The following is a 119,667-nucleotide window of genomic DNA, read 5'->3' as shown; positions in this document are numbered from 1 at the left end:
TGACCAAATTTTTAAATTAAAACCTTGCATGATAGTCAGATATATACTTACCTGACTCATTTTAGGGCGGCGTCGACCAGAGTGCCTAACGGCTGCAGCAGCACAAGCCACCATGCGTGCCATCTCATTAGGCTCGTAACGGTTCTCAAGAAATGGATCAACCAATTCTCCATATTCTCCACCCTGAGCTGCGTTCATGCATAATGGTCTCGCCTGCGTGCCAATGTAAAAAATAATGTTTACTTTCGTTTTTGTTTTGAGTTTGAATTAATATGAATGTACAAGTAATATAGACTCACCCAATCGACCAAACTGTCTTCCATATCCCCACTTAGATCAACAGGTCTGCGTCCGGTTATGAGCTCAAGAAGCATAACTCCAAATGAGAAAACATCTGATTTCTCTGTTAATTTTCCACTCGATGCATATTCAGGAGCTAAGTATCCGAATGTCCCCATGACTCTAGTCGACACATGCGTGTAGTTGTCTTGAGAGAGCTTAGCCAGACCAAAATCTGCAACCTGGAGATCAATTGAAAGGAATGTTATGGAGAAGATCGTAGAAACAAAAAGGTCAACTAATTTAAAGCATACCTTGGCTTCGAAGTTTAGATCAAGCAGAATGTTTGAAGCTTTTATGTCTCTATGGATGATTTTAGGATGACCTTAACACAATTATCAGACAAAAACATATAAATGTCATTTTTCTTGGGCTTTGATTTTAGTCATAAGGCAAAAAAAAAAAAAAAGAAGAGAGGTTCACTCACAATCTTCGTGTAAATATGCAAGTCCTTTAGCTGAGCCTAAGGCAATCTTGAGTCTAGTAGGCCAATCCATCACAGTCCCACTTTTCCCTATAAATTCCATTGATTTAGTGACAACGTAAGCTATTTAAATATATACACAAGAACACTATAAAACTCATCATTAATTACATACCATGAAGGTGGAACTCAAGTGTGTCATTAGGAAGAAACTCATAGACCAACATCCTCTGTCCTCCTGAATTACTGCAATATCCAACAAGAGACACGAGATGTCGATGATGAACTCGGCTAATGATCTCAACCTCTGCCTGGAACTCTCTTTCACCTTGTCCACTTCCCGCTTTAAGGCTCTTCACCGCGATCTCTTTACCGTTAGGCAAGATTCCTTTATGAACATATCCAAACCCGCCTTGTCCTAACAGACGGTCTTTTGAGAAACCTTGAGTTGCGGCTGCGAGCTCCTCATAAGTGAATGTACTTTGGTTAAATCCCAAAGCCACTGCAGGGTGTGGCGGTGGTAGAGATGGAGCGTATGGACCTGATGAGAAATTTGAGCTCATCTCGCCGCTATTGATCACATTTAAGCCTCCTCCTGACACTGGTGGTGCAGGTGGCGACGGCATTGGCTGCCAGTTTCCTGGAGGTGGTGGTGGCGGCGGTGAATTCACCCAGTTTGTTCCCATTGATCCAGGAGGTGGAGGTAGATTCACAATGTGATCATTTTGGTTGTAATGTTGTTGTTGTTGCTGTGTAGCAGCACTATTGAAATACTGATCACCACCAGCTAACATCAACCAAATAAATTATGAGATGTAATTTAAAAGTTAATACGATTCAGAGACTTTGCAGAATTTTCCTAGTTTTTTGGGTACCAAGAAACAAAAATTTACGCTTTTCTTGGTTAACAAGAAAATAAGTAGAACTAGGTCAAACTAAAGGTTAAGCAATGATTAAGGTTCATGGTTTGTTTATGAGATGGTGTTTGAAAGTGAAGTGTCGATTCATTTGGATCATCTAATTTCTTGGCTAACAAGAAACAACATTCATGCTTTTTTTCATGGCAAAAAGATTCTAACGGGGTTTGATTAGGGTTCAATGTGGTTTTGTATATACGTACTTTTGCCTGCAGCGAAAGCATTGCTTCCGTAGTACGGCATCTGATCAAGCTTTGATTTCTTCTTCTTCTTCTTCCGCAAACAACAGACGCAGAACAATATCATGACAAGGAACAGAAGTCCAGCTGCAGCCACAAGTCCTATAACAGCAGCCATGTTCTGACGATCGTTACTTGACGAATTCGAGCCACCGTTGCTTGTAGGAGACGCCAGCGATTTTGGTGGCGACGGTGAGCTATGGTCAGAAGTCTTGGAATGCGGTGGAGGAGGAGGAGAATTGTTTCTGCCTCCGTTGCTGCTACCATCATTTCCTTTGTCATTTTCGTTGTTATTGTTGTTTTCCTTGCCATCTTGTTGCGGTGGGGGCGGTGAAGGAGGAGATGGTGGAGATTGTGATTGTGATTCAGACGGTGGTGGTGGAGGCGAAGAGGAAGAGTCATTGGAGGAATTTTCCGGCGAAGGAGGAGGAGGTGATTCTTGTTGTTGTTGTTGTTGGGGTGGAGGAGCTAGAGGTGAAGACGGAGGAGGAGGAGAAGGTGTTGTTTGATTGTCTGAAGGAGGAGGAGATGTTGTTTGATTGTTGGAAGAGGGAGACGACGGAGAAGGGGGAGGAGGTTCCGGCGGTGAGTTCTCCGGGGATTGCCCCTCCGCCATAATCTCTCTCTTTCTCTCTCCGGTGGTTTTCAATCCGAAGTAATTGTGAGATGAAACATCTAACACCCAACTCTGTTCCTAGGAACAAGGAAGCTCTTTTTTTTTTTGTTTAATTCTATTTTTAAGAAAAGTTGGGAATTTTTTTTTGTTACATCTATATTTGGGATTTACAGCCTAAGGGAAAAAAAAAATTTGCAACTACCATTTTGTTGGTTTTTTTTTTTAAAAAAAATTTGGTTTAGAAAATGCCTTTCGTTGAGAAGTTTGAAACTCCAAGGCCTCCCGCTTACTAAAACGGGTACCTCTAAACCAACTGAACTACGAGAAGCTATTTGTTCCTTTATTCTTATTGTTAATTCTATTTTTTTACCACTGAAAATTATACCACGAATATTTAACTTTTTTTTTTGTTGGTAAACAACGAGTATTTGTGGTAACTTTACTTTTAATATCAGGAATAAATGACAGTGTAAACAATTTTGATTAAAAAAAATCAGTTTTTTTGATAATTATGACTATCAGATTCTTAATATTTGTAAGATATTTTTTCTTGTATTTAATTTTTTTCAGTATTTCTTGTAAGTCAAAAATTCTTTCAATTTTTTGGTAATGCATTAATAGATTCAATTAAAAAAAAATACATGAAAAATTAGTAAAATATTATATCTCCGAAGATGATTTTTTTTAAGAAAAATACTACTTGTAAGTAACTAAAAAAAAACTAAAGAGATGAAGATGGTCATATATACGAAGAGGAGAAGGAAGCAGGGGGATTAGGGTTCTTGGGGACGAATTTGCGAGCCCAAACATGTTTTCCGTCAATAGTGAACTTATTTTTACACCTTGCCCTCACAATCTCTTCAATCTTGGATGCACATTGCATCTTCAACACCATCTTCGCAAACAACGGCTGCTCGTCCTCTTTCACTTCTTTCATCTGTATCGCTTCTATCACTTCCCCAAATTTCTTCTCAAAGTAAACCCTAACTTCCTCTTCCGAAATCGGATATCCTTTAGAGAAAGTCAGAAAAACTGTCCTATCATCAGCTGGGATCTCCTCTTCCTTGTTCTCTTCCTTCTCTGCCTCCTCTGTCTCTGCATTGATCTTTCTTGTTGCTTCTGTAACAGAAGAAGAAGGAGTAGAAGCCCTTTCTTGTTGAACACTCAATCTATTAACGGTTTCTTGTTGAACACCCAATCTGATTTTCTTCATCTCCTCAATGATTTTCTCTGTCTCTAAAGCCAAAAGTCTCTCCTTGTTGTACATCTCTGCTATCACAAACAAATCTTCGAAAGCCCTGTTGCAAATATCGTTCAAATTCTTTCCCAACACAAAGAGAAAAGTCTCGCGGTTTTGGTGAAGGAACCTGAGAGTAAGCCTGCCTCCTGTCACACTCATGATTAAAGGTATAATCGAATTATCATCGTTGTTGTCTGCAACCAATAATGCTGAATAATTTTGGTTGTATAAGAGAGTTAGACACACAACGATTTCGTTAGCCACCGCGTCAATGAATGCGTCTGGTAACGAGATCAGAAACGCGATTAAGTCGCGAGCGTAAGCGATTTGCTCGAGCAAGAAGAGAAAACCAATCACTTGAGAAGATTGGTTCATGTCTCGGTGTAGACCGAAGACGAGACGTGTGAACAGGGTTCTGTCGATTTTGTGGAAAGCATTGAACTCTTCTCTTGTTACACCCATTGAAGACGAAGAAGGATCAGTGTTTGAGTAAGATGAAGAAAAATAAGAAGAAGAAGAAGAAGAAGAAGAAGCCATGATGTTGCTTTGTTGGGGTTTTGAGGTGGTGGCGATGTGATTTGAGTCTGTAGACAGATTATAAAGATGATTTATTCAAATTGGTGAAGAGTTGCGATCTTAATTTTCCTTAATTTTCTTTTGAATTGGATAAATTCCTTTTTTGTGATTTTCCTCATTCAATGTCTCTAATTAATTACATTGAAAGTCATAACCTTCTGAAATAAAAAGGAGATTGGCATCTTTTTAGTGGTTTAATCATGACCCTTCGCTCATCGCTCAACCCTAATTTTTTAGGTTTATTTTTTGTGTTAAGGAGCCCTTATTTTTCTTTTTCTCACATCATTGTCCTTAATTTTTCTTTCTTTAAGGAAGATCCTTAAATCAATATTGCTATAAAATAAAATAAGAACTCATTATTCCAAGTCTGACATCTATTACAATTTTTTATTTAATAACTAAATTTTTACGGTTAAACATTTTATAATATTTAAGGAAACTTATTTATATAGAAAATAGATTTTTTGTTTGATTAAAATTTTTTTCCGGCTTAACAAAGAATGATTTTTAAGTTTTTGACCAGGATCCGACTGATTATTCAAAGATGAATTTAGCCATTAAAAAAATTATATGTCAGAATTTTATATGTTATATTTTAATTGATTAAGCGAAAATAAAAAAATAATAATAGAAATCAATCTTAAAAGATAAAAATTTTACCGTTAAGCCACTGCCACTTGATTAATATTTTATATTTCATAATTTTTATTTTACAGTTGAGCTATTTTTGAAAAAAACTATAATATAATTGATTCTTGATAGTATTTCTTTCATTGATAAAATAATTTTTTTTGGGAGCTATCCACAAACCAAAACATTCAACTAGTAATATCCAAAAAAAATTAAAATAATTAAATACAGACAAGGTTTTTCAATTTTTGTATTATTATTTTCTTTAAAATACAGGTCGGCAACAGCGTTCAAGGAGAAGAGAAGAAAGAAGAAAACAAACACCGACTTTCATAAACACCAGAGAAATCGCAGAGCTTTTACGCTTGTTGAGAGAGAGAGAGAACCCTCCATCGTTGATTTCGATGCCTTCCCGTAGAAGAACTCTCCTCAAAGTCATCATCCTCGGCGATAGCGGGTCTGTTGCACTCTCTCTCTGTATATGTTGTATATGTGTATGTATCTGCTTCTACAGGGTGATTTAGTGTTTCTTGATCAGTAAGATGGTACTTTTCCCGGATCGGAATTTTGGTGATTTAAGTCAAATTTTGTGAATTTACTTTTGATTGGATTCGATCTGAATTGGGGTAATCTCTTAGGTTAGGTGGTTGGATTTTGTCGCTTCTGAATTTAATTTTTTTCTGTATTTTGTTGGAATTTGAACTATAAAGCTGTAATTTAAAGATTTGCTTAGCTCTCAAATACCACCAATTGGGGAGAAATTTTGCAATCTCGTAGGTTCTTAATCACATGGTGAATTAGTTGAATTAGCCTCAAGTGAAGCTGCTTCTTAAGTGCTTATTGAGGTCATGTTTGATGTTTACTTGGTGGTTTCTCTCAGGTTTCGTGTTCTCGTCTTTTGACAGGGAAAAATCGAATATTTTTTTTCTTTACCCAAGACTTGTATCATATTCGTTTTGCCGTTTGTTTGATCCTGCTGTTATAAGTGAGAATTGTATAAGAAAATCATTTGGCCAAGTGTTACCAGTCAAAGGAGAATTCGTTTGTTAAACTTGTTTTAGGCTTAATTCTCTTCTTGGTTAGAGTGAATACGTTTCTGAATCAGATATATCTCTGTCGTAATGAGTAGTGAAGCTGTCGAGCTATCTGCAGTTGTATTATTAGTTCAAACATCTATTTTGGTCTTGTTTAGTCAAGCTAAGACTCATTGTGCATTTTTGAATTTGTGATTTTGCAGGGTTGGGAAGACCTCTTTGATGAATCAGTATCCTGAATTGTGTGTGAATGAAGTTTAGAGGATGATACAATGGTTTCTCTCAATATGGAATGATTACGTTCTTTGGTCTCTGTCTTATGGTTATGTTATGGCGTGTTATCTTCCCTACTTGTTTCACTTTTACAATTACTCCTTCAGATATGTTAACAAAAAGTTCAGCAATCAGTACAAGGCGACCATTGGAGCCGATTTCTTGACGAAGGAAGTACAATTTGAAGACCGACTTTTCACTTTACAGGTTTGTTGTAGCAGCTGCTATTTATAAGGAAACTACTTCCACTTTTTCTTTGGGTAGATTGCACTTTGGTATGAGTTTGACTCCTATTTGGCAGAGGTAAAACTGGAGAATAGAGTTGATTAGTTTATGAGCTTCAAGCTGATCTTTTTGATCAGTGTCTGCTTAACTTTTTGAAGGAAATTAAGTCCTCTGCAATCTCATCCCAATCAAATGATAGGCAGTTGCTAATATATATCGTGATCATTCCAATATTGGAACGGTTAATACTGGTTTCCAATGTGATTCTTAAAAGGATATGCTTGGGCATGATCGTAGATAGGAAAACACAAAAATGGGTTGGTACTCTGTGTTGCGTTCTTTGCTTTGATCATTAAGAGCTAAGGTCTTGCTTTTGTATTTACAGATATGGGACACGGCTGGTCAGGAAAGGTTCCAAAGCCTTGGTGTAGCGTTTTATCGCGGTGCTGATTGCTGTGTACTTGTATATGATGTCAATTCCGCAAAATCATTTGAGGATCTCAACAACTGGAGGGAAGAGTTTCTGATCCAGGTATGTATATAGATAGATTCATGCTCTTCTCCCACATCTTCATTTTTTTTCCAAGAAAATAATTCTGATTAAATGCTTTTCTAATGTAATGTTCAGGCAAGTCCTTCGGATCCAGAGAACTTTCCCTTTGTTGTTATCGGTAATAAGATCGATGTGGATGGTGGAAACAGCCGGGTGGTACGTATATAATCTCCATGTTAATTATATATACATGAATATCCTTGAAAGTTGAAATCTCTCTGCGTTGTTTCCAATCACTTTTCTTGATTTTTTTCAGGTTTCAGAGAAGAAGGCTCGTGCTTGGTGTGCTTCAAAAGGAAACATTCCTTACTATGAAACTTCTGCCAAAGAAGGCACCAATGTAGAAGACGCGTTCTTGTGTATTACCAAGAACGCAATGAAGAGTGGAGAAGAGGAAGAAATGTAAGTTAAAACACGCAATCGCAATCACGGGTTACTCTGCTTATGCTTCTTTTTTATTTGTTTTTGTTTTCTTGGGTTAATGGGTTCGAGCTTCTGTCTGAAACTTGTTGATATTTGGTCTTAGGTACTTGCCAGACACCATTGATGTTGGAATCAGCAATCCACAGAGGTCAACAGGATGTGAATGCTAAATGGATTCTTTTTCCTCTGCTACTTTCACCACCAGTTATCTCTCCCGCTGAGGTTTTTACCCTATTGTGTAAATTTGTTGTTCTTGCGGTAAATTTTTTTTTTTAAGTATTACCGTAATAAATAAATAAAAAAAGTAAAAACCCGAATTGGACTCGTTAGTGTTTGTGGCCGTATATTATGGATCTCTTTTTTCTACATTAATAACGTTTTATTGTTGTCCAGTACATTTATGAAAAGACTTTATGAGTTCCTTTTTTTTCTTACTTAGTTTTTAACTTTACGGATGACTAATTTATTTAATTTATCGTAATGTTGACAGCGACTACCTAAACACATATCTTATAAATAAATAATTATATTAAACTAAATAATAAATACATTTGTTGGAAAAACTAATTACATTTGGGTATGTAACCTACATTTTTTATGGTTTTATTATTATATAAAGTTAGTGAATTTGATATTCTACAACTTTGTTTTCAAATCATTAGATTCAATTGTAAGTGAAAGATCTAATAAAAAAAGAATTCGAGAAAATAATATATGAAAATAAATTGATCAAATACGATTTTACAGTTCTTTCGATAGCTTTTCATTAAGAGACGTCAAAAAATCACTTAGAGATCTTCAAACAAAAAAAAATCACTTAGAGGTAAGTTACGGTAATTATCTAAAACAACTGACCATCTCTTTCATTGTTTATAACTAGAATTTTATTTTCGACCTAGATAGATTCACAAAATGTAAGAAAAAGACACAAAAGGCAAACCACCATAGATTAATTTATTATTTATATATAAACAAAAAACGTCAAGCCATTAGCCCATTACCACACAAAGACTCACATTAATGGTTAGAAAAAGTCCCTTATCGCTAGGGTTAACATTTCTTCAGTTATACTTAAACAACTTAAGCAGCTGTTCTTTACTTAATTATTACACACATGTACGTGCTTGTATAAACCGATACATACATAAACACAGAGCCATTAGTCATATATTTTTGAGAATGACTTATACATTAGGATTGTGGTAGATGATGACGATAGATTTGGTGTTGAAGTTCTTGACGAATCTCTCTTTTGCTGTCCTAAATGGATTGTTGAGAAGCTCCTTGATTGGTTCAGGTAGTGGCTCATTCTTCATCACCTTCTTCCAATATTCCTCTGCAACTCCTCCTGATCTTCCTTCACTCAGATTCACAAACTATACAAACAAAATATAGCATTGACTTTAAAATACATGTATAAATCAGATCTTGAATAATTAGGTCTTTACTATGAAAATTGCTTTACCAGGAGAAAGCTGAAAAGGACAAAGAAGAAGACGACCAAGTAACGTTGTTGCTTCATGTCTTTTAACTTTTGTTTTGTTGTTTGAGGGATTTTTTTTCTTGATCTATGTTAAATCTTAAGGTGCTAAGTTTATATATATAGAGACCCTTTTTAGAGGAAGTTGTTTTCTTGATAATATATATAAATTCCTCTCTCCTTGTATTTTATTTTTTAGTTGAAAATCATTAAATACTACATTGTAAGGTCAACTTTGTACTGTGTATATTTATAGTAATATCATATTGTAAACTAATTTTTTATGTTTATCCAAATTTCCGAGTGGTAGGCCGCTTGATTAAGGATTTTGTCTATTCTTCTCTGGAGCAATCAACTATTACAGGTCAGATAGCAACACCAACATCTTTTATATGTATTAAGTATATATAAGACTTATAGAATTGCATAGAACATAGAAGAATTCGATGATTAATTTTCGAGTACTTAATTATATAAGAAGATTCCGTGATTAGATAAGAAGGATAGGTACAACATAAATTATATATCGCAACTACAGTTCCACTAAATTTTTTTTTGTGAAACACTTGGTATTAGAAAATTCAAAACTAAGCACTAAAAAGTATGGGTGTGCAGTGTACTCAAAGATGTTTTCTAATTTTTTTGTTGTTGTCTGTTTTCTAATATTTACAATAAGTAGAAACTCTATAAATTACTATTTGATAAATTAATAAATTTTATAAATTAATAAATTTTTCAGGTTTCAAGTTGGGTCAGTTCAAAATTTAATACAAACCGATAAGATAATAAAATAATAACTAGTTAACTTTTCCGTGTCTTGCGCGGGTTGATATAATTTTTCATTTGGTTATTTAGAAATTTAATAGTAGTTTGGATTCATTTGTTTTATTATTCTCTACTGTTGAGTATATTTGTTTGTTAGATTTCTTTGCATTTTAACGTTTGAAAACATGATCATGAAAATAATATAAAAGAGAGTAAATAAAAATATATTAGTATCCAAATAATTTAGTTTAAATAGTTTTGAGATCTTTTGATCATTGTTCTATGTATTTTAGACGTAGTGTTTTTAAGTATCGTACAAATTTATTCGATTTTGATAACTGTTTTATGTATTTTAAACATCATAAATACTATCATTTCATTAGACATTCAATTGATTGATTTTTTACTTTTTCGTTAGACTTGATTAATTATCAATTTTATTAAATTTGAAAACGGTATTGACAATAAAGTGAAGTATTAAACAATAATAATTTATATCGATAAGTTATTTCTTATTTTATACTTGTTTAAAAAAACATTAATATATGTTTATCTAATGACTCTATGAGTTTTTAGTTAGAACGAAGAATGAAAGAATAGGTTTGAAAGTTGTGAGAGAATTAGAGAAAAGTGGCTGATATTTATACTAAATAATAAGAAATTGAAAACCCTATAAACATAGGAAATTGTAAACACTAACCTATCTATCATAATAATTAGCGACATTTCATTAGTTATAGATGATTTTCTTAACACTAACCTATCTATCATAATATTTATATATTCTTTTTTTTTTAAACTTTTTATTAGATATTTTTAAAAATTTTGATATTTTTTTTTTGAAACGACAGTCTATTACTTTTTAAATAGATTCTATTTTTTGTTTCTTTTAACATTTTTGTTAGATTTTTTCTAAATTTCGGATACATAAGAAATAGTAAACACTAACCTATATATTATAACTATCGAAACACTAACCTAGATCTTTTTTTTTTAAATAGTCGATGGGTTTTATACACCATTCCATAAGAGATATAGATTCTATTTTTTTCTAAATATTTTTGTTAAAATTTTTATAAATTTTAGTTTATATAATTTTAAAAACGGTTTGATTGACTGTGAAATTAAGTATTAAACCATAATAATTTAGACCAATTTGTTTTAAGTTTTTTATACATCATCACATAAAAACCAATAAAAAAATAACATGTAATTACAAGTTGGGGCTAATCGGTATTTTTGCAGCCGAAATTCATTTTGAAACTGACACGTAAGTGAAAAGTTGTTAAACTCGCTGTGAGCGCGACACATAAGCAAATCACTACACAATAAGTATATATATATTAACAAAACTTTTATGTAAATATATGGTCTTATTAAAATTATAAATAAATAATTACCATAAATAAAATTTAATATAAATATATAAGTAAGATAATATATTAAAATATGAGTTTAGTGAAATTTTTATTTATTTTAAATTTTAAATTTCTTGTAACTTATCTTTAATTTTAGAAAAAATGTTTTAAAGAGTAAAATATTTAAAAAATCCCTTTAAAATTAATAAAAAAAATTATTTTTTATTAAAAATCTATAAATTAATAATTCTATAAATTAATAAAATACTAAAGTTCTAACATTATTAATTTATAGATTTTTTACTGTAAATCACAAATGCTAGTTCTTTTTTATTTGCAAAACAAAGTTTTCCTTAAATTTTTAAGGTTGCTATTCGTATATTTGTTAAATGTTTTTTCTGATTCTCTATTTTGAGGATAGTGACATACTGACATCGTTGGTTAGATTTTATGTTGGTTTACTCTGATGATTTTAAATTCGGTGATAAAAAATGTAAAAATGTTTTTTCTCCTTTTAAAATTTTGGCCCCACAAGAAGAATATGTTGGCTTTACTCCGTGAGGGTTATTTTAAGTAATGAAATGAACAGGCCAAAAGTTGGATTTAACCCAAAAAAATACTCCATATTGTTTAAGTATGAACAAGTATAGCGGGTCAACTTTCGATGTGTGTGCACATTTGCTATACGACACATAGCCCTACTTTTAGAACATTATTAATGTATTTTAAATTTATTTATGGCCAATTGTCTCAAATGGAAGTGGTCCTTATCAGGATCTCTTTCGAAGTGTTTGTCTTCCGACGACAAAAAAAAAAAAATGTTTGTCTTCCTCATGTTACTTGGATTTATCCAAATTTCATCCGATATTAGAACAACCTCATAATCGTAAATCTAGGTTTTATGCAATAATTTTTTTCATTCTATTCAGCATGAATATGAGCTAAGAAATAACTGATACATGATCTTGAAGTTCAAAGTAACAATAAAAATGATTTAACATTAAAACAATTAGATAGAAATTATGTTTGCTATTGCAGTGCGTCTTATTCATAAGTAAAACCAAAATTCTGTACTGAAAGATTTTGAAATACAGATAGTTTCTTATTATCTAGAGATTTCATATTAGATCTATAATTTAGAAAATTTACTGATAAAATCAAAACCACGTCTTATCTAGTCACATATATATATATATATATATAAATAAAAATTACACCATTATGAATTAAGAAAATGGTTTGGCAACCAGTAGAGTGCACAAATAACCTAACTGCTTAATTGGTTGGAGACAATGGCTTAACAAGACCCCACCATTAATTTTGAAGTTGATCCTCTCCATTCTATGAATACTGAAGCAATGATGTATTGTGATGGTGATAATTTGAACGTTAATAAAATATTATTAATCTTGTTATGATCTCAACACACTACGGTGTTTGGCCAAGTACACTCATACTTTCAAATCGTTTTATCTTAGCTAACTTTTAAAAATTTGTCTAAAGATTAGAAACCGCTTATACTACTTTCGAATTAGAAAATGGATAATCATGACTACCAGCTTAGCTTTGGAAAGAAAGTCATAAAGAAAAAGCTGATCTTAGTGCTTCTCATAAGTGGATATTGAATTTTTGTTAGATTTATATATTATGGGGTCTTATTAATAAAAAGTATAGATAAGATTTATAATTTGAATGATTTTATCTTTTCTGATTAATTGTGGTGTAGATCAGCAGATGAAAAGTTTCTATTAGAGGAATTTTATGTTGGTATAGAACCATAGATCATCATTTACAATTGAATAGCTCAAATTAAAAAGTATATTATAAATGATGTAGAGGGTAAAGAAAATTATTATATAGTGCACACAAGAACACTATCTCGAACACTATATCGCATAAAAATAGACTTTTGGATTTTCCAACTAGAATTTTAAGTTTGGATACCGGATCACCAAATTTTGGATAGAGAGGCCAGTCACTATACTCAACCTTTTTGCATGAGCCACATGACTTGTAAATTCGACGCATCTAGTGTCTCTAGCACATGTTCCCGAAGCAATTAAGCATACCTGATCAGCTAATAATTATTAGCTACTTCAATAGATACGCATGCATATCGCGTCTCTCGTCGTTCATATATGCCTTACATTAGAAATTAAGTTATCCAGCTTCATGGGCCATGGCTATTGAATAAGAAGTCGCGATGGTCGAACAGGAACATGAGACCGTTCGGATGATATTGATGCAAGAGGCCAGTCACCAAAACGTTTCATGCAGATTTAATACTCACATAACACGATTAAATCTTTGATACGTAAAAAAACACTTTAATACAAAAAAAAATCTTTTATTTTTCCCAAGTGAAAATAAAGTTATGCTAATTTTACGTAAATTAAATGAATTTTTTTTCCTAGCATTGAAAATCTTTTCGAACGACACGAAGCAAGTAAGTGGCGATCAATCAAGTCATGCATGCATATCTTAATTGTTCGGTCTAAATTTTAATGCTTTTTTTCTTTTACTTTTAGAAATGATGATCGATGTGTATAGTAGTCCACTTAAACGTGTACTTCTTGGTATCGCCTTGTAATTGCAAAGTCAACTTTAGATTTCTCAATCACGCACAGCTATTACATCTTTCTTTTGTACTGTTTTTTTTTTCTTAAACATTTTTTGTACGGCGATATTATAACTATAATTGTTCATTAGTTTAATGGTTATTCACTGTGTTAAGAGATTCATATTCCTTTTATTTTAATATAAATATCGATTTGACAATTTTTTACTCGAAATAATTACATAAATTAACAATTATTATGATTGTAACTGTATATTAAAAAGACACGTCCATATACTAAAAATATATATGATAAAAATATAATAAGTGGATGTGTTTGTATTTTTATAGTATATGGATGTGTCAGACAAAGAAAATCAGAAACAATATTATTGAAAAAACGGATTTTTAACCGGAATTTTTTTTTTTGGCTAATGTCGGCTCGTTCAATTTTTTTCAATTTGTTTTATTTTATATTCTTTCATTTTATTATAATATTTTAAAATTCTTTTGCATACATATTAAATACCTTTTATTTTTTAAAAACTATCATTTATTTTTTAATTAGCACAATATGAAAAGTGGAAAAAATCATATATTTGAAATAGTTTTGGTTCTTTGAAACTTATGAAACCGAACAAATACTTTTTTTTAAAACCATTAGAAAAACACATCCATATATTACTAAGAAGAGATTCCAAGAACATGAATATTCATTCTGAATTTTCTTCTTGGTTTCGCGCGAATTCGAATGATAAAATTAAATTGGTGATGCATTACAGTCAAAGATTTTAAATGGTGGGTTGGTAATAATGAAAAAAAAAAAAATAGGTCAGCGATGCTGCGACTAAGTTCAATGAAAGATCAATGGCCTTCTTGTATTTTTTTAAACTTTTTAGTCTAACTTTTATTTTAAAATTTAATTGTATTGCTTTAGTCCTTTTGAATTCGCCAAAGGTCTATACCATTCACACTGTCAAACAAAAATTAATTGAAGAGTAGCACAAGACTTCGTGTGAGAATGACTTTGTTCTATATTTCAAAATTGAAAACCAGAAGCATTCAATATAAAATGTGATCCCAAATATATATGTGTTTGAGTATCCTTTTTAAGTTAAAATTTTACTATCTGTAGATTACTCTAGAGTTCTATTTCTAATTAATCCATTTGTTTTGTAAGAATGATTTCAAGAGTTTTCTAACAATTCACATTGTCAAACAAAGATTTATTGAAGAGTAGCACAAGACTTCGTGTGAGAATGACTTTGTTCTATATTTCAAAATTGTAAACCAGAAGCATTCAATATAAAATATGATCTTAAATATATATGTGTTTGAGTATCCTTTTTCAGTTAAAATTTTATTATCTGTAGATTACTCTAGAGCTCTATTTCTAATTAATCCCTTTGTTTTGTAAGAATGATTTTAAGAGTTTTCAAACAATTAAGAGTATTTAATATTTTGTCAAAATATAGTTTTCTCACTTTAAGAAGTTTTTTAAAAAATCTCACTTTACACGTTTTTCCAAAGTTACTAAGCAAAAAATACTTGATGACAAAAAAAACCAATAGTAATTAAAGAATTCAGATATTTTAGTAAATATTTTTTACAGTTAACAATTAATCAATAAAAATGCATTTAAAATCTAGAAAATCAAGAACCTAGAAAATCTAAGGAGAAATGAGAGAGAGAGAGAGAGAGAGAGAGAGAGAGAGAGAGAGAGAGAGAGAGAGAGAGTAATACTATACAAAACAAGATTTAATTATTTACTTATTAGTTGTTTTCCATGACGACGTAAATGACGAACCATGAAGTATTTCGTTTGTATAGCAGAATCAATCGAACCAATCTCTTTGGGATAACATCGGATTATTTAATCTCGTATCTTTTACCGTTTCAAATTAGATGACGATGTAAGAAAATGCAGGCTTTTCAAAAAAGAAAAAAGATAAAAAGAGAAGCTGCAGGCTTCACAATAAGTAGTAGTACAAATCAAATAGTATTTAAAATTGCTAACAGTCTACTTAATTTATGTGTAAACTAATAATTGAAAAACCACTGAAATAAAAATAATGAATAAGTCAGAATCAGCTTAGATTTATTATTATAAATATGTAGAGAAGATGGGTGTTCATACTTCATTGAGATCTAAGATCACTTGAATACTTTAAAAAAATTGCTCATCCTTTAAAAATAAAAAGTCAACATTTAGAAGAAGGAGAAACTCATTTCTCTCCACAGAGAAAAAAAAAAATCCATGGCTTCTACTTTGCGATTCTCTGTCACCTTCCTCACCCTCCTCTTCTCTCTGGTATGTTTATGTACCTCTCTATACGTGTATATGTGTGTTTTATATATTGCTTTGATCACTGAAAGCGTTATATATTCTTGGGCTGCTTCTTGAATCGGATAAAAAAGTATATAGATGCAATGAAAACCTGCAACATCACCAGATAATTCGTATTTGTGGCAGAAGTTTTCATAAGTTTATGCATCATGGCTCTTACTGCATTATTTTAAGAAAAAATCAATTTTTTCAATTGGATAAAAAGTAACTAATACTATAAGAATTTTGATTGCAAATACTATAAGAAGCTTACAACATATTCATGGAATAGTTTGTAGCTTAATTTGCATAAGTTTATGTATCATGGTTCTTACCACATTGTTAGAAAACAAATTGGGAAACATATTATTAAAAAAATTTGTAAAATTGAAAAGATTTTGTTTTTATATAGAATTTTAGACTTTTTCGTTTCTAAATATCTTGAATCTTTTTCTTTGATAGTGGGTCGTGGAGGTACACACGTCAAGAAAGCTGATATCAATCAAGGAAGAAGAAGATCAAACTATAAGTCATTTGCTCAAAGATGGTGAATTCGATGATCCTTCATTGTACATGTTCTTCAGAATCAATGATCTCAAATATGATCTCAAATCAGGAAGCAAATTACCCATTTTCTTCAACAAAGACGATCCTCAAAAACTTCCTCCACTTATCACAAGACAAGAAGCTGATCTCATCCCTTTCACTACTTCAAAGCTTGACTTCCTTCTCAGCCACTTCTCTATCTCCAAAGACTCTCCTCAAGGGAAAGCCATGAAGGAGACATTGGAACGTTGTAATTACAAACCTATGGAAGGACAACTTAAGTTTTGTGGGACTTCTTTAGAGTCAATGCTTGATCTTGTGAAGGAAACAATAGGGTCTAATGCTGATCTCAAGGTCATGACGACTAAAGTAACGGTACCGACCCAAAACACAGTAAGCTACGCTTTGCATAACTATACATTCGTGGAGGCTCCTAAGGAGCTTTTTGGGGTGAAGATGTTGGGATGTCACAGAATGCCATACCCTTATGCTGTTTACTATTGCCATGGTCACAAAAGTGGAAGCAGAGTCTTTGAGGTTAATCTTGTGTCAGACAATGGGAGACAGCGAGTCGTTGGACCAGCTGTCTGCCACATGGACACGTCTATGTGGAACACTGATCATGTAGCTTTTAAGGTGTTGAAGATCGAACCAGGAACCGCACCGGTTTGCCACTTCTTCCCTCTTGATAACATTGTGTGGTTGACAAAGTAGATTAAGAAGCTTAGCTTTATATATAATGTGAGTCTGTGTCTTGGAATAACTATGGTTTGAAAGGGAGAAAAAGACACTCTTGTATGCTTTGGTATCGCCTCTTGTGTGTGACTTGCAGCTTCTAACTTGAAAATACTACTACAATGTAACATATATCTCATGTCCTGATATAATACTATAAGTATAATTATATAATTTATAAAGTGTGTAGTTTTTTGGTCCACGAGATTGAACGGTCTATAAGTTTTCGAGTTTTGGGTCGAGATGAATTTCGGTGTGCGAAAATACAACTATCCTTATTAGTCTATAAATAGTATGTAAATGACACTTACACCCCCGACGATCACGTTCCTTGACAAGATAACAAAAAAATGTCAGAAGAATTTGACAAGATTTAAGGATTTCTTGCATAATACTAATTTAACCGACGATCACTAGCTATATTAATTCTTACTATAATTTTTAAAAACAGTTACAGTCACAGTTAATCAAAACAAAGTTACATCGAAATTCTTATAGTCAATTTCACAGAAACAATCTACAAAAAGTAACTATGTGGAGACCAATCACTTCCAACATTTACAATTTTACATCGTCGTTTAACTAGTTGATCATAAAATTGGCATTTACATATGTAGTCGGAAATTAAGGCCAGACGTACTCGCATGTTTGGGCTTTCAAGGCCAGACTTAGCCCACTCTTCGTATTTTTTTGCAACTTGGGGACTAAGTTTTTTCAAATTTGCGTGATATTGCAAATATTTTCAGGAATATTTTATATGAATAAATTGATAAATACATCATCTATTCGACTCTAATTTCTTACAAGTTTTTGTTTCAGCGTTAAGATTTTATGAAAAAATTCATAGAATTTCCCACAATCGAAAGCATATTAATTACCCTTAGTCCATATATTTAGATGACACATAGACTCATAGTCAGTGTAAACCAGATACAAATTTTGTAAGAAATATACAATACACATTATCAATGTACGAACGTTTATAACAATTCAAAGATTAAGACATTCTCTTTTTTTTTTCTTTTTGGGGTCAAAGAAACGAATGCTGAAATGAAATAATACATAATCGAACATGAGATCTAAAAAATAGCTATATCTAACAGTATTAAAAGTTTGAAATGAGGTTAGTGTTTTTTTTTTGGACGAAATTAGCTTTATTAAACTTGAGTTATTGAAGTTACATAATTCATATGAAGATGGTTAGCAAGCCACCGAGGTGGGTACACACGACTAGAATAAAAATCTGAAGAATGATGATGCTTGAGCGACCTCATTGAAAGCACGACGAATGTGAGTAAAGTGGAACCGTTGGAAAGACTTTGCCCAATGTTTTATTTCCAAACACAAATTATGAATGGTGTAGTCCTTTTCCTCCATATTGAGATTTTTGATTAGAGATATGTTATCTCCTTCAAAAATTATGTCTTGAATCCCAAATTCTGATGTTGTGCACTGCTGATAAAGCGCCAAGCCTTCCGCCTCCAAAGCCGAAGTGACTCTTCCCAACTTGACAGAATCCCAATATACCGCACTTCTATTGTCATTACGAACAACCCAGCCACTTGTAGCCTGTCCCGAAGAGGGGATAAAAGAGGCATTAAAGTTGCATTTTAGTCTTTCGGAGGGAGGACGTTTCTAAGATTGAACGACAGTTGCATTTTAGTGTTTTTACCACCATCTATTGTTTGTTAAGATTGCAAAAAAATAAGATTTACAGATTTAGTAAAAACAATAAAAAAAAACTTGAAAATTCATTGTTTGTGCAAATATCTCATTAATCCACAATTTTAACTTCAATTTCAATTTTGTTCTTAAATTATATTTTCAACAAATTATACAATACTTTTGTATATCATTGAGGGCGGTCTTAAACATTAGTTTTAAAGATTCTTAGAATGATGACACTACTTTTCTCTGAATGCCAGTGAAAGTGAAAAAGCTTTTGATATGCAGAGAAATGTTTTCAAGTATTTCAAGCTGTTATCTGATCTGATCTTATCTCTATTTATTTACTCGGTTTTCAAAAAATGATGGTAACTCATGATTGTGTTATCAAATTGTGTGGGGAATTTTTTTTTTTCATTCTTTCCATTATTTTTTCCCGACACAAACCCCAAATGGATATATAGCATTGGACTTACAAAACAAAAGAATTTCTTATTTGGATCTCTAAACCCAATTTAATATTAAAAAAAAGATAAGAGACTTTAATTAATGGATATATAGCGATGGACATGGTTTAGAATGATGACACTAATTTTCTCAGAGTGCGTGAAAAAATTTGAAGACTCGCAATTGTTCAGTTGCGGAGGAATGTTTTCAAGTAATTTTCAAGTTGTTGTTATCCGATCTTATCTCGATTTATTTACTCGGTTTTCAAAAATATTATCTCTTCCTCTCCATATTGTGAGCTATAAAGCTTAAGCAACTGAACAATTGATCGAAATTTGTTTTGTTTTTTGTTACAATGTCATTCATATTCATAGCCTGAACATTTCATATTCAATGAATTTTTGTATACATTCTTAGGAAAAAAAAAAAGAGAAAAAAGTATTTGGAAGCATTCTAAAATAATCAAAGTTATGAGGGTTTATACCGAAATATCTAGATCTCTGTTACTAGTCCCAAACGGCTATTATGGAGAGAAAAAAATCAAGTAGATGCGAGCCGATGCATAACAGAAAAGATTCTCCTCTTCTCCGCATTTTAACTTTTCCTCTCTTTTCTCTCCCTCTCTCTCCTTTCTCACCATTTTCTCTCGTTTTCTCTCTCTCTCCCTCTCTCCTACTTTCTCGTCGTTTTATTGCTTCCCCATTACGAATCACAGTGACCACGACGCACACAAAAAACACTGACGCCATTTTTTTTTCTGTCTGATAAACTTTTTCCTCTTTTGGTTTCGTACGGAAACCCTAAGTTGTTTGATTCCTCTCCACCATTTCCGTGATTTTCCGTCGTTTTTCTTCCCCCAAAAAAAGCCATGAACGACGACGCGAAGGGAGGTAATCAGAGGAGAAGAGCTCGTCAGATCGACGGGGAAGACGATCGGACAACGAATCGTCGCCGTCAAGCAAACGAACCTCGAATCGACGCCGCACAGGATGACGACGACGCACCCCTTCCTCTTTCTCTAAGCTTAGGCCCAGCATCATATTATTCCTCTCAGATCTCGCCGACGACGACGCCACCGCTTCATGTAGCACCACCACCGTCTTTTGCTCGGCCTATGACAACGTGGCCGTCAACTGATTTCACGGCGCGGTTCGCTTCGCAGCCTCATCGGTATTTCATGACGTCGCCGCCGTTAATGGCTCCGTCTTTCTACCAGACTGGATCTCGAGGATCGTCACAGATGCAGCCACCGTTTAATCCGTCGATTGATTTCTTCCCGCACTCAGCTTTCGCTCCTCCGTCGAATAATCAAACCTCGGCGAGACCGGTGAGACCGATAACCTCCGCGGTTGAGTCACGGCGAGGTTACAGATCACAGTCCAGCGGGAATCGGAAAGACGATACGATTCCGCCGCCGTTTCCATGGGCGACGAATATACGAGGGAGGATACAAAGCATGGAGAATCTCGAATCGAAACAGATCACTACAATCACTGGAGAGGTTCAATGCAAGCACTGTGAGAAAGTGTATCAGGTGAGTTACAATCTGAGGGAGAAATTCACGGAGGTCGAGAACATTTTCGCGGCGTACAAAAGGATAATGAGAGAACGAGCTCCTCCGAATTGGACGAACCCGGAGGCGGCGAGATGCGAGCTCTGTGGCAGGGATAAGGCGGTGAAACCGGTGATTGCAGAACGTAAGCATAAGATTAATTGGTTGTTTTTGCTTTTGGGACAAACTTTGGGTTATTGTACATTGGAGCAGCTCAAGAATTTCTGTAAACATTGCAAGAGTCACAGGACTGGAGCTAAAGATCGTGTGCTTTACTTGACGTATCTGGGTCTTTGCAAGATGCTTAAGCCTAACGGTGAGCTCTTTAACCGTGATAGCTCTAAGCGGTGAGTTTGAGATTCTATCTTCTTCTGGGTTTTGATTACTTTTGGTGGAAGTTATCATCAAAAGTTCGTTTGGATTGTTGTCTTCTAGGTGGATTTTGTGTGAATAATTGGGTGTAAAAATGCAATTGCATTGCATTGATTATCCCTTTGTCGTTTCGTCGTGTGTGTTTTCTCAGGACTTTGACTTAATATCTCATTAATATATGTATTATGGTGTTTGTTATGATTTGATTTTTCTTTGACGTATCTCAATTTTTTTTTGTTTGTAATTTTTGTTTATAAGAAGATATTTAGAATCTTATCAACTGATCTAAGTCTAACAGTTTTTTAATTTTTAAATCCCAAATTTAAAATTAATTTGTGGATAATCTCTGATTTCCAGATATTTATATCACTCGATACAATTATTTTAAATTAATTTTTGAATACTCTCCAATTTTCTAATAATTATCATGATATCTCATTAAATTGTCAACAAAAAGTAGATACTAGGGATAGATTTTATTTTTCAGTCGACAAAAGGTAAAATAGTCAGCTCACTGACTCTTTCTTAGCCCAAAGTATGAACATGGGATGCATGTTTTTTAAGTATTCAGATGTCTCCCCTTTTACAATATTCATTCGCAACATCGTAAACTATTTTTCATTAAAGCTTTCATCTAAAGGCTATCCACGATAATTAATCTTCATAATGAGTAGCCGCATCATTTGAATATATACCGAATTCCGAATTTAACGTCGATTAAGATTTTGATTAGATTTTTTTTTTGTAGTGTAATGCTCGTTATGGTTCAAACCGGTTGAACCGATTTGCTCCAAGAACCTTGTGATATTTACACATTTACCCTGTTGAATATCCTCCACAACGGACAAAATTATTAAGCCCAAAAGCGAAGAAAATAGAGAAAAAAAAAGGAAAGAGACAAAACGAATGGCGACTCAGGCGACGTCACAATGAACCTATAAGCCCTTCCATGGCTGCTTCTCCTTCCTACACAGAGGCACGAATTGAGAAACTTTGATTCTAAACCATTTTCCACACTCACAATTTTTCATTTCTCCGTCCATGGTGGATCATACGAGATTTTGACTCCGTCTTCAGGCAGATCTGATCGCGGAATTTCCCTTTTCCCAGCTAATTTGGTTGTTATTTTTTTCCGTCGTTGTTTTTGATCGGAGATGGAGGCATTGACGGAGCTTTGCGACATTATAGCGGAGAATCCGAAGCAATTCTCGGAGAAATTGGCTTGGATATGCGGCCGTTGTCCTCAAACGGAATGGCTCCTCGCCGAATCACCCAGGGTTTCTCGTAGCCATCTCAACGCGGTTTTGGCCGTCGCTCGGATCATCTCGAAGAACCCAGAATCAACCGATAACCGTGCAAAATCCGTCGTCAATGACTTCTTCAGCGCCGTGCCCGCGTCGTTCCGTCGTTCGTTTTGGCCACATTCGTTCCCGTCGCAGTCGATCTCTTCTTTCTATTGTGATTTCTTGAGCTACCTTTCGTGCGCCGCGGATCTATCGCCGGAATTCGGCACCGAGGTTGCCAGGTTTACAGGGGAGGTCGTGATAGCCGCCACGAGTTGCGGTGAGAGCGACGGGGATCCATCAATTTCCAAGGCTTTCTTGGTCGCGCTTTCTCAGAACTTCCCGTCGATTCTGCAGTCTGATGGGGATAAATTGATAACAATGCTGCTCGACCAGTTTGTTGTGAACCGTGCTCCTGCGTCTCCCAAGGAACAGCGGCAACAGAACTCGGCGAACTCTGAAACTTCGTCGTCCCAGAGCTCACCTATCAGTACGAACCGTTATCCCTCGGGAAAAACTGAGGAGTCAAGTCCTGGTGACGAAGTTGCTAGCAATGGGTCGACCATGTCTAAGAGTTCCTCGTCTGTCGTGGTCAACGGGGGTAGTATAGTGTGGAAGAGTGGTGTTGATCAGCTGAGTTTCGGATTTAGCGAAGGGAGTGGAGGCTCTAACCCTGTGTTTAGACAACAAGTGGCTACTTTTGAGGATGAATCCATCGAGAGCTTGGAGAAGCAAGAGATTGCCTTTAGATTGATAACCCATATCTTGGAGAAAGTCAAAATTGATTCTAAACTTCAGGATCAAGTCAGATTTATTGCGAAGAGGCAGCTCCAGTCCATGTCTGCATTTCTGAAGGTAATGCTTTTTTTGGTAGTAAAATATGGTACATTAGGCCCCTCTACTAGGAATGCTAGAAACAAGATTTCGAGGTGAAGCAATCGTTGGTTGGTAATCCCTTTTACTGTAAAAAGTTGGCATGTTTTCATGAGGGTTGGTATGATGGTGCTTACCATGCGGATGTTGAGTGGAGTATGGATATCTAGATTAAGCCCTTTATTAGGAATGCTAGAGACAAGATGTCTAGGTGAAGCAATCGTTGGTTGATAGTCCCTTTTACAGTGAAAATCTTTCATGTTTTCATGATGGTTGGTACTTTGGTACGATGGTGCTTACCCTGCGGATCTTGAGTGGGCTAATGAATTTATTAGAAGAGACGATGACTCTGTGTCTGTCTTCTGTTTTACAGTCAAGAAAGCGAGACTGGAACGAACAAGGCCCAGTTCTGAAAACCAGAGTCAATGCCAAACTGTCTGTTTATCAGGCTGCAGCGAAAATGAAAATCAAGAGTTTGGTGTCTCTTGAAACAGACGGAAAAACTTCTAAAAGGTTGGTCCTGGAGACTCTTGCATTGCTATTAGATGCTGCAGATGCCTGCTTGACATCTGTGTGGCGGAAAATGAAGGCCTGTGAAGAGCTGTTCGGTTCTCTTCTTTCTGGAATTGCGAAGATTGCAGTGGCAAGAGGAGGGCAGCCACTTCGTGTGTTGCTCATCCGACTTAAACCACTGGTACTGGCTGTATGTGCACAGGTAATTTTGTTTTGTTACTCATATTAGCAACATATTCTACTTTATTGATGAGTATTTCCATCGTGTCTGGTGGTCCATAGAATTATGGAACACATCATCTCACAAGTCTGGACAGATTAAAGATCGTTTTTTGACTTTAAAATACTGAAAAAAGTTTCTATTTATTTCTGTTGTCTGCTGGAACAGCCTGATACTTGGATGAGCAATCAAGGGGCTATGCTTGAGAGCGTATTTAAGACTAGTTGTGAGATTATTGAATCTGGCTGGGCCAAGGACCGAGCTCCAGTGGACACCTTCATTATGGGGTTAGCCTCAAGTATCCGTGAAAGAAATGATTACGAAGAACAGGTCATTCTAAAACTTTCGCTCAACCTGGATAAATAATATTACCTTGCTCTTACCTAATTAATTTGCCTTCTTTATGTTGCATTGGCATTCCACCTTTCCAATAACGCTCATCATTTGGTGTCCAGGTTGATAGAGAAAAGCAAGTGCCTGCTGTACAGCTTAATGTGATTCGGCTGCTTGCTGATCTCAATGTAGCTGTTAAGAAGCCCGACGTAGCAGACATGATTTTGCCACTTTTTATTGAAAGCCTGGAGGAGGGTGATGCTTCGACTCCTAGCTTTTTACGACTCCAAGTATGGTTTCATTTTCTACCGTGATATCCTGTATATGTTTTCTCGAACTTTTGCAATGGCAGGCACTGCTACCATCATTGCTACCATTATTTGACTTTTTGACATATTTATTCTATGCCAATTTTGTGCAGCTTCTTGATGCTGTTTCTCGCATAGCAACATTAGGATTTGAGAAGTCTTACCGTGAGACAGTAGTTCTGATGACCAGAAGTTACTTGAGCAAACTATCGAGTGTAGGATCTGTAGAAAGTAAAACATCAGCACCAGAAGCCACAACTGAGCGTGTAGAGGTATATGTCATTTGATACATGGTAATTTTCTGTGTTTGTATTTAGTTTTATCCTCACAGATACAATTTTGCTGTAGACTCTTCCTGCAGGTTTTCTTACAATTGCCAGTGGTCTTACTGATACTAAATTGCGTTCGGACTATCGCCATCGTTTGCTTTCCTTATGTTCAGATGTAGGCCTGGCTGCTGAGTCTAAAAGTGGCGGGTAATCATATCATCTTAGCTTGTATAAACATAGTTTTGTCACTGTTTATGGTTGTATCTCTTAGCTGCCTAGTAATATAAGATTCTTAAAAGCTTCAACAACTGTTCTCTGTTGAATAAAATATTTGGGCATGAGAAAATCTGTGCAAATTACGAGAAATCTTATGACAGCAGCTTTTGCTGGCTAAGCAAGGGCTAAGTATTGCATGAAGGACCAATGTTGTGTTCATGTTGTTAACGTTAAAAATGAATTAAATCCAGTTAATGTTTCTCCACCGTAAAGTTTTTTTTTTCTCTTCACATTGACTGGAATATTTACTGCGTGCTTCCTTTTCTTCCAGGAGTGGTGTGGAATTTTTAGGGCCTCTTCTTCCTGCAGTTGCGGAAATATGTTCGGATTTTGATCCTACCTTGGATGTGGAACCCTCACTTTTGAAGTTGTTCCGCAATCTCTGGTTCTATATAGCCCTTTTTGGCTTAGCGCCTCCTATCTTGAAAGCTCCAACACCAGCAGTGAAGTCAACCTCCAATTCAGTGAGCAGTGCGGGAAGCATGAGTGCAGTTGCTTTGCAAGCTGTGGGAGGGCCTTACATGTGGAACACTCAGTGGGCTCTTGCTGTTCAGCGGATTGCTCAAGGCACTCCCCCCCTTGTAAGTCCGTCTAGATTTTAATTTGGTCACCATATTATAAGCCCTCTGAATATTGAGTCTTACATCTCGTAGGAGATACATGTTCTGTAGTTTAATTTTTCCTAATGGAGCAATGCTCTTTGTAGGTCGTCAGTTCTGTAAAATGGCTTGAAGACGAATTAGAACTCAACGCGCTTCATAATCCTGGTAGTCGTCGAGGTAATGGAAATGAGAAAGTAGCTTCAACACAGAGACTCGCTCTTTCAACTGCCTTAGGTGGCCGAGTTGACGTTGCAGCAATGAACACCATCTCTGGTAAAACAAACAAGGGGTTATTTTCAAATCTGCTAGATGGACTTTGGTGTGGCTATCTTAGATCTTAGAACTTCTCTTTTCTTAAAATTCTTTCAGGAGTTAAGGCTACCTATTTGCTTGCTGTCGCTGTTTTGGAAATCATTCGCTTTATTAGCAACGGGGGTATCCTTAACGGTGACTCAAGTGTATCTGCCTCTAGAAGTGCCTTTAGCTGTGTCTTCGAATATCTGAAAACTCCAAATCTTACTCCTGCTGTTTCCCAATGTTTGACGGCAATTGTGCATAGAGCCTTTGAAACAGCAGTCTCATGGCTGGTATGTAAATATTAATGTCACCAACATCAGTTCTGTTTTCGCTGCTTCTTTGCATAAACATTCTAACAGTATATGAATGTTACATAAAACTTTAATCTGGTTTCAGGAAGATCGAATATCTCTTACTGGGAAAGATGCCCGTAATAGAGAATTGACAACGTATGCACATGCTTGTTTCCTCATAAAGAGTATGTCACAGAGAGATGAACACGTTCGAGATATCTCTGTGAACCTGTTGACTCAGCTACGGGACAAGTTTCCTCAGGTAAATAAGTATTACTTTCTCTTGTTCAAAAGATTAGATGTAGGTTCACCATTTTTGTAAGCGAGAAACGAGGTGATATATTCCATATAAGAATATATTTCACTGATAGAAGTATAGGTAGAGTTATGTTTAGTCATGAGTATTTTTTAGGCGAGTGTTTATAGCAAAAAATTCCAGTCGTGTTGCATAAAACAAATGTACCTTGGTTAATTAAGTGTTTTTCTTCTCACCGGCGTTTTCATGTGTTACCCAGTGCAGATTTGAATTTTCCTTTTCCTGAATCTAGTTTTTTGTGTTTTTCTCTTGCTTTTGATCTCCAACAACTGATCAATTTTCTCATATGTACTTCCATTAGTCACCAGTGGTGTAGTCTGTTTGTTTTTATGGAAGTTAAATATTTTGTGATTTCTGTTTCACGTCAACCATAGACACTTTTTTCACGGTTTACTTAATTCGACATGTTCCCTCTCCATTGTATATTACGTAGTTTATTTTTCTCCTTCTGTTATTACTGGTTTCTGCCTTCTAACGCTGCCTTTTGCTACTGTCTACTGGCTTTCGGTGTCTGCCTCTGTATGTGTGCTGTATGTTTGCCTTTTTCCTTCTTCCACTGTTCTTTTGGAAATCATTATTATCCATATGATCTGTTGATTGACTAACAATGAGGAAATGCAGGTCCTCTGGCATTCGTCATGTCTGGATAGTTTGCTGTTTTCCGTTCATGACAATACACCTTCAACAGTTGTCAATGATCCCGCTTGGACTGCTGCTGTTCGATCCTTATACCAGAAAGTGGTTCGAGAATGGATCATAATATCGCTTTCATATGCTCCATGCACCAGTCAGGGTTTGCTTCAGGTTTCCTTCTTTTTACCAATTCATATAGTCTTCGATTTGCACATTCAATTATTTATGTGAGCTTTCTATTTCTCCAATTCAATTTGTTAGTGCACATTCTTAAACAGGGACCTACTTTGGAGATATAATTCCTGTCTCTGTTCTGTTGCAGTGCCATGTTTTACTTCCTTCTACTGTCTTTACCGAACTTGTTTTTAGTTTTAGACTCCTCTATCTTCTCTAAAAGATTCAAGCAGCTCCGCGACTGCTGTATGATGTTTTTATATAATTCCGTCGTCCCTTTCAGATATACAGGTTTTTTGCTTAGTTTCTGAGCTTGTTATGAGTTTGTTTTTGGTGCACAAACGAACTATTTATTACTTTGGAATAGGGGCTTAAGTTGTTGTTTCTATGGATTATTTTTGTCTATATTCTCATTGCTGGGCTCTTTTCCATGGTTTTTGCTTATGTTAAATTTCATGCTGTTCCTTTGAGTTACAATGGAGTTTCACGTCCCTTCTCTGCTTTTTATATGCACTCAGGATAAGCTGTGTAAGGCAAACACATGGCAGCGAGCACAAACTACAACTGATGTGGTTTCTCTTCTATCGGAGATAAAGATTGGAACTGGGAAAAATGAGAATTGGTCTGGGATAAGAACTGCAAATATTCCAGCTGTGATGGCGGCAGCAGCTGCAGCATCAGGTGCAAACTTAAAAGTTTCTGAATCTTTTAACTTTGAGGTACTTGGTACTGGTGTAGTCAGTGCAACGGTGAAGTGCAACCATGCTGGAGAAATTGCAGGCATGCGAAGGTTGTACAACAGTATTGGTGGATTTCAATCTGGCTCAACTCCTAGTGGCTTTGGTGGTGGCCTTCAAAGATTAATATCTGGGGCATTTTCCCACGCACCACAACCAGAGGATGACGCATTTAATGAGATGTTAATCGCGCGGTTTGTGCGTCTCCTTCAGCAATTTGTTAATACTGCTGAAAAAGGTGGAGAGGTGGACAAGTCACAATTCCGGGAAACTTGTTCTCAAGCAACTGCACTACTTCTGTCAAACCTGGTAAGGTTCTAGCCAACAACAGAGAGGCTCCTTTTTCTTACATGGGTGATGTGCTCTACATTCTAATCTCTCTTATTGTTGCATCAGGGTGCTGAGTCAAAAACAAATGTGGAAGGCTTTTCTCAATTACTGCGACTCCTCTGTTGGTGTCCAGCATATATATCAACTCCCGATGCTATGGAAACTGGAATTTTTATTTGGACCTGGTTGGTTTCTGCTGCTCCTCAACTGGTTTCTCTTGTCCTAGCCGAGCTTGTTGATGCATGGATATGGACGATTGATACAAAGCGAGGACTCTTTGCGTCTGATGTGCGATACTCTGGCCCAGCTGCAAAATTAAGGCCCCATCTTGCCCCTGGGGAACCAGAAGGACCACCTGAAAGTGATCCTGTTGACCAAATAGTCGCTCACAGACTGTGGCTTGGATTTTTAATTGATCGTTTTGAGGTTAGGTTTTATCTCTCCTACTTTTTCTTATACAGAGGGAACTCATGTATGTGCTTCACTTTTCTGTAGTAGACCTTAGGTGACAAAATTGTTGTCTCGGTGTAATTTTGTTTCACTTGGGAATTGGCTTACTAAGTATCTTATCATCACAATGCTTCTTTAGGTTGTTCGACATAATAGTACGGAGCAACTATTGCTGCTAGGTCGGATGTTACAACGGAGTACAGACCTTGACTGGTGCTTTACCCGCCACCCTGCAGCTGCTGGTACCTTTTTTTCTTTGATGCTCCTTGGGCTGAAGTTCTGCTCATGCCAAACACAAGGCAATATGCAGAAATTCAGATCTGGACTCCAGCTATTGGAAGATCGAATCTACAGGTCAGTTTTTGCTATTCCCCATTATATTTATTATTGCACTATACATTTTGTTATTCTTTCTTTATGGAGATCTCTCAGCCCGCATCTATATACTAATGTTCTTACGCTCTCACAGTGTTTTGTCCACTTTAGGATTTAACATGATTTGCCTTCGCAGAAGACATTAATCTGTCTGGACACTGGAAATAGCTATATGTTAGGCTTTATGTTAATCTTAGCCAGTTAATATTGCATATTCCAGAGTTTTCAAATTACGAAATGTTGCTTAGGTCAATTTTATATCTATGCTGTACCTTTCCTTTATTTTTGTGCATGTCAATAAGAAATGATGTCTTTTATATTTGTTCCAGGACTTCTTTAAGCTGGTTTGCTCATCAGCCAGAGTGGTATGATGTAAATATACCAAACTTTTGTCAAAGCGAGGCTCAATCTGTCTCAGTTTTTGTTCACTTTTTATCAAACGAGCTCTCAGATTTAAGTCAATCTGATTCTAAAGGAAAACCTCGTGAAAGTGGGAACTTAATTGATGTGGTAAGATAACCATCTGCGAGCTTTTCTACTTTTACCTGGTACATCATCTGATTGCAAGCTACGATATTTATTTAGGCTGAATGTGTACAGACTGATCACTATCATCCCGTCTGGGGTGAGATGGACAATTACACTGTGGGAAAGGAAAAGAGGAAGCAGTTGCTCTTAATGCTCTGCCAGCATGAAGCTGACAGGCTTGACGTTTGGGCACAACCTATTAGCTCAAAGTAGAACTTGCTTTCTTTTCTAACGCTTTCACTTTTCATTAGGTATCTTTGACTTTACATTTTTGATATTCATTTTTAAAGTGGCAACTTATGTACAGGGACAGTCCATATTCGCGGCTGAAAATAAGCGCTGAGAAATGGACCGAATATGCTAAAACTGCCTTTTCAGTGGACCCTCGCATTGCTTTATCACTCGCATCAAGATTTCCGGCAAATGCTTCTGTGAAATCTGAAGTCACTCAGCTGGTTCAGGTATGACTTTACAGAGGCGGCATCCTTTAAGATTGTAGATATAAACATATTTTCTACATTTTACAGTTTGAGATGGATATTTAGATGAGCTGGTGTTGCACAACCCCACAAAAACCAGTGGGGGATAATGCAACTGGGAAAAAGTTTGCCACATGTTCTTCTAGTTGAATAACTTAAATTTATGTTGAGAATCAGATTGCTAGAATTGTACATGCTCTGGACCTCTTGGTATAGAAAATACAATTTGATATCATGGCTATAATTCTGTTTATTATTTGACTGATGTAAAATGAGTGTTCTCACTGCTACTTCTCCTTGCAGACACATATAGTAGATCTTCGTACAATTCCTGAGGCATTGCCGTATTTTGTTACACCCAAAAATGTTGAAGAGAACTCAGTCCTGTTGCAGCAGCTACCACACTGGGCTGCTTGTTCAATTACACAAGCTCTTGAATTCCTCACTCCTGCTTATAAGGGACATCCACGTGTGATGGCATATGTCCTAAGAGTTTTAGAGTCCTACCCTCCTGAGCGAGTTACTTTCTTCATGCCGCAGTTGGTGCAGTCTTTGCGCTATGATGACGGCGTAAGTCTTATCATGATATATTATGCCATTTTAATATATGTATTGCAGCAATTCCCAGAACTCATTCAACTCTGGTGCTAACAAATGGATTACCAGCCCATAAAACCTCTTCTTTTCTTGGTCTTTTATATAAACGAAATGATCTTTCCTATTTTAAAAATAAATTGGTATTGGATTATCAGCAACACAATTTTCAAAAACCATGTCTAACTTGTTGTGGTAGTTGGGCCTTTCGATTGCTTGAGGTTTTTCGTGTCACGGTTTCATCTTAAAACGCTATGAGAATTACAGTTCTACTGGGCGTGATATGCATGATGACATACTTGGGTTCTTTCTGGTTCGTAGGATGTTTAACAGTTCGATTTCTTTTTTTTATATATATATATAATGCAGAGGCTGGTTGAAGGGTATCTTCTTAGAGCTACCCAAAGAAGCGACATATTTGCCCATATTCTCATTTGGCATTTGCAGGTAAGTTTAATTAAGTGGACTCTGCGAGATTTTAATTTTGCTAGAAACCCTTACGGAGATTTGTTAACTTTCGAGATCTTTCTTTATAATGCCAGGGTGAGTCTGTTCAGGAAACACCAAAAGATGGTTCTTTGGATAAGGTTTGCCCATTATTATCATTTTCTGCTTATATTTCATTGGTGTTAGTTTCTATGTGGTGTCTACTTTTTACTACTGTTTGGCTAGCATAGTATTTATGTTACTGCTGATAGGTGGCTTAATGATCTTTCACAGCACTGAAAATCATTGCCATATAGTACAATGTACTGGCCTTAATTGTGGAAAATAGTATCCCGCAGTTGAAATATACTGTCTCCTGCAGAAAACGTCTGCAAAGTCTTCTGGTTAGGTTATTCTTCACATGTTATACAATGTTGAAAGTATCCTTGATTCGGCATGTTGACCGCTGCTGTTGTAAGCACATATCGAAAATATCTTGAAAATGGGTTTTATGACTGCTTATAGTTCTGTTTGAGCATGAGTTTGTTCTTGGAAAGTTGAGACAGAGAGTAGGTTGTCTAGACAGAGATGGCGGTAGAAACTTATGTGTATAGCTGTGGACTGGTCAGTCTGATCGGGTGTAAAAATCTGAGCTCACCTATTGTTTCTGTAATTTTTCAGAATGCATCATTTCAAGAAATTTTGCCAGAGGTTCGGCAGCATATAATTGATGGGTTCACTCCCAGTGCCTTGGACATGTTCACTAGAGAGTTTGACTTCTTTGACAAGGTTACATCTATTTCCGGGGTGCTATTTCCTCTTCCAAAGGAAGAACGGAGAGCCGGTATCAGGAGGTAGAATTTTAGTTTTATTATATTGAACCGTATCATGGTACAGATGGGTCTCCGTATGTTAGATTGAAGGTTAATCGAGTACTTATTTATGGCAGGGAGTTAGAGAAAATTGAAATGCAAGGAGATGATCTTTATTTGCCAACTGCTCCTAACAAGCTTGTTAGGGGTATTCGTGTAGACAGTGGGATACCCTTACAGTCAGCTGCCAAAGTCCCTATCATGATAACTTTTAACGTTGTTGATCGTGATGGTGACCATAGTGACGTAAAACCACAGGCTTGCATTTTCAAGGTAGGCCTTCACATGATTTTCAGACAATTTTTCTATGTTTGTAGGTCGAATGAAAGCTATTCTACTGTGATATTGTTCCTTATAGTATTTGCCAGTACAGAAACATAAAAATCAGTTCTCCTGTCATGCTCTTCCACATGTCTAAGTAAATAAAGCTAGACAAGCATAGATAACAAACGTAGCCAGTGGTTTGTAGATATCATATTCTGCACCGGTTGGTATTTACTGTGAGTTTGATGATTCTCTTGTGTATTCAGGTTGGAGATGATTGCCGGCAAGATGTTCTTGCACTTCAAGTGATATCTCTTCTTCGAGACATATTCCAAGCGGTTGGTCTTAACCTTTATCTCTTTCCATATGGAGTACTCCCAACTGGTGCCGAGAGGGGCATAATTGAGGTAAAACTCAATCAGAATGTTTAATCTTAAACCCATTCGCCTTGCTTGATAAAAATACATATGGTGGTATGAGAACTTTCGTTCATCAAATAATGCTAATACTTTTCTTTCCTTTTATTACAGGTTGTACCTAATACACGAAGCAGAAGTCAAATGGGTGAAACAACCGACGGGGGTTTGTATGAGATTTTTCAACAAGACTATGGACCCGTCGGCTCAGCCACATTTGAAACAGCACGAGAGAATTTCCTCATCAGCAGTGCCGGTTATGCTGTGGCTAGTCTTTTACTCCAGCCCAAAGACAGACACAACGGAAATCTCCTCTTCGACGAGTATGTTTTGCGCTTTTCTTTTGGTCTTTTCAGTTGCTGCGATGGACGAAAATTTCATGAAAATAACACCAACTACATCACAATGTGTTATGCTAATGCAGCGTGGGAAGACTAGTCCACATCGACTTTGGTTTCATTTTGGAAACTTCACCTGGTGGAAACATGCGGTTCGAGAGTGCTCATTTCAAACTGAGCCACGAAATGACTCAGTTGCTAGATCCCTCAGGTGTTATGAAAAGCAAAACATGGCATCAATTTGTGAGGTAAACTTCAGGAACTTTCTCCAATCCATTTTCCTTGAAACATTTTGGTTCTGAGAGATCGCTCTATTTCTTTTCTGCATTGAAAAAAAAAAAGCTTGTGCGTCAAAGGATACTTAGCTGCTCGACGGTACATGGACGGAATCATAAGCACGGTGCAAATGATGCTAGACAGTGGATTGCCTTGCTTTAGCAGAGGAGACCCAATTGGTAACCTTAGAAAAAGATTTCACCCAGAGATGAGCGAACGTGAAGCTGCACACTTCATGATCCATGTCTGTACTGATGCGTATAACAAGTGGACTACCGCTGGATACGACTTAATTCAATATTTGCAACAAGGCATCGAGAAGTAAACAAAAAAAAACTATGATCCCAAAACAGAGTTATATAATTTGCAGGTAAAAATCATCCCATTTGATGTTACATAGATTGGTTTGCTAATTTTGTTTTTCTTCTCTCCTCTCGGTTGGTGCTTGTTATTTTTTAAGGAGAGGAGGAACTTGAGATTTTTTTTCTTCTTCTTCGCTTTCATGTTCTGATAGGGTTTTGCTATGCACAAAAAAAAAAAAAGAGGTAACAAAAGAAAAAGGTAGGAGTGTTGTGTTGATATTTCTTCTTTGTCACGTTCATTCTAAAAGAAAACAGTACATTTGTCAAATGATGAAGATAAACTCATTCCACTTATATACACCAGAACGCGTATTTGTCTGTCACTGTGATGCCGAAATTTTAGTATATGTTGAACGCATAGCAAAGAAAAGGAAAAGCTCTAATGCGGTTTTTTACTTTGTGCTGTATTCAAGGGTTCACTAAATGCCTGTTCTACAAAAATCTTCCAGCTCAAATACTATTGTAATGAAGATGAACGTAATATAAGAACATATTAATCTTACAAACGCAAATACCGTCTCAACATTATTATTCATCATCATCAACAGTACATATACTATACGGTGAAATTACTTCCAGTTTTATAAACTGCTTAGTTTGCTTTTCCTTATATTGCTCATATCTATAGTAGAACCAGGTTGATTTCGGTTATATCTGATTTGGATTACTTGCAGAGGAATTATATATCTACAATTAAACTGAGAAAGAGCTTGTAATAGTGAGACCCAAAGTATATCTGACTAAAGATGCATTTGAATGAGGCAACCAAAAGACTATGTCGTAAATCGATTAAGACTTTCTATACAAGCAATTTCACTAACTTTTAGTTTTTACTCGTTTACAGAAACTCGAAACTATTGCTGAAAATATTGGCAAATCAGAGGGCTGCTGGATCATAAGCGTATTTCATAAGTTAAAACAAAAGTTATGTAGAATTATCTTTGTAATAATGGCGTGGAAAAAAATTAGTAAAATCTAGTTTTACAAGAAAATAAGTAAAAAAAAAAATGTCAATTGGTAAGAGTAGGTTGACTCATGTTCATCCAATAGAGGATGGTGCAATCTTATGATCTCTTTGGACCCAACTTCACGAATATAAATCATAAGCTCCTATCTCCCACCAATTGACAATCTAACTAAATGATTTACACCTTTATATACTAGAGTAAATCTTTGATAATTACTGATGTGGGATACATTTATTATGTAATCTTTTCATAGTCTCCCATATTATCTCGTTGTCTTACGAAGTTCCATGGGAACTATTGATTTCAATCTTCATGATCAGATTTTTATTGAAAAGTCGATCTCATGCAATTCCGTTAAGTGTTTTCTAGTGAAATTACATATATGGTGATGGAGAAGGGGAATATTAGAGTTTGAAAGCAGAATCCATAAGATTATATAACAATTGCTTAGAGTAGACTGATTTGTTTTGCTCCTAGCTCCATCTTCACATCTCTGAACCAATATCTCTATTTTATTTTATTAAAGCAATTGCCAGAACTTGGAATAGTGACAATGTATTTTTCTTTATCTTAGCATTCAGCACAACAAGCCGTTCAGAAAAAAATAGTAGATGTAAATGTGATAATGATCCTTCACCTTAAAATGTCTAAGTTTTGTTGCGAGAGCAAACGTGTCAACATCAAAGTTGGTCATCAATAAGTTCAGTTACTATTTACTAAAGCATCCGTAATCAACACATATCAGCCATACCTGCAAGAAACCATCTTAATATCTCTGTCTCATCAAACCGTAACACTTAGACCAAAAAAAAAACCCAAAACTTTCCACTAAAATTCGCCAATTTATATAGAGCCTTTTTGAATAATATTAGTCAAACCTTTTAAACCCTTCAACTTTGAGGGCCCTTAATTCCGTCTGGAATTGTTAGAGATGACCACACTAGCTTTCTCAATATTTTTTCAGTAAAGTCAGTGATTAATAGACGGAAAACCAATCCTAAATTCTCTAATAACTTTTTTTTTTTCAGGTTGGTGATTGTGATATTAATTTTTTTTTTTATAATTAAACAATTTACTTTAACAAAAAAAAAATTATTCAAAAAGGTCAATTGGCAAGAGTAGGCTGGTCAAGTCCACCCGATAGAGAATTGTTCCTTAATCTTTCGATCTCTCGGGACCAATCCCCACAGATCTGACTCATGAACTCCTAGTCCTATCTCCCACCAATTGACAATCACATTGAATGATTTACATCTTTATATACTAGAATTAATCTTTGAAATTTACGATGTGGGAATCATCTATTATTTTCATCTTTACAGCCCATATTAGTTTTGGGCCTCAGATATCAATGAAATTTGCTAGTTTATGAAAGTCAAATTAAGCTCTCTTGTGGCTATATCAAATGTCTCAACATTATAAAGTTCATCATCATCAATAGTACATATACTATACGGTCAAATAACTTCCAGATTTATAAAGTCTTGGTTTGTTTTGCTTATATTGCTCATATATATAGTAGAGCCTGGCTGGGTTTTGTTACTTATGAGTTCACTTGCAGAGGAATTATATATCACAATTCAACTGAAAGAACTTGTAATAGTGAGACCATGTTAGTGCAACTGCACAAACCCCCAAAATATAGCTAACTTTAGATGCATTTCAATAGATGCAGCCAAAAGTATGTATGTTCAAGAGGTTTTTTTTTTTTAAGAAAGGAATCAAACATGTAGATACATATTTATGTAAGCACAATAATGTAATATGTAAACTGTTTCAAACATGTCTCTATATATGAGTCAAATAATTTCTATTAATTCGGGACTGGTAGTTTAGAAGATAATCGATATATACTTAATAGTTAATACTGGATATATTATGATATATTTTTGCCAAACAACTCAAAAGATCATGGTATTTGACTAGATTGAGAATAATAACGGGATTCAAATCTAAGATTTTGGGTAAATGCATGCACCTCTGGAGACTTGCTTCCTAATCATAGCATGCTCACATTGACAATCACATGCTCTGTTTTACTTTGTGACGTATTCAAGGGTTCACTAAGGGTTAACTAACTGCCTGTTCTACAAAATCTTCCAGCTCAAATACTAGCATTGTAATGAAGATAAACAGATTAATAGGCTCTTATATTACGCTGTGCTGTATTCAAGGGTTCACTAACTGCCTGTTCTGCAAAAGGCTCTTATATCCGCGATAATATGAGAGCCTACAACGTGATATTATTAGGTCGGCTTTCAGACTGTATAATTAAAACGACTCATATATACTCGTAGATATAATTGTATTCAAGCAAACCCATCAATAAGCTAGAGTTTAAGGTAAATAGTAAAATAGGATATCATAAAAAGAATGTGAGATAGAAAACTGTAATTGGATCATGCTTTACTTTTTACGTATTTAGAGTTTCGGATTTTGAAGTACAGATTTGAATCAGCAATAACTAACTCTCTTTGTCTAGCTCTTTTTAGTCGACATGTCTAGCTCTCGAACGAAATAAAAGTAGGTCGTATTTTCATTCATTTAGTTATGTACGTATGATGTGTAAATTATTTTACCATAATCTGAATCCAATCAAAATGATTTTTATCTAGTGAAAATTCCTCAGACTAGCCTTTAAGGTTGATGAAATGATAAACCTAACCTAACATATTGAAAGGCTTACTATACTAACCTTATAAAGTTGGTTTTATACCATTTTGTCCAGATGTTGAATATTATTACGAAAATGTCATTTTAGTTAATAAAAATGAAAAAAAAATTCGAATATAATTAAAATCAAACAAATATACATATATCTGCAAAGAAAAAAACACATAATTTGCAGATTAAAAAAAAATTCTAATTTTTTTGCTGGAGAAGCGATTTTGCGCCGCAGCTTCTCCTTCTCCCATTTTATTTCTTTGCAGCTTCTCTCTTTTCACAGAACCACCCAGATCTTGTCTCTCTCGCCGTTTCGAATCAATCTTTTTTTTCTCTCTACCGGAATCATCAGATCTCATCGATTCACATCGATTTTCTCGTTTTTTCATCGGTTTTCATCGATTCACATCGTTTTCTCATTTTTTTCATCGGTTTTCATTGATTCCAGGTCAAATCCAGGTAATTTTTGGCCCAGAAGGCTACCGCCGTGTTTGAGGCGATTTCAGCTGTGTTGCGGCTGACGGCGGAAGCAAAAATCCGTAATTTTTTTGTTGTTTCCTCCGAAACTGTAACCCTAATCTTATTTTTTGCAGGAAAATTTTGGTTTCGGTGGTTTCCGTCTTTTCGAAACGATTTTTGGTGGGAGCAAACGATTTCTGGTGAGTGATCTTTTTTCGTAATGGTTAAGTTCAAAAGAGTGTATGGTAGACTTTTTATAGAGTTATTGTAAAATGGTAGATTTAATTGGTTAAATGGTAGATTTGTTTGTGTTAATGTTAGATTTGTTTGGAAAATATTATGTTAAGTAGATTTCTTATCCGTGAGTAATCTCTTATCTTCATGGTTGAGTTTGAAAAAGTGTATGGTAGACTTTTTATGGAGTTATTGTAAAAATGGTAGATTTAATTTGTTAAATGGTAGATTTGTTTGGGATCATGGTAGATTTGTTTGGAAAATATTAGGTTAGGTAGATTTGTTTATGTTTGTTGGTTTGGTTTAAATGATCGTACTAGTCATGGTACGTTTTCTAGACTACCTTTCGTTTTTGGTAGATTTGTTATTGAATGTGATCGATTTCTTTATGTTTTTGGTAGATTTGTATTTAGTTTTATGGTAGGTTTTTAAGATTTGCTTTCGTGTTTGGTAGATTTGTTTTTGTCTTTGGTAGATTTGTAAGATTTGTAAGTTGTTGTATAAATTGGGTATATTTTTTTTTGGACGAGGCGGTTTTGCTATAATATAACCATTTTTGAGATATGGCTTCTGCTAGCGGCGCGAAGGATTATCCCCAACAACTGGACCCGGAAGGTAGATCTCCTATGAGGAAGAAGAGTGCTCATCATAACTGCAAGGTTCATAAATTCATCAATATTATGGAGCAGCTGTTTGAGTCTGAGTGAGTGTGTGGTGTTGGTCGAGTAAAATGCTGCTGTTTCATCTTTGAATGGTGGTCTTGCGGCTGTCGGCGGCAACCACAAACCCTAATTTTTTTTTTTTCATTTATGGTAGACTTATTGTATTTATGGTAGACTTATTGTATCATCTACTCTGTTAGTTCTTATTTTTTTCCATTTGATTTGTGTTGATTTCGATTTCTTTATGGACACATACAATGCCAATCAGCTATAGCGACAATTCTTCGGAAGGACCGCAAATTGTTATAATTTTTGTTAACAGACCCTTTTGTTAATTAGTGTGATAGGTTTAGAATGAAATTCATTAAACTGACATGATGTATGTAGGAAAGTCGAGAACATATCTGAAAATGGTAGGATAAGGCTATTACAGAGGAATTGCATGGAACGGGTGAAGACAGACTTGAGGTGCATAACAGGAACTTAGAAAGGCTTGACAGACTTCAATATAAGGTCATATGGTATATGATAAGTAGAAGTCATTCTCCCTATGTTTAAGTAGAAGTAATGTTCCCAATGTTTAAGTAGAACTAATGTTCTTTTAAGTACTAAGAAATGTTGGCATCTCCCTTTTCAATGTTGTTATCTCCCTTTTTAATGTTCCTTAAGTACTAAAAATGGTTGTATGTACCTTTTTTATGGAAGTTTATGTTCCTTAAGATGATTCCGCTATTTTTATGTTCACTCAAAGTAGAATTAGTGTTCCTTTAGTCAATTATCCCCTTCTCATGCAAAACTGTGATATATGTACCATTTTTCAGTGTGATCTATATCTCAATAAACAACTCTGATCGTATCAGAGTTTACCCGCATAATCTCATCATACTCGTGAAAAGACAACGTCAATGGTAATAAATCCAACTCAAAAATAACCATGGAACAAGTCTACCATACGTACAGAACTAGTCTAACGTACGACACCCTAAACAAGTCTACCACATTTCTGGTTTTTTCGTAGATTGCAGAATACATTTAGGACAAATAAGTAATTTCAATCAAAAAAGTCAAATGTTTATAAAAAAAATATAACTAAGTCTATCGCAAGCATAGTAAATAACTATACCATAGAAATAAGTCTACCATCAAGAACCACATAAGTCTACCAGATCGAGGTTATCTGAGTAAATACCAAAATTATTTAATCTACCACATGATGCTCAATAGAAGTCTACCATACGTGCAATAACTCTACCAATTGATTTAAAATCTACCAAACCAACGAATAAATCTACCAACATTTTATAAGTCTACCACATGTAACAGTTAATCTACCACTTAACAGAAGGAAATCACCAAATTTTTACTTGAATGTAAATCTACCATAAAACAAACAAATCTACCACAAAAGTGAAAAATCTACCAAATAGATATAATTCTACCAATTTCAAATATAATCTACCATTAAAAGGGTAAGTCTACCGTCACGTTATAAAAATTTTTGTTACATAAATCTACCAGCAAAGGAAATAAGTTTACCAACTCAGGAATTAAATCTACCACATTGTCAACAAATCTACCGACAAAGTCAACTATGCGAGTAAGTCAACGATTTCCATAACAAGTTTACCAACACATTTGACAAGTGTGCCATACATAACAACAAATCTACAAAAACTTAATAAATCTACCACTCATTGTCAAAAGTCTACCAAGAAAAGTCTACCAATTTTTAACAAATCTACCATCATCCTAATAAATCTACCATCCAACTTTTTTGCATTGACCAAAATTTGTTAAGTCTACCGCCAAAGCCTGGTAGACTTATCATTTTTTCAGCGCTATTTTTTGTCTACGTGGCATTAAAAAAGTAATAGCATTTTCGTAATTAGGTTTTTTTCAACAAATGCGAAAATGGTGTTTTGGGTATGTTAGGTTAGTTTTGTAAAAAAATAAAAGTGCGCCAAACAAGTAATATAGATACTTTCTAAGGCTAGTACAATAATCCTTCCTTTTTATCTATCTATTATTTGCGAAGTCAAAAATTTTATGTGTCGTTTCTATAGCGATTCGCCTACGTGTCATTATTAAAAACAAATTATGTGGTGTTTTAATTAGTTATGATAGGTCGATCATTAATCTTACGTTATATACTCGTGACATGGTTTTTTTACTCGATTATGTGTCAGCAAAAATCTTTTTTATTTGTTAATTTGTGCGTACATGTTGTTTTTTCACGTCCTATGTGGCCATTTTTTTTTTATCATTTTAATAAATTCTTTATTAATTTTATGTATCTTTTATAAATGTTGTGTCATAGGCCGTTTCATTATATTATTATTGGAACCCTTTTGTTTAATTGGGTTTTCAGAATAAAAATAAATAATAGCTGCATTAGGTATAATAAAAAACAAAACCTAACCACTAGCTTAACCTAAATATCTCACATAAATTGATCACATCCTCCTACTCTTAATTTTGTGTTTTCGCAATAGGTTTATAGTCATTGTTTCTTTTAAGCTTTGATTGTTTTTAGGTAACTACTGTCCGTGTTCATCATTTCGGTTATGGATTTCTTATTTTTTTTTTGTAGTCCGCTGCTAATTGATTAGTTTTGCATGTCTCTTTATGATTTATTTTTCAAATTTATGTTCCCTTACTAATACATCAGAGATTTTTTTTTTTTTTTTTTTTGGGTTTTGTTCTTGTAGGTTGCTTTCTCTCTTTTGGGTATTTTTGTTAGGTTTAAACGTCAGTTTTCCTCCGTCGAGGTTTGAGTGTTTTGTTTTATCATCGTTTCTCCATATCCTAGGGTTGGAATGCATCATTACAATTTGGGATCAGCTGATTCCTATACAAGCAGTTTTCTCCACGATATCATCTGTTTTAATGGTCCACTGAGAGATATCAACGACATCGGAGGCGCCGTTGGTGGTGACGGACAACGACTTTGATTCCTCTTCTGTGGCATGTAATTTTTTTTCCCAAACTGGTCTCCATTTTTAGGGTTAATGTAGACTCTGATTTCTTAGATATCAATTTGCTCAGATTTGTCTCTAAGAAATATTGAAGTTGTGGGTTTCACATGTTTAGGTTAATATGATTTTGCTTTGTCTTCTTTCAGGACTGTATACATGAATCATACAGCAACTGATGCAAATCCACAATGACGAGTTGAAGAAGGTGGATCTAACATGTAGAACAAGGGATCTGTTTACACTATATATGTTTATAAAAATTGAAGGTAACAAGGATCATGTTGGAATTTGATTGACTTTCACACTTTGTGGATTTTATTATAATACTATAGTTTTCTATTGTTAATTTTGTTAAGATGTTTCCCGATTGAATCAGCACGAGTTATATTTCTGCAAATCATATTGGATTACTTTATTAGGCAAACATATGACTGACATTTGTAAAAAACAAGGGAGCAAACATTGTCTATTGCGCTAGCTAATTCATCATCATCATCCTCCGTTTTTTAATCTGATCCCTCTTTTTAAAAACTCTATAAAAACTCTCTCCATATGTACAACTTCACTTCTTGCAGGTAACTTCAAGAAGCTCATCAAAGCATTATGGATATAACAACTCCAGCAATGCATCATCTCCATCTTCATATCATCGAGCAACAAAGCATCTCAAATACGCTGTGCCGGGTATAGTCAATATCTTGGTTAGAGAATCAGTGGCTGTATTAGAAAAGAGGAGAAAGATGAAAGCAATGAAGAAAATGGGGTAAAGTGGGAAGCTGTGGAAGTGGAAGAGAGAAGTCACCATCAATGGCTGCTTCAGTTTAAATGGAAATGGCAGTAACCATGGAAACTCTCTGAGTGGATAAAGCGCGGGCTCATCATGTCTAAGAGTCATGATGATGATGATGATCACTCGTGGAATCGGCACTGAGAATTTTTAAGTTGTTTAATGTTGTACTTAGGTTAACCCGTATTACATTTGTATGTATACGAGCCTATTTTTCTTTTCTTTTTTGTTAATAGATTTAGAGCAAGGAACATTATAATACTTCTTAAACGCAAAAAAAAAAAAAAATTGTTCGTGTATGCTTAAGATTGAGTTGTACACTAATTATTGAACTTTTCTGAATTTGATTTGACCAATGTTTAATTATATAAGCTCTGTACAAAGTTAGAGACATTCTTCCACAAATGCTAAAGAGAGTGAAAAAAACCAAGGACTTTAACTTTCTGTAAGGAAAAATAGTGTGGTGGATCTGAAGTCCAAAAAAGAATGAACTACCTATAGAAGTAGTCGTTAGTTTTGCCGCCAAATGATAATAAATTTCAACTTGCACAACAATGACGACATTTTCTTCTTAGAAAACCAATCACACATGTCTGTGGTACACGTTATCTCCAACGCCCAAAATCTATCTTAAATGGACGAAGGTTATCCAAATTTTAAAAAACAATCATCATAGAATCCCCATTCCCATCTTAAGAAAAATTACACTTTTAAAGTAGACAAATATTCTCATTCTTCTCCGAATTCAACCCTCGAAAACTCGTCATTGATTAAAAAACACCACGAGTACTGAAATTGATCATTTTCTTCAGTCATTTCCAAATTTTTTTTTTTTATTTGTTCGTGTATGTGGGTCTAGCTCTTGGATATGTATCAGGTGCATACATCTCTATTGAGGTATCGGTTTCTTGTTTATCACGTTTGCAAGTTTGCGTGTTTTGTGTTTGTGTTGTTCTGTTATTGACTCTTGGCGTTTTTTTTTTCCGTTCGTCATCTCTATATTTCTCTTCTTTCTCTGTGGTGATTTATTCTCTATAAAGATTGATATTTTTTATCTTTACTTTTTTTTTGCTTTTATTTGTGGTCTTACCTTCGTTTGATGTTTGTAACTGTTTAGGTGTTGCTTGTCACTGTATTCTGCAATGGTGTCAAATGGTAGAGAATTTATCTTTATATTTACTTCTGTATCATGCTTGTGGTTTCTTTTTGTCACGATCGTATTGGTTACCTTGTTAGAAGGTTATTTGTGTATAACCTGTATAATACATAGAACAAGTAAGGGACACTTTTCTTGGGTTCGGTTATGTTTGTTTTGGATTGAAACAGAAGATGAAGCAACAGCACGAGATCAATATGAAGTGCATATGCTACTTGCTCGAGAAAGGGGTCTTTCAAGGATGGTTGATGGAGACAGGTCCTGAGGCTGAGCTCAAGTAGTTTGCTATGTACGAAGTTTGCAGAATTTATGATTACTTTATCTCTGCCAAACTCGGTGTTCATTTCTTGCTGTTCTACGTTCAACGAACTACATGTTTGTGCCTAACTCACATCAAAGCAAAATTCCTCTTGAATTTCTCATTTTGGAGATGTGCTATTCAGTCTTTAAGAGGGATATTGTCCATATTGGTATTGAAAACAATGAAATTAATATTTGGGAATTGTGATATTCGTAGGTATGATTAAGTTCAGGGTAGTGCTGTTAAATATTTTGGGACAAAGCGCCACCATAACAAGTGGCTGAAAGACATCGAAGATTATGTTGTCAGGGCTGTTTTGCAATGACTGAGTTAGACCATGGAAGTAAAGTATAAATATTTAAGTGTCCTTTTGCACATATGCAGACTATATGCATCGGTGAGCTTTGCATAAATATATTATTAACAATTTATACTTACAAATAATAATTATATTTAAAAGTGTTTCATTTACTAATTAATAAGCGGTATAAAAAGATTAAGATGATTGTGGAGTTTACCCGCAAATTAAAACCTGAAAAGTTACTTTTGTCGAACAATTATGCTGCTTGGGTGGTCAGATGAATAGGTGAGTTTTTGGTTTTTAATTAACTCATCAGTAATGAGGATTCATTTTCTATATTTCTTGTGTACATTTTTGATGCCCAAAATTGAGACCGCCAAACAGTCAGTAACCGAAAAGTAAGGTTCATATTTTTGGTCATAACTTCATTTTAAAGAAAAATGGAGTTTACATTAAAGTAAAACACAATTCCATTTTGAAGTTATTACAAAATAGAGAAAATTATAGAATTATACATTGGAAATGCCCTTAGGGACATGTAATTGATAGAAACCCTATTACTGTCAGGTTGTCTTTTTAGTATTTCTGATTTTTGTTTAAGAAACAATCTGGATGATAAATAAAATAAATCCTCCCGGAACATGCAAATGTGATTTTTTCACATATTGAGTGTTGTGTTACCGTTTTAAGGGGTAACAATGAAGATATGACTCAAAATTTTGATTATATTTCCAAATGTGCCACAAAAGAGTGTTTCAGAATATTATTTTAACTGGTCGCTTGTCTTTTAACTATTTTTATGGTTTCGATACAATTATTGGTCATCTTTAGTTTATATCAATAATTTACCTTTTTGATAGATCATTTATCTAACATTGTTATATTTATATTTGGTTTATTATTGGTAAAGTTTATTCTTCTAATTAATGTGATTAGTTGATAAAATCATTGTGCATCTGCATCCAGGAATATCTTAATAGTATTAAGATCTCAGAATTTCCGAACTATGAATTGAAATTGAAAATAAGAATACCAATTATGTTGTTTTGGAATATTGACCTTAGATGTGGTTTATGCAATAGAACAAGATTCTTGTAACAAAATTGGCCAAACATGTTATTCAAGCTAGCCACATAACTGGTGAGTATATTGGTCAAAAGGTCTTGATCCCACAAACGTTTGTTCCTCCCACTGAGACAAGATTTCTATTTAGAATGAAGCGTAGACAATTCTCATGTCTATGCAATGACTATCAATAAAAATCAATGACAGACTTTGCAAAAAGTTGGGCTGTGTTTACCAAAACTCGTATCTTCCCATGGACAATTTTTATATGGTTATATCAAGTATTATTTTGAGAGCTGGTTTAAAAACTCTGATAACGGATACTATGGGTAAGTCACAAACCAATATTTTGAACGTTGTATACAATGTTGTCTTTCAGAATGTAAAGAAACAATAGTTTATTTTATTTGTTTTGGTTTAGACCTTTACTAATTAAATGGTTTGTTTTAATGATATTTTGGTTTGCTTATGCTTCAGAAATTATATTCTTTCTCTTTTTTTCATTAATAGTTGTCTTGATTATCAAAAATCGATACTTTTATTAAACATAAAAGAAATCGAGTACAAAACCATAATAGTGTTTGAAAAATATACACTGAAACAAACTACACTTAAAGATTTGCGGTATTAGAATGTTGTACATCAACAAATATTGATGCATATAACGATAATGGTTACGTTAATAACGTGATGAGTTTTTTCAAATATATCATTATCCAACTATCAAAATTTATAGGTTTATTAATGATACAGATCACAATAACAACAAATATTCTTCGAAATTTTAAATTTTTATATATGATATATGTTTTTCATCATTATAAAAAAAAAAATAATTTGTAATCATCTTTATATACATCGCAAGCCGCGCAGATCCCTACCTAGTTCTTAGAAACAATTAATTTTCTGATTAGAATTCATCTAACATCTTAGAGCATGTCCAGTAGGGGTTTGGAGAAGGAGTTCGGGCCCGGGTTCATAGGCAAAGTGTATTTAAAAAAAAAGAAATAAAGCCCAATATTGACGGATCGGTTCGTCCGCGCGAGCTCGACGACCCCGTCTCTTCGCCACGTGTCACATTGCGATTGGGGGAGAATTCGTGGTAATTTTCGGGAAAGGAATTTTTTTCGGGCAAAAAATTCATTTCGTGTGTTTCGCCTCTTTCTTCTCCTCTCTTCATCTTCACCTGCGTTTCGAGACGACTCCGTCGAAATCGTCCAGACCGGCGTCAATTTGCGGTGGTTTGTTCATCCGAGGATCGACCATCCGTCTACATCGGCAAGGTTAGTATCTGTCCTTCCGTTTTCGTTGATTTTTGGCCGATTTGAGTTTTAGGGTTTGCAATTTTTTTTGGGGGAAAATATTGGTGATTAATCGGGGGTTTATTTGGGGGATTTATGGTTCATTACGAGATTTAGTGGCCTATTTGAAACTCATAATCGAATTTGCGAACGGTATTTGTATGATTTGAAAAAAAATATGAAATCTGGAATTTAGGGTTTACGCGATTTGGGAAAAATTTTTGGGGGTTTCTTTTGGGGTTGCAATTGGAGATTGAAACAATGAAATACAACCGTATTAGACCTATTTCAGTGGTTGATTGCATCGATTTTGAAATTTTAATCTTGGTGGAAATTTTTTGGGGCTTTTGCTCGGGGGTTCATATTGGTGTTTCCAACTATCACTAGCATCATTCGTCTATATGTTTAAAGGCATTATCGAATATGAATTTAGGCTTTGCTTGTCTTTTGTGGGTCGTATGGCTTTGTTTGTCTTGCTTTTCTTTTTTTTTTAGAACCGTCCAGGCTGATAGTGGGTCGATGAAAATGTTATTGTTTTATATCGTTTGTCTTTTGGTATATCGTTTGGCTTTGTTTGTCTTGCATTTCTTTATTTTGTTAGAACCGTCAAGGCTGATAGTGGGTCGATCAAAATGTTATTGTGCACTTACTGGGGCTTATCGAATGTGATTAACGATTGGGATTTGAATCATTTGGTGGCTTTGTTTTCAAGTATTGTTTTAGGGTTTAGGGTTTACTATGACAAAGTACTGGGAGAGAGCCATAACGATACAGCAAAAGGAAATAGATAGGGTTAAGAGCCTGCTCTACAGGGCAGGCCCCATTGATGGAAAGTTGTCGTATTGGGAGGCTGTGATTTTCGGACCGGCCGAATCGCCTTATTCTGGAGGAGTCTTCAAAGTCGGCTTGGACTTTCCTCCAGATTACCCGTTCAAGCCACCCAAGATATTTCCTCTAGAATACCCGTTTTCATATTTTCTCTTCCACTAAAACGGTTCTCATATTTTCTCATATTGTCTCTGCAGGTCTTCTTCACAACCAAGCTCTTTCACCCCAACGTAGGAGAGCGTGGACATATCTTCCTTCGGCTGCTGACTATCGACCACTTCTCACCCATTCACACCATCCATACTATTCTCAGTAAACTTCATGAGATGCTCACAAACCCTGAAATAGGTGAGGGGGACTATTACGATGAAGCCAAAGCGAAGCTCTATAAAGAAGACAAGGCGGGGTTCGATCAGCGTGCTCGGGAATGTACTTTGGAGCACGCTGGGCCTTGAAAAAATTTTTCATTCTTTCTTTATGTAAAACTACTTGTATAACTCTTGTTTTACAGTTTTCAAGTGGGATTTTGTCTTTGTAAAACATTGTTGTTGGTGTTTTAACACTCTTTCAATTTATTTCTTTAAAAAATATTTTTTTTTTTCGAGATGAACCCCAAAATGGAGTTCACTACTGGAATCCTATTTTCACCCGAGTTCTTTCCAAACCACCCAAACCAAAAAATATTGTTTTTAAATGCTGTACCCCTCTATGGTTTACTACTGGACTTGCTCTTAGAAATTGTTTTATTTTTTTCTTTTTAACTCAACGAGTCATCGACTGTCAACATACATATCCAAATTGTAGACTAAGCGTGACTCAAATACATTTACTATTTATTTAGAAATTTGGAAGAATATGTTTTATCAGATTTTTGTATTGTTAAAGTAAAAATGTATTTGTTGGAAAAAAAAGTAAAAATGTATTTATTTCGTATTTTGTCTTTTTCCTGCATTTATTTATTCTTTTTTCTATTTTGTTGAGATTTGATATTAATTTGATGATGTTAATAATAAGCTAAAATGTTTTAAAGTGAATTCCAGCTAATTTTGTAGAAAATTAGTTTTTAAAATAAAAAAATTTCTAGTCTTGAAAAATTGAAATATAGAAATTTGTTTTTGTTTTTGTTTTTGCTTTTTTTCTTAAATTGTAGAGGTTATAATACCGTTCTCGGTGGCCCAATCAGTTAATTTATACAATATAGGTTATTGTGAGATACAGGATGAATAACTATTATTATTAATAAGCAGATGAAGCAAATCCAATTTATAAGATATGGTCTAGATATGTTTCCATATACTTCTCAATTTCAGTAATTTTCCCCTTTTGAAAATATCTTATCTTTTATAATTTTTTTACTTAATCATTAAGTGGCCAGTTTAGGGCTTAGGTTTGTCAAACACTATAAATACTATAGCATATTGTGTCATATCTCACACAAAAATCTCACCAAAAGACAAATATAAAACAAAAGCATAAAAAAAAATGTCTGCAAAACAGATATTCGAGAAGTTCGACAAGAACAAAAATGGTAAACTCTCATTGGACGAGTTTTGTGAAGCGGCTCTTGCTTTCTCTAAGAACATTTCTCAGGAAGAAATCGTAAAAATGTTCAAAGAGATTGACGTGGATGGAGACGGTGAGCTCGACGCTGTGGAGTTTACTTCGAGCTTTGAAAAAATCTTGAAGGAAACATTTGCCTTTTGTGATGCTGATGGTGATGGGAAGATAACATCCAAGGAGTTCCATGCGGCCATGATTGGGCTAGGGAAGGACTGGACCGAAGAGAAATGTGCCGAGATGGTTCAAGCTGCCGATGGGTTTAATGGCTATAATGCCATAAATTGAAAAAAGTTAATCTGCTGTGCCATAAACAAGTCTGTGTGCCATAATACACATGTAATTCCTATTTTACCCTTAATGAAATTTTTTGTGGCATTCCTGAATTTAATAAAAAGTAATTGATTTTATTTAAATTGAAATTAATCATTTAAAACGAAATTAATTTTTTTTAAAAAAATTTAATTTTTTTTTTCTGTTTCTTCTTCTTCGTCGTCAAACCCTCGCCTCTCATTCTGAAAATCACCAAATCTGAAAACCACCAAATCTCATTTTCGCCGTCAAACCCTCGTCTCTCCTCCTCTTCTTCATCCTCTGTAATCACTTTATTGTTTTTATCTCCTCTCTCCACCACCATTGTTGAAGTTTCAAACCCATTTAGGTTTTTGTTTGGAGATTTGGGAATTTTACAATTTAGGGATTGAATTTCTCAAAATTGCTTGTTTGGTATGTTAATCGGGTTAGCAACCTAGTTTATGTGATGATTAGGTCTTTGCAAAGATAATTTATCAAATATAGTTGTTGAATCGTAGTGATTCTTAGGTAGAAAATCCGAGTTCATCACCAAATTTGCAGAAGAGGACAACTGGTACAAATGGTACAACTAAGAGATAAGAGGACAACTAGTACAATTGGTACAACTATGAGATAGAGGACAACTGGTACAAATAGGTATAACTAAGACAACTTAAATAATTGGTGATTGAAAATTCTTTTATTATAATTGAAAATCGGGTTGGTAAACTAGTTTTATATGACGATTAAGTATTTGCATGAATAATTTCTTAAATATAGTCGTTGAATCGTAGTGATTCTTAGGTAAAGTATAATTATATCTGAGTTCATCTCCAAATCTGCAGAGGAGGACAAGTAGTACAGTTAGGTACAACTATGTACAAAAATTGACGGTGCACATAAGTGCACATGTTATTTTGATGGATAGTAACACTTAGGTAAGTCAATCAAATCTAGAGGATTTCATTTTTGGCGGAGGATACTTTCTAGATGGAAATAAACAAGGTACAATTGGACACACATGTACAACTATATGCAATTCTTTCATTAGAAAATAATAATGATAAACTATAAATATAGAAAGCAAACATTCATTTAAAAAATGTAAAAAATTTGTAAACTATAAGGAATAAAATTAAAAAGATGAATAACATGAAATTTATCATTTTTCTAATACATATTATTGGTTTCACATCCAACACCCCTTATAATACAAAGAAGACTTTGATAATGTTAACAATCTTATGATGGAAAAGAGCCAAAATTATGATTTTGCATAAATTGTTTATGAAATAGTTGTAAATGGACTACAATAGTCAAAAATTATGTGGACAACTACAAAATAATAATTTATATCAAGGGACAACTGAAAAAAATACTAAAATTGTCAAAGGACAACTATGAAGAATTTTGGACAACTGGACAACTTAGTACAACTATGTATAAAATTGACGGCGCACGTGGTACTTTGACTGCGCACGTGTCTCTTTTTGTCGGCGCACGTACGTCTACGACTGACAACATAGTTGTACCTAGTTGTCCAGTTGTCCAAAATTTGTAATAGTTGTCCTTTGATCGATTTTATAGTTTTTTCAGTTGTCCTTCGACATAAATTATTATGTTCTAGTTGTCCACAAGAATTTCGAACATTATATAGCAGCCCCAAGTGTTTTGCGTTATTATTTTTCTATTTCTTATATTTTTGCACAGACGCTTGTATCAGATGGATAATATTGCCAAAGACTTCCTTATAACATAAGGGCTATTTCAAGTGAAACCAAAAATATTTGGTTCTTTAAACAAAATAAAGTTTTATTTTCTTCCTTCTAGTATAGACGTGAAAAGATACAGTTTTTAGGGTATGGGTTGTATTGGTTTTTAAGTAAATAATTTTAGAATTTTTTAAACACTACAATTAAAATATAGTTGTCCCAAGTTGCACCTAGTTGTCCTGGAGAAATTCATAGCGTAATTGTACCTAGTTGCACCTAATTGTCCTGGAGAAATTCATTAGTAATTGCACTGAGTTTCATCTAGTTGTCCTCGAGAAATTAAAAATAGTAATGCTAGAAATCAAAGTAATCCAAGAAATTCAAAATACAAATAACTCCAAAATAAATAGTAATACCATAAATCAAAGAAATCCAAAAAATACAAAATCCAAATAACTCCAAAATAAATAATAATGCAAGAAATCAAAGAAATCCAAGAAATCCAAAATACACATGTACACTCTAGGGCCTAAATAAGTTGAATCCTTCATTCAGCTGTACCTTTTTTTAAATTAAAGAGTTACAGATAATTGTATATACGTGTCTAACTGTACCTTGTTTATCCCCATTTGAGAAAGATTTTCTCTGCTAAAATGGATAATGTGGCTATCCAGAATGAAAATTCCTCTGCTTAAATGTAATTTCTTTAGCTAAAATAAAATATTTTCGGATAAAATAAACCCGAAAATATACACAAAGTAAGTCTCCATGCTACTTTTTCTGTGAGACCACTTATCTAATTTATTATCCGTTTTTTGTCTTTCGGCGATTTTTTTGGAGAATACAAATCACTTTTTAATTTTTTGTTTTTGTCTAATTCGGCACTAAGACAAACAATTTTTGTATATTATCAGAAATACTCCACTTAGTTTCATTTATATGTGAAATTCATTCTCCACATAAATTATCTACTCCAAAGCTGTTTAGTTTCATATATCGCAATTTTCTTACATACAATATCTTATCTACTAATACCAAATAAGTTATCTGCTCCAAATATGAGGTATTAAATGATATAAAATCTATTGAATTGCTTATGTGGTTGATGTTCATTATCTCTTGAAAATATAATAAAAAAAATTCTCAATTAACAATTATTCAAATTGTCTTAGGTATATCCATTTGTACTAGTTGTCCTCTATCTCGTAGTTGTTCTAGTTGTACCAGTTGTACTAGTTGTTCTTTTATCTCTTAGTTGTACCTTTCGTACCAGTTGTCTTTTGTAGATTTGGTGATGAACTCAGGTATAATTATAATTTATCTAAGAATTACTACGATTCAATGACTATATTTAAGAAATTATTCAGGCAAAGACATAATCGTCATATAAAACAGGATTACCAACCCGATTTGCAATTATAATAAAGGAATTATCAATCAGCAATTATTTACGTTGTCTTGGTTATACCTATTTGTACTAGTTGTCCTCTATCTCATAGTTGTACCAGTTGTACTTGTTGTCCTCTTATCTCTTAGTTGTACCATTTGTACCAGTTGTCATTTTCTGCAGATTTGGTGATGAACTCGGATTTTCTACCTAAGAATCACTACGATTCAACAACTATATTTGATAAATTATCTATGCAAAGACATAATCATCACATAAACTGGGTTACCAACCCGATTTACATATGAAATAAGCAATTTTGACAAATTCAATCCCTAAATTGTAAAATCCCCAAATTTTCAAACAAAAACCTAACTGGGTTTTGAATCTTCAACAATGGTGATTGGGAGAGGAGATAAACACAGAAACTGATTGCAGAGGATGAGTAAGCAAGGGTTTGATGATGAAGATGAGATTTTGGTGGTTTTCAAAATCTGTCGATGTTTTAACGACGAAGGAGAATAAGAAAAAAAGAAATATTAAGAAAATTAAAGAAAATTAATTAAAAGAATTAAAAGAAATTGCTGGAGAAGAGAAAAAGAATTTAAGTAATTAATAAATAAAAAATAAAATGGGTTATCGAGTGGGCTGAATTCGGGTGGATATTACCCTGGTTTTTTTGTTAATATCTCGACATATGAGGAGAATGAAAGAATTTCCAGGGTTAACTTCATTTAAAAAAAATCGAAAAAAAATAATTATTAGAGTGATGGCATTTTAGCCTGTTTTTTAGCGATACATGGCTTTTCAGCCGAGCGCTCCTGCCGATGCAGATGGTGATGATTATTTGAGCTTGGAGGAGTTTATGGCTATGATCATTGGCCTCTTCTAAGAAATGAGTGATCTGCTTGCTTGGTAAAAGTGTTTGCTTATTGATGTTTATCTTGTTATCGGTTTAGAGTTTCTTGACCGTTTGTTATCTTTATAAAATAAATTCAAGTGCATGTTGTTGAATATTGCACATGTCTAATGCTATGGGCCATCATCAAGGCTTACCTAAAGACTAGTGAAATCTTATATAAAATTTATAATTTGTTCTAATTTTTTTAATTCAAATTCTATTGACGTTAGCTCTTAAAAATTAGGACAATTATAGTTAATATTTCTCCAAAATATAAGATTAATTCTTAAAGTGAATTTTTTTTTAAGTTATCTTTGTTTGTACCTCTATCACTATGGTATAGACTTAAAGTTGTTCTGAAATTTTATTTAAGAGAATAGTAATTTAGCAGGGAATTATAACGAGTGAGCAAAAATAAGCAAAACATATAAAAATATGAGCAAAAGAAGTGGAATATTATTTTCAAAAATCTGTAAGTTTAAACTTGGGACATCAAAATCAAAATAGTTACATTCTCAAGTATCATTGTATTAACGAATGCAACAATATGAAATGTTATTATTTATTTTTTAAGTCTAATTTATGGCACAAGATATTCCAACCGATTGCTACATTATAAACAATATCAATTTCATCATACCACGACTGTATTCCAAAAAGGTTAAATTAAGACGTGAAAACATATGAGCGAGCAAAACACAGCATATTAGTGGTCCTGACATGCTAAGGCTGAAACCAGATTTCAGGTTTCTCGATTCAGAATTGTAGGTAAGATAACAGCAACTTCGATCTTTATTTAAACAAAGGTACTGTAAAAAAAATTTTAGGACGTCCATGGATAAAGTAATTTAAAGGTGGTATGATAGAGTTCAGAGATCGCAACTACTGTAAACACTCCTCTTATTGATCCTGTTATTGATATGTAAACAGATCCATACAAGAGACAATTACACATAATAAGAAACAATCTCTTTTCTCTCTGAGTAAATCTTTCTCACAAACACCTCGATAACGGTCGTTGGCATTGTTGAGGAGCTCATATCACTCTCCGATCACATTCAACAACAAAAGCATAAAGACTCTTAAACTCTCGCCTCCTCTATTTATACTCAACCAGGCTCTTAAACTCTCGCCTCCTCTATTTATACTCACCCCGAGGCTTTACTTTAATCTGCCAGCTCATCTTCACTTTAATCTGCCAGCTCATCTTCAGTTGACACTACATTGACACTCTGAGACGTATCATGGTATTTCTAATTTTTCGTCCTTCACATGCCCTACAATCTTTCATCCTTGATCTTATTGACTGGCAAAGATGAAAGATTGTAGAAATACCTAAGGTTTTTATCCTCGGTAAAACTCTAGGAACAGCCTTAACGCTTTCATCCTCATAGGGTTTTGCTATGCACAAACAAAATGAAAACAACAAAATAAAAAGGTATAAGTGTTTTGGAGTGTGTGTTTTCGTTAACAAGCTATTAAATTATATATGATATATGATCTTTGACATTTCTTATTTGCTACGTACATTACAAAAACCAATACAGTTGATTCAATAATGATGATAAACTTTTAGCAAAAAATAAAGTAATAATGATGATAAACACATTCTACGTACTGTAATTCATCCCATATACACCAGACCTCATATTTGGTTATTTCAAAGGATCTTCAGCATCAGGGAAACGGTGATTGAACAAAATAAAAAACGATTCTTAAAAAAAAACAATAATAACGATTCTTCTCAAACCCTAATCGCTATTAACGAGAATTTTCTTCTAGCTATCCACCTCTCTATCCGTCTAGATATTTATTTTGACATGCTCTCAGTCAGTCAGTTGATAAGGCATTAATCTCTTCAAGACTCATGCTTCTCCTCTTCTATAGTTCTATGATAACGCATTAATATCTTATCATTGAAGGCGTAAGCACTTAAAACGAGTCAACTTCAATTAAAAATTGTATACAACGAATCAACAAAGTTTGATTACGTGATTGTTGTAAGAATGTTTTCTTAAGGTGACATATGTGTCTATGGATCAAGTTCACATTAATGTTCAAAATTCTAACATAAAAGACAATACTATGATGGATTAGTTTTGATTGAGGATGTTAGAATTTGGGTTTATTGATGACCCTCTTCCTTACCTTATGATATTAAATCTTTTCATTAAGGGTATTATATATTAAAAGGATGTGTGTTCTAATTATGATGATTACATGTGTGTTTTCTTGTAGTAAGACATATATAGTTAAGTGTGTCTAATTATGATTGGTGCATATGTATTTGTTGACACATGTTATGCTTAAGAAGTGTAAGCTTAACACTTGCCCTCATACATGTCACTATTAGAGAGGGTTTAGATTACTATATAAGGGTTCATAGTCATAAAGTTTTGAAACTAACATACAACACACTAGAACACACATCTATAAAAGCTAAAAGAAAGAAAGATTTAGATCTCCTCTCCATCAAAGGGATCATAAAAAAAAGGTTAAGGAAGAAGAAATCAAGCTCATTCCCATCACAAACACTAAAAGAAAACATGGATCAATGTAAGTGTTTCTACTTCTTCTATAAAGTATATTTGGTTGGATTATAATGAATCTAGATGATCTTGGGATTAATTTCATGAACTGAAATTATTAAAGTCTAAACTTACATTTGGTATCATTGTTTAATTACCATGCATGAAGAGTTCTTTGCATATAATTGTTAGATCCATGTGCCTTTATGAAAAGATTTATTATTATAGTAATTGTTATGATTTAAGAGAACACCATTTAAAAAAAAATAAAACTTGAACAGTTGATTTAGTTTTTTGTATGTTGGTGTCTCATATGTTTTTAAAGTCACAATTAAAGTTCTAGTTATGAATTGTTAACATAAGAAAGGTTTAGTTACCATTAAATTTTTAATGTTTATATTGTATATATAGCATGTTAGTCACCAAAGTGGCTTTGTTATATTACATATCTACATTGAAAAAAAAAAAATAGTCAATTGATCATAATAAAAAAAGATGCTGTAAATGATATTAAAGTTTGATTGATCAATTGTTTTACTATCTATATTAAATGAGATCACCCAAAGGTGAATCATTTAAATATAATTAGTAATATGAAAAGGATTAACCATTTTTTACTATGGTCAATAACATGTATACCCAAAAGTAGCATATTTATTTGATTTGTGTATGATGTGGCTAGTCATAAAAGTATAGATTTTAGCATCAATTAAAGTTTATGCATTTAAGTATTGCCCAAAGGTTGCTTAAATTCATGCTTTAAAGTTTATATTACAGTGTCTGAATTTGTATTAAAGTCTCAAAGTATTAAAGGATAAGCATGTATAAATATTTGCAGCTTCGTCAAATGTGTTTGCATCAGCTAACTCTGTCGCCAAGTTCAATAGGCTTAATTATGGGGAATGGTCTGAACAGATCCGGTTTACACTGGGTGTTATGGCATTGGACTCTGCCATATTGACAGAGGAGGAGCCCTCAGCCATTACAGTAGATAGCTCTGAATCTGAAAAGTCTCGGTATGAGAGATGGGAGCGATCTAACAGGCTGAGCTTGAACCTTATGAGGTTGACGATGGCGGAACGTATTAAGCCATCTATGCCTAAGACAGAGAAAGCAAGGGAATTCTTGCAGAAAATTAAGGAGTGTTCACAATCGGATTTGGTTGATAAGTCAATTGTAGGAAACTTAATGAATGAACTTACTACAAGAAAGTTTGACCGATCGCAGCCAATTCATGATCATGTGACACACATGTCGAATTTGGCCGCAAAGTTAACGACCATGGGAATGGAGGTTCATGAACAGTTCTTGGTTCAATTCATCATGAACTCTCTTCCTTTTGAGTTTAGCCAGTTCCAGGTGAATTACAACACATTAAAGATAAATGAAACTTTAAAGAATTAAAGGCTATGCTGATTCAAGAGGAAGGGAGATTAAAGCAGATGAGGGATCAAGTTGTGAATCTCGTAGGTCTTGGTGCCAGCAGCAATAAAGGAAAACCAAGAAGAAAGGACAACGGGAAGGAAAAGTTTTCAGGAAGGACCCTGAAAGCAAAATTCATAAGGAAAAGAAGTGTTTCTTCTGCAGACAAAAGGGACACTTCAAGAAAGATTGTCCTAAAAGGAAGGCATGGTTTGAAAAGAAAGGTAAACATTATAGTTTTGTTTGCTCTGAACTGAACCTTATAGAAGTGCCTAGTAATACTTGGTGGTTAGATTCTGGTGCTACTACTCATGTGTCTCATATTAAGCAGGGATTCAGTTCGATCCGGTCCATAAGAGGACCTGAACAGTTTTTGTTCATGGGAAACAAGATGAAGGCAAGAATAGAAGGCATAGGGACGTATAGATTGTTCATGGACACTTGATGTCATATTGATCTTGAAAAGTGTCTCTATGTACCTGAATGTACTAGAAATCTTGTTTTTGTAAGTAGGGTGGACAATTTAGGTTTTGATTTCAAGGTTGGACATGGTGTTTTCTCCTTGTACCGGAATAATTATCTTTTTGGTAGTGATACTTTGTATGATTCACTTTATAAGTTCAACCTTGATGAAATGTTTTCTGAATCCTTGTTTAATATTGAAAGTCGAGGTGTTAAGCGTAGTGCATTAGATGAAAATTCTGCTTTCTTGTGGCATCAAAGATTAGGTCACATTTCCAAAGAAAGGATTATGAGGTTAGTTAAGAATGATATTCTTCCTCAATTGGACTTTAGTGACCTAAATGTATGTATAGATTGTATTAAAAGAAAACAAACTAAACATACAGTAAAGAAAACAGCCACAAGAAGCACTCAGCTATTAGAGTTAATACATACAAATGTTTGTGGTCCTTTTGATGTTTCGTCTTGGAGTGGTGAAAAGTACTTCATCACCTTTATCGACGATTACTCATGTTATGGATATACATATCTACTGCATGAAAAGTCTAAGTCAGTGAATGTCCTAGAGGTGTTCATTGATAAAGTGGAAAGGCAGTTAGATAGAAAACTAAAGGTTGTAAGGTCTGATAGAGGTGGTGAGTATTATGGAAAGTTCAATGAAAGTGGACAATGTCCAGGTCCATTTGCAAAGCTTCTTGAAAGTAAAGGCATTTGTGCACAGTATACAATGCCTGGTACTCCTCAGCAGAACGGTGTAGCTGAGAGGCGGAATCGTACATTAATGGATATGGTTAGGAGCATGTTAAGTAATTGTTAGTTACCTCTTTTGTTGTGGGTATATGCATTAAAGACTGCGACGTATGTGCTGAATCGGGTTCCAAGTAAGGCAGTTCTTAAGACCCCTTATGAACTGTGGACAGGAAGGAAACCTAGCTTAAAGCACATACGTTTCTGGGGTTATCTAGCAGAAGTAAGGTTGTATAACCCACATGAAAAGAAACTTGATTTTAGGACTGTCAGTGGATTTTTCATTGGCTATCCTGAAAAATCAAAGGGGTATACGTTTTACTGCCATAACCATAGTACGGGAATAGTTGAGGCGGGCAATGCTCGGTTCATTGAGAATGGTGAAACTAGTGGGAGTGGTGAACCACAAAAGGTAGACATTAGAGAAATACAAGTTGAAATTCCTTCACCTAGTATTGCACCTAAAGTTGTTGTTCCTGTTATTGCATCACAGTCAAATGGCACAATAAAACAACATGAAAGTGTGCAAAACCCATTAGCTGAAAGTACAGTTAATGAACCTATCACAATTCAAGAAGAGAATAGTGTACCACTAGAACCATTAAGGCGATCTGGAAGGGAAAGAATATCTGCCATTTCAGATGACTATGTGATTTACACTATTGAAAATGAATTTGATTTAAGCATTAATGAAGACCCAAACTCATTCCAAGAAGCCATGGAAAGTAATAATTGTGAAAAGTGGTTGATTGCTTCGAAAGAAGAAATGAAGTCTATGGATGATAACAATGTATGGGACTTAGTAGAGTTGCCTAACGGTTTCAAGACCGTTGGTTGTAAATGTGTCTTTAAGACTAAACGTGACTCGAAAGGTAACATTGAAAGGTACAAGGCTCGCCTTGTTGCTAAAGGTTTCACCCAAAAGAACGGAATCGACTACAAAGAAACCTTCTCTCCAGTTTCAAAGAAGGATTCTCTAAGAATTGTTTGGGCTTTGGTGGCTCAGTATGATCTTGAGCTTCACCAAATGGATGTGAAAAGCGCCTTTCTGAATGGAGAGCTTGAGAAAGATGTATATATGGACCAACCTGAAGGGTTTGTGGCCACAGGAAAAGAGCATCTGGTATGTAAGCTGAGGAAGTCAATATATGGACTAAAACAAGCTTCCAGACAATGGTATCTAAAATTTAATAATACCATTACGTCATATGGTTTTGTAGAGATCATCGTTGATCGTTGTATCTACATTAAGGTCAGTGGGAGAAAGTTTGTGGTTTTAGTCTTATATGTTGATGATATTTTGCTTGCTGCAAATGACATGGGTATGTTACATGATATAAAGAATTATCTCTCTAAGAACTTTGAAATGAAAGATATGGGTGAGGCATCTTATGTGATTGGGATAGAAATTCTTCGAGATAGATCACAAGGTAGGTTAAGTTTGTCTCAGAAAGGATATATTCTTAAAGTCTTAGAGAGATTTAGAATGGAAAATTGCTTCGCAGGAATAGCTCCAATTCAGAAAGGCGATAAGTGCAGCAAAATGCAATGTCCGAAAAGTAAATTAGAGCGTAAGGAAATGGCAAGAATTCCTTATGCGTCGGTGGTTGGGAGTTTCAACTATGTTCAAACATGTACTCGACCAGATATCAGTTTTGCTATTGTTATGTTGGGTCGATGTCAAAGTAATCCCGGAATAGACCACTGGAAAGCTGCAAAGAAGGTTCTCATGTACTTGCAAGGCACCAAAGAGCACATGCTTACATATAGGAGATCCGATCATCTAGAGATCATTGTATATTCAGCTTCAGACTATGTCGGATGCATCAATAGCAGGAAATCGATGTTTGGCTATATGTTCCTATTAGCTGGAAGAGCAGTGTCATGGAAAAGTGGAAAGCAATCTGTCATTGCTACTTCCACTATGGAGGCTGAATTTGTGGCATGCTTTGAGGCTACAATTCATGCATTATGGCTGCGGAACTTTATCTCAGGGCTTCAAATTGTCGATAGTATAGAGAAGCTGCTGAAAATTTATTGTGATAATTCCGCAGCTGTCTTTTTTTCAAAGAATGACAAGTATTTGAAGTGTGCTAAGCACATGGAGTTAAACTACTTGTCTGTCAAAGAAGAAGTACAGAAGCGTAGAGTGTCTTTTGAGCATATTTCGACGGAAGTAATGGTAGCGGATCCGTTGACTAAAGGATTACCACCCAAGGCGTTTATTGGCCATGTAGAACGTATGTGTATCTATACTATAAAAGAGGGTCAACTCTCTCCAGCTGTTTGCCACGTCAGCACTGGAGAGAGCGCCACGTGGCTTTGATAATTTTAGGGTTGACCGTCTCCATTCACCTCTGTCGACTGTCGCTTCTTCTTCTTTCTTTTTCCTTTCATATTTTTCTCTCTTCAGCTTCTTTCTTAACTTCATCCTCCTTTGTAACTCTCATCCTACACTAATGAGTGAGAAAGATGTCTCTTTGGCAAAATGTTAGAAAAAGAAATTCAAACAGAGGAGACGTCGCAAAGATTTAGAGTAATTCTAAATTGGTGAAGAAAGGTGTCTCTTCCGATGAAGGTTCAGGTTCGTTTCTAGAAAGCAAAACATTGCTCTTAAATCTAAACATCTCCTCTGAATTGATTTTGGAAAAAGACCTCCCCAGTTACTACCCTCTTACTATTCTCTTATTGTCAGACTTTGCTTAATTACTCGACGTGGGCGTCGACAGATTGTCTGATGCTTCTTCGTCGCCTCCGATCGGTTATGCTATCACTCCTCCTCCGTGGCAGGTATCTCATCAATTGATATTAACCTAAATCTCACAAGTTTCGAAAATTTGCCCCCATGATTAGTTCAGTATAATGGCTGTTAGATTGACTTTCAGAAGTAAAGGTATGAGATCTGTATATTTTAGAAGAGATTTTTTCTCCAATTCAGAAGATTAATGGTAATTATCTGTCCTTTGGGCAGGTCATAATGCAAGATTAACGGAAATAAGTTGGTTAACAGCCTACATCTCTTACGGAATCGAACAGGTTAAGTGGGTTATTTAAAAATCTCTTTCAACTTGGAGGCTGCCTCTTTCTCATCTCTATGTTGTTGTCAAGTCGGTTTCCGAAAATGGGGTTCAATCGACCAAACCTATCATTAAAATTAATGGTATTGTAATATTGTTGAAGGTAATAAACCTTACATATCTCTATTATTTTGCTTTTACTTAAATCCATTGGAAATCGAATTTGAACACCAAATATACAGTCATGGCTCTATTTTTATGATTAAAAAAGAAGAAACAGATTCATGAGTGATAGTGTTGACAGAGAAGAGAATTTGGCAGCTGTGGGTATGATTAAAATGTGTTTTCTTATCCTATATTCTTTTCAGTGCTTAGGTTTTTTGCTTCACATTCTTCCTCTCTTGAAATAGAGTTAGTTCAGAAGAACAAATTTGGGAATTCATCAACACGATTGACAAGGGTTTTAAGTTGAATTATCTTCCAAAAGGTAAGTTTTTTATCATCTATGTGAATTATGCGATGTATAACTGTACCTTTTTCTCATCACCCTTTTGTGATTAGTTGGGTAATCTGTGGTATTTCAATAGTAACAAAAGTGATTTAAATTTGTTGTCGTTTCTGCACATTTGAATACAATCTGCTTACCTTTCCTTAAACCCTTCTTATGCAGAGGTCATATATCAACTATATTCATCCAATAAGGCGTACAATGAGAGCATATAACAACAGTTCTTCTGTTTTTCTTGTGAGTTTCTTATCTAATAGTAACATTTTATTGGTAAGACCTCTTCAAAGAGGTCTGCCTAATGCTTTGGTATATTTGGCCATAGGTTTCTCCCGCTGAGATAAGTGTTTCAAGAGATAGAAAACAAAAAAAATTCTTAGCAGGCGAAGACACAAGGATTTAGTTGGAAATGTGGTGGCTTATTTTAAGATATAGAGTTGAGGTGAGTAATATCTGTAGTAATGTAAGATCAATATAAGAGGAGATTCAGTGGAAGATAATGTTTAGAGGCTTGAATCTCTGTTCACATTATTTCCTGATAAATACTACAGAATTGTGATTGTTGCTTTTACTGGAAAATTATTCATATCATGGCAGGGAAAGAACTGCAACTAATTTATTTTCATTTCATCTCTCAAATTCTTTTACCAGAATAAATATATATCACCGGAATCCCTGAAATGGAAGCTAAAGTTATTATATTTCATCTCTGGAGTTCTCTGCAATGTACTCTATATTCGTGTCGTTGGAAGGAGCAAGACCTTGGAGTAAATCAGGGATTCATGCCTTATGCTCTTTACATATTGCACTTGAGATGGCGAAGAATATTCTTCAGCATTGTTCTAAGTGTAGTAAACTTTAGTTGGTGAGTTTTTCTCTTAATTTTGCCCCTCTCTCTCTCTCTGGATGAGTTTTACACTCCCTCAGTAACACAATTGATTTATATTCACATGAAGAGGATTGTTTGCAATTCAATATTCCATTGGAGTGGCTTGCCAATTTTTTTTTATGTCATTGGTGCTATATTTTTTGTATCACATGTATAATATATAAAGTTCATTTTGTTTGTGTTTTGGCTGCAGAAATTCTTTAAGACGGCATGAAGGAGCACTACTTGCATATGAATGTCCTAGCAAGTATTGAAAGCTATACATGAAGCTATATTATATACTCATGGGTTAATGTCCCATGCTTTTCTGTTTCAGTCTCGCCCACTCAAAGCTATCATTATCTTCAATGATCCGGAGTCAGAGCTGTCCTATCATTAGTCTTATATGAGAAGGAAGTCCTCCTTCTCGCTTGGTGGTATGCATCTTCTCTCTCTCTCTCTCTCTCTCTCTCTCTCTCTCTCTCTCTCTCTCTCTCTCTCTCTCTCTCTTTGGTCTGACTAACATGTGTGTTTTTGTTCAGCGAATCACTTAATCGAGATCTTTATGTCTCTTTCGTACTACCTACAAAACAAAACAGTTACAAAAATGTCTTGATCCTGATCGTTGGGGGGGACTGGTCTCCTACTACAATAATCTAATTGTTGGACGTCAATAGGTTTTGCCAATTACTCTGATTATCAACCTTTGTCAAAAATAAGTATCTTGGACTAGAAATGTGTTGAATCTGTATATGAGGTATTCGTTGACAATATATACATTATCAATGTTGGTTTCAGGTTTAGAATTTGCAAAATGAAAAGTGAAAACTATGAAGAATATTTTGTTGACAATAAGTTCAATGTACCGATTAGTTCAAACGTTTAGCTTCTAACACATTAACAGTCTCCATCTGTTTTATTATGAAATACGTATACCTCATACCATAAGTTATTCACTTATTCCATTCTACTTAAATAATAACAATACAAAGTTTGCAAAATTACATCAACAAAAATCGGTATTACTTATCAAAATTTTCAAACAACCAAAAAAAAGAAAAACAAATAATTATTATAAAACCACCCGCACGTAGTGCAGGCACTCACCTAGTTATAGATAAAGCCTTGTTATTATAGTTATGGTTTGCTTAGTATGGTTGTGACACTGTGAATTCACTTAAAGTTATTACGTTTCTGGTTTATAAATTATGTTATCATTAAAGAGTGTACATGTACGGTTTATAGATAACATAAGGTTAGATTGAGAATAAAAGTTCTTCTCAATGTAAAGTTAGTTCGAGAATAAAGGTTTTTCTCGATGTAATGTTAGTTTGAGAATATAGGATCTCAACATAAAAGAAGCTATATATATATATATATATATAAAATTAGGATTGGTTGTGATACATGGAAGGGATCATGTCGATTGAATGACTTGTAACCACCATGATTGAATTAATTCTGATTTTATTGTTATAGTTAAAAGATAAGTGAACTTGATATAAAAGCGCGCTTTAAAGTTAATAAAATCATCAAGTCGACACATATGTCAAGTGGGAGAATGTAAGAATGTTTTTTTATGGTGACATATGTGTCTATGGATCAAGTTCACATTAATGTTTAAAATTCTAACATAAAAGACAATACTATGATGGATTAGTTTTGATTAAGGATGTTAGAATTTGGGTTTATTGATGATCCTCTTCCTTACCTTATGATATTAAATCTTTTCATTAAGGGTATTATATATTAAAGGGATGTGTGTTCTAATTGTGATGGTTACATGTGTGTTTTCTTGTTATAAGACACATATAGTTAAGTGTGTCTAATTATGATTGGTGCATGTGTATTTGTTGACACATGTTATGCTTAAGAAGTCTAAGCTTAACACTTGTCCTCACACATCTCACTATTAGAGAAGGTTTATATTACTATATAAGGGTTCATAGTCATAAAGTTTTGAAACTAACATACAACACACTAGAACACACATCTATAATTAAAAGAAAGAAATATTTAGATCTCCTCTCCATCAAAGGGATCATAAAAGAAAAGGTTAAAGAAGAAGAAATCAAGCTCATTTCCATCACAAACACTAAAAGGAAACATGGATCAAGGTAAGTGTTTCTACTTTTTCTATAAAGTATATTTGGTTGGATTATAATGAATCTAGATGATCTTGGGATTAATTTCATGAACTGAAATTATTAAAGTCTAAACTTACAATTGTCACCAAAATATAATATCGTGTATACTGAACCATACGGTAGTGATGGTATGATATATCATATATTACTGTCTTTTGTTGTGAACTTCATGAAGCGTACATTTTAGATATTGCTCGGCCATAAATCATGCTCATAATTAGATTAAATATATATATATATATATATAATCTCTACAAATTTGTTTTTAGGTTGAATTAATGATGGAGACGACAATTCAATTGCCTGTTCTACAAAAATCTTCCAGCTCAAATTGGCAGTCTCGTAGATATCAGGAAGAAATCGGCAGTCTCGCGATCATGTTGTAGGTTAACATCGCTTGCATTGTTTGTAAATTCAGCTGGAGTGCAAACGTGTTTATCATACAAACAACAAAATATTTGTTTTTAATATCAAAGGATAATTTACTTTATAATACAGAATTAGCATTCCTCTATTTTAGAGTTGAAAATAAAAGTGAGTTAGAGATGTTCTTAGTCATTAATTAAACACAGTATTGTCTGTATATGATTTGTTATTTTTTTTTGTGTGCAGAGCATATGATTCTAGAGACTCTAGTTAACATAGTTATATATCGTGAGCAATTTGAGGCAAACAAAAAAATTTGCATTAAACAACGTACTTTAGAAACCTTAACAACTGTAAGAACTGGATTTCATCTATCTTGTATATAGTTGAAATCAGTTTGGGTTTAGGAGATATTATTACCAAAGAAGTCGGAGTTGGGTTGTTTCTATGATAAATTATGATTTTATTGATATTATAGTTGCATCTTGTAAAATCTGTCTACGTAATTTTAAAAAGGGATCAAGTCATTCGTAGTTCAAGTTATATAAAAGATTAAGTTTTTAGAAAGACGAGCTAACCTAGAAAAGAAAAAGAAGCCATCAAGGTCTTCTGTGAAATTTTTGTTTTCCGAATGAGGAGGAGTCTCTTCTATTTCTTTTTCCTATTTGGATTTGTATTTTAGTTTTACTTTTTTTCTCGGATAAAAATCAGAAATATTTCACGAAGTTCAGATGTTAATGTAGATATTGTAAGTCAGGCTTAATAAGTCTATAGGTACGTAGTTAATGGATCGAATATTCTTTAGATATGAACCATCATAAACCGAGATCAACTAAATCGATCTTGATTCATACCAGGTTAAACCGAGAATGCGGAATACATCTCCAACAGCAAAAAAAAACTACGAGATGAGATGATCACTAGAAACAATATATCTTCTACTAGAAATACACAATACAAGGTGAAATATTTAAGCAAAAAAAAACAAAAAATAACCCAATCTCAAAAATTAAGAGTAATACATATGGTATCCAATAACTACAAAATTAGGTAGGAAAGTTTGACCACTTTTTCTACGGTGTTTCATGCAAGTAAAAGATATTTTACTCCTCTAATTATTTTTTGCATTCTTTCTCTCTTTTCTCCTTCCTCTTGTCTTTCCTCTTCTCCAATGATAGCATCTTTCTATTGATGGTAAAGCAGAATATAAAAAAACTTTATTTCTCTGCTTATTGCTAGTTCTTCATCCTCATCTTGGATGTTTTCACCAGAATTAGTGAAGTGAGGTTGAACGGAGATGGCGGAGAAGCTAACTCATATGGCCACATGATCCAGCTTCATCCAAGAAATAACATTCATTGTTGTTTGTTCTCTTTAATTGATGGTATTCGATTTCTGTTAGAAGCAATTAGTCTTCCTAAAACCAGCTCAGAGTTGAAATACACCTTAGAATTTAGTTGGTTAACATCTAATTTTCTGGGTAATTAATTAGTTACATCTAATTTCTTTTTAGCATTGCATGTAATACATAATAATTACAAATATACTTGTAATCAAGTTCCCAAAAATGTGAACTAAGTACAACTAATATTATCACTATTATTATTATTTGATTTTTATTATGTTAACACGTTAAAAGTATAAGATATTCTTGTTAACATGTCATAAATAGCAGATATTATTGTTAGACTATGTAAATTGGTTTCAATATTAACACCTTACTTTTTTCTCTTTTAACACTCCACATCATCATCTCTCTCTTTCACCTAATAATTCAATATTCATTCAATTTTTAATTTCTACAATGGTTCTGTTTAATAAAATTCAGCCTCTTACCCCATTATTTAAATAATTTATATTTCAATATATTATTTAAAAAATATTTTTTCTGTGTCCAAATTGAATAAAACAAGTCTCTATTAATAGAGTACAAAAATGATGAATTTTGACATAATTTTTATTTTCAAAAATAATAATTTTCTATAAAATAATTGATTTCAAATAACTAGAGTGAAATAAAAATAAGAGATAAAAACAGTTTTTCTCTTTGTGTGAATATGAATGGTCTATGTAGCATCGTGTCTCTACCACTTTTGTTTTTCAACATGTTGAATTTATTCAACACCAATTAATCTACATCAGATTCACACATTTTTCAACACACCCATTATAGCAATTCAACAGTTGAATATATATATTTTTCACCACCTCTTAGTCTTAGCACATTAACTATTAGTTGGATCTTTAATATGTTAACACATTCTAAGTACCGATAACTCAGAATTACTATTGTTAACATGTTAATATTCTTTTCAAAATTGATTTATATTGATGTTTTAAATTTTTTATGATATGATAACTAAATTAACATGATAAATATGTAGTTAACATGTAATTTGAAATTGATATTTCATAATACGATAACTGATTAGACATGATAAATATATGGTTAACACATATAAAATGTTAAGATATCACGATATAATTTTAGTTATCATATTCACTTATCGGATGAACAGTATTGATACAATCAGATGAAAAGTGTTAACGACTAAATAAACAATCCAAAAAGATATTTTCAAAACAATGGCATTTTTTTAATTAATCTAATATAAAAAAGATAATTATGGTATATTTTTTTCTCTTTTCTATTCTCCTAATTTTTAAACTAACGTTGCTACTTATCTAATTTAATGGTCAATTGTATATATTGATTAAATCACTCTAAAATTAAAATGATTAAATAATTGTGCGTCGGGTCGGGTCGGGACGGGTCGGGTCAGGTAGATCCATAAGTTTTGACAAGAGAGACAAAAAGACAGATCAATCTGTCTGAGAGGATCTTGAAGTGGAGAGTATCGAAGAAATGATGAGGAAACTCGCACAGAGAGATGTATCTGACTGTTCATCAATGGAGGTGGAGCCTGTCATAATCGGTGCGCTAGTTCTGGATGTTCACGCCAAGCCCTTAGCCCCACCAATCTCAGGATCCACCGTCCCAGGCCAGGTTTTAATCACATTTTCTTGCGATTTGTATGGCAATCTGTCATGTGGTTGTAATTAAAGCATCGAGGTTTTGGTTATCATAGGCTTCTTGTCTTTTGATATCAGGTCTTGTTTGCACCTGGTGGTGTAGCAAGAAACGTAGCTGAGTGCATCTTCAAGCTTGGAATTAGACCTTTTATGATTGGTACTTTGGGATTTGATGGCCCAGGTATGTTATCTCGATAGTGTTATGCAACAGATTTCACCTGAAACGTTTCTTGCGAGCTTAATTTTGTTCTTTTTGTTTAAATACACAGCCAATGTATTATTGAAAGAGTGGAAGCTCTCCATGGAAGGTTAGCTTTTTCCTGCAACTTCTCTAAACTCTTGTGGTTTCTCTTACGAAAGGATCGGTATTGCGTTGTATAGCAAGGAACCTGATGCATGATTCAGTTGAAAAGTCTTTGTCTTTTTAAGAGAAATCAATTTTAGGAGATTTCATAACAAGTGAGACCAATTTGATGAATACTGTTTCATATCTATATATCAAATATTCAATCAAATTTAGTCCTTTTTCTTTGTCTCTGACGGTTGAATGTGACAAGCTTTTGTTTTGGTCAATGATGCAGGAATCTTGAGACGCGAAGACATCAGTACTCCCATTGTATCGCTTGTATATGACATTAATGGAGAAGTTGCTGCTGGTGTTGCTGGTGTGGAAGCAGTTGTATGTATCTTTTTCATTTGTAATACCGTAATAGAATGTTCATCTAATCCATCTCATCTTTTAAGTTATGTTTTAAACTGTTTTCTGGAGCAGGAAAAGTTTCTGACACCTGAGTGGATCCAGCGGTTTGAATACAACATAAGCAACTCTCCTGTTCTTATGGTAGATGCAAATCTCAGTACTCTTGCTTTGGAAACATCTTGCAAATGTAATGCTTAAGAGTTTCTCGGTTTGATTGTATGGTTAATTCTTCGTTTTGACTGTCTTCTTAACATTTTTGTTCTTGAAGTGGCTGCAGAGTTCAATGTTCCTGTATGGTTTGAGCCCGTGTCGGTCACAAAGTCGCAGAGAATCACCTCAATTGCCAAGTATGTGAGTGTTATGTCTCCATACTCATGAAAGTTAGATTCTTTTCCTTTGTCTATATTGCAACTTGCAAACCAACAGATTTTAGGTTTTGTATCTTGACATAGGTAACGATAGTGTCCCCAAACCAAGACGAACTCATAGCAATGGCAAATACTCTCTGCGCCAAGAAACTGTTTCACTCCCTTAAATCAGAAGAGAATAAGCTTTCACCTGAAGATATATTCACCCTGCTAAAGCCAGCTATTTTGGTTCTTCTTGAAAGTGGCATTAAAGTAGTTATCGTAACCCTTGGCTCCAATGGAGCTCTCTTATGCTCCAAGGGAAACCCCAAGAAGGCTCTGAACATAAACCGGAAGTTCCCTAAAAGCGGAGAGATCTTCAAAAGAGTACAATCAGTCTGTTCACAGAACCGGTTTTCTGAATCAGGATTGAGTCTTTACGCAATGCATTTCCCAACCATACCAGCCAAAGTCAAGAAGCTCACTGGTGCAGGCGATTGTCTTGTAGGCGGTACAGTCGCATCGCTAAGCGATGGTTTAGATCTGTTACAGAGTTTAGCAGTTGGCATTGCCTCGGCTAAAGCTGCGGTTGAGTCAGATGACAATGTGCCTACTGAGTTCAAGTTGGATCTTGTTTCTGGTAATGAACTAAATATGTGTCAATATGAATGAGAGTCTTACTTATGGTTTTAAGTTTTGGTTAGCTCACCATATATTTTGGTTGTATCGGGTCTGAGCCGGTTTACACTTTTTGTTTTGGTTTGACCGTACAGATGATGCGGAGTTGGTTTACAATGGCGCCAAGATGTTGTTGGTTCATCATCAGTCCATGCTGTGAAGAAATGATCTTGTTGGTTCACTTGCCAAAAGAGTCCTTTGGCATTTGGGCTTAGTAACTGTTTCTTATGTACACTATATATCAAAGTTTTCTTCTGTTTTTGTGTTCCTCTCTTATTAAGCAAATTAATGTCTGTCTTCACTTTTTTTTGGTTTGGTTTCATTTGTTGTTGTCTATTATATCACCAATTTGATTTTATTATATTCTCGATGATCTTATCATATTCATATTCGACAGACGAAGCTAACTATCCACACAATACATTTGATAACCATGAATAGTCTACTAAGACCATCTCTAAAGTATTCTTCTATTTTTGATTCTAAAATAGAAGAACACTATAATAGAGATGGATTTCTCTCCAATGTATTCTTCTATTATTGATTTTATATTTTTTTATTTTATTAGAAATATTTTTTAATTATAAACATTTACATTTTAACCCCATTTATTTTATGCCTTACAAAATTTACATAAAATCATGATATTATTTAAATTAAATATTTATTATATAAAGAATATTACATTACATCACATAAAAATAACAAAACATATTAAATTTTGATTTAAACATCACAATAAATCTGAAATATATTTGATTTTGATTTTATTAGTCAATGGAAATCAGACACAATAAATATTTTATAAAAGTGATTAGTTAAACTCATGAGAATCAGCATGCCTCTGTATTGAACCTCAAAGCATTATCAGACCATTTTATCAAATATGGACAATCATTTGTAAAAACTATTATTTGTTTAATCATTAATAAAAATTAGAAATGAAAGGACTATTTTATAAATAAAAAAGTTCAACTCCATTATAGAGTAAGAAATAGAGTTCCTCTATATATATAGGAAGAAATAGCATTTCTCTATTTTAGAGGAAAAAATAAAGATGTGTTGGAGAAAATTTTTCTCTAAAATAGAGTATAGAGACAAAAATAGAGGTAGTTTGGAAATGCTCTAACAATTTTACCGTAGATAGTTCTATTTACAACATATGGAAATGGTTCTACACTTCTATTGGAGCTGTTAGGATATGCCATAAGATACAAAGAGATAGCCCAAACATAACGAACCTACTCGAATAATGTATTTGTGTGAAAAATAGTACCAAATTTAATTTGATAGGTAAAGGAGGTAGACAAAACTAAACGAAACACATATGAAAGGAGTTAGAGTTCATACGTACGTAGGTTCAACGAATTAAAGTTAAGAGCCTCAACATAACCGAACCCACTCGTGGGTATATTTGTATAAGATTCCAAAAAAAAGGTAACCCTACGAAAGAGTTCTAAACATTGACTATCGGCATTTTTTTTTTACTAGTTTATGGCTATATTCTTTTCATACTGCATAATACTTTCCATATACGTATAACGTAATTGACTAGGCCAAGGTTTTATGTTGGCGTCAAATAATGAAATTCAACATCAATGAACAGAAATCGTAAAACATGTGATCATTTTTGTACTTATAACTTTAAATGATCAGGAGCTTTGTTCAATTTTTAATAACAAAGTTTTTTTTTTCAAAACATATTATAGCATTATACTAAGAAAATTACAAAAACGAGAGAAGTAATTTCTCTGCCAATTTAAGATCTAAACGGTTTAGGCCTTGTTCGTTTTAGCATCTAGATGCTGCATCTAGATTTAACATCTATTATCTAGATATAATTTGTTTTAAAAAATTATTTTGCATTAAGATGCTGAGTCTAAATTCAAAATTGTTTGTTTATGAATCTAAAAAAATAGTTGGATGTAAAATATATCAAATGAATAAAAAGGATATATTTTGAATAATTATTTTTATTTATAATTAAATTAATTTTATATTAGATTAACTTAAAATTATTTCAAAGTGATATTTTTATCAAATTAAATTTTAAAACTACAGAAAAAATTAATATTGCATTTTTGCAGGAAAACATAATTTCGTAGATTAGCTAGAGATTTTTTCACCTTTTGGCGGGAAATAGGAATTTGTGTTTTTGGCAAATATCAAAATTTTGCATTTTTTATGAAAAATCAAAATTTTGTATTTTTGATGGCAAAACAAAAATATGCGGCAAAACATCATTTCTCAGATATGGCTACAAAACTGGCGATTTTGCAGTTTTGGTGAGAAATAAATTTGTGTTTTCGTTGGAAAACTGAGATTTTGCGTTTTGGTAGAAAAATTCAAATTTAGCGTTTTTAGTGGAAAAACAACATTTTGTGTTTTTAGTGAGAAAAGGAAATTTAACGTTTTTAGCAGGAAATCGAAATTTAGCATTTTTGGCAGAAAATCAAAATTTTGCGTTTTTGGCAGGAAAATGATTTTAGCGTTGTTGACGAGAAACCAAGATTTTGTGGTTTTGACTAGACATCGAAGCTTTTCGTTTTGATGGGAAAATTGAGATTTTTTGTAGATTTGCGAGGAAAACATGATTTATAGTTTTCACGGAAAAAATATAAGATTTTGTGGTTTTGGTCAAAAATCAAGATTTTCTAGCAGAAAAACATGATTTAGCCAAAAACCACAATTATGCGGTTTTAGTGGTCTTTTTGTTTTGGTGAGAAATAATTATTTTGCCAAAAATAATATTTTATAGATAATCATGAATATATTATACGTAAGAGTATTTTAGTCTTTTGGTTTTTGAAATGCTAGATTTGCATTTTTTAGCATCTTAAATATCTAGATTTTTGAGATGTTGTTGATTTTAAATCCAGATACAGCATCCAAATACTGGTTCTAAAGTGTTCAAACGAACAACATTTGAGCATTTGCATCTATGCAACGTTTGGATTCAAAAACGAACATGACCTTAAACTAAACCTTGTTCATTTCAGTTGTTTCACTCCAATTTCTAGAAAAACTGCAAAGGGTCTATAAAAGTCATGGAGTACTGGAAACTTGAAGGAACAAAAAATCGAACATCTTCATCAACTTTTACTACTAACATACTAAAACTCAGAACCAAACCCATCACGATAATCACCACCAAAACCACACTCTCAAACTCCCAACACCTCCTATGTATCTTAGTGATCTTTAGGTACATCACACATGGAAACACTATTGAAGTACAACTACTCATTAGTGCTCCTATAAGTGACATTACATACCCAAAAAACGGCACAACAAGTGCAACCAACATTGTTCCTAAAACCAGCCCGGTTCCAATCAACATCCGGATGCTTCTCCTTTTGTAGTTCGCTTGGATCAGCCTTGTCGTGATCGCTTCCATGATGGGGGAAAGGACTAATGCGTATTTGGTTAGCGGGTACACAACCGTGGTTGTGATTGCTATCACCGTGCTTACCTTACGAGTAGGAAGATTTAAAGTGATTTGTGTGATTGCACTTCTTCTCCATACATTAGATATCCAAAGATTGCCATCAAACCATATATCATTGATGATATGGCAAAGCTTATGAAAAGAATCTATATATACACCCAAAAATAAAACAAAAACCGGTTAGCAATGATAGAAGAAGTTGTTCTATACCAAATTTTTTCAATTGAAAATGTTTTATACAACTCCATGGTAAATTAAGTACATTTTCACATTAAGTACCTTTGGGAATTGGTCTTTGTTCTTCATAGAATTGTAGATGGTTGGGAAGACAGGATGTGCAGTGTAGCAAACAAGATACACACTAATGGCTGTAGGAATCCCTGACCAATTGACCAAAACACCCTTGTTCTTAAACCCGACATTTTCAATAGCGCCGGTCCAAGCTACTAGTATACAAGAAACTAGGATCCCACCAGCCGAAATATACGAGAGAAAATTTTGCTTTTCCAACCACACAGTCTCGGAACAACGATTAAAGAAGCAATAAAGATAAACAAATGCTTCTTGTCAAGTGTGAAACATCCACGGAATCGGATAGTGGCGTGTTGAAACATGTGATACATATTATCGGCTTCCAAAATCAAGATCGCGGTCGCGACTAGGTACCATTCTAAGTATATGAAGAAAGAGACTACTAACCGACCTTTCTTCCCAAATGCTTTGTCCGCTATTTCGGGGTAACTATGGATTAGGGTCGAGTTTGAGGCAACGTTGCAAGAGTAACCCGGTGTACCAAGTTGTTGCTCCAATTAGTAAGAAAAATAGAATGCTAATCCATCCACCGGAGGTAAGTGCGTAAGGAATAGCCAAGATTCCAACACCTTACACATTAATTTGCAAACTATGAATTAGTTTTTCTAACCAATATTAAGAGTGCTATAGTTAATTACATGAAACCATAAATGTTTTGTACCTGACAAAGAATTCAAGGTGTTAAAACAAGCGTGGACGACGGAGGAAATGCCAACATCACCGTCATTTCCGCCGGAATATTCCATCTCGTGGACTATAAACTTTCTATCAAGACAAGTGTTTTGGTTTTGTTTTGCAACTTCCAAGTTCCAAGATGACTTGTGTTGGTGTGTGTACATATATATAGTGGACCGAACGGATAAACCGGGAATTGGTTATTGAACCCGGTTCGGATCTATATCTCATCTTCTTCAAAAAAACACAAGATAATAGAATTGCCACCAAAGCTCCATTTTATCCCCACACAAAAACTCAGCAGAAGACTGAGAGAGATGAGGATGAGATTGAGCTAAAAATTCCCAAATTCGAATATGATAGTAACACTAAACCCTAGGATTCTCTATTTCTCGAAGTTTCATCCACAATCTCCTCTTTCTCGTCCTTCTACATACTTGTGCAGAACACGAAACGTCTCTCTGATTACCAATTGCAAGCTTCAGAATCCTCGAGATGGGAAAACGATTTCGAATAAGAGCAGCGGTGGCGGAAGTATCACGAAGACCATTTCGCTCTCCGATTCAGCGCCGCCGGTTGCGGAAGAGACCGGCGGGGAGATTTCCGGCGATGGGGTTGTTAAGGGAGGCGGTAATGGTGGAGGAGGAGGAGACGGTGGTTTAGGGTTTTTGAAGAGGTTACCGAGAAAGGTTTTGTCCGTTTTGTCTAATTTGCCTCTAGCTATCACAGAAATGTTCACCATTGCTGCTCTCATGGCTCTCGGTAAGTTTCTAGGGTTTGGATTTTTCCTTTTGTAAATTGTTTAACATTGAAAACTGATCAAATTTCGATCTCTTTAGGCACTGTGATTGAACAAGGTGAAACCCCTGATTTCTATTTTCAAAAGTATCCAGAGGACAATCCTGTGCTAGGTTTCTTCACTTGGAGATGGATTTTTACACTTGGGTTGGATCACATGTACTCTGCTCCTATATTTCTTGGGATGTTGGTTCTCTTAGCAGCTTCACTTATGGCATGCACTTATACTACTCAGATACCTCTCGTTAAGGTTGCAAGGAGGTCTGTTTTTTTTCTTCCTTTTGTAGCTCCTTGTTTCTGGTTAACAGCTATTTACTAAGGAATACATGACTTAAAAAAAATTTCAGATGGAGTTTTATGAAGTCAGATGAGGCAATTAAAAAGCAAGACTTTGCAGATACTCTTCAAAGAGCATCTATTCAAGACTTGGGAGTTATTTTGATGGGTGATGGATATGAGGTTAGGCATTAGTTCTTCTCTCTTTTTCAAGTTCTTCTATATGCGTCTGTGAGGTAATTGTTTGATTGTCTTGTTCTAGTAGTAACTTTTGAATTTTGTTTGTTCTGCAGGTATTTATGAAGGGTCCTTCGTTATACGCTTTTAAGGGTTTGGCTGGTCGGTTTGCGCCTATTGGAGTGCATATAGCAATGCTTCTGATTATGTTGGGTGGAACACTTAGTGCAACCGGGAGCTTTAGAGGCTCGGTCACAGTTCCTCAAGGGCTAAATTTTGTCATGGGAGATGTCTTAGGTCCAGTTGGGTTTCTCTCAGTTCCAACAGATGCTTTCAATACGGAAGTTCATGTTAACCGATTTACCATGGACTATTATGATAGTGGAGAGGTGAGTTTCTTTTTGTTCTGCTTTCTCTGCTCTCTGATTATGTCTTGTGACCATTCACAATAATTTAGAACTCTTTGTTTGATTTATTGTAGGTCTCACAGTTTCACTCTGATCTTTCACTACGTGACCTTAATGGGAAAGAGGTTCTGAGAAAGACAATCAGCGTTAATGATCCCCTGAGATACGGTGGGGTCACTATATACCAGACAGATTGGAGTTTCTCGGCTTTGCAGGTGACAAAGGATGGTGAAGGACCATTCAACTTGGCTATGGCACCTATTAAGATCAATGGAGACAAGAAGTTATATGGGACTTTCTTACCAGTTGGTGATACTAATGCTCCCAATGTCAAAGGAATGTAAGAACCCTCTTAACCTCTAAAGAACAACTCTTTACAATTAAGCCAACGAAAGTAGTAGAGATGGAACATTTTCTAGGATTCTTGACGTAGACTCACATTTTTCTACAGATCGATGCTTGCTCGGGATCTACAATCCATTGTTGTGTACGATTTGGAAGGGAAATTTGCGGGAATAAGGAGACCGAACTCGAAGCTTCCCATTGAAATCGATGGTATGAAGATCGTTATTGAGGATGCAATTGGAAGCACTGGTCTTGAGTTAAAGGTAAATAAAAATTTCTTGTCAACGGTACACACAAGAAAAGTAAAGAGATCCTAGTTTTTTTCAGGATAATATAATATGTTTGTTCTTGGTCTGGTTTCTTAGACTGACCCTGGAGTACCAATTGTATACGCTGGTTTTGGTGCTCTAATGCTCACAACCTGCATCAGTTACTTATCTCATTCACAGGTAAAAGTAACTCTTAAAATCGATATGGATCAGAGTCTTGTTTCTATACCAATGTGTCAACTAGATTTTGGTCTTCCACCTCCAGCAACATGTTCATTGTCTAACTCTGTTTTTGTGTAAACTCGACCTCTTATGTTTGTCTGAAACATAATATGAAGATATGGGCATTACAAAACGGAACAACATTGGTGGTCGGGGGAAGAACCAACAGAGCCAAAAACGAATTCCCTGATGATATGAATCGTTTGCTCGATCAAGTTCCTGAGCTAATCAAGAAGACTTCTGTTGCCTCCGAGCTTTCTTGATTGGTTCTTCGAGTCTGATACATTTCAAGACAAAGCCAATAAAGTTGTACAGATCTGTGAAAAAAAAAAGGTATAGGTTTCAAGAACGCACTTGGGAGCGCATTCTACATGTTGCTGATCATTTGGGAAGAGAGAGGAGCTATAGAAATTGAGACTTCGGAATTGATTTGCATTGTATATTTTATTTGAAGGGTCTGAGTTTCTACACCTTGAAGTTAGAATATATAGGGTGAATACTTTTTTTTGTGGGTAGGTTTTCTTGTTTGTCTAGTTATATGATCTGTATGTATGATCTAGCTACAATTCCGCATCTTTTTGTCGCACTATAGTTTTTTTTATAAATTATTGTCAATATTTTTGAATAGCCTCTCGGGTAATATAAATTCTATAATCAATCTTTTGTTTACATTTTATAATCAATTGACCAATAATATGGAGATTAAACACTTGCCTTCGACTACTTTGAGAAATTTGCTAGAGAATTAGATCAGCAACAACACAGATTGCAGTAAAAACTTCAGAGACAGTAGCAATCACAACATCTTCTAATGGATCAACAAGTATTTTATTATCCTCAAGAACCATCAATTTACGACATTCCTTCTGCCAATCTGAGGCTACGATCAATCTTGATCCTGATGAAGTAGCTAATAACCAAATTTCTTACACACTTCAAATTCTATGGCTTCTTCTCTCATTGTCTTCTCTTATCTTATCTTGTTTTTTTTCGCTCTCTAATTAATGGATCGACTAACAACAATAGCTCAGATCTCATATTTGATCGCTGACGGGAAAGCTGAGCAACAAAAGAAATTCGAGAAAACACTAAAACAGGTAGTCCAAATGAGCTTTTCTTGTTTTATTTTTGTCAGTTCTTTACCTTAGAAACATATGAAATTAACAGAGCTGACAATAAAGTATCGTTTTAATAAACTGGACTCTCTATGTTTGATGTTTATTTGTTTTGGAATGAATTTCAAAGATCATCTTCTTACTTACTCTCTGTAGATAATACGAACCTGATATACGTATTTTTTTGGTATTTGTGTGAGCAATAAGAAAAAAAACACAGTTTTTTGAATAAGTTTCATGATAAATAGATCCAGTTAAGAAGACAAAATTACCAAATAATTTGAAATATTAGCCAATTGAGATTCAGCAACGAAAGTCTACAAACAAAAATGAGATTCTAAATAAAGTGTATATGTCGCTAAAGTCCCACATCGGAAGAAATGATTTTTCTCTTGTTGTATATATAAGTTTAGTTGACAACTACTGTGCGTCGAGTTCAGTAACGCGGGCTTGTGATCCAAGTGGAGACTACAAGGTGTTGGAATGTTGGACCGATTTCATTGGGCCGGGTTCGATTTGGGCTTTCTACTCGCCTGCCCATTCCAAGCTGAGAGTTGAAGGTTCGGACCTAAGCGAAGGCTTGTGGTTCAGACTTTCTTAGAGCGGAGGAGACTGCGTGAGGCTGGTTTCACAGAGCAGCGTCCACCTCCCGCTCTTGGTAGTATCCTTAGGATAACGGGCCGGTGCCTTCCGAGCCCACTATGACCCAATAAGCCGATCTCAATTAAACCATTTCATAGAGCGGAGGAGACTGCGTGAGTCTAGTTTCACAGAGCAGCGTCCACCTCCCGGTGCCTTCCGAGCCCACTATGACCCAATAAGCCGATCTCAATTAAACCATTTCTTAGAGCAGAGGAGACTGCGTGAGGCTGGTTTCACAGAGCAGCGTCCACCTCCCGCCACCTCCCGCTTTTGGTAGAGTATCCTTAGGATAACGGGCCGGTGCCTTCCGAGCCCACTATGACCCAATAAGTCGATCTCAATTAAACCATTTCTTAGAGCAGAGGAGACTGCGTGAGGCTGGTTTCACAGAGCAGCGTCCACCTCCCGGTGCCTTCCGAGCCCACTATGACCCAATAAGCCGATCTCAATTAAACCATTTCTTAGAGCAGAGGAGACTGCGTGAGGCTGGTTTCACAGAGCAGCGTCCACCTCCCGGTGCCTTCCGAGCCCACTATGACCCAATAAGCCGATCTCAATTAAACCATCACTTTTTTAGGTTTTTTTTTAACATTGTTCATCGTTTGCTGATGAATGATGACATGAATCGTTTGCTGGATCAAAGTTCCCGAGCTAATCAAGACTTTTTTTTTATTAAGCTATTCGAGTATGATACATTTCAAGACAGAACCTATTAATAAAGCTATTCGAGTATGACCCAATAAGCCGATCTCAATTAAACCATCACTTTTTTAGGTTTTTTTTTAACATTGTTCATCGTTTGCTGATGATGATGACATGAATCGTTTGCTGGATCAAAGTTCCCGAGCTAATCAAGACTTTTTTTTTATTAAGCTATTCGAGTATGATACATTTCAAGACAGAACCTATTAATAAAGTACAGAATTATGTAGAAAAAGGTTTAGTTTTCAAGAACGCGTGCACTTGAGAGCAGATTCTACATGTTGCTGATCGTATGGAAACAACAGAGATGAGCTAAGAGAAACTGAAACTTCAGAATTGATTTGCATGTAGTCTTTATTTGAAGTGCCTTGAGTTTCTACACCGTAAGTTAGAATATAGAGAATATACAGGGTGAATACTACTATTTTTGTTTTTTTTTTTTTTCTTTTTGGTGGTTAGGCTTTCTTGTTTGTCAAGTTATATGATTGTATGTATCCGTACGTTCCGCCTCTGTGGTGTACGTGTGCTGGAAGCGCTTCATATGGGTTATCCCAACTCCCTCGAGAAGGTCCAGACAGGGGCACATCCTTGATAGTTTTTGCTGGAGGAGCTCCTGGTGGGTTATCTGAACTCCTTGGAGAAGGTCCACACCGGTACAGGGCCTTGGTTTGGTTTGGAGGGGTTGCATCAACCATCAAGGATACTAGCGAAGACGAGACTATACAATATCACAAGAATTAAAGCGAGTTTTACCATTGCTAACTACAATAGTTTGAAAACTACAAGATTTTGTTGATCTGGGTTTAGGGTTTATATATTGTAGAATCTCCCATCCTTTGTTTAACTAGGAATAGTAGTTTGGAAGTTCTAACAATCAGAGAAATTAAGGTCATAGTCACACACTCACACCTACTGTTCAAAGACAAACACAGACCAAATATTTGAAGTCTTTCGGATAAGAATGGTGTTATTGTCATTATCACTAATTATCTTTTTTGGGTGCAGAGATTATGTGAAAAAAACGTTAACTAGTGATAATGTTCTCTGCACCCAAAAAGTTAATTAGGTGAAAAAAACAAAAAAACAAAAAATTGAGCTTTGAATCAAAAGTTTTGAGTTTTGTTGAATGCTTAGAGATCTTTAACGGATTTGTATTTGGACTTTCTCCTGTCTCTAAAAAAATATCATGGAAATGAATATGTGGCTCATAATCTAGGCATAATCGTTTGTAAAATACATTGAAAATTTGATAAATGCTTGGCGGATTTTGAAACATAATGTTCATTCTTTTATTTAAATTATCCATCAGATCTCAAATAACAAATCTTTAAGACGTAGATAATGTGATACGTTTATTCAAACATTAGAAGAAGAAGAATCCGCATGACGAAATTGATCATTGCATTCAAACGGATCTAGGCGGCCGGCTAGGTCCCGAAGGCGGGATTGGAACGCCTTTTGGTAACATTTTGAAAATGAGACGTTGTGATGGTGACCATGGTTTTAGGCCGACCATGGTTGGTGGTGGATCAACCGGTCCTCTAGCCAATTTTCTAGGCCAGACTAAACCGCTTGTCTCATCTTGAAAGTTCTTATCTGTAGCTTAAATGACACAAGCAAAGAGGAGACCAAACGAAATGACCACAAGAACTAAATTTGATTTCTTCATCACAATATTACTTTTCAAAATTGCAATATCAGTTGGTATGATTGAGAGAGCTTTATATAAATTTATGGAAATCCTTTATGGAAATAAATTAATGAAATTAAATTTGGATATCCATATAAATTATTCAGATATTTAACCTTAGTCAGCGTAGCTTCCATGGAAATAGATCATGAGAAATGATTTAACATATCCCATGAATTTATTATTTCCATGAAAACAATTTCAAAACCAGTGATTGAACAGCTTCTCGTTAGTAGTATTTAACGTTTTTGGCAAGATTATTTATTTTGACATTAACCAATCAATTAAATTATAAAATATTAATATGTATTAAAGAAACAGAAAAATTGATTTATCCTAAAATTCAAAGTTAATAAAAAGGTGTAAAAAAATTACAAGCAAATATATGCAGAACTGTATATATGAACAAATCTCTAACTGTTAGACTCTTTTAATAGGTAAGAAGGATGGCAAAATATTTTTCTTGTTTGGGTCAAAGATCGGATCTTGTTATTTTGCTAATAGCCGTTTACTATTGCTCTCTAGTTCATTCACTCAAAAATATATACTAATATACATGGTATTATTTTGTTTTGGTTTCAACTTTCAATACATACAAATTGTGGGTGAATGAGGTGGATAATGGTAACGAGCCTCTTCGTGTATTGGCACTTTCAAAACAATAAATAAACGTTGAACAGAAACGAAAGATTACTTCCTATATGTTTTCATTATTTTTAGAAAATTAAGATTTACGCGATGGTCTAAAAAAGAGTGAAAATTTGACTTTCTTTTATAGTATAGATGAGATGGTTAATTTAGTTTTTGAGAATCAAAAAGCAAAAACTTACGTAAAAACTAAAAAGACAACAACTACAGTATTTGAGTTTTTGAAGGTTTTATTATATGAAGACAACAAAAAAAAAAAGAATGTTTTATTATATAGGTTCTGTTTGTTTGCTCATTTGGATGGATCATCCAGATGAATCAGATGTTTGTTTAATTACATAAATTGACTCATCTAGATGATACATCTAGATGGATCATTTGGATGACATATAAATTTATGAAAAAATTTGAAACTCATCCAACTGATTCAATTTGAAACATTTGGATGAACATGACTCAGTAAAAAAATCGCATTTTCTCGATAAAACATGTAAAATCTCGTTTTTTCATCAAAAACGTAAAATCTTGTTTTCCCGTAAAAAACGTACAATTTCGTTTTACCGTAAAAAACGTAAAATCTCGTATTCCCGTCAAAAACATAAAATTTCGTTTTCCCATCATAAACGTAAAATCTCGTTTTACTGTAAAAAAACATAAAATCTCGTTTTTTTGTCAAAAACCTAAAATTTTGTTCTCCCGTCAAAAAACGTAAAATCTCGTTTCCTCGTCAAAAACATAAAATTAAATTTTGTTTCCCCGTCAAAAAACGTAAAATCTCATTTTTTCGTTAAAAACATAAAATCTCGTTTTTCCGTTAAAAACGTAAAATCTCGTTTTAACGTTAAAAACGTAAAATCTCACTTTCCGTCAAAAACGTAAAATTTCGTTTTCCCATCAAAAACGTAAAATATCGTTTTCCGTTAAAAACTTAAAATCTCGTTTTTCCGTTAAAAACATAAAATCTCGTTTTTCTGTCACAAATCATAAAATCTTGTTTTCCCGTTAAAAACGTAAAATCTCGTTTTCCCATTAAAAACGTAAATTTTTCGTTTTCCCGTTAAAAACATAAAATCTCGTTTTTCCGTTAAAAACGTAAAATTTTGTTTTCTCGTTAAAAACGTAAAATCTCGTTTTCTGGTAAAAAATATAAAATCTTGTTTTCCCGTTAAAAAACATAAAACCTCGTTTTCCCGTTAAAAACGTAAAATCTTGTTTTTCCATTAAAAACGTATAATTTTGATTTCCCTTCAAAAACGAATTTTGTTTTCCCTTCAAAACGTAAAATCATATTTTTTGTCAAAAACGTAAAATTTCGTTTTTTCTCTGTCAAAAAGCGTAAAATTTTGTTTTTCCGTAAAAACGTAAAATCTCATTTTCTTGCCAAAAACGTAAAATCTCATTTTCATTGCTCATTTGTCAATTTCTCATTTAAATGTTTGTTTGCTCATTTGTTATGTGTATCACTCTCAGATGACTCATCCAAATGGATCATTTAAATGGATTATCTAGATGCAAATGACAAATGAGCAAACAAACAAGGCCAAGGTCATATGTCTAACATTCTAATTTGTGACTTGACTGAGGTTTTTGGTTGCTGGCATTGCTTATATTCACGTTATTTTATTGCACAAGTATGCCAAGTAGTTACGTAGGAGTGAAAAGGGTCTGGTAACACGGCTAAGATTTTCAATGGGTCTGGTAAGTAGTCATATTCTAGACAGATATAATCTGCATCTTATGATTCATTTTTCTTCAAGCACCCAGTTTAGCTCTGCTCTTGTGCTATAACCGTAATTAACTGCAGACAATGAGGTGCTTACTATAATCAAAATTGTGACCCACCGAGAGACTTCAACGAAATGATAAAAGATTGTAAGTTGGATCCTTGCATTAAAAAAAAAAAAACAGTACACACTTAAAAAAGCGTACAAAGACGAATACTAAAAGCATAAAACTACATAAAAGTAATCCATCTGATTCAAATCTCTTATATTAGCGGCGACCGGAGAGACGGAGGAACCGCCAAATCCGATGAACAGATAAACGCCTACGCATTGCAGATCTCTTCTTCTTAGAAGCTTTTTCCTTCACACCAATACTTGCCCTTGAGACTAAAACGTCCTGTAGCCTCATCATATAGGCGCCTAAAAATGGCTTTGCAATCACAAGCCTTGTTCAAGTCTTTATAGACTATGTACACAACAGCAGTTTTGGAGTCGATGAGGGGAGGCTGAAAACCATCGGGAGATTCTACTGCAACTTGCACAATCTTCAAGTTAAACTTGGAAAGATGGCACTGCAGCAATAAGAGTTACGTGTCAATACCATATATATATATATATATATATATATATATAGCAAACCAAAAAAAACTAATGAAAGGAAAACAAACAAAAAACACTTACATCAGTAATACCCCTATCGTAAGCACAATATGCAAGCTCCAAATACAAATTGATCCAGTCATAGTATGACACATGAGATAAATCCACCTGCAAAGAGTCAAACAAAACATATCGCAAAACCGATGCAAATGTCCTTAATATATAATACGTAGACATGTGTCCAGTCTTAATATAATAATAATCTTCTTAAGAAGTAGAAACGATGATTGCATGCAACCACACAAACACAAGTCTAGTCTTAATACAATAATAATTTTCATAAGAAGTAAAAACCGATTTGTATCTGATCGATGCATCCAACCACAAGTTTTAATATAATAATAATTTGATAGTTCTAAATCTTACCAAGCAGAAACGGTTTGGATCATTGAAAGACGATGGCCAATGGGGCAGCCTAGTAGACACTTGGAAAGGCACCTTCTCATCAGTTGTTGAAGAACACGAGTTAGTCACTGTAAAAAAAAAAAATTAAAAAAATTCTATAAATAAACTTTGTGACAATGTGTAAATTAAAATTGAATAAAGATTCACATCGACTTTACCTCGAGGTCTAGCAATAGAGCAAGTAAGATCTAAAACCCCAAGATCCTTTTCACTAACTTGCACATTTTGTCGCAAATCACTAGATTGAAGGTATGCAGCCAAGGTGATGTAATAAGGGGCAGCACCACAGTTCATTCTCGTGTTGAAACTCTTTAGCTTAGAGAACTTCCAGTTGGTCCCCTAAAAGAAACGAATTAAAGAGATTGAGAATGGAACCCCTAAAAGAAACGAAACGAATTAAAAGAGATTGAGAATGGAATGTATAATGTAAACTCAAAAACAAGAATTTTACCTCCAACAAATTGTATCTGTGAATCCCCATCTTAGCATAGAGCTTGACCAAAGTAGGATTAGGATAAATTGAATACTTGGGTTCACAGTCATAGTGTATGAGCCCATGGGTAATATATCTTACTGGAACACCCTCGGGGTAGTCAAACCCCTAAGACACATTAAAAAAAAATTCACTTCAGGTTTGCCATGTCCAGCAAAAAGAAAATCAAATCAAATCATGGATGAAATTTGAACTACAGTAAAAACTCTATAAATTAATAATGTTGGGACTTTGATATTTTATTAATTTATAGAGTTATTAATTTATAGATTTTAAATAAAAATATTTTTTATTAATTTTAAATTCTGAAAGAGATTTTCTTTGAAGTTTATAATATTTAAAAAATTCTTTCAAAAATTAAAAAAGAGTTCTAAGAAGATTTCAATTTAAAATAATTAAAAAACATCACTAAACTCATATTTTGGTAGATTATCTCACTTATATGTTTATATCAAATTTTATTTATGATAATTATTAATTTATGATAATAATGGGACTGTTGTGAAAACTTAGAAACTTTATTAATCACTGGAATGTATATATAGAGTACATAGGGAATCTAGGTTAAGTACAATGCCCTGATGGGCCTAATGGGCCGGTATAAGAGTCCATATATGATATGTGTTATAACACTCCCCCTTGGACTAGTGAACCGGGTCAGCTACTCAATCGGGATCTCGATAATGTGCTGGGGAATGTTGCCTCATTAAAACCTTACCAGGAAAAACCCAGTGGGACAAAACCATGGTGAAGGAAAAAGAGTACAACACGCATTACTCCCCCTGATTGTAGCATCACTGCAGATCTCTAAGTCTATACATTCCTATCTGTTTGACGAGCTTCCGGTGTGTTGAAGTAGGCAATGATTTGGTGAAGAGGTCAGCTGAATTCTCACTGGATCGGACCTGCTGAACGCTGAGAGTGTCGTCCTTCTGCCAGTCTGAGGTTGAGAAGAACTTCGGTAGAATGTGCTTCGTCCGATCTCCTTTGATATATCCTTCCTTGAGCTGAGCTATGCATGCCGCGTTGTCTTCATACATCACCGTGGGCTGTGTGTCTTCGTCCATACCACAATCTCTGCGGATGTGCTGAGTCATGGAGCGCAGCCAGACGCATTCCCTACTAGCCTCATGAATGGCTAGGATTTCAGCATGGTTTGATGAAGTGGCAGTGAGTGTCTGCTTCATTGATCTCCAAGAGATGGCTGTTCCTCCATGCGTAAAAACGTAGCCAGTTTGAGACTTGGCAGTGTGCGGATCTGATAGATATCCTGCATCGGCGAAGCCGACTAACCCATCTTTATTTTGGTTAGTATAGAAGAGTCCTAAGTCTTGAGTACCTCGAAGGTATCTTAGGAGATGTTTTATACCGTTCCAGTGCCTCTGAGTTGGAGATGAACTATATCGAGCGAGGAGGTTCACGGCGAAACATATGTCTGGTCTAGTGTGACTAGCCAGGTACATTAACGCTCCTACAGCACTGAGGTATGGCTTTTCAGGACCAAGGATTTCTTCATCATCCTTTTTGGGACCAAGAGGGTCATCACTTAAGCTTCTAACTACCATTGGGCTGGTCAATGGGTGAGCTTGGTCCATATTAAATCGCTTGAGTACCTTTTCGATATAAGCCGATTGATGCACAAGGATTCCTCCTTTGATGTACTCAAGTTGTAATCCCAAACAGTACTTTGTTTTGCCTAGGTCTTTCATTTCGAATTCTGCTTTTAAGCAGTCGACTGTTTGGGAGATCTCACCAGATGTTCCGAGGATGTTTAGATCATCCACGTATACTGCTATGATTACAAATCCTTTGTTTGAGTACTTCTTGATGAAGATGCATGGACTGATGGGGTCATTTTTGTAGCCTTCTTTGATGAGGTAATCGCTGAGGCGGTTGTACCACATACGCCCACTTTGTTTCAGTCCATACAAGGATTTGTTCAGCCTGATGCAGTATTGATCTCGAGATGCATTTTTGTCTTTTAGTTCAATGCCATCTGGGAGTCTCATATATATTTCGTTGTCCAGGGGCCCATAGAGATATGCGGTTACATGCATGGACTGATGGGGTCATTTTTGTAGCCTTCTTTGATGAGGTAATCGCTGAGGCGGTTGTACCACATACGCCCACTTTGTTTCAGTCCATACAAGGATTTGTTCAGCCTGATGCAGTATTGATCTCGAGATGCATTTTTGTCTTTTAGTTCAATGCCATCTGGGAGTCTCATATATATTTCGTTGTCCAGGGGCCCATAGAGATATGCGGTTACAACATCCATTAACCGCAGATCAAGATTTTCTCTTATGGCCAGACTTATGAGGAATCGGAATGTTGTTGCATCCACCACTGGAGAATAAGTCTCCTCATAATCGATTCCGGGTCTCTGTGAGAATCCTTGTGCTACAAGCCGTGCTTTGTATCGAACGACTTCTCCGAGTTCGTTCCTTTTGCGCACAAAGACCCATTTGTGGCCCACTGGCTTGATGTGTGATGGGGTCCGGATGATCGGACCGAACACGTTTCTGAGTTTGAGACTCTTTAACTCCACGTTTATGGCTTCTTTCCATTTTAGCCAATCTGTTCGATGTGTACACTGTGTTATTGACGTGGGTTCTAGATCCTCTTGCGTGAGCGCAACATCAAGTGCTACTTTGTATGCAAAGAGTGCATTTAAGTCGACTTCTTTTCGATTCCATTGTATTCCGGACATATTGTAATTGATGGAGATCTCATTGTTATCTTCTGAACCTGGAGATTCGGCGTCCCGAACTTCCATTGAGGGTTCATTAGATTGAGTCTCAGCCGCGGCTATGTCTGATATTGCAGGAATCCCGGTTTCGGTTATTGCACCTTTCTTTGATTTCCGGGGATTCTTATCTTTGGAACCGAGAGGTCTGCCCCGTTTGAGACGTGGTGCAGACTCTGTAGCAACTTGGGTCTGTCCCGTTGGGACAGCTATTCGTACTAGTGCATTACAAGCTGGGATGTACGATTTGGTTACTTTGGTCGGGTCAGCAAAGGAATCTGGCAATTGATTAGCTAGCTTTTGATAATGAATAATCTTTTGGATCTCTGAATCACATTCTAGAGTCCGAGGATCTTGCCAATTTAATGATGTTTGATTCCATGAAAGATCTTTGACCAGCTTCTTTGTCTCACCACCTAAAGAGGGATATACCGATTCATCGAATTGGCAATCCGCATATCTGGCCTTGAAGAGATCTCCAGTGGTTGGCTCGAGATATCTTATGATGGTGGGAGAGTCAAAACCAACATATATTCCCATCCTTCTTTGAGGTCCCATTTTGGTTCGATGTGGTGGAGCAATGGGTACATATACTGAACACCCAAATGTTTTGAGATGGGAGATGTCTGGCTCATGACCCGAGAGTAGTTGGGATGGGGAATATTTGTGTTCACTAGATGGCCGGATGCGTATGAGTTCAGCAGCATGTAATACTGCATGTCCCCATGCTGAGGCCGGGAGCTTTGATCTCATGAGTAATGGTCGGGCTATCCATTGAATGCGTTTAATGAATGATTCAGCCAATCCATTTTGAGTATGGACATGTGGTACAGGATGTTCCACGGTTACCCCCATGGCCATACAGTAGTCATTAAACGCTTGTGAGGTAAATTCACCAGCATTGTCAAGGCGGATAGTCTTTAGTGGGAAGTCAGGGAAATGGGCCCGCAATTTTATGATTTGGGCCAAGAACCTAGCGAAGGCTTGGTTCCGAGAGGACAAGAGACAAACATATGACCAACGGGTCGATGCGTCTATAAGGACCATGAAGTACCGGAATGGTCCGGAAGATGGATGTATAGGTCCACAGATATCGCCCTGGATTCTTTCTAGGAAATGAAGTGTTTGTTTAGAGATTTTAACTGGTGAAGGCCGAGTGATCAATTTGCCTTGAGAACAAGCTGTGCACATGAGGTGTTGAGGATAAGCTCGGTTTTCTTTGAGGGTATGCCCTTGAGAGTTTTGAATTAGTTTACGCATCATATTTGCACCGGGATGACCGAGCCGGTCGTGCCAAATAGTATAATCAGTAAACCGGGCTTTGAGAGTGGTATTAGCTTCAATCATACTGACTTTAGCATGGTAAAGTCCAGTAGAGCGCGGGTATGGTTTCGAGGATTTGTTTATGGCCGTCTACGGTTTTAGTGACTAGGAGGGATTCTTTGTTCCCTTGACCTTGGGTTTCTATGTGGAAACCATTATGTCTTATATCCTTGAAGCTCAGAAGATTTCTCTTCGAACTAGGAGAATATAGAGCATCTGGTATTTCAAGTTGTGTGCCATTTGATAGCAATACATAGGCATGGCCATATCCTTCGATAAGGTTTGAGGGATCCGCGATGGTGCTAATATTTGCGGTTTGATAGGTTAGGTTTATGAAGTAACTTTTGTTTCTTAAGATAGTGTGGCTGGATCCACTATCTACGACTATGGTTTCCATTTGTTGGTGTGCTTTTCCACTTTTGGATTTCTGACAGGCTAATGAAACTGGGAGCTAATAGACCTCAGTTAGCCGCTACAAATTCCAAGGATTGATCACCAAAACTGGAGAAGCTGCTGGTTGAAGAAGGAAAAACTCGGATCTGGTTTTTTTTTCGGTTGATCGTCGTGTACTGTAAGTGTGCGTGAGGGTGCGTCCGACGTTGGATCGACAAACGGTTTTCACCAGTAGATTCGTCTCGTCGAGGGCTTCGATTTGATATGTAGATCGTCTTCTGGTTCCTCACGGTTTGGAAGATATGCGTCTTTTAAGTTTCGACTTGCTTTTAGGGTTTTGGTGGTGGCCGGATTTATTAGGATTTTTCGCTCAGAGAGTCTTATCGTGCTGATAACGTGTTGTGAAAACTTAGAAACTTTATTAATCACTGGAATGTATATATAGAGTACATAGGGAATCTAGGTTAAGTACAATGCCCTGATGGGCCTAATGGGCCGGTATAAGAGTCCATATATGATATGTGTTATAACAGGGACCATATATTTACATAGGAGTTTTGTTAAAAATTATTATCTTATTATCTTATCGAATTATGTCATATTTTAAATTGGCCCAACTTAGGACCATAAAAAATTATTAATTTATAGTGTTTATTAATTTATCAAGTATTAATTTATAGAGTTTCTACTGTAACTTACATCTGATTCTTCCATTACTATATCCCCCTAGACGAATTCTCTTCTCCTCCACCCTCTGAATAATCAAAATCCTGAAGACACATTCAAAAAAAAAAAATCACTTCAAGTTCGCGATGTCCAACAAAAAGAAAATCAAATCAAATCATGGATGAAAATTGAACTAAATTACATCGGATCCTTCCATTATTCGATCCCTCCTAGACGAATCTATCGCTTGTAAGTAAAGTAAACTCTGAGGATTAATAAGAATAACTCTCTTATTAGCTTAAGGAAACTGACTCAAAACCTTAAATGTTTAATCTCTCACAATTCATAAGCTATGTTACAACTTGACATCTTCTTATATAGGGAGATCTTTCCTAATCCTTTTAGGAATAGTTCCATATTAGATATGTACAGTAAAACCTCTATAAATTAATACTCGATAAATTAATAATCACTATAAATTAATAAATTTTGCTGGTCCCAAATCGGGCCAATGTAAAAATCCATCAAATTCGATAAGATAATAAGATAATAATTTTTTTTGAAACCCTTATGTAAATTTATGGTCCCAACAAAAACATAAATTAATAATGATATAAATTTATGCAAATATATATAAATACAATATTCTAAAATATGACTAATGTGTTTGTTTTTACTTAAAATTGAAATCTCATTGGTTCTTATCTCTCTAGTTATTATATCAGTAGTTTTTATTGCTCTTTTACTATATACATTCAACATTTATGATGATTTTTTGACGTGATAATTGATTTTCTTACTTTTAAATGTTTTTAAATGTATTGTAGTGTTATCTTCAATTTTATCATCAGTAATATTGATAGCAGCCATGATTTTTTTATAAATTTTAAACTTATGAACATGTATATTTTTACATGGACAATCCAATATGGTGTTAAAAACTATTTTATTGTGATAGTTATGATTCTTAATCATAATTTATATCATGAGATTTGTTAAAATTTTAAAATATAACATTAATACAACGAAATTTTTAGAAAATTATATGCGGAAATTTTCTCTATAAATTAATAATTAATAATTTATAGATAAATTAATATCACGATAAATTAATAAATTATCATGGTCTCAATATTATTAATTTATAGAGGTTTTACTGTATATTTAGGAATTATCTCTAAGTTATTTCAAGTTTGTTATTTCAAAATCCTGAAGACACATTAAAAAAAAAAAAAATACGGCACACACAGCGTCTCCCCAGACGCAAGTCACCTAAAGAAACTGATGATCTGTGTGATTATATCCTCAATTAGCCTTTTAATAAAATACCTATCTCTCTCTATATATATCTAAATTTAGTTTGTTGAGTTGGGCTATAATTCAGGGAAAATGGATTAAAAAGGCCCATCATAATAAACTCGAAAGAGCCCAGAAAAACCCTAGTTACTCATCGAAACATTACACCACTGTTCTTCTCTTCGATCTCGGATTCTCTCAAGACGAAGGATTTTTTTTGTTCATTCTCTCGGTTGATTTTCTCGTGTTCTGCTAGTAAATTTCTCTCATTCGTATTTTTTTTTTCCTGAATTTCGCTCACCGGAAAAGAAAAAACAAAAAAAATGAAGCCAGTAATAGGCACAGTGGTATCGAACAAGATGCAGAAATCTGTAGTCGTCGCCGTCGACAGACTCTTCCACAATAAGCTCTACAATCGCTACGTCAAGCGCACTTCCAAGTTCATGGCTCACGACGAGAAAGACTCTTGTAACATCGGCGATCGAGTAATTCAATTGTTTACCTTCTTCCCTATCACTCGAATTTTGTTTGCTCGTGAAAGTCGGGAGATTTTGTGATCTTGTTTTCATCTACATTTTGGTTGATCTCTCAACTAGTGGAAGAAAAAGTAGACATTATGATTCTTTAGATTAGAGCAAGAAAATTCAAAAGTGAGAGCTTTGGTTTGGTTATCGTGCAGGTGAAATTAGATCCATCAAGGCCTTTGAGCAAGCATAAGCATTGGGTTGTTGCAGAGATCATCAAGAAAGCTCGAATCTATTCTCCTCAAGCAGCCGCTGCTGCTGTTGCTGCTGCTGCAACCAGTTCCTCAGCCTCCATTGCTGACTCTACTGCCCAGTCTCAGATTCCTCCATCTTCCACTTCTTAAGGTGATTGATTTAGTCCTTTGGTATTGTATTTTTAACTGTTTCAAGCATCTGCTACTGAATCTTGCTTACCAAATTTAGGCCTTTAGTCATTTGGTATTGCATTTAACTGTTTCAAGCCTCTGCTACTGAATTTGGCTTCAATATTAGTCCTTTAGTCCTTTGGTATTGCATTTAACTGTTTCAAGCCTCTGCTACTGAATTTTTCTTACCAAGATTAGTCCTTTGGTATTGCATTTAACTGTTTCAAGCCTCTGCTACTGAATCTTGCTTACCAAGACTATGTAATCTGGAACTTTAGTGTGAACTGACTTGGATGCACGTTTTCACTTTGTCTTTATTTTTCTCGTATAAGCCATTTGCAGTTTATGGATGTTAGTGGGTCCTAAGATTAAAAGCATTGTTGTATGAAAAATATGCATCTTATTGTCAGATTCTTGAAAATTTTAACACTTTTAACACTATGGAATCGAAATGTTAGTACATTGTTTGTCTTCCCGTTTGGATTTAGACTCTGGTTATTATGGGTCGCTCTCTTTCAAACCTTACTGGGTATTTTAGGTTTTGCCTTACCGTGATCATTGGTCCCTTTGCTGCAGTTTTGCTAGGAAGGGAAATGTGTCTCTAGAATACACACTGGATTTCATGAGCTCCAAAGGAGACGGCACAAGGCGTTGTACTGATCAATATATTCCATCAAAGTGTATTGCTTTTGGGTGATGTCTGTGTTATTTGGTTTCCTGAGATGATTATGATAATTTAGTCAAAGTTAATGAATAACACTGTTAGTAAACTTTGGGTTAGTGAGCTTTGAATGTGTCATGTGTCATTTTGGCAAGTCTGTGCATTGCAATTTGAGGCATGGAACAATGAGTAAAATCTCATGTAAAACTTCTTTGGCTCGACAAATGACACCATTACGATACAAAGTAAAGATCACTACCAAAACTCCGTATGGCCATTCAACTGCAAGTTGCAACATCAGTTTTTCACTGTCATATAAAGTGTTCAATAAAAGAGTTTTGATGTAATGATATCTGTCAAGTAACAAAGATCAGTTTCTATAAACATTTTGTGTTTAGCTATCTATTTGTATTTTGTTTGTTTGTCATCTAATCTATTTAGATCAGAGAGAAGGAAGTAACCAGAGATTGAATAGAGAAGAAGAAAGAGACAAGAACCAAGTCAAGAAAGCTAATGTGGCTGCAAATTGATATCTGTTACAGATTGTTGGAGGGCAAACGGATTCGTCTGATCGCAGGATATCTACAACACTAGCTGTTGATGAAGCTGAAGCCAACGCTAAAACAGACATCACCTGCAAAACAAAAATTGGTTGAATTCAGATAGTAATCTCGGTGTTTTTATTAGTAAGCATATTAGATACGTTAATTGCCTTACCCAATCACCAATTGAGATGGCGAGAAGGATTCGTGGCTTTTGAAATGGTTGTTTGAGAAGAACACAATACATATCTACCATTGCCAATGTCAGATTCCACGGTATAGCTAAAGACATGATCGTCACCAAGTAGCTGCAGAATTGTTCATAAGATTAATTAGGGTTCATAAGAGAATATACAGAATCTCGAATTAGGAGTTATTATCACCAGAAAGCAGTGAATTGGTAGAAGCGAACACCAATGGTCATGAAGAGTAGAGCCCCAAATGCTAACACCGTTTGACCTAATCTCAAGGAAAGGCTTGCACTTGTGCCGACAGAGCCAGGAACCTCCACCATCACCAGCTTATCTTGTGTCGCACGTAACTGAAAAGAGCTTGCTTAATCTAAAACTCGAAAAAAGATTGAAACTTTTGACATGTGTCTGGGCAAATCTTCTGGATTTTTTCAATTAAATGATCAGGGTTTTCGTTGTTAATCTTTTCTGGTGGAATCAAAGATACGATAATCATGATCATGACGAAGAAGAGAAAAAAAAGGAGAATTAAAAAGAAAGACAGGTTGATAAGAGTTTCTGGTTCGCACGTTGTGTGTGAGAGTTTACGAATGGTGGAAAAGAGAAGACTGTTCATGAAGAAAGAGTTGTGGTCTGTATTCATCAGACAAAGCAGAGCAAATGTCGGGGCAAACAGTTATGCAACACTATTATTCCTTCCTTCTCCATTTCCTCCTAATACCTCTCCCCTTTATTTATTGTTTCTTCTTGATATTTTTGTCCATTAATACAAAAAGTCGATTGCTTTTGTAAAATGACAAAAGATGTTAGAAATATCCGGATTTTTACTAGTTTCATTAAGGGAAAAAGGTGACAATTAAAACGCTATTAAACAAAAAGTTGGATCTGAGAAAAATGCAGCATCAAATAAGTAGATTTTGCAGAATTCAACAGAATTTGATAAAGCAAATTGTTTCTAGAGATGGTCTAAGGTGATTTTTAACGACAGTACTTTGATAAAGCAAATTGTTTCTAGAGATGGCCTAAGGTGATTAATAACGACAATAGTTACTCTTAATACTCTTTCCAATAAATCAGAAGAAAATGGAGGAGAACAAAGTATAGCCAGAGAACATAAAACAAAACAAATAGCAAAAGTACATCGCTATAACTTTATGTCTCACAATGTGGTTGCTACAGGTCCTAAGAAGATCGTTAAAAACAGAACAAAAGGCCTTCCATTGTCCCAAGCTGCATCTACTTCACCGCTTCAGCACTGCACGAATATGAAAGAAGATGACGAATCCATAACATAGAGATCACACACAATTTTATAACCTTTCAATACACATTTCTCTACTTAATTTGTCCTAACGTGATGAGGATATTGAAGATTAACGTCAAGATTGCTTCAAAAAGACTCTCATGCCAGAACACTATATACTAAGGCAGACTAGCTTGCCTAAGTATATAGTCAATACTCAACAATCCCCAAATCTTAAAGGGTTAATTTGGTAGACATACATATATGATATAAGATAACTTCATACACAAATCTTTATTCTCATCAAAGGCTTATGCATATCAATGCTTTTATGACTGAATACTTTCTCATGGGCAAGCATTTAAAACCTTAGCTAAGAACAGACAAGAGATGATGACCCAAAAGATGTAACACTTAGAAAAAGACCTGAAAATTCCAGATTTATACTTCTGATCAAGCTCAAGTAAATACCAAAACACGATCTCAAACAGATTATAATTCATTCGATCAGATTCTAATCGTAATCTAGTATCGGCGAAGATCTTACTACACTCGTTACCCGATCATTCCTTACAGCAATTCGAGAATTTCAGTTAGATTCGATAGCAAACTATAGACAGAAATAAAAAAACCCAAAATTTTCAGAATCTGAAAAAGCAGAATCATAATTTGATACAAAAATCGGAGAATCGAGCTTCCCTAACCTGAAAATCGAAAGGGGATCGAGTCTTAAAACTCGATCTTGAGCTCATCTTTGGAATCGGAGAAATAAGAGAAGACGTATGGAACAGCGCGGATAACGACAACCCAGCCTCCAAACAGAGCAGCATGAGTCCGTAGCTGCTTCAAAGCCACGGCTTTGTCTGGCTTTTGCATGAACATTCCAGGAAACATGGCTGCTTTTCTTCTTCTTCTTCCTCTCTTCTGATGTGCTTCTCTTAATAAGATTCTAAAACCCTAACCCTTTCCATTGATTTGCCGTCTCCTTTTTTCTATCAATAGAGATAGGCCGAGTTTTGGATCTGGGCCTTTAATTGAACCTTTTATTTCAATCTGAGGTCCGTAACAGAAAATTTGGGTTTTTTTGTCTGGTTTTCGGTTCGGTTTTCATATTTGTTTGTTACCTTCAAATTTGAATATCATACACATTCCATTCGGTTAAGGTACAAAAGTGAAAATTAAAATAGTTCTTTTTGTTTAATTTTTTCCCAGTTTGATTACAATTTTTGATTTTTTTTTTTTTTTTATATCGAAGATTACACCGAATCAGTCAAAATTTTATTATAATCAGCTAATTTCAAGCAATTTTGGTTTAATAAGCTATCGAAGGGAAAGAGGAAAAAGCTGTTGGTGGGAGAAAGTCAGAGAGAAGAGGATCTCTCTATTTTTCCTATTCTTATTTTCATTGTTTGAATAATAAACTTGGTTCTCTCTGTTCCAGATCAGAGTAAACCATTTTCGATCTTCACGTTTGTTTCCACATTCCCATTTGCTTCCTGTTTTTTAGAAACGATAAGTTCAAATAAAAGTTCAAATCAAATAAAGGCGTCATTTTCCAAACAAAGTGTTCTTTTGTTCCTCCTAGTTACAAATTTCTTAGTTATGAAGAACGACTTTCTCAACGTAGTATCAGAGTAATCTATCAACTTTTTTTAGAGAGGATTACTACACTAACCTTAGAAAGTATCTATATTATTTGTTCGACGCACTTTTATTTTTTTTACAAAATTAACCTAGCATACCCAAAACACCATTTTCGCCTTTGTTGAAAAAAACTTTATTACGAAAATGCCATTACTTTTTTAATGCCACGTAGGCAGATTTATGCGCTCAAAAATTAATAAGTCTACCAAGCAATGGCGGTAGACTTATGAAAATTTGGTCAACGCAGAAATTTTGTTGGTAGAGTTATTAGGGCGATGGTAGATTTATTCAAGAGTTGGTAGAGTTTTTAACTGTTGGTAGACTTTTTTTTTGTAGAGTTTTGACGATGAGAGGTAGATTTATTATGTTTCGGTAGATTTGTTGTTATGAATGACAGACTTGTCAAAAGTTTTGGTAGACTTGTTAAAAAAAGCGTTGACTTTCTCGTATAGTTGACTTTTTCGGTAGATTTATTGACAATGAAGTAGATTTATTTTCTGAGTTGGTAGACTTATTTCCTTTAGCGGTAGATTTATGTGAAAAAAGTTGTCAATACGTGCGGTAGATATATCTGTTTAATGGTAGAGTTATATATAGTTGGTAGAGTTTTCGCTATTGTAGTAGATTTGTTTGACTTGTGGTAGACTTATTTCACTTAAAATTCATTCCGGTGAGTGGTAGATTATATGTTACATGAGGTAGACTTAAAAACTGTTGGTAGATTTATTTGTTTTGTGGTAGATATGTTTGTTTTGTGGTAGACTTATATTTTAAATAAATTTCATTCTGATTTGTGGTAGATTAATAATGACATGAAGTAGACTTACAAGATGTTGGTAGATTTGTTTGTATGTTTAGTAGAGTTTATGTAATCTGGTAGACTTATCGACCGTATGGTAGACTTCTTGAAATAATAATGTGGTAGATTAATTAAGTTTGGTATTTACAGAGATAACCTTGATCTGGTAAACATATGACATGCTTATGGTAGACTTGTTTATATGGTAGAGTTATTTTTCATGCTTGAGGTAGACTTAGTTGTTAATGTTTGGCAGACATTTGACTTTTTGGATTGAAATTACTTTTTTGTCCTAAATATATTCTCCTATCTACGAAAAAACCAGCGGTTTGGTAGACTTGTTTTGGAATGTTGTATGTTAAACAGGTTTCGTACATATGGTAGACTTGTTCCATGGTTATATTTGACTTGGTTTTGTTACCATTGACGTTTTCTTTGCATGAGTTTGTTAAGATTATGTCGGTTAACTGTGATTCAATCACAGATGAGTATTGGTCATTACGATATAGATGCCATAATAAATGATCAAAAATTTATAACATGAATATTATTTCTATGATATATCTCTAAGATAACTTTGTTTTTCATATTAATTTTGAACATATATGTCATATTTGTAATAACCATCTCTTAACTTATGATCTTTTGATTTTTATTTTTGAATATTTGTTACATTTAACTCTATTTACATAAACTTTTACAACATCACAATGTCAAATGATTTCAGTTATGATATACATCATAGTGAAAGTAATGAAATAAATTAAATTGAATAATAACATTACTAGCAAATGTGATAAAAATGTGAAATGTCTGGATCAATGTTTTACGACAAATATAATTTGTAAACAAAAATATTATCATTCAAAATCTAATTATCATTTTTACAAATTCAAATATAGATATACAAAACAAATCTATCAAATGTAAATCTACAATTCATAGTAAAACATGTCGGATCGGTGTTGGATATCCCTTCAAAGATTTGTTCACCATGGCAAAGCCCATAATCTGTCAGAAAAAAATAAACAAATATTGCTATTCATATATAAAATTCAAATATATACGACTGATAAATCTACCATAAATAACTAATAAATCTACCAAACACATATCATTTTTCAAATAAGTTACCATTAAATGACTAATAAATCTACCAAATCACATCGTTTTACAAATAAGTCTATCATTAGATGACTAATAAATCTACCAAATGACATCGTTTTTAAAATAATTTTACCATCAAATAACTAATAAATCTACCAAACCACATTTCGTTTTCTAAATATATCTACCATCAAATAACTAATAATCTACCAAACCACATACCGTTTTTCAAATAAATCTACCATCACACATTATGAACTTTACAACAAAAAAAATACAAAATCGATTTCCAAATATATCTACCAAACGTACCTGAAAAAAAAATTTATGCCGCCGACAACCTCCACAACACCACCATTCCATCGAAACAACGTCTATCCACTGTGGTTTGCGCGACGCAGCGAGAATGCTGCTTAAGAGTCACCGCCAACCGCCACATCTCCATAGTTTATAGTTGATATTAGATCCAAAAACCCAGATCTAGAAAAAAATCAAAGAATTCGAAAAAATGAAAAAAAAACTCACATAATAGCAGAATGAATTGTAGAAACCATGGGAAGATCTAGATCTCCGAGCTTGGAAGCGTTGGAGGCTTCTTGATACAAAAAATCGGTAGAACTAGTTGTGTTTTTCTCGATCTGAAACATTGAAGCTTTGAAGTTCATAAAGAATACATATTCATACAACAAAAATTTAACAAAACAAAAGAAAAGATAAAGAGGAGAGCAAGAGAGGAATGAAAAGATTAAGAAGAAGAGCAGCTCCATGGGAGAAAAAAAACGGCGCATTAGAAAGAGAGAGAGAAGAAGATGAATTAGGGTTTCTTTTTTTTTAGTTTTTGGTTTTGTATATTTTTTTTTTTTTGCTTTTTTCGTTTAAAAAAATGCTTTTTTCGTCAAAAAAAATTTCGATTTTTTAAAAAGTTTTTTTCAAAATTAAAGTTTTTTCGAAAAAAAAAATTTATAAAAAAAAAATCATAATGACATTTTCGTAATAATATTCAACATCTGGATAAAATGGACTTAAACCAACTTTGTAAGGTTAGTCTAGTAAGTTCCTCAATATGTTAGGCTATTCTGAAGAATTTTCACCTTTTTTTATTATCTTTTTCTCAAACTATTTCACAGTTACTCTATGAAGATCCAAACGTGGTTTCGTTTTAGATTGTTTAAATCGTCAACTTTTAACAGTTGGATGTGTATATATAGTTAGAGATGCAATGTTAATAATTGTATATGATTCTACATATGCTAGACGAGAGCAACTACAATACATGTGAGATTGTGAATAATGAAACAAAAGATTTTATATAAAGCTCAAAATTCTCTATTTAGTAACTCTTACCAACAACCAAAGAAGAGCCAATAATTGTATAAAGTTTCCTACTTTTGCAATTTGCATAAAGTATTACGTATAGCTAAACTGTAAAATTCAAGTGCGCTTTTAAATAATAATACTCTGAAGCTAAGAAAAATCTAATTTTGATTTTCTTCTAACTAAATTAGGGGGCATTATAAGGAGATTAAGATAAATTTGGGAGATATTAATTAGTGTACTATCACGACTTCACATAATAGAGCAGGATCCATCTTCACCGTAGTACGGCGGTGGTGGTGGCCCACCGTAGCTATCGTAAACGGGCCTTTCGGGATACCCATTATGATAGGCCCAACCGTTGTAAGACCCATTATACATTACCGGCTCAGCCACCCTCATCGGCGGATTAAACCCATACATCATCGTTTGAGAACTCGGACCGGCTGGTGCTGGTGTGGACTTCTCTGCTTCTTTGGGCTTTGCTTCTTTGGGCTTTTCAGCTTCTTTGGGCTTTTCAGTTCCTTTGGGCTTTTCAGCCGCAGGTTTAGGCGGGTCAATGGTCTGGATAAGTTTTATAGCTCCACCTCCTTTCTTGCAGAGTTCCTCCATGACTTTTTCGGGACTGCAGCAAACCACTTTGATCGTGACTGTGTTGGACTTGTCGTCGAACATTTGGTCTTTTATTTCTTTACAGAGCAAATCAAAAGAAACACACATACACAAATCATTAAAGTTCGAATTTCAATCTCAATATTCAATTCAAGAACAGAAGAAAAAGAGAGAGATAGCTTACGAGGCAAGCAACAAAGAGCCTTCTTGACTTTTGAGCAATTCTTACTCTTATCAAGAGGTTCCGTCGTTACTTTCATCCAAGTTACCTGTTTTAGTTTGATTGGTTTGAAAGAGAGAAGTTAACCTTGAAATTAAAATCAACCCCAAAAAAAAAAAATTAGAAGAAGAGAGAAGAGAGCATTTACCTTCTCCTTGCCCATCTCAATCTTTTTTTTTTCTTTTTTTTGAAAGAACCCCATGTCAATCTTCGGGTTTTGAAAAGAGCGAGACAGAAAGAGCTTTCGTTGGAAAAAAAACTACCAAGAACAAAAAATATGTAATTCTTTTATGAATTACTATGCTTTATATATGGAATTTATTTAACAAAAATAAAAGAGATTGAAAAGGAAAAAAAGAATTGAATAATTTACAATTTTTGTGTTGTTCAACTGAATAATGTACAATTTACTTTTCTTTTTTTGGTTAGAATACCGACGTCCAGAAAAAGGGATATAATTCCATTGCTATTATTGAGGCATATATAGTCCTAAAAATGTAAAATTTTCCTTTTAGTTAATTTTTATCAATTTCCCAAGTATTGTGAGAGAATAAAAAAGAAGAAGGTTTAATGGACTTGACCTAAGCAAGTCAGAGACTCAGACGCTGACCTTCTCTCGCTCCTCCATTTTAATTCATTAAAGATAAAATATGTAGAATTGACACAATTTTTAAAGGCTATTAAGGGATACGTGATGTACGTAATTTGGTTTGAAATAAATTAGCAAAATCTAACTTAGTAGATATGCGATACATTAAGTGTAAAAGATGGCACCTTTTTTGTTGTTTCATTTAAATAGCGATCTGATGTAAATGACACAGTAGATTTTAGTTAATGGCTAGACTGTTTCATTCTTCCCAATGTTTAATTCTTATTCGGTTAATTTGATAAGTATGTGTAAAATTCACTTGAGCGGCAAAATGATAAATAAGAAATATTGTTTTTTAGAGAAAAAAATTTGCACGATTTAGTGTGTAAACTGTAATAATAATTCACAACTTATATTTTACTGATAAAGGCCATGATTAATTGGAGGTCGAAAATGTCAAGCATGCATGCCACACTTTTTTTTGGGTTAAATCATGCCACATTTGTATAGCCTATAATATATAGATCCTGATTACGACAGTGATTGGGAACTAGTGAAGTCTAAGGCTACAAAAAAGAAAAGACGAATAACATCAAACTATGAATATTTAATTATAAAAATATGTTATTTGTTATATACGATTTCAAACAAATTACATGCATTTATGATTTATATAGTCTACGTTTGTTGTAATTACTCTTCACTCTTTAGGATCATTCACACCCACCAAATCTACTTGCATATATAACACATAGATATACAAACATGAGTCCCCCAAAATATATATATATATATATACACATATAGTATTAAAATATTAAACTATAGAGAGATAGCTAACAAAAAACAAAACAAAAAGATAGGCTCCCAATAAAGGCGCAATTAAAAATCGGTCAGAAATACACCAATTGTGAGACTCAAGAAGTTATTGCTCAACCACTTCCTCTAACTCATAACTACAATCTCCAAACTTCACCACCGATATACAAAGACTTTTATTAACCTCAAATCATTTATTTATTATCCAATCTCCAAATACAAACACTCACACTCCTCATCTTCCTCATCCTCCATCCTAGTTTCTTCTTCATTAAAAGGTTATATTCGTCATTAAATTTCTTCACACAAATGGCTGCAACGGCGGATCATGTGGTGGTGGTGGAAGAAGGACGGCCAGCCACGGCGGAGCACCCATCGGCCGGTCCAGTTTATCGATGTAATTACGCTAAAGATGGCCTCCTCGATCTTCCTACTGATCTTGATTCTCCTTGGCAGTTATTTAGGTCTGGATCTTGAGACCCTTAACAATTACTATTTTATAATAATAATTAATTAGTTGGTCCAATGCAAATTAATTTGTGCTAAGTAATACAAAATGCGGATTAATTTGTGCTAAGTAATACAAAACTTTTGTATAAGATATGTTTTTTTGTTTGTTATACAGACTTGTCTTAATTATCTCTCTCGTGAATCTGTTTATTCCAGTGAGGCTGTGAAGAAATATCCGAACGAGCAAATGTTAGGCCGACGCTTAACAACGGATTCAAAGGTACAATAATGTAGTCATTAACTTTACTTTATTTTTATCTATAGACCAGTACCTAATTTTATTTTGAATTTTTTTTTTGTCAACAATTTCATATTTTTGGTATCATTTTAATTTATATGAGACTTTTGATTAATGTGTGTATATATAGGTCGGTCCATACACGTGGATCACATATAAAGAAGCTCACGATGCTGCACTTCGGATTGGATCAGCAATCAGAAGCCGAGGCGTTGATCCGGTACAATCCTATAATGTTTAATCTGATCGAATCAATCAATTATATAATTAATCGAAGTGAAAGTCAAAGGAAAAAAAAGGTATTTGCTTGAATTTTTTTTTTTTTTGGTGGATTAGGGAAATTGTTGTGGAATATATGGATCTAATTGTCCAGAATGGATTATCGCGATGGAGGTAAAACGAAAACTTTTGGCTTAAATTTCAGAAGTAGAAAGTTTTGGGTTTTATTTTTATAGTGTTCCTCTAAAAGGTTTATTTTGCAGGCCTGCATGAGCCAAGGGATAACTTACGTTCCTCTATACGATACCTTAGGTAATTTTACGTAGATATATATATATATATATATATATATATATATATTGGACAGATCAGTATTATTACAAGAATTTATCTTTAAATGTCTTAATTAATAAGTAATGGTCATGATCTGAAAAAACCTAATCCGAGATTTAATATGGATGACACAGGCGTAAATGCTGTAGAGTTCATCATCAACCATGCTGAGGTTTCGCTAGTATTCGTTCAAGAAAAGACAGTTTCATCCGTAAGTCCATTTTTCCGATTGAATTAATCATTCATACTATAAATTCCATTTTACGTTTCTTGTCACACAAGAAATGTTAGTTTTTACTGATTTGTGCTGGAAAGCTTTTGTGCAGATCTTAGCATGCCACAAGGGATGTTCTTCGAATTTGAAGAGTATGTTACACATTTTTTAAAAAAAAGTCAATGATTCGATGAAATTTTAACACTTAATATGTTATTCCAACTGATGATTTTATATTTGGTTTGATTTTTTTTTTTTTTGTGTCAGCTATTGTGAGCTTCGGGGAAGTCTCGAGTACACAAAAGGAAGAAGCTGAGAGTCAATGTGTTTCGTTATTTTCATGGCATGAGTTCTTACTAATGGTTAGTGTGTTTTAATTATATCCAAAATGAAAACTTCTATAATTTGCAAATATTTGAATTTTTGGGGTTTGTTTTACTTCAAGATTTAATTTGTGGGTCTTAATTAATTAGTAATATCTGATTATAATTTTTTCAGGGAAACTCGGATGAGACAAAACTTCCACGCAAGCAAAAAACTGATATCTGCACAATAATGTACACAAGCGGGACGACGGGAGAGCCCAAAGGTGTAATATTAAATAACGCAGCGATTATGGTCGAAGTTTTATCCATTGATAAAATGCTCCAAGTCACCGATCGATCGGTAATTTCTTTTTTTCAGTTATATATTCTAGATTTGTCATGTCACTAGCGATGACGAATAATACGCTTCATTAATTGTTATACAATCATTAATTAGCGATCAACAACGATCGTTGGTTCAACAATACACTTCGACGAAAATTTCAAAGACTAACAACTAAATTTCCATACGCCGAAAATATTTTGGTGTTATAAATCTCCGAGTAATGATTTGTCGATGAAGTGTATTGTTGAACCCCTCGATTCCAAAATAAACAAGATTTGGTCCCTGAAATTTGTTGCTGAACCAACTATAGATACAAAACAAACATGAGTTTGTTGTTAGTGTCAGTGGTCGTTTACAGAGCCATTTGTGGATCAAAGTTTTGGAGGTTTCAAATTGAGCCGATCCATAATGATTAAGTGATTGACAATTATTTTCTGGTTTTTCTTTCTTTTGAATTTTGTAGTGCGACACAACCGATGTTTTTTTCTCGTACTTACCATTAGCACATTGCTATGATCAAGTCATGGAGATTTATTTTTTCTCCAGAGGCTCCTCTGTTGGATACTGGCGTGGCGTAAGCAAATTTTTTCTTTTATTGTTTAAACCCCTTTATTTTATCCTTTCTAGCTCACAATATACGATCTCTTATATTTGTTTTCAGGACATTCGATACTTGATGGATGATGTTCATGCACTCAAACCAACTGTGTTTTGCGGTGTTCCACGAGTGTACGACAAAATCTATGCTGGTAATACGTTTGATCAAGTCGAAAAATTGAGGGTTCTCTTGTTTTTCTTGGTTGTTTTTAAAAATTTATTTTATTTCGTGGGTTTAGGTGTAATGCAAAAAATCTCAGCTGGTGGCTTGATACGCAAGAAACTCTTCGATTTCGCTTATAACTAGTGAGTTTTTACTTTCTTTCTTTCTCAAAATTAGAACACCCCTATTTCGGAATATCTGAGTCTTTATTCATCATCTTGTGAGTACAGCAAATTGGGGAATATGAGAAAAGGATTGTCTCAAGAAGAAGCTTCACCTCGTCTAGACAGACTTATATTCGATAAGGTGATCAGTGTGATATACATATATATTCTAGATAATGATATGTGCCATGCACGGACAAGAAGCTTTTAAAAGATGTATTGAGTTTAGTATTACAGTTTATATGTATATTTATTTCAAACGATTATTTATAACTAAAGTATATGTTGGATCAAAAAATATATATATACTTAATTCATGAATTGTGACAGATAAAAGAAGCATTAGGAGGAAGAGCTCATATGTTGTTATCAGGTGCAGCGCCTTTACCTCGTCATGTAGAGGAGTTCTTGAGAATCATCCCTGCCTCGAATCTCTCTCAAGGTTATGGTAAGTCTACACAAACCGATATTTTAGTATATATACTTAATGTCTTAATTAGACAATTAGTATTGACCCAAAAAATGTAATACTGTAATTAGTTTGGGCTAAACCGATTCTAATTACTTAAAATGTGACAGGATTGACTGAAAGCTGTGGAGGGAGCTTCACGACCTTAGCCGGAGTATTTTCAATGGTTGGGACAGTTGGTGTGCCAATGCCTACGGTGGAGGCAAGGCTTGTTTCGGTACCGGAAATGGGTTACGACGCTTTTTCCGGCGAAATGGCTAGAGGAGAGATTTGTCTTAGAGGAAATTCAATGTTTTCTGGTTACCACAAAAGACAAGATCTAACTGATCAAGTCGTGATCGATGGATGGTTCCACACAGGTATTGTTAATCTTGCCTTGTAAGTTACAAAATTTTGTTGATCTTAATTAACGAGTTGAATATTCATATTTTAACGGATATCCAACTATTTGTGGGTGGGTACGAAATCTGAGTGAATCGATCTATACCAAACAGTCCAGGTCATATATATAAATAGGATATTCACTACTAGACGTTAACCCTTAATTGTAATCAAGTAATAGTAACTTAGTGATTGTGGCCGTCTCGGTTGAAGATTGAAATTTATACAACGAATGTAGGCTCCAGAAATTAGTCTTCATTTCAGCTTTACAAGATAAACTTTTAAGGAATATAACGTTATAATTTTACTTTATCAATGTGTGTAGGAGATATTGGGGAATGGCAAGAAGATGGATCGATGAAGATTATAGATAGGAAAAAGAACATCTTCAAGTTGTCTCAAGGTGAATATGTTGCTGTTGAAAACCTCGAGAACATTTACTCAAGATGTCCCCTCATTGCTCAGGTATGTATTTATCAAAAAAATATCTTAAAATGACATTTAATTCAATACTATATCTGTAGTCATTGTTGTTGTCAAATAGAAGCAGAAAAAATTATAAAAATTGTTAACCGATAATAGTGTCTACCGATAATTTGCTAGATATGGATCTATGGAAACAGCTTCGAGTCGTTTTTGGTAGGAGTAGTTGTACCTGAGAGAAAGGCTATTGAAGATTGGGCTAAACTCAATAACCAACCATCTGTCAATGATTTCGAATCTCTATGTCAAAATCTCAAAGCCAAAAAATACTTCTTGGACGAGCTTAACTCTACCGCAAAGCAATACCAAGTACGTACACTTGTTTTTCCACGTTTGAAAAAAAAAAAAAACTGAAATGATGATTTTGTTAATTGTTAAGCGAAAGAACTTTCTTTTGTACTTGTAGCTTAAAGGATTTGAAATGTTAAAGGCGGTTCACTTGGAACCAAACCTTTTTGATATTGGAAGAGATCTTATAACTCCAACTTTCAAGTTAAAAAGGCCACAGCTCCTCCAACATTACAAGGTAATCCTTTCTCTACTCGCTTTTATCTTTCGTTATAGAGGTCCGATTGTTTGTTTTGTGTTTACGTTTGCGTTTCTATGATGTAACTGGAAACATGGAAAGGTATACGTAAACGCAAACAAACAAACGATCTTAAGTGCATATTTTGGATTAATGCCAATGTACTAATGGTCCTGGAAATGTACTTACTCGTGCATATTACTTTTTTAAACTCAGTTAAGATAACAAAGCTAAATTTTGTTTATTTCAGAGCATAATTGATCAACTTTACACAGAAGCAAAGGTGTCCAGAGCATAGAACCGATCCGGCTATCCACTTACTGATGCTTTTTTAGATGTATGATATGTCAAGATTGTATTCGGATCCTTTCATCATATATATTGATATGATATTTGTTATACTAAATACATAAATAGTTTGGAAGCTATATATTATTAAAAGAAATTTTTTCTTAATTGAATTTTGCTTAGTCTTCGATTTCACTTTTTATTCTCCAATAAATTTGAATCATTTTATTGGTTTATACTTTATAGTAACAAAAACATTTTACAATTAGCATTAGGTAGAACTTTTCGCAAGTTCGCAACAACTTACCGTCATTAGAGATAGAGTCAATTACTCCACCACAATCAATTTTCGAAAATTTATGACGTTAATTAATAATATGTTGTAGCTTCTAAAACATTAGTTTAACGTCGGTTCTAAGAGCAAGTCCAGTAGTAAACCCTATAGAGGGGTTCATCAGCATTTAAAAACAATATTTTTTGGTTTGGTAATTTGGGAATAACTCGGATGAAAATAGAGTTCTAGTAGTGAACTCCATTTTGCGATTTTTTTTTCTCCCAAAAATCGCAAACCCTAGAATCACGAAATCGAAATTAACAAATAAAAATACAAGGAACCGAAGCTTATCAGGATTATGGGGACGGAAGATCGATGTTCGGATTGCACCTCCACCGGGAATAATCGACGGAAAAGGTGGTGACGACGGAATCGCCCTGAATCGCCAAAGAACACGAACGAGAGAAGAATAAAATCGGGAAAAGAGAAAATGTTTTCTTTCTGCGGTTTTTTTTTCCCCCAAAATGACACGTTTTCCACAGCCAATCGACAGATGCCATGTGGTTCGCATGCGGAGTCTTCAGGATCGTCGGGATGAACCGCCCCTTCCGAGTTGGGCTTTTTTTCTTTTTTTTAAACCCAAAATGCATATGATTTTGTGCCCAAAATTGAGGAAGACCCTCTAATGGACCTGGTCTAAGTTCTAACAGTAGTATGTAATTTTAAATTTGTATTTTTAGGGTATTATATGTTGGTCCCAGATTTAGAGCTCAAACTCAGAACACAAGAACACTTTGTTTGGGCAATTAAGATTGCCTCTTTTTTTTGGCCTTTTCATTGATTTATATAAAGAAAAAAACAACAACGTGATAAGGGAAACTAGATCTCCTTATCGAACAGAATCAAAACCATAAAAGAAATCCCGAGACTGAAGTCTCTTATTTCAACAGAAGCAAATTGAAACAAATAAAAGAAATCCCAACAAACTCTCCTTATCCCAGATATCTCTGGTTCGGTACACGGGTCCGATTAGAGATATGTCTTTCCGGTTCAGTCACAGTTACGACTCCATCATTACCCTCCCCGTCAAGATGAATCTTGTCCTCAAGATTAAGCCGTGGAAAGCTTTCCTGCAATTTCCGGAGATTCTCCCAAGTGGCATCAGCTCGCTGCAAGCCTTCCCAAAGAACCAGACCCTCCTGTGTCTTGGCGCCACCCTGGATAACCTCCCGACGCTCAAGAATCCGTTCCGGAACCAAACGTAACAGTCCATTAGCACGCAGAGGAGGCAACGAACCCGCCATTGGTTCGTCGGAGCCCACTCGTTTTTTTAAAAGAGAGACATGAAAAACAGAGTAGACTCGTGTACCTTCCGGTAGCTTCAACCGATAAGCTACAGGTCCGATGCGTTCTGCAATTTGAAAAGGGCCAAATATCTCGTAGATAACTTCTGGGAGGTCCTGCGAAATATGGTATGTTGTCGATATGGCTGTAGCTTAAGGAAAACCCAATCTCCTACGTCAAAACAGACATCTCTTCTCTTGGAGTCAGCCTGTTGCTTCATTCGGTTGTTTGCAGCTTCCAAGTGGGTCTTCAACTCCTTGAGAATCACATCACGTTCCAACAACTGCTCATCTAACTCTTGGATGTTTGTATCGCCCGACTCGTAACCAGCCAGAGACGGTGGATCACGTCCGTACATAGCTTTAAAAGGTGTCATTCCGATAGATGAATGATACGTTGTATTGTACCAATATTCAGCCCACGGAAGCATGAAACTCCATTGCTTTAGGCCTGTTATGCACGAAACAACGCAGAAACTGTTCAATGCAGCGATTGACGACCTCCGTTTGCCCATCCGTTTGAGGATGATAGGCTGACGACATGCGCAACTTTGTACCCGATAAACGTCATAGCTCCCTCCAAAAAGAGCTCACAAACACCGGATCACGGTCACTCACGATGGACTTGGGAATACCGTGCAGCTTGACAATGAAGTCGATGAATACGGAAGCCACCGATTTTGCCGTATATGGATGAGATAGCGGAATAAGGTGAATTGATTTTGACAAACGATCCACCACCACTAATATCGACGTGTGGCTATTTGAGCGTGGAAGACCGTCCACAAAGTCCATAGATATGTTCTCCCATATACGGTTTGGAACCGGCAATGGCTGAAGCAACCCCGCTGGAGAGAGACTCTCGTATTTTGCCTGTTGGCACGTATCACACGCTGCCACAAAGTCTCTGACCGTCTTATGCATAGAAGGCCAATAGAATTTCTGCGCAAGACGTTTAAACGTACGTAAAACACCAGAATGGCCCTCACTAGGAGTGTTGTGATATTCCTCCAATAGTGGCATGATAAATGGTGAACCAGGAGGAAGGACCGCCCAATTGTGAAAGCAGAGTAAATCATTGCGCGAGGAATACACCTGTCCTGGCGCAGCTGCAGCGAGTTTGCCGATCCGGATCAGATATGGCTCTGTTGTCTGCAACTGTCGTAGCTCATCCCATACGACGGGAAAGAGCATCAGCCGCCGCGTTTGCCGTGCCTGTTTGTACGTTATCTCGTAATCATACCCTACTAGCTTCGCCATCCACTTATGCTGCTCAGGGGTAAGAATACGCTGCTCCAAGATGTAACGCAGGTTCCGCTGGTCTGTTTGTATAACAAAACGTCGCCCCAAGATGTAAGGTCGCCATGTACGTATAGCTATTACAATAGCTAGCATCTCCCTCGCGTAAGTGGACCAATTTCGTTTAGTTACCCCAAGAGATTTGCTCATAAACGCTATTGGCTTGCCCTCCTGTGACAGAATTGCTCTGATGCCTTCACCGGAGGCGTCAGTCTGTATTACAAACGGAATAGAAAAATTAGGTAAGGCCAGTGTTGGTGTCGTTGTCATGGCCGTTTTCAGGTTCACAAATGCCTTCTCTGCTTCGTCACTCCACTCGAATTTCCCCTTCTTTAATAGATTCGTGAGAGGTCTGGCGATAATGCATAATCCTTCACAAATTTCCTATAGTAGCCGGTGAGACCAAGGAATCCACGCAGCTCCGTCACGTTCGTTGGTGCAGGCCAATCGGTCATAGCTTTAATCTTGTTCTAGTTCACTTTCACACCCTCCGCAGAGATAATATGCCCGAGATATTCCAGTTCAGTTTTTCCAAACTCGCATTTCTTTTGCTTGAAAAATAACCTGTTCTGTCGCAATATCTCCCAAACCACACTCACATGCTCCAAGTGCTCCTCCAATGTTCGGCTATAAATCAGGATATCGTCAAAAAATACCAAAACAAATTTTCTGAGATGCTTACTGAAAATGGAATTCATGAGCGCTTGAAACGTCGACGGCGCGTTGCACAAACCGAACGGCATCACCAAATACTCATAATGACCGTTATGAGTACGAAAAGTAGTCTTGGGGATATCTGGGGAATGCACACGCACCTGGTGATACCCCGCCGTCAAGTCTAGTTTCGAAAAGATGGAGGCACCGTGCAGCTCGTCTAACATGTCCTCCACAGTTGGTATTGGAAATCTATCTTTCACGGTGATTGCATTTAAAGCCCGATAATCAGTACAAAAACGCCATGATCCGTCTTTTTTCTTGACCAGGAGCACCGGTGAAGAATACGGACTCGAGCTAGGTCGGATTAAACCTGCACGAAGCATGTCTTGGACCTGACGCTCGATCTCCTCCTTCTGAAAAAAAGCATAGCGGTATGGTCGGACATTTACAGGATCTACTCCTTCCTTCAGTGTGATGTGGTGCTCGATTTCGCGAACTGGTGGCAATTCGGTCGGCACCTGAAACACAGCTTCGAATTTATGCAGCAGCCTGTGAAATTCGTCGGGGATAGAGGAGACATCGTCGTTCATCTGAAACGTCAACGCAAAACATGGCTGACCCTCTTTTGCCTCTCGAGCTATTTCTATTGACTGAGCCTTAGTGATCTGTTTAGGATGAAGCCCATTAAGCACCACTTTCTGTCCAGCCCACATGAACTCTAAAGATTGGGCCTTCCAATCACAAAGAACAGGGCCCAACTGCTCCAACCAACAGACTCCCAACACGACGTCGAGTCCTGACAGTGAAAGAGCAAAGAGATCGACGGTGAAATTCTGACCTCCCAGCCCCATCTTCACCTCTCGATACGCACCCCTACACCGGAGTGGGTAACCATCAGCCACTTTAACATCAAAAGGTGTCGTCGCCGTCAACTTCAACCCTTATCGATTTGCAGCTTTCTCGCTAATGAAATTGTGGGTTGAGCCATTATCAATCAAGGCCACTAACTGTCGATGATTGATATCTGTCATCACTCGAATGGTCCTTGGTGAATCCCATCCTGTGAGAGCATTCATTGTAATCTCCGGCTCCTCCGTATCTCTACTATCCACGAACTCTTCCTCCTCGTCGCCATCGTCTTCTTATTCTAAAAGAAACAGCTGAGGTTTCCGACACTTATGTCCCGGCGTGTATCTCTCGTCACACCCAAAACACAGCCCCAAACTTCTCTTACGTCTCAGCTCCTCCCAACTCAATCTCTTTGGTTCTCCGGGAGTTGGCTCACGTTGTGCTTGAGGGCGTGAAGCCCCAGCTTGCGAAATCCGAGAAGACCCTGCTGGAAATGAGGTTAATCGACGACTGCGCTGAAGTTGGTCATCACGCATCCGCGCCAGTTCTATCGTCGCCTTTAGGGTTGTTGGTCGGAACATCTGTATGTTCTCGGAGATCGACTCCTTAAGGCCACCAATATACGTCCCAATCGAAGCCTTTTGAGTCCACCCTGTGACTTTGTTCTGAAGCCTCTCAAATTCACGATGATAATCCCTTAAGGATCCTTTTTGTGTAATCTTGGAGAGAGCCTCATCAAAGTCTTCGGCCCCTGTAGGACCAATACGTGCCCACAATTCTTCCTCGAACAATTCCCAAGTGATTGGGATACGTTCCTCCATAAACGCTTTCGCCGTGGCCTTCCACCATTCATTCGCTTCATCTTCCAGGTGATATGAAGCAAATTTAACTCTCCGCTCAACCGCCATCTCATGGTATGAAAAATATTGCTTGGTTTTGCTCACCCATGCTGTCGGATCTCCTCCCTGAAATTTTGGAAATTCCAGTTTAACGTGCCTGTTGTGGGGATTGCCGGTGTTGACGTTAGCAAATGGGTTCACGTTTTCCCCTCTAACTGCAGGTACGTCCATGGGATTCCCCAAACCTCTCTGTCGCTGAACACTCGACTCTCCATCACGATTGTTGGTAATCGTTTCCATCAACCGAGTGAATGACTCGTCCATGGACTGGAACTTATCCTCCAAGGCCGCTCTCAGCTTTTGCATCTCGTCTTGCATCAGGCCAAAGCCTACTTCCAACTCCTCCACTCTGTCTTTGGTGTTGGCCATGGGTGGAGAAGAGTGATGAGGCCATTCAAGCTGAACCAGACTTAATCGAGCCGCAACTACAAGATGTGGAAGTACCAATCATTCATCAAGGGCCAATAACAAGACAAAGAGCAAAGGTCCTTCAGCACAAGTACAACCAAAGCATGTTACAAGCCATATCTCAAGTGGATCAAACAAGGCCGCAAGAAGAACAAGAAAATGAGTCGCATAATGAAACCCATCAACAACAAGCTTAGACTGGATTACTTGAAGAATGCCAAGAGCTAGCAAACAGCCCAGCTTCAAAGAATCAAGATGTCTGGCCCCTTTTGCCAAATCAAGCCCAAGTCTTCATGCTGACCATCTCGCCAATGCACCAAGACACTTAGGAGGGAAGATTCAAACTCGGTCAAAGCCACACATGTCTCAGCCACCAAATAAGGTAAGTGTTCAATCAAATTTTAATTCTTTGACTAATGAGTTTCTCTTGTCTTTGGTCTTATGCAGAGATAATTTAGTTAGTCTTTTATTTCCTTTTTTTGAGTCCTTTAATTCAGTATTTTTAATTTACAAGTCCTGTTGTTTTGAGTCTTTACTTTTAAAAGTCCTGTTGTTTTGAGTCTTTTATTTCTTTGAGTCTAAGCTGCTAGGACCATTATATAAGGTCCCATTACAGCCTTGTAATTTTTCACCTTTGATATTAATAAAACGAGAATTTTCTTTCATTGAGTTTTCTGTGTAAAACTTGTTCTTCTTTTCTCTAGTTGAGACCATTACCTCCTAGAGCCGAGAATCTGTGTTGTATCACAAGTCTTTCACAATTTGTGTGGTGCACTTCGATCCATTTCACATCCTTCACTTCCACCAGCTGATTCAATTGTCTAGAGTTGCTCATTCACTTGAATCAACCCCTTGGCCATCGACCAGGCTTTGCTTCCGAGATCCTACAAGCTCTTGACAGCTTGGTGCTTGTATCATTTTTGGTATCAGAGCTGAAGTTCTTTCAGCCCAGGTTTTATCTATCTATTTACATCTTTTCATTTCCATTTAGTCATTTGTTTCATTGCATCATATTAAAAAAAAAAAAAAAAATCATATTTCATTATTGTTTCATCTAGTTTCATTTGTCATATTCATTCTATTAAAAAAAAAAAAGGAATTTAGTTTCATTATATCAGCTTGTTTGCATCATTTTCCATTAGTTCATCACTAACTAATTTTATCATCCAGATAAAAAAAAAAAAATCATCATTATCATAAATTTTTGTGTTCTTCCTGCATTATAATTTTACTAGTCATTTGATTCATTTTGATTATTGTCTAAGTTGTTTCATCAGAGAAAAGTCCAAAAAAAAAAATTAGTCCTGAATTGTTGTGTCGATTTCCAAGTTTAGGTGCATCAAGTCAGACTTTCCTTATTTGTTTCAATCACGTTTAAATTCATTCTCTTGCTAAGTTGTTAATTATTTAGACAGTACCAATTTCCTTATTTGTTTAGTTGTCATTCCAAGTTAAAAAAAAAAGAGAAAGTACATTACAAGACTTTCCATTTTTTTTATTTTGATCAGAACTAAGAAAATACCCTTTTCCTTTGTTTCTGTTTTGCGAGAAACAAAATTCCATAAGCAGCTATGGGAGAGGAGAGCAGCAATGCACAAGGCCTTAAGGCAAGACTTTGGAGATAGACTTAGCCGTGTGGAGCAAGCACCGAGGGTAACTCTACAGCCAACTCGCCATATTGGAGGATTAGGAACCGGCATCAACACCACTCAGAACACCGGAACCAATCCAAGGCACAACGGAGTGCGCATCAACGAACCACACATGACCGAAGACGACTCTTCTCAAGATGAAGAACCAAACCCTAGGCGTCAAAGACACCGCGGGCAAAGGCGACGTGTGCCACAAGACGATTATGGAGATGCTGATGACGAAGAGTATACACCTTACTCTAGACAGAACCAGAACCACATCAAGCTGACTGCACCTAACTTTGCTGGAAAAGTTGATCCGGAGGCTTATCTAGATTGGGAGAAGAGGATGGATCACATCTTCGACTATTACAATCACCCTGGTCCAAAGAGAGTAGCAGTGGCTCAGCTCACCGATGGTGCACTTACATGGTGGGACAGAGAAGTGTCAGACCGCAAGAGGAGCCGCTTGAGAGCTATTGATACATGGGTCGACATGAAAGACCTGATGAGGCAAAGGTATGTTCCCCCTCATTTTTATAGAGACTTACAGTGTCGTTTTCGAACTCTTAAACAGGGAACCAGGACTGTAGAAGAATACTATGAAGAGTTTGAGCGCTTGAGGAATCGTTTGGAGCTTCATGACGACGAAGAAGCTCTAATGGCGCAGTTTCTTGATGGTTTGCAAGAGAGGATCAGCCGAAAATTGGAGAGACAGGTATATCAAGACTTCAAAGATCTTTTCCATTTGTCTATACAGGCAGAACAACACATCAAGAAGAAGATCACCAACACTAGAAGCAAGCCGCAAACCACTTGGAACACCAACTTCAACAAACCACTCGACAAAGGCAAGAGTGTGGAAATTGATTCACGTTTCAAAGGCAAGGCGGTTGAAACAATCAAAGACACCAGACCAGAGGCAGGTAAGACTAATAACCCTCAGCATGCAAGAGATATTACTTGTTTCAAATGCAGGGGAAGAGGTCATATGTCTCGCGAGTGTCCAAACAATCGAGTGATGCTCATGACCGAGGCTGGAGACTATGAGTCACATGATGAAGCTGATGTTCAAGAAGATCAAGACGATGAGTATGGTGACATAGCTTATCCAGACACAGGAGAGCTCCTTGTCACTAGACGTGTATTAAGTGTAATGGTGGAGCCAGCCGAGACCATACAAAGAGAAAACATCTTTCACAGCCGTTGCACTATAAAGGGGAAGGTATGTAATCTTAATATTGATGGTGGGTCTTGTACTAATGTTGCAAGTACTCACATGGTTGATAAGCTAGGCCTTGAGAGAGCTAAGCATCCACGGCCCTATAGGCTGAGATGGCTCGATGATAAGGTAGAGCTTAAGATTACCGATCAAGTCACCATTCCATTTAGCATAGGAAAATATCAAGATCAAGTTTCATGCGATGTAGTTCCTATGCAAGCTGGTCATTTATTGCTAGGTAGGCCATGGCAATTTGATAGAGAAACTAAGCATGACGGTAGGACTAATATGTATACTCTTATGCATAACAAAAGAAAAGTTAGTTTAGCACCTCTTACACCATCACAAGTGCATGAACTACAATTGCAAATGCTTAAAGAAAAAGAAAGTATCTCTAAGTCAAATTTTCTTGTTCAGCCTAGCTATGTTAGAAAAGTTTTTGCTGCTAAACACACAATGCTACTAATGATCTTTAAGGAGCTTTTGAGCGCAGGTTTAGGTGAACTTGAACTACCACCAGAGATCACTGACTTACTTGACAGGTTTAAAGATGTGTTCCCTGAAGAAATGCCTGAAGGATTGCCACCAATTCGAGGCATAGAACACCAAATAGACTTCATACCGGGAGCAGCTTTACCAAACAAACCGGCTTACCGAATAAGCCCTGAGGAGTCCAAGGAGTTGGAGAGGCAAGTCAAAGAGCTATTAGACAAAGGATATGTGAGGGAGAGCCTCATCCCTTGTGCCGTTCCTGTCCTGTTGGTGCCAAAGAAAGATGGCTCCTGGCGCATGTGTGTAGATTGCCGAGCTATCAACAGCATCACCATCAAGTATAGACACCCAATTCCAAGACTCGATGACATGCTTGATGAGCTTAGTGGAGCCACCTTGTTCTAAAAGATCGATCTCAAGAGTGGATACTATCAAGTGAGGATGAAAGAAGGTGATGAATGGAAAACTGCCTTCAAGACCAAGCAAGGTCTCTATGAGTGGATGGTGATGCCCTTCGGCCTCACCAATGCACCAAGTACCTTCATGCGTCTAATGAATCAAGTTCTTAGAGCATACATTAGTAAGTTTGTTGTTGTTTATTTTGATGATATTTTAGTTTACAGCAAATGTTTATCTGATCATGTGTCACATCTTGAGCTTGTTTTAAAGACTCTTCGACAAGAAGGCCTTTATGCAAACTTAAAAAAGTGCGCATTCTGCACTGATAAGTTGGTTTTCCTAGGTTTTGTTGTGAGCTCGCAAGGATTACAGGTTGATGAGGAGAAGATTAAAGCCATCAAAGACTGGCCGGCCCCTACAAATATCAGTCAAGTGAGGAGCTTCCATGGGTTAGCAAGCTTCTATCGGCGTTTTGTCAAAGATTTCAGTAGTATAGCTGCACCTCTCACTGCTGTGGTGAAGAAAAGTGTTGGTTTTACCTGGGGAGATGCTCAACAAAAGGCGTTTGATACTCTCAAGGAGAAGCTTACCAATGCACCGGTTCTAGTGTTACCAGACTTCAATAAAACGTTTGAAGTGGAGTGCGATGCATCAGGCATTGGCATAGGAGCTGTATTGACACAAGGAGGGAAACCAGTGGCATTTTTCAGTGAGAAGCTAGGAGGAGCTACGGTTAACTATCCAACGTATGACAAAGAGTTATATGCTCTAGTTAGAGCTTTGGAGACTTGGCAGCATTATCTGATGTCAAGAGAGTTTTTGGTCCACACTGACCATGAGACACTTAAGCACCTTCGAGGACAAACCCATCTCAAGAGGAGACATGCTAGGTGGATGGAGTTTATTGAGACTTTCCCCTACATTATCAAGTACAAGAAGGGCAAAGACAACATAGTGGCAGATGCTTTATCTCGAAGACATACACTAATCGCAATTATGGAGGCCAAAGTCATGGGTTTTGAGTTCATCAAAGACCTTTACAAGGAGGATCCAGAGCTAGGAGAGAGCTTTGAGGAGTGTAACAAGGGAGCTCACGGGAAATTTTACATCTATGAAGGCTTTATGTTTCGAGACAAGAGGCTTTGCATACCGCAATGTTCTCTTAGGGATCTTATCATCAGAGAAGCTCATGGAGGAGGACTGATGGGTCACTTTGGAGTAGACAAGACACTTGCAGTGGTGAAATAGCACTTCTGATTGGCCTCACCTCAAAAAGGCTGTAGAAGCTCACTGTGCACGATGCGTGATCTGCAAGAAGGCCAAGTCTAGAGTACACCCTCACAGCTTGTACTTGCCATTACCGATTCCTACAGCACCATGGGTTGATATTTCGATGGACTTTGTCCTGGCTGCCAAAGATCAAGCACAAAGACTCCATATTTGTAGTGGTGGACAGATTCTCCAAGATGGCACATTTTATACCTTGTGCAAAGGTTAATGATGCATCTCAAACGGCGGATCTATTCTTTAAGGAGGTTGTGCGTTTACATGGAGTGCCAAAAACCATTGTATCTGACCGAGATAGCAAGTTCTTGAGCCACTTTTGGAGAACCTTGTGGAAGAAGCTTGGCACTAAACTTTTGTTCTCTACTACTTGTCATCCCCAAACAGATGGCCAAACTGAGGTGGTGAACAGAACCTTATCTACATTGTTAAGGGCCATTCTTGGAAGAAACATGAAGAACTGGTTGGAGTGCATACCCTTTATCGAATTCGCCTACAACAGAGCTCAGCATTCAGCTACAAAGATGTCTCCATTCGAAATAGTCTATGGATTCAACCCCAAGACCCCAATGGAATTCACACCACTACCACCAACTGAAGCCGTGAGCTTAGATGGAGAAAGAAGAGCTGATTTTATAAAGAAACTACATCAAAAGGCAAAGGAGAACTTGGAGAAGAGAACTGAGCAATATGTGAAGCATGCCAACAAAGGACGCAAGGAAGTGGTGTTCGAACCAGGAGATTGGGTATGGCTACACATGAGGCATGAGAGATTCCCAAACCAAAGGAGTTCAAAGCTAGCACCAAGAGGAGATGGACCTTTCAAGATACTAGAGAAGATCAACAACAACGCATACAGACTTGAATTGCCAGGTGAGTTTAATGTGTCCTCAACTTTCAAATGTAACTGATCTTGCTCCATATCTTGCAGATGATCCAGTTTGAGGTCAAAACCTCTTGAAGAGGGAGGGAATGATGAGGCCATTCAAGCTGAACCAGACTTAACCGAGCCGCAACTACAAGATGTGGAAGTACCAATCATTCATCAAGGGCCAATAACAAGACAAAGAGCAAAGGTCCTTCAGCACAAGTACAACCAAAGCATGTTACA

The 119,667-nt window shown here is 35.4% G+C and overlaps 17 protein-coding genes and 1 long non-coding RNA gene across 21 annotated transcripts in view; 11 read left to right on the top strand and 7 right to left on the bottom strand.

Annotated features, from left to right (window-relative positions):
- The window catches only part of LOC18011223 (proline-rich receptor-like protein kinase PERK7), a 2,728-nt gene extending 168 nt beyond the window's left edge, over positions 1 to 2,560 (bottom strand). The window contains exons 1-6 of the mRNA XM_006393211.2: positions 1,884 to 2,560; positions 939 to 1,550; positions 767 to 853; positions 594 to 664; positions 300 to 521; positions 52 to 213 (exon numbers count right to left, since the gene is read on the bottom strand). Coding sequence (XP_006393273.2) covers positions 52 to 213; positions 300 to 521; positions 594 to 664; positions 767 to 853; positions 939 to 1,550; positions 1,884 to 2,535 — 1,806 coding nt within the window. The 5' untranslated portion in view covers positions 2,536 to 2,560. The remainder of the gene's footprint in view (positions 1 to 51; positions 214 to 299; positions 522 to 593; positions 665 to 766; positions 854 to 938; positions 1,551 to 1,883) is intronic.
- Positions 2,561 to 3,274: 714 nt separating this feature from the next.
- LOC18011105 lies at positions 3,275 to 4,312 on the bottom strand. The gene has a single exon (XM_006393210.1). It carries the CDS (start codon positions 4,310 to 4,312, stop codon positions 3,275 to 3,277), a length of 1,038 nt encoding a protein of 345 aa, XP_006393272.1.
- Positions 4,313 to 5,233: 921 nt separating this feature from the next.
- Positions 5,234 to 7,916, top strand: LOC18011088 (ras-related protein RABG3e). Of its 2 annotated transcripts, XM_006393208.2 has the most exons (7): positions 5,234 to 5,438; positions 6,219 to 6,245; positions 6,396 to 6,495; positions 6,899 to 7,045; positions 7,142 to 7,222; positions 7,323 to 7,468; positions 7,593 to 7,916. In XM_006393208.2, exons 1-7 carry the CDS (start codon positions 5,386 to 5,388, stop codon positions 7,657 to 7,659), a joined length of 621 nt encoding a protein of 206 aa, XP_006393270.1. In that variant the 5' UTR covers positions 5,234 to 5,385; the 3' UTR covers positions 7,660 to 7,916. The 2 variants fall into 2 exon arrangements, with proteins under 2 accessions (XP_006393270.1, XP_024006306.1); XM_024150538.1 differs by lacking the exons at positions 5,234 to 5,438; positions 6,219 to 6,245 and having other exon boundaries at positions 6,263 to 6,495.
- A 556-nt stretch (positions 7,917 to 8,472) lies between these two features.
- On the bottom strand, positions 8,473 to 9,160 carry LOC18011087. Its single transcript, XM_006393207.2, has 2 exons — positions 8,955 to 9,160; positions 8,473 to 8,865 (listed from the first exon to the last, which is right to left on the bottom strand). The coding sequence occupies exons 1-2, from the start codon at positions 9,009 to 9,011 to the stop codon at positions 8,674 to 8,676; spliced, it is 249 nt and encodes an 82-aa protein (XP_006393269.1). The 5' UTR covers positions 9,012 to 9,160; the 3' UTR covers positions 8,473 to 8,673.
- A 6,624-nt stretch (positions 9,161 to 15,784) lies between these two features.
- On the top strand, positions 15,785 to 17,420 carry LOC18010491 (BURP domain protein USPL1). Its single transcript, XM_006393206.2, has 2 exons — positions 15,785 to 15,960; positions 16,438 to 17,420. The coding sequence occupies exons 1-2, from the start codon at positions 15,907 to 15,909 to the stop codon at positions 17,233 to 17,235; spliced, it is 852 nt and encodes a 283-aa protein (XP_006393268.1). The 5' UTR covers positions 15,785 to 15,906; the 3' UTR covers positions 17,236 to 17,420.
- Positions 17,421 to 20,236: 2,816 nt separating this feature from the next.
- Positions 20,237 to 21,271, top strand: LOC18011274. The gene has a single exon (XM_006393205.1). It carries the CDS (start codon positions 20,237 to 20,239, stop codon positions 21,269 to 21,271), a length of 1,035 nt encoding a protein of 344 aa, XP_006393267.1.
- Positions 21,272 to 22,194: 923 nt separating this feature from the next.
- Positions 22,195 to 34,446, top strand: LOC18011273 (phosphatidylinositol 4-kinase alpha 1). 3 transcript variants are annotated; one of them, XM_024150624.1, is made up of 27 exons: positions 22,195 to 23,430; positions 23,822 to 24,163; positions 24,350 to 24,511; positions 24,637 to 24,804; positions 24,936 to 25,094; positions 25,171 to 25,298; positions 25,639 to 25,948; positions 26,074 to 26,242; positions 26,339 to 26,556; positions 26,663 to 26,821; positions 27,497 to 27,679; positions 28,201 to 28,363; positions 28,463 to 28,728; positions 28,816 to 29,175; positions 29,339 to 29,553; positions 29,904 to 30,084; positions 30,160 to 30,311; positions 30,410 to 30,563; positions 30,885 to 31,151; positions 31,545 to 31,622; positions 31,718 to 31,762; positions 32,283 to 32,455; positions 32,551 to 32,746; positions 33,004 to 33,144; positions 33,268 to 33,476; positions 33,578 to 33,739; positions 33,834 to 34,446. In XM_024150624.1, the coding sequence occupies exons 1-27, from the start codon at positions 22,447 to 22,449 to the stop codon at positions 34,090 to 34,092; spliced, it is 6,003 nt and encodes a 2,000-aa protein (XP_024006392.1). In that variant the 5' UTR covers positions 22,195 to 22,446; the 3' UTR covers positions 34,093 to 34,446. The 3 variants fall into 3 exon arrangements, with proteins under 3 accessions (XP_024006392.1, XP_024006391.1, XP_006393266.1); XM_024150623.1 differs by having other exon boundaries at positions 28,201 to 28,728; XM_006393204.2 differs by having other exon boundaries at positions 22,447 to 23,430; positions 28,201 to 28,728; positions 30,175 to 30,311.
- Positions 34,447 to 47,740: 13,294 nt separating this feature from the next.
- On the top strand, positions 47,741 to 48,285 carry LOC112082927 (ubiquitin-conjugating enzyme E2 29-like). The gene is made up of 2 exons (XM_024150641.1): positions 47,741 to 47,902; positions 48,028 to 48,285. Exons 1-2 carry the CDS (start codon positions 47,741 to 47,743, stop codon positions 48,283 to 48,285), a joined length of 420 nt encoding a protein of 139 aa, XP_024006409.1.
- A 1,027-nt stretch (positions 48,286 to 49,312) lies between these two features.
- Positions 49,313 to 53,672, top strand: LOC18011261 (probable calcium-binding protein CML34). The gene is made up of 2 exons (XM_006393203.2): positions 49,313 to 49,647; positions 53,597 to 53,672. The coding sequence occupies exons 1-2, from the start codon at positions 49,313 to 49,315 to the stop codon at positions 53,670 to 53,672; spliced, it is 411 nt and encodes a 136-aa protein (XP_006393265.2).
- Positions 53,673 to 61,323: 7,651 nt separating this feature from the next.
- Positions 61,324 to 62,574, top strand: LOC112082898. Its single transcript, XR_002897427.1, has 4 exons — positions 61,324 to 61,424; positions 61,536 to 61,630; positions 61,812 to 62,344; positions 62,528 to 62,574. It is a non-coding gene; the product is annotated as an uncharacterized LOC112082898 (long non-coding RNA).
- A 6,009-nt stretch (positions 62,575 to 68,583) lies between these two features.
- On the top strand, positions 68,584 to 70,884 carry LOC18011260 (pseudouridine kinase). Its single transcript, XM_006393202.2, has 8 exons — positions 68,584 to 68,750; positions 68,855 to 68,957; positions 69,046 to 69,084; positions 69,358 to 69,455; positions 69,549 to 69,663; positions 69,745 to 69,827; positions 69,929 to 70,463; positions 70,597 to 70,884. Exons 1-8 carry the CDS (start codon positions 68,610 to 68,612, stop codon positions 70,659 to 70,661), a joined length of 1,179 nt encoding a protein of 392 aa, XP_006393264.1. The 5' UTR covers positions 68,584 to 68,609; the 3' UTR covers positions 70,662 to 70,884.
- A 4,325-nt stretch (positions 70,885 to 75,209) lies between these two features.
- LOC18011244 (cytochrome c biogenesis protein CCS1, chloroplastic) lies at positions 75,210 to 78,055 on the top strand. Its single transcript, XM_006393200.2, has 8 exons — positions 75,210 to 75,698; positions 75,776 to 75,995; positions 76,082 to 76,193; positions 76,304 to 76,576; positions 76,669 to 76,934; positions 77,046 to 77,202; positions 77,305 to 77,388; positions 77,547 to 78,055. Exons 1-8 carry the CDS (start codon positions 75,293 to 75,295, stop codon positions 77,691 to 77,693), a joined length of 1,665 nt encoding a protein of 554 aa, XP_006393262.1. The 5' UTR covers positions 75,210 to 75,292; the 3' UTR covers positions 77,694 to 78,055.
- A 6,243-nt stretch (positions 78,056 to 84,298) lies between these two features.
- Positions 84,299 to 90,682, bottom strand: LOC112082926 (UPF0725 protein EMB2204-like). The gene is made up of 6 exons (XM_024150640.1): positions 90,671 to 90,682; positions 85,468 to 85,617; positions 85,175 to 85,355; positions 84,978 to 85,084; positions 84,633 to 84,719; positions 84,299 to 84,523 (listed from the first exon to the last, which is right to left on the bottom strand). Exons 2-6 carry the CDS (start codon positions 85,495 to 85,497, stop codon positions 84,299 to 84,301), a joined length of 630 nt encoding a protein of 209 aa, XP_024006408.1. The 5' UTR covers positions 85,498 to 85,617; positions 90,671 to 90,682.
- A 1,400-nt stretch (positions 90,683 to 92,082) lies between these two features.
- Positions 92,083 to 93,684, top strand: LOC18011039 (30S ribosomal protein S17). Its single transcript, XM_006393199.2, has 3 exons — positions 92,083 to 92,418; positions 92,613 to 92,802; positions 93,399 to 93,684. The coding sequence occupies exons 1-2, from the start codon at positions 92,257 to 92,259 to the stop codon at positions 92,799 to 92,801; spliced, it is 351 nt and encodes a 116-aa protein (XP_006393261.1). The 5' UTR covers positions 92,083 to 92,256; the 3' UTR covers position 92,802; positions 93,399 to 93,684.
- Positions 93,685 to 93,925: 241 nt separating this feature from the next.
- LOC18011234 (CASP-like protein 5C3) lies at positions 93,926 to 94,712 on the bottom strand. Its single transcript, XM_006393198.2, has 3 exons — positions 94,409 to 94,712; positions 94,201 to 94,333; positions 93,926 to 94,117 (listed from the first exon to the last, which is right to left on the bottom strand). Exons 1-3 carry the CDS (start codon positions 94,537 to 94,539, stop codon positions 93,926 to 93,928), a joined length of 456 nt encoding a protein of 151 aa, XP_006393260.1. The 5' UTR covers positions 94,540 to 94,712.
- A 539-nt stretch (positions 94,713 to 95,251) lies between these two features.
- LOC18011233 (mitochondrial import receptor subunit TOM6 homolog) lies at positions 95,252 to 96,426 on the bottom strand. The gene is made up of 2 exons (XM_006393197.2): positions 96,164 to 96,426; positions 95,252 to 95,471 (listed from the first exon to the last, which is right to left on the bottom strand). Exon 1 carries the CDS (start codon positions 96,351 to 96,353, stop codon positions 96,189 to 96,191), a length of 165 nt encoding a protein of 54 aa, XP_006393259.1. The 5' UTR covers positions 96,354 to 96,426; the 3' UTR covers positions 95,252 to 95,471; positions 96,164 to 96,188.
- Positions 96,427 to 100,575: 4,149 nt separating this feature from the next.
- LOC18011220 lies at positions 100,576 to 101,318 on the bottom strand. Its single transcript, XM_006393196.1, has 3 exons — positions 101,304 to 101,318; positions 101,120 to 101,204; positions 100,576 to 101,012 (listed from the first exon to the last, which is right to left on the bottom strand). The coding sequence occupies exons 1-3, from the start codon at positions 101,316 to 101,318 to the stop codon at positions 100,576 to 100,578; spliced, it is 537 nt and encodes a 178-aa protein (XP_006393258.1).
- A 1,442-nt stretch (positions 101,319 to 102,760) lies between these two features.
- LOC18011219 (long chain acyl-CoA synthetase 2) lies at positions 102,761 to 107,967 on the top strand. The gene is made up of 19 exons (XM_006393195.2): positions 102,761 to 103,027; positions 103,230 to 103,293; positions 103,442 to 103,531; positions 103,648 to 103,704; positions 103,794 to 103,842; positions 103,998 to 104,074; positions 104,190 to 104,229; positions 104,345 to 104,439; positions 104,576 to 104,743; positions 105,192 to 105,302; positions 105,390 to 105,477; positions 105,565 to 105,631; positions 105,719 to 105,794; positions 105,983 to 106,100; positions 106,232 to 106,480; positions 106,828 to 106,967; positions 107,106 to 107,294; positions 107,392 to 107,511; positions 107,762 to 107,967. Exons 1-19 carry the CDS (start codon positions 102,873 to 102,875, stop codon positions 107,807 to 107,809), a joined length of 2,001 nt encoding a protein of 666 aa, XP_006393257.1. The 5' UTR covers positions 102,761 to 102,872; the 3' UTR covers positions 107,810 to 107,967.
- The last annotated feature ends 11,700 nt before the right edge of the window (positions 107,968 to 119,667 follow it).

Source organism: Eutrema salsugineum, unplaced genomic scaffold, assembly GCF_000478725.1.
Source record: "Eutrema salsugineum unplaced genomic scaffold, Eutsalg1_0 scaffold_7, whole genome shotgun sequence".
NCBI classification, from domain to species: Eukaryota; Viridiplantae; Streptophyta; class Magnoliopsida; order Brassicales; family Brassicaceae; genus Eutrema; species Eutrema salsugineum.
This window is presented reverse-complemented; position numbering and strand designations above follow the sequence as displayed.

Coding starts and splice junctions, on each gene's coding strand:
- LOC18011105 (XM_006393210.1), bottom strand. CDS start 4,312: ATGGCTTCTTCTTCTTCTTCTTCTTCTTCTTATTTTTCTTCATCTTAC.
- LOC18011088 (XM_024150538.1), top strand. CDS start 6,280: ATGATACAATGGTTTCTCTCAATATGGAATGATTACGTTCTTTGGTCT. Junction 7,046..7,141: donor GGGAAGAGTTTCTGATCCAG/GTATGTATATAG, acceptor TGTAATGTTCAG/GCAAGTCCTTCGGATCCAGA. Junction 7,223..7,322: donor ATGGTGGAAACAGCCGGGTG/GTACGTATATAA, acceptor GATTTTTTTCAG/GTTTCAGAGAAGAAGGCTCG.
- LOC18011087 (XM_006393207.2), bottom strand. CDS start 9,011: ATGAAGCAACAACGTTACTTGGTCGTCTTCTTCTTTGTCCTTTTCAGC. Junction 8,866..8,954: donor TCCTTTTCAGCTTTCTCCTG/GTAAAGCAATTT, acceptor TTGTTTGTATAG/TTTGTGAATCTGAGTGAAGG.
- LOC18010491 (XM_006393206.2), top strand. CDS start 15,907: ATGGCTTCTACTTTGCGATTCTCTGTCACCTTCCTCACCCTCCTCTTC. Junction 15,961..16,437: donor TCACCCTCCTCTTCTCTCTG/GTATGTTTATGT, acceptor TTTCTTTGATAG/TGGGTCGTGGAGGTACACAC.
- LOC18011274 (XM_006393205.1), top strand. CDS start 20,237: ATGAACGACGACGCGAAGGGAGGTAATCAGAGGAGAAGAGCTCGTCAG.
- LOC18011273 (XM_024150623.1), top strand. CDS start 22,447: ATGGAGGCATTGACGGAGCTTTGCGACATTATAGCGGAGAATCCGAAG. Junction 29,554..29,903: donor TTGGAAGATCGAATCTACAG/GTCAGTTTTTGC, acceptor TATTTGTTCCAG/GACTTCTTTAAGCTGGTTTG. Junction 30,085..30,159: donor GTGGGAACTTAATTGATGTG/GTAAGATAACCA, acceptor ATATTTATTTAG/GCTGAATGTGTACAGACTGA.
- LOC112082927 (XM_024150641.1), top strand. CDS start 47,741: ATGACAAAGTACTGGGAGAGAGCCATAACGATACAGCAAAAGGAAATA. Junction 47,903..48,027: donor ATTCTGGAGGAGTCTTCAAA/GTCGGCTTGGAC, acceptor TTGTCTCTGCAG/GTCTTCTTCACAACCAAGCT.
- LOC18011261 (XM_006393203.2), top strand. CDS start 49,313: ATGTCTGCAAAACAGATATTCGAGAAGTTCGACAAGAACAAAAATGGT. Junction 49,648..53,596: donor ATGGTTCAAGCTGCCGATGG/GTTTAATGGCTA, acceptor TTTTCAGCCGAG/CGCTCCTGCCGATGCAGATG.
- LOC18011260 (XM_006393202.2), top strand. CDS start 68,610: ATGATGAGGAAACTCGCACAGAGAGATGTATCTGACTGTTCATCAATG. Junction 69,085..69,357: donor GTGGAAGCTCTCCATGGAAG/GTTAGCTTTTTC, acceptor TCAATGATGCAG/GAATCTTGAGACGCGAAGAC. Junction 69,664..69,744: donor TTTGGAAACATCTTGCAAAT/GTAATGCTTAAG, acceptor TTGTTCTTGAAG/TGGCTGCAGAGTTCAATGTT.
- LOC18011244 (XM_006393200.2), top strand. CDS start 75,293: ATGATAGTAACACTAAACCCTAGGATTCTCTATTTCTCGAAGTTTCAT. Junction 75,996..76,081: donor CTCGTTAAGGTTGCAAGGAG/GTCTGTTTTTTT, acceptor AAAAAATTTCAG/ATGGAGTTTTATGAAGTCAG. Junction 76,577..76,668: donor ACTATTATGATAGTGGAGAG/GTGAGTTTCTTT, acceptor GATTTATTGTAG/GTCTCACAGTTTCACTCTGA.
- LOC112082926 (XM_024150640.1), bottom strand. CDS start 85,497: ATGGGGATTCACAGATACAATTTGTTGGAG. Junction 85,356..85,467: donor ACAGATACAATTTGTTGGAG/GTAAAATTCTTG, acceptor CGTTTCTTTTAG/GGGACCAACTGGAAGTTCTC. Junction 84,720..84,977: donor ATCCAAACCGTTTCTGCTTG/GTAAGATTTAGA, acceptor GACTCTTTGCAG/GTGGATTTATCTCATGTGTC.
- LOC18011039 (XM_006393199.2), top strand. CDS start 92,257: ATGAAGCCAGTAATAGGCACAGTGGTATCGAACAAGATGCAGAAATCT. Junction 92,419..92,612: donor CTTGTAACATCGGCGATCGA/GTAATTCAATTG, acceptor GTTATCGTGCAG/GTGAAATTAGATCCATCAAG.
- LOC18011234 (XM_006393198.2), bottom strand. CDS start 94,539: ATGGTGGAGGTTCCTGGCTCTGTCGGCACAAGTGCAAGCCTTTCCTTG. Junction 94,334..94,408: donor TACCAATTCACTGCTTTCTG/GTGATAATAACT, acceptor ACAATTCTGCAG/CTACTTGGTGACGATCATGT. Junction 94,118..94,200: donor CCATCTCAATTGGTGATTGG/GTAAGGCAATTA, acceptor TTTGTTTTGCAG/GTGATGTCTGTTTTAGCGTT.
- LOC18011233 (XM_006393197.2), bottom strand. CDS start 96,353: ATGTTTCCTGGAATGTTCATGCAAAAGCCAGACAAAGCCGTGGCTTTG.
- LOC18011220 (XM_006393196.1), bottom strand. Junction 101,013..101,119: donor GGCTCTTTGTTGCTTGCCTC/GTAAGCTATCTC, acceptor TGCTCTGTAAAG/AAATAAAAGACCAAATGTTC.
- LOC18011219 (XM_006393195.2), top strand. CDS start 102,873: ATGGCTGCAACGGCGGATCATGTGGTGGTGGTGGAAGAAGGACGGCCA. Junction 104,230..104,344: donor ATGTTCTTCGAATTTGAAGA/GTATGTTACACA, acceptor TTTTTGTGTCAG/CTATTGTGAGCTTCGGGGAA. Junction 104,440..104,575: donor GGCATGAGTTCTTACTAATG/GTTAGTGTGTTT, acceptor TAATTTTTTCAG/GGAAACTCGGATGAGACAAA.